At 32.7% G+C, this 144,179-nt stretch overlaps 10 protein-coding genes and 1 long non-coding RNA gene across 18 annotated transcripts in view; 6 read left to right on the top strand and 5 right to left on the bottom strand.

Annotated features, from left to right (window-relative positions):
- LOC133668713 (syntaxin-132-like) overlaps positions 1–6,692 on the bottom strand; it is a 7,064-nt gene extending 372 nt beyond the window's left edge. Inside the window, exons 1-13 of the mRNA XM_062088661.1 lie at positions 6,381–6,692; positions 5,583–5,681; positions 5,374–5,430; positions 4,499–4,547; positions 3,243–3,331; positions 3,097–3,170; positions 2,050–2,092; positions 1,890–1,950; positions 1,751–1,776; positions 1,595–1,672; positions 993–1,073; positions 249–314; positions 1–22 (exon numbers count right to left, since the gene is read on the bottom strand). The exon at positions 1–22 is cut by the window's left edge and continues 372 nt beyond it. Coding sequence (XP_061944645.1) covers positions 1–22; positions 249–314; positions 993–1,073; positions 1,595–1,672; positions 1,751–1,776; positions 1,890–1,950; positions 2,050–2,092; positions 3,097–3,170; positions 3,243–3,331; positions 4,499–4,547; positions 5,374–5,430; positions 5,583–5,681; positions 6,381–6,398 — 763 coding nt within the window. The 5' untranslated portion in view covers positions 6,399–6,692. The remainder of the gene's footprint in view (positions 23–248; positions 315–992; positions 1,074–1,594; positions 1,673–1,750; positions 1,777–1,889; positions 1,951–2,049; positions 2,093–3,096; positions 3,171–3,242; positions 3,332–4,498; positions 4,548–5,373; positions 5,431–5,582; positions 5,682–6,380) is intronic.
- A 1,889-nt stretch (positions 6,693–8,581) lies between these two features.
- Positions 8,582–12,323, bottom strand: LOC133668526 (histone acetyltransferase HAC1-like). Its single transcript, XM_062088432.1, has 6 exons — positions 11,908–12,323; positions 11,309–11,594; positions 10,831–10,933; positions 10,235–10,532; positions 9,653–10,144; positions 8,582–9,511 (listed from the first exon to the last, which is right to left on the bottom strand). Exons 2-6 carry the CDS (start codon positions 11,521–11,523, stop codon positions 9,255–9,257), a joined length of 1,365 nt encoding a protein of 454 aa, XP_061944416.1. The 5' UTR covers positions 11,524–11,594; positions 11,908–12,323; the 3' UTR covers positions 8,582–9,254.
- A 36,868-nt stretch (positions 12,324–49,191) lies between these two features.
- Positions 49,192–53,844, top strand: LOC133668654 (putative disease resistance protein RGA4). 5 transcript variants are annotated; one of them, XM_062088607.1, is made up of 4 exons: positions 49,192–50,659; positions 50,870–52,721; positions 52,823–52,892; positions 53,501–53,844. In XM_062088607.1, exons 1-2 carry the CDS (start codon positions 49,273–49,275, stop codon positions 52,648–52,650), a joined length of 3,168 nt encoding a protein of 1,055 aa, XP_061944591.1. In that variant the 5' UTR covers positions 49,192–49,272; the 3' UTR covers positions 52,651–52,721; positions 52,823–52,892; positions 53,501–53,844. The 5 variants fall into 5 exon arrangements, with proteins under 5 accessions (XP_061944591.1, XP_061944590.1, XP_061944589.1 ...); XM_062088606.1 differs by adding an exon at positions 53,215–53,295 and having other exon boundaries at positions 49,192–52,721; positions 53,504–53,844; XM_062088605.1 differs by adding an exon at positions 53,215–53,295 and having other exon boundaries at positions 49,192–52,721.
- Positions 53,845–86,805: 32,961 nt separating this feature from the next.
- Positions 86,806–88,041, top strand: LOC133668096 (uncharacterized). Its single transcript, XM_062087841.1, has one exon. The coding sequence runs from the start codon at positions 86,806–86,808 to the stop codon at positions 88,039–88,041; it is 1,236 nt and encodes a 411-aa protein (XP_061943825.1).
- Positions 88,042–94,241: 6,200 nt separating this feature from the next.
- LOC133668307 (uncharacterized) lies at positions 94,242–107,261 on the bottom strand. 3 transcript variants are annotated; one of them, XM_062088081.1, is made up of 9 exons: positions 104,014–107,261; positions 102,856–103,356; positions 100,005–100,742; positions 97,316–98,185; positions 96,395–97,162; positions 95,744–95,998; positions 95,595–95,672; positions 95,393–95,509; positions 94,242–95,309 (listed from the first exon to the last, which is right to left on the bottom strand). In XM_062088081.1, the coding sequence occupies exons 1-9, from the start codon at positions 106,795–106,797 to the stop codon at positions 94,416–94,418; spliced, it is 7,005 nt and encodes a 2,334-aa protein (XP_061944065.1). In that variant the 5' UTR covers positions 106,798–107,261; the 3' UTR covers positions 94,242–94,415. The 3 variants fall into 3 exon arrangements, with proteins under 3 accessions (XP_061944065.1, XP_061944066.1, XP_061944067.1); XM_062088082.1 differs by having other exon boundaries at positions 94,242–95,261; XM_062088083.1 differs by lacking the exon at positions 95,595–95,672.
- A 12,385-nt stretch (positions 107,262–119,646) lies between these two features.
- On the bottom strand, positions 119,647–122,313 carry LOC133667953 (disease resistance RPP13-like protein 4). The gene is made up of 2 exons (XM_062087667.1): positions 122,126–122,313; positions 119,647–122,029 (listed from the first exon to the last, which is right to left on the bottom strand). The coding sequence occupies exon 2, from the start codon at positions 122,018–122,020 to the stop codon at positions 119,870–119,872; it is 2,151 nt and encodes a 716-aa protein (XP_061943651.1). The 5' UTR covers positions 122,021–122,029; positions 122,126–122,313; the 3' UTR covers positions 119,647–119,869.
- Positions 122,314–128,125: 5,812 nt separating this feature from the next.
- On the top strand, positions 128,126–129,865 carry LOC133668095 (uncharacterized). Its single transcript, XM_062087840.1, has 4 exons — positions 128,126–128,293; positions 128,579–128,807; positions 128,923–129,146; positions 129,377–129,865. Exons 1-4 carry the CDS (start codon positions 128,126–128,128, stop codon positions 129,863–129,865), a joined length of 1,110 nt encoding a protein of 369 aa, XP_061943824.1.
- Positions 129,866–130,582: 717 nt separating this feature from the next.
- Positions 130,583–131,624, top strand: LOC133668093 (ornithine decarboxylase-like). The gene is made up of 3 exons (XM_062087839.1): positions 130,583–130,710; positions 130,869–131,185; positions 131,254–131,624. Exons 1-3 carry the CDS (start codon positions 130,583–130,585, stop codon positions 131,622–131,624), a joined length of 816 nt encoding a protein of 271 aa, XP_061943823.1.
- A 1,922-nt stretch (positions 131,625–133,546) lies between these two features.
- On the top strand, positions 133,547–135,868 carry LOC133706245 (uncharacterized). Of its 2 annotated transcripts, none has more exons than XM_062131736.1 (2): positions 133,547–133,705; positions 134,662–135,868. In XM_062131736.1, the coding sequence occupies exon 2, from the start codon at positions 134,725–134,727 to the stop codon at positions 135,700–135,702; it is 978 nt and encodes a 325-aa protein (XP_061987720.1). In that variant the 5' UTR covers positions 133,547–133,705; positions 134,662–134,724; the 3' UTR covers positions 135,703–135,868. The 2 variants fall into 2 exon arrangements, with proteins under 2 accessions (XP_061987720.1, XP_061987721.1); XM_062131737.1 differs by having other exon boundaries at positions 133,581–133,787.
- Positions 135,869–137,234: 1,366 nt separating this feature from the next.
- Positions 137,235–138,721, top strand: LOC133668204 (uncharacterized). The gene is made up of 2 exons (XR_009833647.1): positions 137,235–138,162; positions 138,273–138,721. It is a non-coding gene; the product is annotated as an uncharacterized LOC133668204 (long non-coding RNA).
- On the bottom strand, positions 138,714–143,600 carry LOC133668202 (uncharacterized). The gene is made up of 10 exons (XM_062087968.1): positions 143,395–143,600; positions 142,886–143,109; positions 142,578–142,782; positions 141,810–141,900; positions 141,571–141,716; positions 140,299–140,542; positions 140,100–140,204; positions 139,826–140,008; positions 139,530–139,734; positions 138,714–139,302 (listed from the first exon to the last, which is right to left on the bottom strand). The coding sequence occupies exons 2-10, from the start codon at positions 143,097–143,099 to the stop codon at positions 138,815–138,817; spliced, it is 1,881 nt and encodes a 626-aa protein (XP_061943952.1). The 5' UTR covers positions 143,100–143,109; positions 143,395–143,600; the 3' UTR covers positions 138,714–138,814.
- Positions 143,601–144,179: the final 579 nt, after the last annotated feature.

The raw sequence follows: 144,179 nt of genomic DNA, 5'->3' as shown, positions 1-144,179 counted from the left end.
CATGATCTACTGCATTTGAGACCTGAAATTGCAGTAGGCTGTTAAATCACAGGGTTCAAGCATTCTAAGAACCATCACCCTACAGCTAAATATAACTATTATTTTCAAGGACCGACTCATTCCTTTCTCATCCAAGGCAAAAGCATGAAACAGGAATGAACTCGTTACCTTTCATTTATTTTCTGGGAAGTAATTACTCTCTTTTTTGTCACCATAATTAAAATTATTTTATCCAGAAAAGAAGATACCTGTGATTCGATGTTGTCAAGCATGTCCCCTTGTGCATCCACCAAGACAGCCATATCCAGAAAAATCTGCATGACAAGTGAATAAAGAAAAAAAAAATCCTTGATGTTCACTCTCTCGACATAAAAGAAAAAAAAACACTTGTATCTTGCTGGGCGCACAGATGCCATTGCCACTAAAAATAGACTCGCTTCTTGTTCTATAACCCTCAATTCCACATTTTTTCACTTAACATTCCAATGACAGGAGTTCTATAAGAAGGTTAAAAAAAAGAGAACTCATCAGTGATCAGATACTCATCTTATCTAAATCTGACAAAAGGTGGTCAGATGCTAATCACAGGGCCCTAAATTGAACAAATAACCATAATTTCAGATATAAAAGAAATTAATTTTCCATAGAAAGCTCCTGCATCAACATCTCATCACGTCTAAACAAAGACCACACAAAAAACTACTTGACTAAGCTCAAGCTTGCCACAATGCCGGAAGGCCCTCGACATTAATCACCCAGCCCAAGGTGAAAGTTACCTCAAATAAATCAGTGTTAAAAGTTGAACAGCAAAGTTAAGTCAGGATCATTTTCCAGTTTGAGACAATTAAAGCTAAAGTGACATCAAAATTTTTAAAAGTCAGCTGCGGTTGCATATCTGCTTTAATCAAAAGAATATGTATAATTGTAAGAAGCTACAGAAATACCAGTTTAATGCCAAAAGGGAAAAAAATATAATTGTTGTATTGGCACACCTGTTGTAAGTCCAGAAGTTTCCTCTCCAGATCTCTGACTGCATCATGGCGCTCTTGAATTTCTGCCAAAGTATCTGTTATCTACATACAAAAAAGTACAAAAATGAAATCAGGAATGACCCTTTATGATGATTCACTATTAGGCAAATGATGAGCCAAGTGGCAAAGTATTAACTATGACTATCCAAAAAGCTTCCAATGATTTTCAAGGAAAGAAAAACAAGAAAATTTGGAGAAGGAAAGAATAAAGACACAAAGAAGTATTGATGATGGGAAGAATGAGCAAATCATATGCATGGCCTCCTAAGAAACAATATTGTCAAAAAAACTGCAACAAAAACATTCAACATCAAACAGTTTTTGGTCCTCTTTCAAAATCTTCCCTAGGGGACATGCCAGCAGTTGAGACTTGGGATTTCAATTTGAAGGTCTCAGGCTTAAAGTCTAGGAGGGGTGGGTGGAAATTTAGGAATTGGAGAAAGAGTAAAGACCACCTCTTGTTGTGTGTTCAAAACCAGTTGGGCTGGCCTCTCATAGAATAAATTAAAAAAAAAAAGATAGAAAAAGAAAAGAGCAAGAGGAGGAACAAAAGATCAACAGACCTGGCCTCGCCCTTGTTCCTGAATTGCTTTCTGAAAAATTTGTTCACTGTCTCCAGTCTCAATCAATGTGTCAATCGTCTGTACATTTTGGAATAACAAAACTTAGATTATAGAACTATGAATTTGTTTGCAGTTTTCAAGTACAATAAGTTTCACCTCTTCATCTGCTCTTGTTCCCGTCACTGAAAATTGAGTAAATCAAGAAATATAAAAGATTAGCATTGTATCATGGAAAATATGCCATCAGGTTATTGGCATAAGACCACCTAATTAGAAACAAGAGAACGGCCTGAACCTGTAAAAACACGCCTCTCAACAACCTCCCGGTACTCTTGATGGATGTTTTCCCTAAGAGTCTATAAAAATTCAGAGACGTCATAAGATCACTGTCACAAAATAGGCAAAGGAGTGCAAGATCCTCATTCAGATATGCTTGTTTATATTTCTTTACCTACCTGAAATTCAGCCATCTTGTCTTTCAATTTCTTTTTCAAGGCTCTGCCATAAAATCATAACACCAAATCAGATACAGCAAAAATATGGATAATTCTTCCAAAAGATCTACAACTCCTACAGGGCTTTAATAAAAATTTGAAAAGAAAAGGAAAGAATAAATGCATAACTCAGACAGACAGGGCAATATACTTTAACTTTAAATTGACTGCAACTCTAGCATGCCATAACTCATTTCCCTTTGATTAGTCTTTCTAATTTGTTTACAAAAGTTAAAAAAAATAGAGATAACCACTCTCCTAAGGGTAATTTTTGCCTGGCTCTTATCTAAATTGTTTGATTTTCACCAACTCTACAATGGATCTTTTGAAAATGATGATGGTGCAACTATATGGATGTCAAGTATATGCTATATTGAATGAAGAGAATGTCTTTGGAGGTAATACTTAACTTGCATATTAGCTTAGATGTGATATTTTCCTTAAATAAAGTGTAAAAAATTAGTTTGGGGGCACCCAAAACAGAGAGACCTTTAGTTTAAGGGTTCTATGTATAGACATAATTTCTGGGACATTTACATGTTTTTAAGAAAAAATAATTGCAGACGACAATTTGAAAAAACAAACCCACAATCTTAGCACTTATTTATACAAGAGTAACATGCATACAGGACATTCTCCCACAAGAAGGTCAAAAGGGACAGCTAACAAAAACAGGCACATAAAAATCACCAACTTAAAGACATGTCTGTGATCTCTGTCCTATAACACTAAACTACAAAAACAGAAGTAAATACTGTCATTCTAAATTAAAACTCCTTTCAGCAAACTGCAGATTTAGACCCATGACCTTCATCATATCCTGACTTTACATAAATTATTGTTGTGAATCCGCATGCATTATTATTGTAAATCAGCATGTGTTCTTTACCCCATCAAAAAGATTCATTGTCTACCAAAAACACCAGATCAAACACCCATAACTAATACAACTTTACTTATGATTGGAAAGAGAAAAGGTTTTCCAAACAGAGTTGAAATGCTAATTACATAGTAGTTGAGGTTCTTGATCGGTCTACACCTGTTCCTTTACCACATCCCGGCTTCTGCCTATTAGATAAATTCTGGACAACATAAAGCAGATATTGTTAAAATGCTGTAAATCGATTAGAAAAAAGAAGAAGCAGTTGACCTACCTCTTTGTCAAGTTCCTCGAGTTTTGACTTTATTGAACGAGCAATTTTTCCAACTTCATCGACATCTTTCTCCATTCGCTGTTTGATTCCTGCAGACAAAAACCAAACCAATCATCAACTTAGAGGTTCATAAATCATAAGAAGCTAGAAAAATACTAAGTTCAACGAGTAAAGAAAATGAAATTGAATCAGAGAAGGGTTGGTAAGGAGAAAGAAATCAAAAGTCAGAGTAGCAAACATAGATTCACAAAATAAGTTATGTGTTTTACAATTTCTTTTAGCAGCCACAAGCCATTAAATGCTTGTGGAAGGCTGATTGAAGCACACAAATTGAAGTTACCTGGTTCACCCGATCCATCATCTGGCCCAACCCCGCACGCAAATTGAAGCTACCTAGTTCACCAAATCCATCATCTGGCCCACCCCAATCCGGACTTGTAATTTCATTTTTCAATAAAATACATGAATTTTTTTATCTCATAATTCATGAAGGATATTTATCGTTTTATGCATGGATTTGAGTAGTGTTTGTCATTGTGATAGCAGTTGTTTTTTAAGGTTTTTTCGCTTGGAAATGCATCAAAATAATATTTTTTTCATTTTTTTCATTTTATTTTTGATATCAACACATCAAAACAATCCAAAAACACCAAAAAAAAATCATTTGAAGAAGAAGAAAATCAATTTTTTTGAAAAACACGGTCACGGTGCAAAGACAAACAGGACTTTAAAGTTGACTCTATTTTATGGTTTTATGATTTATTGATGGAGATGCGGTTTATTTTTTAATCTTAAATCTTATTTTTCCAAATTGATTTTAAAAAAAAATCAGTTAGGTACCTGGTGGATAGCAGCCGGGGGGAGAAAGTCCTCCACCCGCTGTGGAGGCAGGTGATAGATTTAAATATTCCAGGCCAGCAGCAGTGGAGCAAAATCCAACTCCAATCTGACCATTGCCATCCCTATTCACCTAATCTGATACTGCTAATTGATCTTCCCAATCATGCACATCGCTCAATTTTTCTAACCATTTAATAAAAATTGAGAACATAGAATCAGCCTAAAAGTTGGAAAAATCTTCTTGTGTATTTTTGCATTACCCAACTTCATTCATTCTTTTTATCCAATATAATTGTTATTTGAATTTACAAACATAAAAACAAAGAGAAACATGTTTATATTTTATTACATACATGCATATACAAATATGTATTAAAAAAAACGTTGAAAAATATCAACCAAAATATTCTGATCACCTTTCATGGCAGGAGCCTTGGTCACAGCCTTTGACTCCTCATGTGCATCCTGCATACAAGATTTGCAAGAAATGGAAACCAAAAACACTGCTTAGCTGATTTTTCCACCATCAAAGACATTAATTGCACCTAGCAACACTTTCTTATCGTCTGTGCAACTGTTAAATATATGTTTGGTGTTGCTTAGCACGAATTAAGAAAAGTGTTGTCCGAACACCACCAAGTCTATACATATAAACAACAACACTGGAAAAGGGAGGCCTTATAACATAGTTCAACAGCAATAAATTTTCCAAGCATGCAAATCTGAGTTTCTGAAATGCTTCTATTATCACCTAGTTTAAGCCATACATTCTAAATATAATGAAGGGAACCCCTCCACAAACCCCCAATCCACCCTCCAAGAAACAAAATGAAAAAAGACTTCGATGAACCACATGCCATGGAACCATATATGGAATACTGATCCAAATATAATGACCACAAGCATACCAAACCAGAGGATGCCAAAACAAAGATATTGACCTTATTTAAGTTGAAAGTATTATATTCCTGAAGAATTTAACAATTCCTTGATCACAAAACTTTGAAAAACAAATTTGGTATCTAGACTAGGTGGGATTACTGATAAAGGCATGACATCACAAATTTACCTGTTGACTTAAAATTCGCACAACATCTCCTAGAGGAAAAGTTTTTCTTCAAGGAGATTGGGCAAAAACAGAATAAACCTTGAGTTTATGTCGTCTCTTTGAAAGAAGTATTTTTCAACCTTTTCTCAACCTAAATGGCTTATTAAACAGTTATGAGGCTGTCAATCTTTTTTCTTTGTTTCTTTGCAAGTTAATTAAGAACTTGCTGAATGGGGCTCATACCTGGAGCTTTTTGAGCAACTTGTCCAGCTTCTCATTCTGTTTCTCAATCTCTTGAACCTGGGAAACAGAAGATGAGGTTATGGCGTCAACTAATAGAAACGAGATGGAAACAACAAAATATAGGATTTGAATGGCAACAATAGTATTAAAAGGAAAATAACAAGGCATGTAAGGAACAACAGAAACAAAATGAAAAGAAAGGGAGAAACCTTTTTAAAGAAACTCTCCAAGCCCAAGTCTGCAGAATTCATTCCCATCTCAATATCCCCGCCTCTGGAACCCTGACCCCGAGGGATCTCAAAGGACTCCTGCAATTTTCAATAAAGTCATTAAAATTAACATGTAACTCATCTTAACCCAGCCATAAATAATTCTAACAATTCAATTTTACATGCACAAAAACATTACAGTCAAATGGTGGTTTGCTACAATTACTGACAAGGAACGGCTAATTTCTTGTGTTCAAAGCAATTCAATTTGGCTTCCCATGTTAGTAACATATCCATTAGCATCCCAAAGCCTAGAGCTTTAAGAATCAAAACAGCAAATTTGAGCAGTAGAAGGAAGCATCTCCTTTGACAATATAAGTCATTACATAACTAGATTCGAAGAGTAAACTTCGATAATATGTCAGCTAAACTAAGCGAATCGGTCGTGTCATGCTCCATTTACTGACTTTTTAATTTTTCATCTTCTGGGGTCCCCAAAAATAATAGATCCCGTTATTTAAAATTTTGAATTTCCTTCATCTTCCTCCTCTTTCTCACCATCCAAACATCAAAAAAGAAAATAAGATCCCAACTTTTTAAACAACAAAAAGAACCCATAATTGAATCCTCAGTTTCCCAAACAGATCCAACGAAATGAATGCAGATAAAAACAATAAAAACAAATTATAATAGCTGTCACCATTAAAACAAGTTAGATCAAGACAAAGACAAGACAAACAAAAACAACATTAACATCGATACAAACTAACAAAAATAAGATAGAGAACATATGTTTACCGACAAAAGGTCATTCATTGTTGAAGAAACAGCAGCTGAAAAAAAGAAGCCTCCTTTTGTTATTGTTGTTGTTTTTCCTAAAACACAAACAACAATTGCTTGTTAATTAAGACCGGGATTTTGTTTTAACTTTCAACAGATAAAACAAAAAGGGAAACCCCAGGTCTTAATTAAGGGATGGAGGAGGAGGAAGAGGAGGAGGAGGAGGAGGAGGAGTTTTTCTTTCCTTTCCTTTTCTGAGAGAAGAAAAATAGATTTGCTGTTCCCGTGTTGAAATTATCGTCAGACACAGAGACAAATAGTTGTCAGTTTTTTTTTTTTTTTTTTAATTTTCTCTCCATATCATGGGAGGAGTTATTCTATACGATCAAGTACAGAATTGAACGTGTTTGTACCGTTGCTTTATGGGTCCGTATATAATACATATAATAATCCATGAGGTGATTTTATTTTACAACTTTTTTTATTATTAATATAAATATTTGGATTAACTTGTTTTTATTTAATTTTATAAATTTTAAAATTAATAATTATGTTTTCAGTAATTTTGAGGTTTGTAAAATTCAAATTAGTAAATTTTAAAAAATAAATGTATAAACTAACTAGTTGAATTACACCTTTTAAAATTTTATTTTACAACTTTTTTAGTATCAGTGTTGAATTCTTTTAAAAGTTAATATATATATATATATATATATATTAAAAAAATTTATAATTAAATGAGATTTTAGATATATGTTAATTAAAGCTGCCATGGAAGCTAAGAGATGACCTGATATATCAATGCATACATTAATTAATTAATTATATATATATATATATATATATATATATATAATGTAGGAGTGATGATTAAAAATTTCTAAAATTTTATGAATATAAAAAAAAGTCAAAACTCAACTAATATTAATGAATTTTTTCTCAAGACCTTTTTAATTTTCACGTGAAATATATTTTCTGAAATCTTCTTTTCTCATCAAAAGAAAATATACATAACTCATGGATTAAATAATATATCTAAAATATATAATTTTGTATATAACTTCTCAGAAAACACAATCTAATGCAAAGAATTTATTATTTAAATGGATAATGGGCTACAGAATAATATTTTAATTTAAAAATTAAAACGTAATTAATATTAAGATCCAACTTCACAGGTCAATTTATTTACTTACTAATGTTTGTGTCAAGAAATACTCCAATATATTGGCAATACCCATCACTTGGTCTTCCTTTAACTTAAATTGAATCAAATGTACTCATAAAAAATCAAATAAAGTTGGTACAATGTAAAATGAAAACATTATAAGTGGCTGTTTGTTTACACGGTTGAGATTATTTTTAAAGTAAATTATAGCTTTTAAATGTTTGATAACAAAGAACCACAATATACTATTTATGCCTAGACAGCTAAAAATTGGTTAAAACTGCAGATTTGTGAAAAGCAACTCTCTACTACTTTCCGCAAATCTACGAATGCAGTGGAGAGTTTTCAAGTGAATAGTGGAGGGTGACTCCACTGTTCACGTGAGCAGTGGAGTTATTCTCCACTGTTTCCGGCCGGACCCAAAGCTAAATGCATTGAACCGGGTCCGACCCGGTTTAAAAAAAATTCAATTTTTATTTTTTTTAATTGTGTTTTATTCAAAAAATTAGAAAAGAGATCGCTTGATGACATAACATTTGCAGGATTTAATCGCAATCCCAATTTTATTCTTGCCAAGTCCGACCCAGTTAATAAAAAATTCAGTTTTTGTTTTTATTTTTATTTTTAATTGTGTTTTATTCGATTAATTAAAAAGAGATCGCTTGATGACGTAGCATTTACAGAATTTAATCGCAATCCCAATTTTGTTCTTACCGGGTCCGACCCAGTTAAAAAACAATTTAGTTTTTTTTTAACTGTGTTTTATTCAAAAAATTAGAAGGAGATCATTTGATGACGTAGCATTTTCAAAATTTAATTGCAATTCCAATTTTGTTCTTGATGATATTTTCACTTGATATTGTTGCGCGCTTAAGAAACCATGAAAAATATAGTTCTTGTTGGATATATTTCGTATGTGATGAAATTGCACATAGTTTAATGAAATAATAAAAAAGCATTTGATATCAATATTATTTATTTCATTATATAATAACAGTTGTTACAATATTTAAATTAAAAACTATTAATATATATATATATATAACCTCAATTTGAAAAGTATTTTTATAACTAAACACATTAAATTACTTTTTGTTCAACCTTAATTTCAACCACAGTTTTAACCAAACATATATTTTTCCAAACCAACCTCAATTAAAAGTACTTTTTATAAAACAACTTTTTTCAAACCACCACCACCACAAAAGCTACTCTCGGACATGCTGCTCATGTGACATGCTCCCTGGCATGCGAGTCTGGTCCTGAGATTGTGGATACCATTGACCTGGCAATGCTGAATCTGATTGTGTCCCAACAGAAAGGCCATTAAAATTATTTTGAGACTCTGAAACCAACTGATGTGGATGCAACATCTGTTGCATTTGCTGTGAATTTTGTGTCAATGATGAGCTCATGTCATGCTGTCGGTCTGGATGAGGGGGATTCTGCGCATTCCTAGAATGGTCTCCAAGCACAATTTACTGGAATCGGTTTTGCAATTCAGATATTTGGAAGTGGTCTGAGGTTTGTGAGTGCAAAACATCATTATGGTGCTCCATTCCAGGCTCACGCTTTACTTGACTGCTAGGATCAGATATGAGCAGAGACTGACCAAAAGCATCATTGTTCAGCAGATGCTGATGCTGCTGACTTTGCTGCTTCTGTAAACGTTGCTGTTGAACAAGTTGCTGCTGTTGAAATTGATGAGGATGCTGCTGAAGTTGTTACTGTTGGTGAGGATGTTGTTGAAGTTGCTGCTGTTGAAGTGAAGACTGGAAATTCATCTTTTCAGACTGATCAAGTGATTGAAGCTTTATATGTCCAGCTTGATGCGGGGCATGCAAATTAGACTGATTATTTACAAGAGAAGAGTTAGTTTTGGACATAGACTGGGCATTCATCATTGATCCAACAGATGTTACAGCACCATATATGTTTCCAGATCCAAGAGAATCAGCATTACTCATCCCATATCCATCACCTGGTAAGAGATTCATCTGCCATTAGATGTTTCTTTTTTCCAAAAACAAAAAAGATTAAAAAAATAAATAAATAACAATATCTGAAGTTACTATGACATGATAAAACTTCAAAATGAGGATGAAGTGGAGAGGAAGGTTACCTTGCATTAGTTGTCGCTGATGTTGATCAAACTGCTGTGGCAATGGTTTAGGCGAATTCACATGATGTGTGGAAGTCATATAGCCCTCAGAGGTACCAGGCTCATTAGCATGCGGTATATCATTCCCCATCATCCCCATACCACCATTTAGGGCCCCATTTGCAAATCCATAAGATTTCTGCTGCAAACCAGTCCTAATATTGCTACCCATTTGGCTGCCAAAATTCACCAGTATGCGACTGTTCTGGCCGCCAATGTACTGCTTTGGCTGCTGTGTCTGTGATACCATGGCAGAGTCAGCAGTCGAAAAACCACCACTGATATTAGAAGATTCCACATTCATGTAAGACTGATTGTTGTTGTTGTTATTGCTAAATCCAGGAGTTGGAATCATTTGGCTTTCCATTCTTTGCACACCCATAGATGACATATTTCCACCAGAACTGATGGAAAAATTGGCGGGTGACTGCTGATAGCCATTAGACAGATTTCCTGCAAGCATAGATTGTGTGACATGGTCGCAAAGTAAACAAAGCAACAATTAACAAGGAAGATTACAGGTGCCACAAGGCTTCAAATTACCATCTGGTCTACCAAAGGAACCATTGTGCATGCCACTAGATGGCAACAGGCCCCCTGTGTTGGCAGCTATAGGTGCTATGCTATCACATCCACTGGAAGAGATCATCATGGTATCTACAGAAGAAGTCATCATATTCGAATTCCCACTATTTGACATACCAGGAGTTGGTATCATGGTACCAAGGGATGAGGAAGAATTAACAAGCTGTGGATGCTGTTGGTTTTGACTATTCGCAGAGGGGCGCTTGAGCAGACTACTCAGACGACTCTCTAGGGTATTCATGTTCAAATAATCATCCTACAACAAAGATTTGATTGCATTGTAAATTGAAAGAAAGGAAAAAAAAACTGAAGAACAATCAAGGAATGAAATCCAGCAAATTCGTATAAAAATCGTATAGCGGTTTACATTTAAGACAATTCTTAGGATACAAAAATTCAGCCTTTTTGAGTAGAGCACTATTTCAGTGATCAATTTATCCTCTTTCTTACCAGAAGTAGCATGAAGTTATATCTCTGGACTCGACAATGGGGACACAAAAATAACAGTCTAAATACACGCATAAATAAAGGGTTAGATAGAGAATGAGAAAAACCTTTGTCTGAGCAGCTTTAAATAGACCCTCCTCTAATATTTTGGCGAATTCCTTAAACTTTTGTTTCTGTTGATCAGACTGCTTCTGCGATATAATTGAAAATCTAGAAAGACAGCAAAAAATAAAGGAAAAGGGTCAGTAATAGAAGGCATGGATATTCCCATCTCGGAGATAAAAAATAAAAATAAAATAAAAGGGTATAGATGTAAAGTTGGATACTAGAATAAAAAACTAGAATTGTCATTTCCTATATCTCAATAGCCATTGTGTGTTTGGTAAAGCGGTGCAGGTGCTTTCGCTTTTGAGAAACATAATGCTTTTTCCTAGCAAAACACATTACCAAACAGAGCTTCTGCTTCTATAAATAGCAAATACAACGGACATGAACATATACATCAATAGCAATCAAATTCAGATATTACTGAAATAGCTCAAGTTGAACTAATATGGGAAGTAAAAGTGAAACTGACAGTCTTACATTTTTTGTTGCATAAACATGCGATATCCATGAAGCTCAGGTTCAGCATTGTACACATTAACAGAATGAGCACCGGCAGCAGCAACACCTCCAGTGGTAGGAGCTGATAAATTCTGCATCTGTTGATTCCCATTTTGCTGGGGCTGTAACTGATTCTGAACCTGCCCGGAGATTTGCCCGGACAGATGCGCTTGCACATTCATCTCCTTCTCCATTTTTTTTACACCAATAACTGACTATTACTTTTACTACTACTACTACTACTTGTAATTATCATGCTCTCCAACTGCAACAGCCAAACAAACAAAACAACAAATCAAAAAGGAAACGACTTTAAAACATTAAAAAAGAAAGAAAACATCACTACTTTGAATCGCCCACTACTCACTACATTGATTGATCACATAAAAATGATGAAATTGAAATTAGGGTAATTTGATGGAATTGATTTTTAAAAATAATAATAATAAGCAAAGTGAATTGAATTGAAGATATAAAATTGAATGAATAGAAAGTGAATTGAAATGGTAAGCAAGAAAAACCCTAAAACAATTAGGTAATTGAATCGAATCGATCAAATTTTAGAAACCCTAGCAAACCTGAAATTGAGGGAGAGAGGGAGAGAGATCGCAAGCAAAGCGAAGCTTTAACCTTCGAATTGGAACTCGATAACTGATCGTCCAATCGCTCGACAAATTCGATTTTTTTTTTTAATTTTAATTTTAGTTTTTTTAAAGAACGAAGGACGAAGGTGGAAATCAATCAATCGGAGAATTTAGATTATTGATTTAATTCAAAAATAATAATAATAAGACAAGACAAGACACCAAAACATGGACATGGACATGGATTCAGTTTGGTTTTTCGTTCGTTTGGACGAGGAAGGAAGGAAGAAAGGCAGGCTGAGTTGAATTTTCTTTCTTTCTTTTTCCTTTTTCCCATTTTTTTTTTTTTTAAGAAGCGATGAAGAGAGACAGACGACACCCGGCACAAAGGGTTTGTTTTTCTTCTGTTTTTTAGGGCTGCGAAAATAGAAGAAAGAAATAAAAATGGGAGTTTATTTAATTAAAGGAGAGAGGAACTCAAGTGGTCTAGAGGATAAACCATGATGGTGGGAAGTGACGTCAGTGCCCCTCCATTTATCTTTAATTTTCACTGCACTTTTTTTTTCTAGGTGGTATTAATAGTAAAATTAATTAAAATGTACATAAACTAATTTAAACATTCATGTTAATAAAAAAATAAAAATATTTGAATCAAATATCTTTTATTTAAGAATGTATTAAAATAATTTTTTTTATTTTAAAAAATTATTTTTAATATCAATATAATTTAAAAATATAAAAAAATAAATTTTAAATAAAAAAAATAAATTTTAAAAAACATGGAATCATTTACTTCTTCTTGTCAAAGCATGATGGAATGCAAGTTGCTAAAGGGAGATATCCATTAGAGTGTTGCAGTGGGTATTTTTTTCCTCAGTCAATTCTCCTCTCCTCTCCTATACTTAACAATATTTCCTCACACACTATATTCGAATCAACTGGTGCCATGAACTGAAAAACATAGAGATTTTTTTCTGATTTCAATTCAAGCAAGACTTGTCTTTGAAATCCTTTAATGATTGATTGGAAAGGGAAGAGGAAATTTAAAAAAAAAAAACTCTGTTTTCTGTTAAAATAATTAAGATGAAACACAGAAAGGAAGTTAAAATTCTGAATGATTTGTATTTTATAAGTATCTTAGTCTTAATCTAAATATACATAAAGTATATATAAATTAAACTAAAAATACTATTTTACTCTTAACAAATAAAACTATATGAAAATTATTTAATATTTACATATGTCATTTTATTTAAATGGCCTCAATAATCAACAAATATAATTACTCGGGTCTCCTCGTTGGTGTACACATCTAAGACTCATGAAATAATGCTAAAACATGGAATCATTCTATCATTGAAAAAAAACAGATACATCAAAATGAGATTTATAATATATGAAATTGAATGCAGATTCATGATCAATTTTGATATTTTGGTAGAAATGATTCTAGGTACAATGTTTTATATTTATATGTGCAAATACGCGCGTGTATATATATATAGACACACACACACAATTATATTATATAATATATCATAATTGGTTTCCTTGAAATTGCAACCATTATTCAGAAAATTATTTAAGAAGACACTTTTTTTTTCTAGTTGTAGTTGTATTTGATTAGTTTAAAGAAAAAAAAGATTATTGAATGATATATTTAAATATAATTTATATTTATAAACACAACTGTATACATAGCATAAAAATTGAAAATGTAACATTAGAGATATATAATCTTATAAAATATTTTCTACATAAAATCATTAAATATTTCTGTATTTTTTAAATGAATATTTTAATTTGGGGTTAAGATGGGTAATTTAAAAAATATATTGATGGGTTTTTAGATAAGAATTTTATTCAAAGGAGGTTTAATAATTATCCTAATATTTTTATATAAAGAGAGAGAATAAAGAGAAGACATGTAATCATAAATGTTTTTGCGGTCAAAAAGCTCATTCAAAAAATTTTAAATTTTTTTTTCAAGTTGATTTTTTTTATGTTTTTAGATAACTTTAATATATTGATTTCAAAATAAATTAAAAAAATAAATTATTTTGATATATTTTCAAGCAAAAAATATTTTGTAAAGCAATCGTTACCACAATTTCAAACATTATCATGATGTAATATATCATATTATTCATATGACTCCATTTAAGCACATGGAAATATTGAGTTGTGGATATTTTTTTAATACAAAATTTTCAAGTTTGTGGCTTATGGATTGGAGTGTGATAAACTTTTAACCACGCTAATTAGGGTTGAGCCAACTCAAGATATTCCATTAAACCCATAACCTAAATTATGTGATTGGAATAACCCAATTAAAAAAATAAAGAGATTTATAAAGTTCTTTTTTTCTAAAAAAAAAACCTCGTATTAACTATTGATTTGAATGATGAAATTAAAAACCAATAAAACTTTTACAAAAGAGCTAAGGTAAAAAACTAGAAATCTAAAGCATGAGGACCAAATTAGAGAATATAATATTTGGTAAAATAGGATTCAAGAATGGAATTAAAAAAAAAACTTCTATAAAAAGACCAAAACCAAAAAAAATTAAAAAATTAAAAGAATAAAGACTGAAGTTGAAATAGCAATAACCAAGATGACCAAACTATAATTTTCAAGGGAGAAGAGAGAGAACAAAAATGAAAATGTCTATTGGTGATAATTCGAACCACCATCGAAGACACATGCCACAACAAAAGGAAGATGACACATGATACTTTCAACGACACGGTAGAAATGTATTTTTGGAAGTTGGGAGGCGCCACACGTGTCCCTGAGTGTGCCACACACGCATGTCCTTTTTTGTTTTTTTACTAAGCTAAATATAAAAGTGACTTTGAGTTGACTTTCTAATTATAAAATCTCATTGTGAAAAATCAAAAACACCCTTAACCTCAGACTTATTTTTTTTTTATTTTAATGGTACTTTCATCGTTTTACTGTGCATTTTAATTATTTATTATTCTTTATATTTGGTTAAATACCAAATTTCTCCTCAAATTAAATTGTGATAACAAAAAAATAATTGTGAAAATAAAAAAATACTTAAGTTTAATTTTTTTTTACTTTTAAGGTTATTTTGGTCGTTTCACTGTGCAATCAATATGAAAAAAATACTTATTTGTTTCCGGTCAATTTAGAAATGAGAAATAAGCCATGTGAAAAGACTTTATTTCCCCTTGAAAGCCAGTGCAAAGTTCCTTGAGTGAAGTGACAAAAATATCATTACACTATTTTGGTAAACAGTGTTAATAGGTTTGGCCTTACAATATTTTTTCAAGGACATTTAGATTTTGTTAATATGTTATTAAATGTTTTTCAATGTTTTAGTTTTATATTTTGGTAATGATAGAATAATGAAATATGTATAACTAAAGTTTAAATGTGAAACTTTATTTTAAAGATAATCTCATGTTTGGTATTGCAATGCAATTATAGCTTGCATCACAATAAAAATGACAACTAAACCAATTATAAGGATTTTTGTTTAGTCTTATTATTATTGCACGAGAAATTGGGCAAAATGAATAAGCACACCTTATACTTAAGATATAACGATTATTATTGCTCCGACCCAATGTTTAGTTTTTAATCCATCAAACCAAAGTTTTCACAACTATAATGATGCAATTGCCACATCTAACTCAAGTAAATGAATGATATCCATAGAAGGATGATCAATAAGATAATCAACCAAAAAACTAGCATTTTCCTATCTTTTTTGTGATGTATATTGCAAAGTGAATTCAAATAATCTTTTTTGTGGTGTATATTACAAAGTGAATTCAAATAATGTTAGTATCCATACACACTTTAAAGAATTCATCTATGCAAACTTATTCAATAAAATTATGTCTATAATTCTTTGAATTCAAATAATATTAGTATCCATACACACTTTAAAGAATTCATCTATGCAAACTTATTCAATCAAATTATGTCTATAATTCTTTTAAATGAGTATGCTTAAATTGTTATTTAATTACCATATCATCAATATAGATCTCTATAAAGTGCATAGTCATATTACAATAGTCGATGTTTAGGTGATCATGAACAAAATAATTTGTAAAAGTAGAGTTCTAATTAAGATGGTTGTGTACATAACTAGGCAGATCACAATCATCTGATGTGCCCTCGACAAGGTTACCATTAATTTCCAACTTAATAAAATTTATCATACAAGTTCATATTATTGTTCAATTTTCTATCTTAATTTATGTGTTGAATCATTGGACATAACCATTTTTATATGAGGTGATTTGAAAATTGAAATCAAGTTCAATCTCTCATTCGAAGAGACATTAGGCCATCAAAATCCAATTGGGGCTTATAACCCGTATTTATAAGCAAAGTCCATATCCCAAGAATTACATCACTTAAAATTAGATCTAGGCTTTAGGCCCAAATCCACATATCAAACCATGCATTATGATTATAATTTTATAAAAATCTACGATGAAATTGTACAAATAAAAATATAGACCTTAAAACTATATTCATTTTCCTCATGCATCAAGAATACAATCGAGCATATTTTTGAAACTCAGCCTGGCTTATGACCCCGACCCAATACACAGGCCATGGGTTGGGTGGGTCGACCTACACGCTAGTTGGTTGACTCAAGTCAATTTTATTTTTTTTAATATTTGTCCAAAATAACGGTGTTTAAAACAAAATTAAAAAAAAAACTAAAATGACATCATTTAATTTTTTTAAATTTTTTTTTGATTGTGGCCCGCTTAGAGGCCTTTTGGTAGTGCATTTGGAAAGCGCTTCCGAAAAAATTTGATTTTTTTTTTGCTTTGAATTAATATATTTTTGATGTTTTCAAATCATTTTGATGTGCTGATCTCAAAAATAATTTTTTAAAAATAAAAAACATTATTGGCATACTTTTCTGAGTGAAAAGCACTTTGAAAAGCAACTACAACCACACTGACTAGGTCATCTAAGTTTGATTTAGTCAATTACATAAAGTTTTGAAGGAAACCCAGCCTAGTCCAGGTAGTAGCTCAATGAGTGAACCTGCTAGGCCAAGCTTCGAAACTATGCATTTGAGTCTTAAGGCTTAAACCTATTTTACTAAAATAGAAATTTTCACCAAAAATTCATCAAGGGCTATATGAAAAAGAAAGTAAAGTAAAAAAGAGAAGTTAAGTACCAAAATAAGTGATGGAAATTCTAAAGATGTTATTAAATTATAAATACTAATATTGATAATAACAAAAAAAAGGGAAAAATATTACAAAAAAATCCAAAATAAAAACCTCATTATTGGAGTTTAGATGGTCTGAAATCTTATATCTAAGATAGATACAAAATAATATATAAAATTACAAATTATGAACAAATAACATACAATACATCACATATAAACACAACACTTAAAAAGAAAAAATAAATCCTTAACCTTATGTGTGTTAGTTAATTTTGATTTTTTTTTAAGAAAAAAAACTAGACAAAGTTAACTTCACTAATGACCAAACTAGCTCATTAAAGGTTTCCTATACAAAAAAAAAAAATTAATAAAGTATAGTCATAATAAATGTATCATATCATTCAAAATAAATACATCTCAATCTATTTGGTTGAATTTAATGAATTTATAGATTACTTATTACACAAAAACTCAAAAGTAATAATACTTTTCAATAAGCTCTTATTCAATTAGATCCATGTTTGAATCATTCAATTTAGTCCTTAATACTTAATTCTCATTCAATAAATTTAGGAACAAAAATAACCAAATATGCAAATAAGAATAAAAAATCACATTCAACTCACAAACACATCCATACACACTAATTAACCAAATTAAAGCTCAAAAGTTAAAGTTTAATTACCTGAATTGATTACAAAAGAACTAAATCATAAGAAAATCATATATAAAGACTCAATTAAAATGAATCAGAGATAATATGGAGGGTGTATATAGCATATGGGTTAAGGACCACGAGACTTTTAAGGACAGGTCCATTATCAGGTTGGTGGCATTATGATCATCTAGTCAAGTCGTTCCTGATTGTCTAATTGAATCTAAAGGGAGGTAGTTAAGATTTGACAGTCTCTCTCTGTTATTTTTTTTTATTTGCTAGTGTTTTTGATTGTCTGGCCAAATCCTTAGGTTTTTTGCTTGACTTTCTTTTTCTTTTTTGCTTTTTTTAATTTTTTTTTAATTTTTCTTTTGAGGAAAAAAGGAGTGTTGGTCATTGCCCTTCTTTATAATGCTTATGTGACAATAGTATTGGGAGATAAGAGTACTTACATCTTAGCTTAGCAAGCTTGTATAAAAGAGATAAGATTTTGAAAGACGATCATCTTTACACTATGACTGCATGTGTCTTATTATGAATAGTGTGAAAAAAATGGCTATTTTTAATTTGGTGACCACATATTGCTACAAGTATGGTCATTTTGACACGATGACCATATGTGTCTTTTGATAACTACTAAAAGTATGGTCACTTAGGCAATATAACCACATATACTACAACTTAATATTCTTAAAAATATGATCATTTAGATATGGAGAGCATATATGCCTATTTTGAGCTACTAGTGACCATATATGTATAAAGTTTACTATTATTGAAAGAATGATCATCTTCACATGTTAATCATATATGCCCATTTTAGGACCACTGCTAAAATGATGATCATCTCTACATAGTGATCACATATGTCTACGACTAATTATTACTAAGAACATGATCATCTTTGCATGGTGATTGCATATCTATTTATGGATGTTAATGACAATATGATTATTGATCATCTTGATAGAGTGATTTCATATGACCATTAAAGAATGATTATTTTTGTCACATGTCACTCGCGTGGTGTTGGTTGGCGATTTTTAGCGATTGCTATTTTTGGTTTTTTCTGAAAATCTATAAAAAACATAGGTTAAAAATTGAGTAGCAACAATTTTAACATGGTGATCACATATTGATCATCTTGATAAGGTGATCACTTGTGACTATTAAGGACTGGTCATCTTGACATGATCACTGTATTTTGATCATTTTGATAAGATGATCACTCGTGGCACTCGGACTAACACTATACTATTTTCATAGAGTTTGGATATCCTAATATAACATAACGTGATCATGTGAACCCGATAGATTAAGTTCTAGTCATATAAAACTAATGAGATAAGGCTTATACTATCCTAACTAAATAAGGATTCATCATGCGATCTTGATGTGACAAGGCTTATACCATATGAACCTGATGGATATGTATTAATTTGAATTTGTTGTATTCTTCAACATTTATCTTCTTTCATGTGAGATTTTTTACTTTAAGAATGAAGTGGATTTATATGGTTAGTGACCCTACCCTCTATTACCTTTGACGTTGCATAAAATGATGATCTTCCTTAAGATAACTTTTGACGTTATAACCCATTAATGGGTGGTTATCCCATGATGATTTCTTGGGATGAGTTTTTGTAGATTTTGGCTAGCTTCTTTGATGAAATTCTTTAAAACATTGAAGGATTGAATCATGCTAGGGATTAGGTCATATTTTCTTTTAACAACGTATATGTCTATAATAATGGAAGACTTTTGATCTCATAAGAGCATTACCTAGACTTATAGAGATATGGATCACACGTTTTTAAAACTCAACTTTTTTGCCTTTAATTGGATTGTCTGTCTGAGTCACTAATGGTCTTGAGCATCGACTACTAGGTTGTTTAATAATATTAGACTAAACTAGACACAACATTTTTGTTTCAGAACATGTTTGTGTTTTATTCATAAAAATAATATCACACCTTATTATTTGACCCATTATGTATCATAATTGACTTATATGAAGATCATGGTTATTAAACTGTGCTCATTCCCTTTTGTTAAATGTTAAATTTAGAATTTGATTATTCTTGTGCTCTAAAATGTTGAAATTACTTCAAACTATTATTTACCTTTAGTCTATATCTTATTTATTGCCTTTTTATTTAGCTGATATGCTACAAATCATGCATGCATTACCTATCATTTTGTTGTCTACATGCTTATAGGTTAAGCAAAATAAAGAAAAGTAGATAAAAATCAAATGGAAGAGATAAAAGAGGAACAAGATGTTCTGGAATATAATGTAATGAATTTGATGTAGTCGACTTAAACTTAGTATTACAATGTGTCTAAATTTGGAAAATATTACCTGATGAATATTAAAGGCACAATGTAAACCCCTAGCTTGAAAATTGATAAATTAGTGCTAAATATGGAGAATTTTATAAATTTGGGGTGAAAAAAATTATAAAAGTATTTTATATTTTTGACAAAGTAGACACACTCCATGCTATAATGTCTAAATCAGAATATTGTTGATGAATGAATAATAATTACACTAAGAAACTGGTTACTGAAAGGTTGAGTCAAGCCACTTAAGATTTTTCTAATATTTTAGGGATCATAACAGGTTGCTAGACATTGTACTTGATCTTCAAATATAAATCAATCAATTATTGGATTAATAATAAATTAATTTGTAAATTTATTTAATCTTATTTTATTTAGGATTGTGATTTATATTTATGCCAACTTATTAGAGAATATAATGGGTCACAAATATAAGAATCATAAAATAAGTTTTACAGTCAAGTAAGGAATTGATTAAATAAGTTTAATTTAATCAATTGTGACTTGATTGTAAATAAGTTTTAGGAATTAAGGACTAAAATGTAAATTATACATGAAATTACAATTCTAGACTTAGAAAAATCAAGTAGGGAATTGATTAAATAAATTTCTAAAATTATCCTGAAATAATATATGTGATATTATTCGGGGGGCAAATTGATATTTTACCACTTATAAAGTTTTCAAGTTTCTTTATAAATAAAATGTTACGCCTCTTATTTTGTTAGTAGTTTAACATTACAATACAAAACACCCGAAAAAAAAAAAACAAAAGAACTCTTTTGTTATTATTTTTATATTTTTGGATTTTATGTTTTAATTTGGATTTCTGTTTTATTTTTTTTATTTTTGAATTTCTAGTTGTTTCATAATAGACCTATTAAAAGCTTTTGTAAATTTCTTTAAAAAACAATTATTTTATATTTATTTTTTTTACAATAAAACTATAAATTTAAATTTACATCTGCAACACTTTTCGTTAATAAAAATAATTATGTCTTTCTGTCATTGTTACTATCCTTAATTTCTCTTCCACCTGCATGATGACAGTAATGTTCTACACGGTAGTTGTGCAAATTTGATCTCTTCTTTTGCTGAATTTCTTGGATTGTTGAGCTTAGGTTAAGTTCCTAATGCATTTTCAATAGACTTTTAGCTTTTGGAATTGGCAATAAATTACATGAGGTATCATAGAAGTTTTTTTTCCTTTTTAATTCCTTTGAGAAAAACATGCAACCATGGTGCAGAAAAAAAGAAATCTAAGAAATGGGAAAGCATAGGAATCTCAAGCAACCCTCGTAGCATTGTTAATCAATTATTCTGGCCGGCGATGTCTTAAAACGATGCTTATCTCTTTTCCAGCACTCGTACCTGCAGAAAGTGGCACTTTTTTATGCTCTCTTTTTCTCCCACAATGGAACTACGTCTACCCTTGCTGAGATTTAAGTTTAGCACAAAGACTTGTCGTTGCCTCCTTGCTTGCTGATTCATCTTGCGTCCATTATTTCCTTCTCTTCTTTTGAATTTGGACATTAACTGTGATTTGGATGCTGCTCGATTTGCTATTTTCTTTTGTCAGTAGTGATAATTTTTGACTTCCCTCCACTCTTTTGCAGCTGCGCTAATGAAGTTCAGGACAGTGTCCAGACCGAGAAGGAATTAAGGGTTAGATAACAATGTTGCACCTTCAGCTTCTGGAGATCACCTCCGCCATTCCCCATCACCAGCCCAACACGAGACACTCCTTTGTTTCAACAAGAACCTTTTCATCCAACTCTGCATGTGCGTATGATAGTAGTATAACCAGGTCGATTTTAACCAAATTGTTGTTGTTTTGAACCATTTTCGCCCAGCTTCATGTTTCTTACTTTCCTTACTGCCATTTTCTCCCTGTTTTCTTGCTTGAACTCGCAGTTGATAGAATGACGTGATGCGTTTTTGCTGTTTTTCTTTGTTTTTTGCCTCCAGCGTAGGGTAGGGGAATGACAGGCTATGCTATTGATCCCAACCAGAGTTTTTCCCCCTTCCTTGACTCTTTTTTATAAGCTTAACACCACTTGCTTTTCGGCATCAATATCTGGTCTTTGCGCTGCACTTTGATTTTATTTTTCTTTTTCAGCTTTTTGTCATTTTGTCCTATCACAATTAACATCTAGATCCACGCTTTTTCAGCCTTTGATATGTTTGTTGTTTTGTCCTTCGTCCATGAACTTCTCTTGCTTGGATGCTGTTGCTATCTTTTTTGAATCCCCTTTGCTGTAGAAAAGAGCCAGTTTTGCCTCTGTTGCATCTGGGACAGCAGTCCTCCATTGTTTTTTTTTTTCCAAGTTCACCGCAAGAGAAACTGCTTGTCGTGCTACCCAGCAACAACTCTCCAGATCTATGTTTACTTCCCTATGCTTCCACACCTTCGATCTCCATCCTTTGCTCGCCTCAAATGGTTGCACATGAATTTTTTTTTCTTTATTGCAATTCTGCTCAACATGCACCTCTCAGAATTTAATAGCCTTTGCATGTCAGTTCATCTTTCTTTGTTTCTGTCACAGCTCCAGTTTCAGCAGCAAACAAGCTCCAGCAAAAGAACAAACAAGAGATCAAGCACGTGGATTAATGGGGATTCTAATAAATGACAATAAGAGCAGTCATTCTAACTGATTCTCACGTGGATTGTATTAGAGAGTTAGTTAGCAGTTGGTAGATAGTTGGAGGGAAATATCAGGTATAAAAGCTGTTGTAGTTCCTAGCTTGGATGACAAGTAAGCAATAAAACAGTTTCCGTAAAACTATCTTCTTCTCTTCTTATTCTTCTTCATCCCTCTCTGCTATCTTTCTTCTGCATTTCTTAGTTGTTAAAGCTGAGTCCATAACAAATTGGTATCAGAGACTCTAAAGATTCACCAACGAAACAATTCGCAGCATTCCCTACCAACAATGGTAAAGAATAACAAGGTTATGGTGTTGGAAGAACATGTGTAAAGAATTCATGACGAATCCCAAGAACAGCAACAATAAAGACATGAGGATTCCCTGCAGAATTAGAAACGGTTAGAGGAACAGTTCAATAAGAATGAACAATTCAAAACATAGCTGGATTCAATAATGACTACACTGCAAACCATAGTCACTAAATCAAGAAGCTGAGAAAAAAGGAAGAGGAATTGGAAATCTAATAGAAGAACTGGTCCAGTTGTAGGTGAGCTAAAAAACGATGTGAAGCCAATGCTGAAGATTCTTAGACCATCTTTATTAATACAAGCCTTTGATCAGCAAAATGACAAGAAGAATCTAATGCAACTATGATAAGAAGAAGTAGGGTGACTGCAAGGTCGACTTTTACTGCTGAGATCAATAAATGGGAAGACAATCTTCCTCCCAAATCTAACAATCAAATGAAAAATGATGCACCAAAAGCAACCAAAAAGTGAAAGCACCCACTACTTCATCAATGAAGCAATTGTCAGAAATTAAGGTTATTATTCAAAAGACTTCCACAATGTATGTAACAGTAGCCTATGGAAGTGTTATTAAGTGCAATACCTTTTTCCCAAAACTCATTTGGTTTATGGAGGGATATGAATTTTATATTGATTTGAGAGTTCTAAAATTGAGATGATGTGACATGGTTCTTGGTGTGGATTGGTTAAGAAGATACTTTCTAGTTTTTTTATTTTATTTTATCAAGATGAAGATATCTTTTGAAAAGGAAAGAAAAAATATAGAACTTAAAGGCATTATGAAACAAGCAAAATTACATATAACAGCCACTAAAATTCATAAGAACTTAAAAGAAGCTATCTTTGTATTTGTGGGGCAACTATTTGTTATAACCATTTCTGAAGAACTGGACTCTCACATTGATAATAAAAAGATCAATGCATTGTTGAAAGAGTTTCAATCAGTTTTTGAGGAACCAAAGTAGTTGCTACCACTTAGGAAATTGGATCATTAGAATATTCCACTAATTTCAAGGGCCAAACCAATAAGCATCAAGCCCTATAGAAGTTACTTTATTCACAAAGAAGAAATTGAAAGATTAGTGAGAGAGATGCTTTCAAATAGGATAAGACAATATAGTAGTAGTCCTTTTGCTTCACCAGTACTCTTGGTTAGAAAGAAAGACAATACATAGAGGTTCTGTATAAATTATAGAAAATTAAATAATCTCGCCATTAAGAACAAGTTTCCCATTCCCTTTTATACCTGAGAATTCCCTCTAGCTAACTACAAACTACATCTAACCAGTTGCTAACTATCTCTCTAATATAATTCAAGTGAGAACCAGTTACAATAACTACTCACTTATGGCCATTTATTACACATGCTTAGATTACTGTAATCCTTATTAATCCATGTGTTTGATGTCTTGTTTGTTCTTTTGTTGGAGCTTGTTTGCTGCCAAATGATTGATGAAACTGGAGTTGTAACAATACTCCCCTGTTGAATGAATTCTCGTCCTCAATAATTATTAAGGCTTCGGTAAAACTATCTTCTTCTCTTTTTATTCTTCTTCTTCTTCTTCTTCCCTCTCTGCTATCTTTCTTCTGCATTTTTTAATTGTTAAGGCTGGGGCGATAACAGTTTTCGTTTGCAGCTAGACTGACACGTTCATTTCGCTATAGGATGCCTACGATACATACATGGGTATGCTTTTCTTAGTGCTTTTCAACCGAATTATACGTTTCTTTTTTACGACAAGTTCATGTGCGCTTGTAAAAGAATCAATTCAACCTAAAAGCCCTTTAGGCTTGTAACTTGCACGGACTCATATTACTTGTGCTTATTTTTTATCAAATAAATGGGGATGGTGAGATTCGAACTCGTGACCGCTTGATCATTAAGGCTTTGATATCATGTCAAAGAACCAATTCAACCCAAAAGCTTAAGCTGTTAGGTAAGGTCCTAAGATATGATTTATATTATTCTTTAACAGCACTGAAAACCGCCTTCGCCACACTTTTAAACATCATCAACTTGGTCACCTTGCAGATGTACTTGTTTTTATCTTGCATTTTGTGTATAAGCTTGTTAAATGATTATTTTTGGTTTGATGGTGGCCACTGTTGCTTTTACCATTACATTTTCCTTGGCTATATGCATGCTTATAACATGTTTTAGATATTTAGCTGAATCTTTTCTTATACCTTTCATTTTTCTTAATTGCGATGTTTTCTTGGGCTATCCTTGTTTCTATGATTAATTTTTTTATCATGTGCTAAATCAATCAAACTCGGTATGTGATTTGAAAGGGAGCACTAGGCAACAAATCTAAGTCTATATATACCATTCACGATCATATATTGATTTTCATTAATGCACTTATTAAGCTCAACTATTAAGAATCTTTTTGTTAATTTATTCTCCTAAACAAGGATTATTTTGCCTATAATTATAAAGAAATGTGATGTTTTTTTTTCATTTATTAAAAATATATAGGGTGTGGGTTTTTCACTATAAAATTAGACACAGATTACTATGGATTGTGATGGTGAAATTATTATTTTGCCCTTTAATGGAAAAAATGAAAGCCTTTATTTTAGGAGCAATTTGGTCTTTTACACTGGCCCATTAGTCATTAAAAAGATTGTTGGAGGATTTATTTATTTTTATTCAAATGTTTTTAAAAATAAAATGACTTATTTACCCTTAAGGTAAAAAAATTAGAATTATTAACCAAAGACTTTTTTGTCTTTTCATTTTTTAGAATATAGTAGACATCTTTGCCTTTAGAAAAAGACAAAAAATAAGGCATCTCTTTAGGGCATTTTAGTCCTTTCACATGGGTTTTTCTTTGTAATTTCCAGACTCATGGAGGGCATTTTGGTTTTCTTATGTTGGAAATTATTTTTTATATATGACTTAGTTTTTTATTTGAATCTAGATCTTGGAATCTCCAATCAACTAGTTATAGTCACTGTTATTATTCAATTTTTGACCCATTTTGAAGTATTTTTAAGAAAAACAAAAAAATAGCAAAAAGCAATAAAAACTTAAAAAATATATTCTTGAATGTTGTTAAGGCGCTTTTTAGGAGGAGGAGGAATTGGAAATCTAATAGAAGAACTGGTCTAGTTATAGGTGGGATAAAAAACGATGTGAAGCCAATGCTGAAGATTCTTAGACCATCTTTATTAATACAAGCCTTTGATCAAGCAAAATGGCAAGAAGAATATAATGCAAATATGATAAGAAGAAAGGTGACTGCAAGGTCGACTTTAACTGTTGAGATCAATAAATGGAAAGGCAATCTTCCTCCCATATCTAACAATCAAATGAAGAATGATGCACCAAAAGCAACAAAAAAGTGGAAGCACCCACTACTTCATTAATGAAGCAATTGTCCAAGAAATCAAGGCTGTTATTCAAAAGACTTCCACAATGTATGTAACAGTAGAAACTTATATGCTTTATACAAGGATATGAATTTTATGTTGATTTATAAGTGTTCTAAATTTGGGATGATGTGACATGGTTCTTAGTGTGGATTGGTTAAGGAGGTACTCTCTGTTTTTTTTTTAAAAATTTTAATTTTATCAAGATGAAGATATCTTTCGATACGGAAAGAGGGACTATAGAACTTAAAGACATTATGGAACAAACAAAATTACAGATGATGACAGCCACCAAAGTTCATAAGAACTTAAAAGAAGCTATCTTTGTTTTTGTAGGGTAACTATTTGGTATAACCACTTCTGAAGAACTGGAATCTCACCATGATAATAAAAAAGATAAAAGCATTATTGAAAGAGTTTCAATTAGTTTTTGAGGAACCAAAGTAGTTGCCACTAATTAGGGAATCAGATAATCAGATTCCATTAATTTCAGCGGCCAAACCAATGAGCATCAAGCCCTATAGGACTTACTTTATTCACAATGAAGAAATTGAAAGATTAGTGAGAGAGAAGCTCTCAAATAGGATCATACAACATAGTAGTAGTCTTTTTGCTTCACTAGTACTTTTGGTTAAAAAGAAAGACAATATATGGAGGTTATGTATAGATTACAAAAAATTAAATAATCTTACCATTAAAAACAAGTTTCCAATTCCCCTTATAGATGAGCTTAATAGATCAAAATTCTTCTCAAAACTGACTAATAGTCAGGATATCATCAAGTATGAACAAATGATGAAGATATAGCCAAGATTGCCTTCAGAACACATCAAGGGCATTATGAATTTAAGGTAATGCCATTTGGTTTAAGTAATGCTCCTATAACCTTCCAAGCTTTGCTTAATAGTTTATTGGAACTTTATTTGTGGAAGTTAGTGATACTCTTCTTCAATGACATCTTAATATATAATTCTTTTATAGAACGACATGTTGAGCACCTTATATTGGTTTTGAAAACATTGAGGAGTAACCAATTGTTTGCTAAATTATCTAAGTGCATATTTTATGAGGAAATAGTTGAATTTGTTGTTTGGTATTGTGATAGCTTTTGTGGTTGCGGTTTGAAAAAAGTTGTTTTTATAAAAAGTACTTTTGGTTGAAGTTGATTTGATATATATGTGTGTTTGTGTTTGGTTAAAACGGTGGTTGAAATTGAGGTTGAACAAAAAGTAGTTTAATGTGTTTGGTTAAGAATGCTTTTGAAATTGAGGTTATAAAATAATTTTAAAAAATATATATTAATATTGATGGTTTTTAATTTAAATATTGTAGATTTAACGTTTGCTATTACATCATGAAATAAATAATATTTTATATAAAATATTTTTTATTGTTCCATTAAACTATTTACAATTCCATCATGTATGAAATACATTCGACAAGGACTATAATTTTTTTGGTTTCTTAAGCGTGCAACAACATCAGATAAAATATAATTATGAACAAAATTGGGATTGCGATCAAATTCTACGAATGCTACATCATCAAACGATCTCCGTCTAATTTATATAGTGTCATTGAATAATGTTAAAAACTAGTTTTTTGAATAAAACATAATTAAAAAATAAAAAAATATTTTTTATTTTATTTTACTGGGACGGACCCGATTCAATGCATTTTAAGCTTTGGACCGGACTTGGTCCGGCCGGAACAGTGGAGGCATGCTCCATTATTCACTAAACAGTGTAGCATGGCTACACTGCGCAAGAAGCAGCAAGGAGCGGCTTTCCTTTCCCCTGCGTTTCAAACACAAAAATCAGTGGGACCCATGAACATTAAACTAATTTTTTTTCATTACCAAACAGGTTGCATCTGCGTTTTAAACAAAACGCAGACACAACCTCCTAAACAAACGCTACCTAAGGATGTGAAAAGCAAAACAATTAAAAAAACTAAAGGGATTTCTAGGATTGACAGGTTACTATGGGAAGTTTATTAGATGGTTTGGAATTTTAAGTAAACCTCTAACTGAATTATCAAGGAAGAATAATTTCAATTGGAATTCATAAGCTTAGGAAGTCTTTGATCACTTTAAACAAACATTGTGCGAGGCTCTAATATTAGCATTGCCAAGTTTCCATAAAGTATTTGTTTTTGGAATTGATGCTTGTGCTTTCATGTTAAGAGTGATGCTTAGTCAAGAGGGTAGACCTTTGGCATTTATCAGTAAAGCCTTAAGTCTTCAGCATCTGGGATTGTCCATTTATGAGAAGGAGTTTATGGTCATCTTAATTGTAATTGATAGGTGGCAACACTTTTTGGAACACAATCAATTTATCTTATAAACTAATCATGAGAGCTTGGAACACTTATTGGAACAAAAAATCATACACCTTTGTAGAGAAAAATGGTTTGTAAAATAATTGGGATATGTCATTCAATACAAGAAAAGAATGGAAATTTGGTTGCAGATGCTTTGTTCAGGAAGGAGTGAATATAGATAATTCTAGCAACCTTTATGGTATAACAATAATATTTCCAGCATGATATTAAGAGATTAATAAGTCCTATGAAAATGATCCTAAGCTAAGGACTATTATGAATGAGAAGTTACTCAATATTAACAGTTGGGCTGAGTTCATATTGGCAGATGGTGTACTGAGGTATAAGAACAAAGTTGTAATTGGCAATAATAGAAAATTAAAAAGAAGGCTAGTTGATACTACTGATAATTTTTGTGTTAGTGAAAATTTAGGCTTTCAAAACTCATTTAAGAGAGTTAAGTCATTTTTTTATTGGCTATTAATGAAGCAACTGGTTAAGCAAGTGGTAGAAGAATGTGATACTTATAAAAAGGCTAAGATAGAAAGAGTGGCTTATCCAGGGCTTCTATAACCTCTGCTATTACTAGAAGGAACATGGAAGAATATTATAATGGATTTCATTGAAGCACTTCTTAAATCTGAAGGGAAAAATATCATCATGGTAATAATTGATAGATATACAAAATATGTTCATTTTATTGCATTAGCACATCCATTTTCAGCTTAGGAGGTTGTACACACATTTTAGAACTATTTTCATAAGTTTTATGGGTTGCCAACTTCAATTTTAACTATTAGAGACTAGATAATCTCAAGTATCTTCTGGAGAGAATTGTTTAGAAAGTTAGGGGTCAAACTATTCATGAGTTCTACCTATCATCCTAAATCAGATTAGTAATATGAAATAGTTAGCCAATGTCTGGACTCTGGAACATTATATTATCTGAGATATATGGTTATGCATAGTCCCAAGAAGTGATATTCGTGGTTGTCATTGGCACAATGATGGTACAATACCAGCCATCATTCTGCTATTAAGATATTGCATTTTAAAGCATTGTATGGGTGTGCACCATCTAATAAAGAGATTATAGTTCATGATATTTCTCCAGTAGTAGCCATGGATGAAATGTTACAAGTTCGAACAAACTTGGATCATATTCTTTAGAAGCAGTTGGAGATAACGAGGAATATGATGAAGCAAATAACAGATAAAAGCATATATGAAAGGGAGTTCAAGGTTGGGGACTTGGTTTATCTTAAATTATAGCCTTGTAGACAAACAAATGTAGGTTTAGGGAAGAGTTTAAAGCTTAATCCTAGATTTTACGGTCCTTATAAGGTGGGAATAGTAGCCTATGAACTATTGTTACTATAAGGGACATTAATATATCATGTTTTTTATAATTCACTACTAAAAAATAGGTTAGAGATTAAGAAGTAATATCCTTTAATCTACTAATAGTTGATGAATATGGTAAGATAAGAGCGATTCCTGTTGTAATTTTGGACAGAAGGATGATGAGAATAGGAACCAAAATTGCTACAATGGTGCTGGTACTGTTGCCTGTGGGCGCATGGTGTCAAAAGCGGTTTTTGATTTGGAGTTGCCACCTAGTTGTTTGGTTCAGGGTCGCTAGGAAAATCCAAGTTGTTGGTCTTGTTAGAGATTCACGGGTAAGTGACTGATTATGGCTATAGTTAGCACCCGTACCACACCCTACCTTAAGTAAGCTACTTTGTGATTTGATGTGGTTTATAGGTTTTGATGATTGTCTTATCAACAGTCTATCTTTACATTTGATATCGGAAATACATCTTACGTATAAGTTCGTAATCCCTAATACTAAAAGAAAACAAAATATTTTTTTGGTATTTTTTGAAATATAGACCAAATTCTCAAGGCTTTAATAAACTGGTTATTCAATCCCAAAATATATGCAAAAAACATATTCTTAAATTTTCATATGGAATACAATGTGATTTTCTTTTTATATTTTTGAGAAACCAGGTCGTATGCAAATTAAAATATTTAATTCTTTTTTATCATTTTGGTTTTTTAACATTTAAAAACATATATAAGAGAAAAAAAATACAAACACACACCCGCTCATACATTCTCTTTTTACTATGTTGTAACTCACACACAATTACATGTTTACAAAGTAACAGAAATCACAATAACCCAAACACATTAAACAATTTCAAATTTAAAAAATGGACCCCCAAAAATCCAGGAACAGTGTTAGGAAGCCCTCTGAAATTGCAGAAATAGTGGCAGCGTGTTTGCTCCACGCGCCACCGCCACTGGTGGCGAGTGAGTTCACGCGCCGCTGTGCCAGAAAACGGGGGGGGGGTCTGGATGGGCTTCTTCTCCTCTTCCCTTCCCTGCTGGCTGTGAGAACCACCGTCACTTACAAAAGAAGAAAAGCACACAAGCCAATCAATTCATTTTATTTTCATTTTAGGGTCTATTATTGGTTCCCCTTTTCTTTTCCTTTATAAATGGTTTTGCTATAAAAAAAGATCCTTTACTTTGGTGGTCGTGATCTGATGTGAACAAGGGTTACTCTATGGTGGCAAATCTAGCTGTTAGATCTAGAGGTGGTGGTTTTCTTTCGGGTTGTGAGATGAAGGAGTTGTTGGGTTGGTCGGGAGAAGGAAATGAGGGCTGGGAGGTTGGTGTTGTGGCCGGGTATCTTTGGTTCTAGTGGGGGGTTGGAAGGCATTTTTCACGGTGGCTGAGGGAAGAACAGTGAAGAGGGAAAAGGTCTGGTGTGTGGGTGGTTTGTGGGGGAAGATGAAGGAGATAGGAATTGTTGAGAGAGGAAAGGAGGATATATCGGGGGTTTGTTGTGGGGAGGCTACAGCAAGGGAGGAAGGAAATGGGGGGTCTCTCTGGTTTTGGCCGAAAGGGAAGGGGGCGGCTGAGAGAGGGTGAAGAAGAAAGGTGAGTTGGCTGGGAGAGGGAGATTGATTTGGGTGTAGCCTTGGCTAGTTCTGGGAGAAGAAAAGAGAGCAAGCCCAAAATGGAAGGGGCGACGACTTTGGCTTAGAGAAGATGATAGATTGCCTCTTTTTTTTTAGGGTTTCCTCTTGGCTCCTCAAAAATTTTGTCCACCCTTGATGGCTCCTCCCCCTTTTTCCAAAAATTTTCCCTTTCTATTTATAAACAAGAATGTCATCTTTTTCAAATGCTCCATCAAACATTGTATTTTGATTTTTTTGAAAACGTGCAATATCAGCGTCAACTTAACAAGGAAAAATCAATAATTTTGAAAATGATATGTTAATAGTCGAATGCATTTAAAAGACCTTTGAAATTTAAATTCTTTTGAGACGACGCTAAAAATACTAAAAACGATATAAATATATCAATAACGCATTTTTTGAGTTTTTTTAAAAAAATTTATCTAAAAACTGGGTAAAAAATTAGGTAGCAACAGGTAAAATGGTCCAACTTATTTAAGAAAGACTTTACTTGGGAAGATCTTGAAGGATTGAGCAAACAATTTTCTGAATTTAACACTAATTGTTGAGCACGAGAATTCCTTCAACAATGGAGTATTGTTACAGCTTCAGTTTCATCAAGCATTCAGCAGCAAACAAGCTCCAGCAAAAGAACAAACAAGACATCAAGCACATGGATTAATAAGGATTCCAGTAATCTAAGCATGTGTAATAATAAATGGCAATAAGTGAGTAGTTATTGTAACTGGTTCTCACTTGGATTGTATTAGAGAGTTAGTTAGCAACTGGTTAGATATAGTTTATAGTTAGCTAGAGGGAATTCTCAGGTATAAAAGTTGTTGTAGTTCCTACAAGTAATCAATAAAACAATTTCGGTAAAACTATCTTCTTCTCTCCTTATTCTTCTTCTTCTTCTTCCCTCTCTGCTATCTTTCTTCTACATTTTTTAATTGTTAAGGCTGAGGCGATAACAGTTTTCGTTTGCAGCTTTACTGACACGTTCATTTCACTACAGGATGCTTACGATGCATACATGGGTATGCTTTTCTGAGTGCTTTTCAACTGAATTATACGTTTCTTTTTTACGTCAAATTCATATGCGTTGGAAACCGCCTTTGCCACACTTTCAACATCATCAACTTGGTCCCTTTGTAGATGTACTTGTTTTTATCTTGCACCTTTGTGTATAAGCTTGTGAAATGATTATTTTTGGTTTGATGGTGGCCATTGTTGCTTTTACCATTACATTTTCCTTGGCTAAATGCATGCTTATAATATTTCATTTTTCTTAATTGCGATGTTTTTTTGAGCTATCGATCCTTGTTTCCATGATTATTCTTTTTATCATGTGCTTAATCAATCAAACTCGGTATGTGATTTGAAAGGAATCACTAGGCAATAAATCTAAGTCTATATATACCATTTAAGATCATATATTGATTTTCATTAGTGCACTCATTAAGCTCATCTATTAAGAATCTTTTTGTTAATTTATTCTCCTAAATAAGGATTATTTTGCCTATAACTATAAAGAAATGTTATGTTTTTTTTTCATTTATTAAAAATATTTAGGGTGCGGGTTTTTCACTATAAAATTAGACACAAATTACTATGGATTGTGACGATAAAATTATTATTTTGCCCTTCAATGGAAAAAATGAAAGCCTTTATTTTAGGAGCAATTTGGTGTTTTATACTACCCATTAATCATTAAAAAGATTGTTGGAAAGTTTTTTTTTTTCAAAATTTTTAAACAATAAAATGACTTATTTACCCCTAAGGTAAAAAAAAATTAGAATTATTAACCAAAGACTTTTTTGTCTTTTTATTTTTTAGAACATAGTAGACATCTTTGCCTTTAGAAAAAGACAAAAAATAAGGCATCTCTTTAGGGCATTTTAGTCCTTTCACATGGGTTTTTCTTTGTAATTTTCAGACTCAAGGAGGGCATTTTGGTTCTTTTATGTTGAATAATTATTTATATATATATAATTTAGTTTTTCATTTGAACCTAGATCTTGAAATCTCCAATCAACTAGGTATGGTCATTGTTATTACCCGATCTTTTACTTTATTTTTGAAGTATTTTTAAGAAAAATAGAAAAATATCAAAAAGCAAAAAGCAAAAAAAACCTAAAAAGTATGTTCTTGAATGTTGTTAAAATGCGTTTTAAAATTGACGTGAATGTTGCTCTGTTTTTTTTTTTTAAAATTAAAATATAAAAAAATTAAAATTTACGAAGGAATCACATATGAAAAGAAAGAAATTAAGAAACCAAATTATTTTTAAATTGGTTGGTCTTTTATTAGTAACCAAGCAATTATTAAAAATAACAATATCTATTCACCTATAAATATAGGGGACAGCCATAAAAAAACCCCTAAACTCTATCTCTACCGAACTAGCCGCCACCCAACAACCCCCTCTCTTTTGCCAAAACCGAACCACCCCTTTCGCCCCCACAGGCCACGGTCCACGACCCTCTATCTTCTCAACATTCACCTCCCATAACAACCACAATCGCCCGACCAGACAACCCCCCTACAATCTTCAACCTCCAGCCAAAGCCACCCTTCATCACCATCACCCACACCTCTACACCTCAGCCCACAAACTCCAGTTTCGGTTTCCAAACCAACAACCTTCCCCCTTGCTAACTGAAGCCTCCCACCAGAACTCGAACTAATCTCACTCCTTCAGCCTCCATCTCCAGAATCAGACCCACCCCTTGGCCAAAACGACAACCCCTCTCTTCTCATCCCACTGACTGAAAACCATTGCTACTATCCAACAAGAACGCCACCAATGATGCCCAATCACTCTCCACGAGCACAACTATCACAAACAGCCGCAGCTCCTCAACCAGCGTGAGCATACATCAGTCATAGCAGCGACACCATTTTCAGTTCCAGCAGCATCATTGTGGTCTCTTTTGAAGCAACTCACCCACGACAGTTGTACACCCTCAACCCAGTCGTGAGAAGTTCTTCTGCCCCATGACCCGGTGCCTCCTCTAAACCCGTAACCCCCTCTTCAGCAGCGTACATCTCCCACGTGCACCATTAGAACTAAAAACCAGTAGAGCTTTAGCTAAAAACCTCTGATCCAACTTTTAATCATGGTGTAGTGAGAATGATTGATGAGCTAATAGAGAGAAGCAGATTTGAAGGTAGAAAGAAGGAAATGGGTATGGCATTACCGAACCTTCAAAGGACTAGATCTCTCTCCAGGAGTGGAGTTGCATGTCATCGTCGGTCCAGAAGTGAAGAGGAGTTAGAGAAGGTTCAGATCCACCATCCTCCAACAGTGACGGCGTGTGAATCCATGTGTTAGTGGTGGTAGCGGCGCGTGTCCTGTAACTCTTAGATACGCAAAATGCCTGGGAAAGTTATCTATGAACTCAAACTATTTTTGAGAAAAAATGCTAAAATATTATGAATTTTGGAACCAAATTTGTTTATTATTTTGTATAATATTTGGGACTGTTTGGACTGTTTAATTTGATTTAATTTGTATGTGGATTTTAAAATGATTTGATTATTTGTGCTGAGTTATAGATTTATTTATGGTTCGTGATTGCTTTGCGAATGTGTTTGTGATGAATGTGTCTGTGATTTCTTTGTGAATGTTAAATATTGACGAATGAATTGTTTTAGGGTCAGTCTTTGTTTGGTATATTTGAATTAGCATGAAATTTGAATTAAACATTGGAATATGTGGTGTTTGCTTCCTTTTGAGTCATTTTAAATAGCAAATAATTTATTTTTAAATTGATATCTTTTACAATTTAAAACACATATTGTGTTTTACTAAATGTCGTTACGACAATTTTGCAATTAATATTGATTTTCTCACTTTTGTTTTAATCTTTTTATATATAATATTTAAAATTGTAATCTATATATATATTTTTTATTAAATAAATCAGTTTCCTAAAAAAAAAACAACAAAAAATATTTTCTTTTAAAAATACAATTTTTATTTTTATTTGTATATGGTTAAGTATTATTTCATGAGAATTAATGGTTAAATATTCTAGTGTAGAATATTAGACCTATAAGTGAGGCTGCTATTTGAATATTAGAAATTAATCAGAAAATTCTTAAAGTTATTTTAACTATTTATCATTTTTAATTAGAAGTATTTTTTATTATAATATTCAATTATAAGAATTTATTTGGATATATGAATTCATAATAAATTCTTAACATCATATTTATTCACACTAATAAATTCTAATTCTAAGCTATAAACAGACTATCGTTTGGAACCTATTAAAACCTTTAAATCACATTTAAAACCACACAAAGCAGCTTTCTTCAAGTAAGGTGTGGTAAGATATTAATATTTTTCATAGTCACAACCAGTCTCTTACTTTTAAATCTCTGATAAAACCAATACATCCAGGTTTTTCAACGACCCTGAACTAAACAATTACGTGGCGACTCCTACGATCCCTGACGCTATATGTCCACGTGCTATAGTCACATCATTACACTCTTTTATCTTTAAAGGCTTTAAGCTCATTCTCTCTATGAATCATACATAAGCTCTCTTAATAAATTTTTTGTTAATGAATCCACAATAATTTGCTTTGACTTTACATAATTAATAGAGATAATTTCATTCAAGAGAAAATGTTTAATGGTATTATGTCTAGATTTATCATTATGCATCTTCTTATTACTGACTGAATATCACAATAAATATGAATAGTAGACACTGGTTTTGCCCAACATGGAAAATCCTCTAAGAAATTTCGAAGCCATTCTGTTTCCTCCCCATCTTTATTAAGAGCAATAAATTTTAATTCCATCATAGATCTCGCGATTCATGTTTATTTAGATGATTTTCATAACATAGCTGTTGTACCAAGTGTGAAGACTTATCCACTAGTAGATTTTGAATTCTTAGTGTTAGATATCTAATTGGCATCACTATACCTTTCAAGTACTGTCAGGTAACTAGTATAGTGTAACTCATAATCTAAGGTGTATTTCAAATATTTTAGTACCATTCTTGGATTAATTATAAATCTACTCAATTTTCTAACCGAGTAAACAATATCAAGTGTTATGTAGTTCATAACATACATCAAACTCCTAATTATCCAAGAAGATTCTAGTTTGTTTATTCCCTAGCCTTTATTTTTTGACAATGCAATTGTCACATTTAGAAAATTTGTCAAAAACTTTCTCAAAATAATGAGATTGGGATAATATTGATCCATCAAATATCTTAGAAAGTTTTATTCCTAGTATGACATTTGCAACACCCAAGTCCTTCATGTCAGATTTGTTGGTTAATTTTTTTTAATAGACTTGATCATGTGATCATTACTGTCTATAATAAGTATATCAATCACATGAAGATATATAATGACATAATCTTTATCTGTGTTTTTCACATAAATAAATTTATCAATTTCATTGGTTTTAAACTCATTTGACAATATAACTTGTCAATTTTTTCATGTTATTGTTTAGGTGTTTGTTTTATAACATATAATGATTTGACAAGCTTCTAGTTTTTTTTCTTCTTTTCCATCAATAACAAACCTCTCAGGTTGTTCCACGTAAACATCTTTATCTAGGTCACCATTAAAAAAAAGTTGTTTTTTTACATTATTTTGATATATTTCAAGCGTCTTAATAACAATAATGAATATTAACATTTGTATGGAAGTTATTCTTGAAACATATGAATATGTGTCAAAATAGTCCACACCTTCTTGTTGTCTCAAATCTTTAACAAGTCTAGCTTTATATTTTCTCAACAATACCATCAACTTTCATATTTTTAAAAATTCACTTATGGCCTAATGGTTTACTTTTAGGAGGAAGATCTATTGGTTTCTATGTATGATTATTCATAATAGATTCAATTTTACCATTAACTGCCTTCTTTTAATAGAAAGTTTCAAGATATGACATTGCCTCAAAGTATGTTCGTGGTTCATTTTCTAACAAGTATGTTAAAAAATTAGAACCAAATGTTTTGGTTTATTTTACCCTCTAACTTGCTCAATTTCATCATCTTCTGATTGATGGTGATTAATTGAGCTAACCCTATTTATTCTTTTAAGTGAATAATTTTTTCATGCTTCATTCAATGGAAACACATCTTCTAAGAATATAGCATTCTTTGATTCCATAATAATATTAAAATGAATATCCTCAATACTTGTTTTTGTACAAGAAATCAATATACACTATTATTGTATGTATATCCGATAAATGCATAATTCATATTTCAAGGCCTCATCGTAAGCTTTTAAGGATTAGGTACTACTACCTTTGCAAGACAATCCTACATTTGCAGGTATTTGTAGAAAAATATTTTACATTTTCATAATTCATATAGTGTATTTTCTAACTTTTTATGGAATACTTTATTAAGTACATAGCTAGCAATTAGAATTGCCTCTCCTATAATTTTTAAGGTGCTCTCGAACTTATCAACCTGACATTATTTCTTTTAATGTTCGGTTTTACATTTCACAATGTCATTTTATAAGATGAATAAAAAGCGATAATTTGATGGATAATACCATTTTGAGAACAGAATTCACCAAATGAAGCTTTGTATTTTCCATCTTTATCACTTCTTATTACATTTATTTTCCTATCAAATTATTTTCAAATTTATTATTGTAATGTTTAAACATTTAAAGAGCCTCATCTTTGCTATTAAGCAAATAAGTATAATAATATCTTATACAATCATCTATAAAAGTAATATAATACTTTTTTTAACCTCTAGTTTGCAAAAACTTTAAATCACTGATATTCAAGTAAATTAAAACTAGGAGGTTCACTACTTCTTTCATTTAAATGGAAATATTTTGTAAAACCCCAGATAATATTATTGATATTCATAAAAGTCAGGATTTCAAAAAAATGATGGAAAGCGATAAATTAAATTATAAGAATGATGATATATTCGAGAATCTGAATTAAAATGTTTTGTTCAAATGTTAATATATATAAATAAATAAACACGAAAATATGAATAAAATTTTAATAGAAGTATATTTCATGAAACTAAAAGTACCAATGAATAACTTAGTGAAATTCGATATAACCCGGACAAGATTTGGTATAAACAGGTACCAGGATTCAGGAAATTTTAGCCAAAAATCATAAAAGTTACTGTTGAGGGATATAGAAGGCATTTTAAAAAAAATAAAGAAATAATATGTGTGCTAAAGTGTGTGTGCGGGAAGAAAACTTTTAGGGACATAGAAGGAATTTTTAAAACAGTTAATTATATATATATATATATATATATATATATATATATATATATATATATATATATATATATATATATATATATATATGAGTGCAAGTGATTGTGCTATAAAGAAAAAAAAAACAAAACTTGCATTTCAAATAGAAAGAAGCATTCGGCCAGGAGAGGAGAAACAAATTCAAGCAAGCAAATTTTCTCAATTCAAAAGTGTTAAAGCTTTGATTATTACTTGGTAAGGTGCCCTCACTCTTTTAACTAAGATTCTTGAGGAACTAATGCTTTAAATTGATTGAACTTTGTGAAATGAGGAATTAGGGTTCATGATAAATTTTGGAGAAAATTACAATTGATTGTGAAATTGTGTTAAGGTTGTTGAAGTGAGTAGAGAAAGTAAGAAATTATGGTAATTGGAGCAAAGTTTTAGGTGTTCTTGAAGAAGGGATTTTTTTTGGAAAAAAAAAATAATAAGAAGAATAAAATTTGAGAATTTGAATAAGATGAGATTGTATAGAAAAAGATGATATGAATGTTAAAGAGTGAATAAATCATGAATTTTTATGTTTTTCTTTAATTTAAATTTTGGTAGAATAAATTAAATAAATGCATTTAAAGAATATATATATATTGTTTTGAATGATGAAATGAATTGTGTTAATGTGAAAATTGAAAGAATAGGGAGGAAATTTACAAAAGAAAGAAGAGAATTTTCATGTTTCTCTCTTAATTTTGTTTTGGCAAATGAAAGGATAATTGAAATGATTTTATTTATTGAGTGAGTTAATATGAAAAGTATAATAATTATGGGACATACTTGTCAATTCAGGAGAGGCTGCCAGACTGACACCACAGCAGGGAACTTCGGCTTGAGCTCAGTCGTCAGGTAATTACACGATGCCTAAATTTAATATTGGTCAATATGTATCTTTTTATCTGATTAATTATGGTTGATATATTAGAAATTATTATGTTGTTTACTTGAGAAAATAAGATATGCGATGTGATGAATTAATTCCTGAATTAATGGGATTAATGCCCTGGTGAATGGGCGTGATAAGAAATTAATTCCCTGGTTAATGGGATTAAAACTCTGGTGATTGGGCAAATCGTTGAATTAATCATTGAATTAATGGGTTTAATGTCCTGGTGAATGGGCTTGATGAGGAATAAAGTCCCTGGTTAATGGGATTAGTACCCTGGTGAATGGGTAAATTGTTGAACTAATTTCTGATTTAATGGAATTAGTGCCCTGGAAAATGGGCGAGATGAAGAAGTAATTCCCTGGTTAATGGGATTTGTACCCTGATAAATGGGTGAAACGTTAAAGTACATTTTAGACTGATGACAATAGTGCTTGTTGAATGGACTGATAGAAAAATTAGTCATCTATTAGTGAATGTAATGCCGTGTTAATTGGGCGATAAGAATAATTATATTTTGTTGACATTAAGAAAAAAAAATCATCATAGATTATTCTGAAACTTAATTGATATGTAATACTAGATGAGCAAGTTAATTTAATGATCTTTTGACTAAATTTACAAAAAAAAAAAAAAGAAAGGAAGAAAGGAAGAAAATAGAAAGAACTTTATGAATGTCTTTTTTTTCATTTGTCTAATTGAATTATTGTATTAAATCTATTTTCAGGTACATCCCCCTATCAGACTGAATAGTAGATTAGTTTCCTTATATTTTGTTGGATATCATGTTGTAATGAATGAATTTATCATTTTGTTTTGTAATATAATGCGTCTACAGTTTATCGAAAGCTCTTTTGTGTAGTATAATCTTAATTATGAATTCCTTCTTTAATTATGAATTTATTTCGATTATAATTTTGTTAATGGTCCTTATTTGTAAATCTTTGAATTGTGTAGACATGTGTGAATTTGATTATTGAGAAGTTGTGATATATTGAGAGGAGGATGTCCTGGATGATAGGATGAGTAAGAGATTTGTTAATTGGGGATTGTGGAAGAAGAGTCGATAACTTGGTATTTAAAAATATAGAGGAAACTCTGCCGAATTTTTATTGATTATATAGAAAAAAAAATCCCTAATCTCAATTGAATTATTATGTCCTTGCTCATTTGTTTTGAATACAAATGTTGGGGTTGTTACATATTTTTTTTTAAATTTTTGATTTTACACAAACTTTATATTTCCATTACTAAGACACCTCTCTCCTATCAACATTCTATTTTTAGATAGTACAAAATTGTCACTCTAAAAAATCAATTTAAAATGATTTTTGCTTAATAATAAACTAGATATTAAGTTCATCTTAATATCAACGACATGAAGCATATTGTTGAGTGTTAAAAAAATTTTTGAAGTCATTTTCAGGATGATCTTCCAAACACCTAGTATCTTGAAGGTTGATGAATTCTCCATGTACAAATGTTCACCAACCACTTCTAATAAGTGGAGAACATTCTTTTTTAGTCCATAAATGTCTTGTTGCACCAATATAAACCCACCACTCCCTAGAATCTTTGATCATAATGAATTCATAAACAACAACAATTATGTTCATTTTTGAAACTTATTAATGAGGTGGTCAACCTCATTGATATTGGCTTCAACAATCAGTCTCTCTCTTAGGTTACTTTGTTGAGCTCTATTTATGTAACCATTGATATCTTTTTTTTTTTGGAAAATTTGTTATCCTTTTCCACTCTTATCTTTAAAATAAGATCTTCAACTCCCATTTTATTGCTCTTATGCTTAAGATATTTCTTGAATTCTTTCTAAGATGGTGATAATTTTTTAATAATTACAGCCACTTGAAAGGATTCATTTATAACTATATCTTTAGCATAACTATTATGTAAGGTGAGTTAAAACTCTTGATCTTGGATTATAATGATCCCTGATTCAACTAATTGAAATCCAAAAAAATTTCCGATTGTAAACTTTTATATAACAACAACGTCAACCTTGAACTTTTTGTCCAAAGTATTTTTGCACTCTTGATTGAACTATACACATCATATTATCTATTATTCAATCTATTTAAGATGTAGTTCTTGCACATGAAATCACTTAATTTGATTCTATACGTCAAAAGCTACCATAATAATAGAATCAAAATCATTATTTGACCACTTTGATGCTTTTTTCACCTAAGACATTAAAATAGTTCAATGTGGTCATATAAGATAATATTTTATATTTCCATCTCTTAAAGTTCAATTCATTGAACATTTTAAGGTTCTCACCATTCACCACAAAAGGTGAAGCAATATTGGTTGAAACAACCAATTCCTACGATAAAATCATTATAAAATTATTGAAAAAAAACAACTAATATCATATAAATAATTTGGTTTCTCAAAGCACTTATAAAAGCAACACTCCAAATTTTTTACAAACCAAAGCTTGAGATTTTCTTATCACAAGACAAAAGCTAAACTAATATAATATATTCAACCAAGCAAGATATTAAAAGTCATGTCATGATATATATATATATATATATATATATATATATATATATATATATATCCACAACATAACATAGATAACATTACCTGACCAGTAAAATATAATAAAAAAAACATATAAATGTCAATTTCAAGTTAATGTTCACTTGTTTGATTATTGAGGGCATGTGTTTGCACCAATGTTGATCAACACAGAATAACTAGTATATCTCGTTCATGTTTAAAAAATAGAATAAACTGGAACAAACTTTATCTCGCTCAGAATCTCAGCTTGTTTTGGAAAGTCCAGTCAAATTTCGGCCGGAATGTTGTAGTTCCATTTTAGCCAAATAGTGTGTTCTTTTTTTATATATAAAAAAACTATATTTTTCTCTCTAGTTTCATCCTTCAAAACTTCGTTTATTAGATATTGGACTTCAAAATTTATTGTGGTTTGTTTATTTATGGTTATCTTAGTCTCATGACTTATATCACGAGTTTGGTGGGTTAACTCATTTGACTCAAGGTTTTTTTTTAATTGATTCTTTTTAGTTTTATCATTCAACATCTTTAATATTTGGTTGATTATGAATTATGATTTATCTTTTTTTCAGTTTGTTTTTTATGACATGTTTGGAACCTTCTTAATTGAATCCAATTCATAGGTTTTAATAAAATTTCATGTTTGAAACCCTCTTTCATTACAGTAGAGAATTGATTCTAAACAACCTATGAAATTATCCTACTCTCATGAGTCAGGCCACAAGTTTTGTGGGTTAACCTAAGTAGACTTGGGTTGTTTTATGATCTCATGATTCGGGTCGATCCAATATGTTATCATCTCAACAATTAAACAAAGAGATGTTGTCTTGATTGTTTTTATGTCAAATTATATTTTTAATAGTCATTCAGATTATCTTTGGATCCATCGAGTAGACACACACACACACACACACACACACACACTAGAACATACCATTCCAATCTTTATTTGAACAAGTCGATTAAAGACCTAATTTAATATACCAATAATATTAAAATACTGAGAATGCTAACAAGGTTTTGTTAGCAAGTAGTTGCACCTGCTCGCTCAATAGGTCCACATGTACTTTTAGTTATGGCTGTATGGAGCCATAAGAGAGCTTATTGGTGTTAGAAAACTTAAATAATTTATGATGAAATTCAATGCACACCAATTTTCTAAATGAGAGCAAACAAAAATAAAAAAGATGAAAATCTTATGACCCTTTTGAAAAGCTCTAAAATGATAAATATTGGTAAAATTATTTTTTTCCTTCTTTTCATGATGAATTTTTTAAAAAGAAGTAGCTATGGTAACTATACATATTATTGTGATTGACATTATCCATTAAAAAAATATTGATTTATAAGATCACATGTAAAGTAATTTGATCACATTATAACTTTTAGTGCATGTTTGACATTGCGGTCTAATTGTGCTTTTGAGAATTTTTGAAATTTATTTTAGCTTCAAATGATTTTTTTTAACGTTTTGGATCGTTTTGATGTCCTGATGTTAAAAATAATTTTTTAATTTTTTTTTATAATTTTAATGCATTTTCAAATAATAATCACTTTGAAAAACAACATCTACTACACTTCCAAACAGGCTCTTAATCCCAATGATAATTGGCAAGTCACAAGGTAGTGTTTGATATTGTGGTAGTAGTTGCTTTTCAAAGTATTTTTCATTTAGAAATGCATCAAAACTATTTTTTTAATTTTATTTTTGATATCAACATATCAAAATGATTCTAAAATATTAAAAAATATATAATTTGAAAAAAAAGAGACAAAATTTGACAAAAGGTGGCCAATAGCCAAACAGGGTATTAAGTTGACAATTAAAGCGTTTTTAGCTTGTCGCTTGCCTTATGTAGAATTGTTTTGAAAACTAACATAATTTTAAAAAAGTGAAGAGTAAATAACACACTTTTAAAAAGTTTTGGGGAAATGACATAGTTTTTACATAACTGTTATTCAGAATAACGGTTATTTAACAACCGCGATTTACAATAATGGTTTCATAACAAGTCCACGATTTTGAATCATGGTTATGATGTATATTAAAGCACAAATATTTTCCTCTATTGCCGCCGGTTCTCAAGAAAAAAAATCCTATAACCCGAAAAAACCCAAGAGAGAAAGTCATCAAATCACCCAAAACACTGTCCAATCCTCCATAAAAACACTAGAATCATCTTTCCCTTGTCACCACAAGTATTTCTATCATTTTTTAGTTGCAAACCACCGGTCAAGCTTTTGTGTCCAACCAAACCACTGCCACCAATCACCTACACATCATGAAAGCAAGGTGAAGCCCTTACATTGTCTGTTAGTTTGATGGGTTTAAGTATTGAATTAATAAATTTTGTGTTTTGATTTAATTTAGTTTTTGTGTTATGTTTGATAATTTGGAATTTGTGTTGTATTTGATAATTGGATTATTTTAGATTATGAATGTTGTAATAATGTGTTGTTAATACAATTGATGTTATTTATGGAATCAATTAGACTTGAATTAAACAAATTGTGGTTTAAATTGATTATTGGGTTAGTTTTCATATTTAATTATATTGTTTGAATTGATATAAATTTTATTCTAATTGATGCAATTAGTTGTCGTAATTTAATTTTTAATTGTAAAAAAAATTTTAATTGATAAGTTGTAAAAATTATTGTAATTGAATTTTTACAATTAATTATAGTTTTATTTCTGTTATTATGGTTTATATAATAACAATTTGTGTTTGTATCGAATTGTGAGATAATTTATTTTTGATTAAACAAGTATTTTTTATTTTACAGAACATGTCTTCAAACTTCTTTATGTTGTATCATTATAGTGGTACTATCATTCCTGTACGAATAATAATATCACTTATATTGACAGAAGTACCGTGTTCTTAAATGTTACTAGAGGCATGTCATTTGAAGATACCAAAAAAAATTATATGTGAAAGACTTGAGTTGAATTATAATGATGTTGAAATAGATATCACTTAGAAGTATCTTGTTGGGGAGCATCAATATTTTCCAATACGGATTGCTTGTGATGTTGATTTTAGAAATATGATGAAAATGTTCGTGCAAAGTGGAACAAACATGATGGAGTTGTATGTGAGTAGCCGACCTAAACTTATTAGATCATATAATATGGAGCTTAGAGATACTAATATATAAATGCCCATATTTGCTTGACCACTTAGACAATTATCACATTTAGCTTATACTGGTACATCTAGGACATTGGAAAATAGGGTTATGGGAATTTATGATGAAAATATGATTAAAACTACATATTGTGATCAGTGCAGGTATGATTTATTCGATCCTAATGATAATGAAGATAAGAATGTCGGGAGTTTAGTTGAAACATTAGATAATGATAATGATGATGGTGATGGTGATGTAATGAGGCCTCCAGTTCTAGAATTTGGTCGTGATACTGGAGTTGATGACATGGTTTGTAATGATTGGTCTGTTTATCATAAAAAAATCAGCTGGAAGTGGTAATTTGGTTATTTGATAAAATTTCAAAACGAAAGATGATTTGGTGAATGCTGTTAAGTAATGACACATTGCAAGGTTACTTGAATATTGCGTTTAATGTTCAAACCAAATATTTTTTCAACTACAGTGTGTTCATGTATCTGGATTTCAATGGTACTTATATAGGGGATACCATAAAAGGTTAGATTCCTTTGAGTTAGCAAAGTTGAAAAGTAAACACACATGTACCACTATATAGATAAAAAAAACCATCATCAGCTTGGTACTAAATTTATTGCATCAGCGTTGTAACTCTTGTCCAAGATAACCTTGCATTATTGTTTCCAATATAAGAGAAGAAATTAAATTGTACTATAGGTTTAAAATTTCTTACTATAAAGCATGGGTTACAAAACAAAAGATACTTGAGGAACTTTTTAGAAGACATGATGACTCATTTGAAATGTTACCTAGATTGTTTGTGGCTTTACAAGAATCAAATCCTGGAATAGTTGTTGAGTGGAAACATAATAGACAACTTGATAGTGAAATAATTGTGTTTGGTAGTGTTTTCTAAGCATTTGGTCCTGCAATTGATGGGTTCAAGTCTTGTAGGCCTATCATCAGTATGGATGACACCTGTCTGTATGAAAGGTTCAGTGAAAAGTTATTGATTGCAGTTGCTTTTGATGCAGACAATGAGATTTTTTCTATGGGCTTATGCATTAGTTGAAGAAGAAAATAATGTTAACTGAAGTTGGTTTTATGACTCATTCAACGTCACATTATAGGTAACCGTAATGGTATATATATTATATCGGACAAACATGCTGATATTAAGTATGAAATGACAACAATTTGATTTGAACCGATTGGATATCATTGGTATTGTGTTAGACACAACATGCAAATTCAATCACAAATTCAAAGATTTGTCAACCAAAAAAGAGTTGCTTAGGATGTACTATGAATCTTTAAAGTGTAAATTTTATGAATGATTTGATGTTATGTTGTTTCCAGTCCATTCCACTTTATAGTTAGGGTTCAGGTGTCCTTGCATGTTTGTATAGGTATTTATGTCAAGCTAGCTTTGAGAAATCAAAGCAAGTTAGAGGATGTTTATTACTTTTACAGGTAAAATAAATGTAATAAGTTTGTTATTTTTATATTGTGTTTTTATATATATATATTTGAGTTGGTTACTGATTGTTGTATGTTTTTTTTGTACATAAAGCTATGATCGTGAGAACATTTACACTTGGAGAGGCTACGAATTAAGTCTACACCTGTTATGTCTATCCATGTTTTAGAGGTTGATATACAACTTCTGTTAGAATACAAGTAATATGTTATTGAGCATATAAATTATGTTGTTTAGATTAAGAATATTTTTCAAGGAAACCTTATTTAATAAATTTCATTGCTTATTTATTAACAAATGGTGTGAGAGCAGATATTTTGAACATAATTCAACCCACGTTTTGAAATTTTATCAAAGTGAGTTAGATAGACAATAATCAAATGAAGTACGTTAGTAAATTATGAGAGTGAAATAATTGTATGTGTTAATGTTGGCAAATGATGAGAATTAATTACTTGTATTGATGTTTGATTTTTTGGATATTGGTAACTCCATTAAAATAATTGTGTGTGTTGATATTGGTAAATGATGAGAATTAATTACTTGCATTAATGTTTGATTTTTTTATATTTATAAATGTTGGGAGATAATTTTCCTGGGTTGATATTGGTAAATGATTAGAAATAATTGCATTATTGATGTTTCGATAAATCGTGTGAAGTCTTTATTCTACAGAAGATATGATAGCTGCTCATGTTATATACACACTGGCCATGAATTTCTGGACATCAGTTGTCCCCCTTGTATTTTTTGAGCTTGTTGAGTTGCATTGTCTGGACCGTGTGATGCGATAATTTGGCTTTACGCAACTCATCCCATATGACATAGATATGAGCAATCAGTTACATTCCATTAGTCGTCTGGGTAGAATCGCCGATTAAAATTGGATGATCTACCATCTCCAACATATATCGATGTGGGATGCACAAAAAAATTTTAATTTTAGAGAGGTGCATATTATAATTTATGAGGAAGAATACATAGGTTGGTACCTGAGTATAACATGCCAAATCATTACACCTAACCCAACGCAAGTTCCTCCATGCGAGGAGATATAGTATGAGCCACATGCACGATGTATTCAGAATGTTGTAAGTATTTGTTACTTTTTTATAGGTTTTGACACAATCATTATATTTTACTTATGGATTAATAATTTTATTTGCTTCATATTAGGTTAGACAATTGCTACATGATGATCAACGTGTTATGACTGATCTTCGTGATCTTTCTGATGATGATGGACTTTCTCGTTATTATACATCTTCCTGCCTCGAGACATGTCATACTACACTTGACTTGTTAGGAGAGACATTAAGCCTAGATAATGTTGTCTCGGAGAATGAAAATCATACAGATAGGTAGAAGTCGTGCTATTGATGAAGCTGGTTAATCCACTCATCATCGCAAAAGACATAAATATGCCCAGATGTATTATTATATTGTGTACAATTATGTTTTTTTATTTTTCTATTTAAGAGTTATTTTTATTATTACTAGTCTTGTAATATTATTTTTGGTAATTGTCATGTTGATTTTAAAATTGTCTTATATTTTATACATTTTCATACTTGATTTATATAAGCATGATTTAATATCATCAAAAACAGATAAACATGTGAACATGTTTAAAATTTTGAATCATTCATTAACAACTTAAAATACAAAAATAAAAACAATATTTAAAATACACACGTATTAATTAGAAATTATAATTAATAAATAAAAATGATAATAAAATATCACATTTTAAATTATGGATCTTGTTTGGTTTTTTATTGCAGTGATTTAGACTTAGTTCTATGTTAAAACTGAATTTAAGACACAATCACTATTCTCAGCTTAACAGTTCTAAACGACCACTAATAATAATAGTAATTATTAATAAAACTGTGTTTTTCAATAACGAGTTAAAACTGTACTATATTTCAAATTTTTTTTTCCTGCGCTATTTTTCAAAAACTTAATGCAAATTATGCTAGTTTGATAAAATACCCCTTTCTTTTCTTATGTTTTCATATATTACATTGACAAAGAGGTTGCATTTGAACCATAATAACATAGAGGGTCTAATTTGAGCAAGCATAAAAAGTAGAGGGACCAAAGACGTTGAACAAAAGGAAGCAGATGCTAACCCAGATAACATTTGACTATCTTTTTTCATTTTTATCTCCAGATCACTTGCTGCTTCTCTCTTGGCAAGGCACAAGTTTCTGCTCGCATTTGCTATGGCGAAAATATTTTTGTCTGCACTTTCTGTTGAGTTTGTTCATGGATTTTTGGATCCCTTTAGCGCTCTGAATTTGAGTGAGGCACTGGAAATCAAGGGACAGCTGGAGAGGCTGCGTGAATCATCAATCCTGGTTCAGGCCATGTTACAAGATATTGAGGAAAGACAACTGACAGAGGAGTCCTTGAAGCACTGCTTGGATCTGAAAGATAAAGTTTTTGATGCTGAGGATGTGATAGACGAGTTTGTTTATGAGGCCCTCCAGCGAAAGGTTGAGATCCGAAGCCAACTGAGGAAGAAGGTACGCAGGTTCTTTTCGCTTTCCAACCCCATTTTGTTCTTGTTGCAACTGAAACGGAAGCTTATGCGGAACAATAGATCGCTGGATAAACTGAAAAATGAAGCCGCTGGATTTGGGCTTCGAGTTGCATCTTTTAGTACAATTCTCGAAAATATTCCGAACCAAGAGACAGACTCCTTTTTTGACCACCCAGAACTTATAAAAGGAAGGGAGGCCGATGTCTCTAAAGTTATCAACTTGCTGACCAGCTCAAGCAATCAACAAGATCTTTCTGTTATTCCTATAGTGGGCATGGCAGGTATAGGAAAGACAACGTTGGCAAAACTGGTGTTTGATGCTGTTGACGACGGAGAATTTTTCGATGAAACATTATGGGTCTCTGTTTCTGATGATTTTGACCATCAGAATATTTTGGGAAGTGTGCTGGTTGCTCTTTCGAGAAACATGGGAAGAGTAGAGAACATTGATGTGATGGTTGACCGTCTTCAGCAGGAGTTGGAAGGGAAGAAATTTCTTCTTGTACTTGATGATGTGTTGAATGAAAATTATGAGAAGTGGGACAGGTTACGGAATTTTTTCTTGGGAATTAGTGGAATTAATGGGAGTGCCATCATTGTTACAACTCATAGTAGGAGGGTGGCATCTATAATGGAGACATCTCCCGGGTGCAGGTATGAGTTGAAACCACTATCTTGTGACGAATCTTGGTCCATTATTAGTGAAGCGGTGTCTGGAAATGGGGGAGGACCAATAACTTCTGACTTGGAAGCTATTGGGAAAGAGATTGCAGTAAAATGTGAAGGTCTTCCATTAGCTGCAAGGGCTTTCGGGAGAATGATGCGCTTGAGATTCGGGATAGAAGAATGGTCATTGCTCAGAAATCTTCATGCTTGGGATGCACTAGTTAATCAAATTTTACTTCCAATAAAGCTAAATTATGATTGCCTTCCGTTGACTGTTAGACGGTGTTTGGTATATTGTTCAATTTTTCCCAAAGGTACTAAAATAGGAAAGGAACAGTTGATTGAACTTTGGATGGCTGAAGGGTTTCTTGGGACATCTAACGAAAGGATGGAAGATAGAGGTAATCAATGTTTTAGCTACTTAATTGACAATTATTTTTTGGTAGATGTGGAAAGAGATGAGTTGGAGAATATTAGAAGTTGCAAGATGAATAATATTGTGCATGATCTTGCATCTTATCTTTCAAAATATGAAGTGAAGAATTCGGAGGCTTATCCTGGTGTTGATGATTTATCTCATATTCGTTATGCAAATCTTAGTTGTGACACAGAAAATGCACAGGAGTTCTTCAAAACTGGGGGTAGAAAATTACGTTCTTTGTTTTCACGTGATTTCATTCATGACTCATGGAACTTCAAAAGCTTGCGAACCCTAAGTCTGGATGGTGCTGATATCAGTGAGTTGCAGGGTTCGATCGGCAAGTTAAAACATCTGAGATATCTTGATGTATCGCGGACTCATATCACGGCATTACCCGATTCCATCACTAATCTCTACAACTTACAAACTTTAAGACTTGTTGAGTGCAGATCACTTCAAGCACTTCCTAGAAGAATGAGAGATTTAGTCAATCTGAGACATATCCATGTTACTTTTCATCACCAGATGCCAGCTGATGTGGGATGCTTCTCTTTTCTTCAAACATTGCCATTCTTTATTGTGTGTCAAGATAGGGGCCAAAAAGTTCAAGAGCTGGAGTCCTTAAATGAACTAAGTGGGAGATTGTCAATATACAATCTGGAGCAGGTGAGAGACAGAGATGAGGCTGCCAAAGCAAACTTGCGTGAAAAAAAGGGAATATGCATGATGGAATTTGTATGGAGTCCAGAAAGAGAGAATTTTGACAATGATGATGACGTGATTGAAGGTCTGCTTCCTCACCAAAACATCAAAAGCCTGAAGATTGAGAATTATGGGGGTAAAAAATTCCCATCATGGCTGCTGCTGAGAACTCCCGGTACTGGTGATTCTTTTCCACTAAAAAATTTGGTGAATCTGAAATTGTTACACTGCAAGAGAACAGAAGAATTGCCAACGCTTGGACTTCTTCGTCGCCTTAAAGTTCTGGAGATTATTGGAATGAATACCATACGATGTATAGGCATGGAGTTTTACATAAATGAGGGAGAAAGCAGGAGGGAAACAATGCCACTGTTTCCGGAATTAAAAAAGTTATCTCTACAGTGTATGGAGAATCTAGTTGAATGGAGAGCACCGGCATTAGGTGGAGGAAGTGACATGATTGTATTTCCTTACCTTGAAGAGTTGTCCATTATGCGTTGTCCGCGATTGAACAGCATTCCAATAAGCCATCTTTCAGCACTTGCACAACTTGAGATCTGCTTTTGCGGTGAGTTGAGTTATTTATCTGACGACTTCCATTCATTCACATCTCTTGAAAATTTAAGAATAGAAGTTTGTCCCAATCTGGAGGCCATTCCAAGTTTGAAGAATCTGAAGTCCCTTAAAAGATTAGCCATTCAACGATGTCAGAAATTAACAGCTCTTCCATCTGGGCTGCAATCCTGCACATCGTTGGAGCATTTATGTATACGATGGTGCGTAGAGCTAACCTCAATTCCTGATGAATTGCGAGAGTTGCGCTCCCTACTTCATTTAGAAGTCACAAAATGTCCAAGCTTGAACTACTTTCCCGAGGATAGCTTATGCTGCCTCACCAGATTGAAGCAGTTGACGGTTGGTCCTTTCTCTGAGAAGTTGAAGACTTTCCCTGGTCTGAATTCAATCCAACATCTCTCGTCCCTTGAAGAGGTAGTAATATCTGGTTGGGATAAACTCACGTCCTTACCAGATCAACTTCAATACATCACTTCCCTGAAATCTCTGTATATACGGCGTTTCAACGGAATGAAAGCTTTGCCAGAATGGTTAGGCAGCCTCAAATGTCTCAAGCAGCTTGGGATTTGGAGATGCAAGAATCTGAGCTATCTACCTACATCCATGCAACAACTCTTTCTAGCAGAGAGGCTAGAGGTCATTGACTGTCCCCTTCTAAAGGAAAATGGCGCCAAGGGGGGTGGTTCCGAGTGATCCAGAACTTCTCACGTCCTAGGATCAGTTCCTCTTATCACAAGCAGTTTAAATAATTATACATATGGAAGGTAAACTCATTTTTTATTTACTCTCTAATCCCTATGTTATTCATCCATTCTCGGTCTCTTTTCCTAATTAATTTGGTCACCCATTTGGGTTTGATCCGCAGGGCTTTAGGATTGCATCTTGTAAGCTCGGTGCTAAAATGAAATCCAATTTCTCGTTGAAACTTGAGCTAGGTACTTCAATTCTTTCATGTTCAATTAATTGTTCATCTTTATTAGCCGTTGTTACAAACTTTCTCGTTATATTAATTCAGGTGGTCATCATACATTGTTTTCTTGCTAAAATCAAAACATTTTCTTTATTTTGCAGAGTATTTACCCTTTCTTTTCTGGTGAAATGTTTAGTAGTTTAATATTAAAAGTTTCCAACATATTCTAATGAGTTCATTCATGTTAAATCTAATTATGACATTCATAATGTTAGAAATTTGATATGCTTTAGAAAATGATGCGAGCATAATTCATTTTTTTTCTTTTACTGTGAGAGTTTTTCTAGGACAGGATGTTGACCATGAGCGGATGACATGCTGATGAGTCTTGATGGGTGTATAAATAAATGCTAGGAGATCATTCAAAGGTTGTCTCTTTTATATAGCGTTTAGGAAACATGGTTTTAAATGCTGTGATTTAGTAATTTTATAGCTGACACAAGGAAATTAAAAATTTTGTAAGGAAATAAGATCATATATTTTCAAGATTTGTTGCACTCCATACAAACTTGTATGAATACTAGTTTGGCCAACTGTCTACATGTGAGTATTTATTATTATTATTTTTTACAGTAGAAAAGAGCGCAAGAAAGCCTTGGCAAAAAGTCAGCAGCAGAGTTCCCTTCTTGAAACCCACGACACTGCTTCACCGACGATTCTCTACAAGACATCTAATAACTTGAACAATCCCCCGCATGAAACTAGTCATAGCGTCAGACCTGGTTATCAACAACAAAGTTTCTAAGGAATCAGATTGTAATATCACATTTTTTTTCGAGTTATGCTGGTTCACTTTCCATTTTTCCCCATTTCTCTAGCTGATTTCTGTACAGTTTTTTCTATTTTACTTTCCACTTTTTAAATTGTGTACTTGTAAACAATATCCAAGTCATATATTCATCCAACTTTAAGGGTTAGGTGTAGGGGTTAAAGATGTTGTTCTTTGTCGCTATATAGCGGTGATTATTTTTCTAGAATAAGATTAAGGTGATTAAGTTTTGTGAAAAAAAAAAGAAAGAAATTCTTGTTTTTTTATTAATGAAATTAAAGAATGAGAGTTATTATCTAATATTATAATCACTAAAAAACCTATTAGTTTGGATAAGATGACAGTTTGTGAATAGAAAGGACGTATCACTCTTAAAACATCTTATTTAGAGTAAGCTACATTGCTATTTGTCTGAAATAAACTAAGGTCTTGTTATGTTTTCTAACCGTTGATCTGCCTAAAATTTAAGAAAAGTTCTTAGAAATGATGTCTTTATCTTACTAGGTTAAAACTTATTCATTTTAAAGTCAAGACATATAAATAAAAGGAATTGTTTTTTTATTTAATACCAGAAATATATTTTGTGTACAAGTTTATAATCTCAGATATTAAACAAAATAAATTTTTGGTAAAAAGAATTAAAACATATAAAATAAATGATAAAAAACAATTTTATTTAAAATCAAGAATACATCTTATGTATAAGTTTGTAATCCTAGATATTGAAAGAAACAAAAATAATTTTTTTAATATTTTTGAAATATAGATCAAATTATCATGACTTTAATAATCTAGTTGTTATATCCAAAAAGATGCATACAAAGTAAAAAAAAAAAACTATTTTTTAATGATTTTTTATATAAGAAAATATGCAAATATAATCTATTTTTTAGAGACTTGTCCATATGAACAAAAATAAAACACATATTTTTTGGTATTTTTTTATAAGAAATTTTTATTGTTTTTGGAATTTTTTGATTAATGCAAATATTTTTAATACTAGGTAAGTATTTTACAGTGTAATTTTGTTGTCCCAATATTAAATAAAACATGTTATTGATACTTAAAAGTCCTAGATGAATTACTAATAATGATATAAGAACTTGCAGAAAATAGAATTGAATCTAAACGAGCTCCAAAACTAGTACACATGACAATGTTCATCAGATGAACACGAAGAACATAAACCTAGAACTACCTAGAAAATCCAGAAAACACTGCTAAACCTAGAATGACCTTTTTTGACCTCTAAAACATGTTTTTTTTGTTCCAACAAGACACATTATCAAAACCAAACATACTTGAATTAAAAAACTAATATAAACAACAAATCATCATAAAAATGCAAAAAAATCTAAGTTTCAGTAGCCTACATTTTATGCAATCTGGATCCAAACCAAACACTTTATCCTTGCACAAGACTTAAGCAAAGGTCAGAAGGAAAGAACATGCTTTAAATAGACTAAAAAAACAAAAAAAAAACCAATGTAACAGTGTCATTTAAACCCCCAACAAAAGCATCTAGAATCTAACAAGTTAAAAACATTAATCCAACACACATCCCAGGCTATAAATACATAAACTTATGGCAGCTATAGACTAGAAAACAGACCTAAAATAATAAGAAAAACATACATAAAAAGATCATAAAAATGACTAAAAATAACCAAAGCAAAATCAAATCTTAAAAACATCTAAAACAAAACACTAAACTATCAAATAACGACTATGACATGGATTAAAAAGGGGGAGGGGTGTACTCATTAAGCTTCACCCCCTCATCAAGAGTTGAAGACTTACCTAAACAAATAAGAGTAATGGGTTTTCTTTTGATTCCTTAATAATTACCAATTGGATTCCTAGGTTCTATTCGAGCTTCAAATGATTAAGAATCTCTTCCTTCCTTCATTGACACCTCGTTTCTCCATTTCTCTCATTTTCTATTCTAAAAGCCTAAAGATTGTTATCTCTTTTTTCTTTTCTTTTCGATGTTTTTCTCGTGTCTCTCCCTCTTTCCCTCCTCTCTCTTCCTTTTTATATCCTTTAAAGGGAAAGAGGTTACCAAAACCACCTTCCCCTTAACGGTATTCTAAAACTAACATGTAGAGGATTCACTTCTTCATTCTGTTAGAGAATATGTTTTTTCTCTTTTCTGTTAGTTTTCCTTGTCTCTAGGCCCTAACAACTTTTGGGAGTTTCTAGAAAGAGTTGGGAAAAAAGAATTGAAATTGGTCAAAAAATGGTTGACTAGGAGTGCCTCTTCTTCGATTTAATCATGGCAGATGAGAGGTTATTGGAACAAAATAAACCATAGACATTGTAGAGAGGTATTTTTATTTACCTAAAATCAAACCACACTTCATTTGGAGACTTGTAGCTCTTTTGCCTTTGATTTAAAGTTGGACAAAAAACTATCGAAATTTTTATACCAGTCAAAGTTGATTTGGGATAAAAAGTTGAGGGCTTCCACATGGTAGGTGGGGTACAAACATCAATCAGGGGTGACCCCACCATGAAGAAGGGAAACTCCTCTATTTATCAGTGGTGGTTGGAGTTGGGAGGTGGTCAGAGTTGCCACGTTCATTCGCCTTAAAGTGTCTACTCAATCTACCAAAACTGAAAGAAGAAGATGCACGGTATCTTGAACGATGTTTTTATGGCTAAACCTTACAAATTAAGTTTTTCTTAATTTGGGATTTGAACAATCTTTGATTTGGTCCTTGTTGTTTCAATTCATCACTTGTGCCCTAAATTAGCCTTTGAACTTATTAATCTATATGATCGTGGCCTTGTAAATTTCATAATGCCTCCTCTGATTCAAATGTCTTTTTCAAATTGGTCCTTAGTTTTCAATTTGTTCAATTTGATCCCTAATAAATGTTGAACTTTCAATTTCTTTCAAATTGGCCCCTGCTTTGATCAATTTTAGTCCTTAGAGCTATGCATTTTTTGCCAGGTGGCCCTTGGTCATGAAAATCTTCGATTTAACCTCCAACAACTTTTAAACTTATAATTTCTTTAAATTAAACCCTTGATTGCAACAATTTGGTTCCTCAAAGTCTCAATTAAGTTCGTATTCTTCTAATCTTTGTGAATTGACCTGAATTAGGCCTCAAAACTTAAATTTCTATCAATTAAGTCCTTGATTGAATCCTTAAAACCTATTAGAAGTTTCATTCAGTCCCCGAACTCAATTAATTCTTCCAATCTTGGCAAAATTAACTTTTAAACTTAATTTTGCTTCAATTAACTCCTTAATAAAGTCAATTTAACCCATTAAAATTTTAATTACGTCCTTAAACTTATTTAATCCTTATATTTTTTTTCAAATAAGATTTCAAACTTAAACTCTGTCTCAAATCAAGTCTGTCTTCAACTTATCTTGATCTTCTACGGTTTAAGGCTTGTCTCCTTGTGTCCTGAAAATATTTTTTTGAATAAAAATAAAAAAAATATTAAAAAAATAAAAGGTGTATATTGTTTTTTTAAATTAGGAATCTACAATTGGGTTATGATAGTTTCCCTCCTCTTTACAATACTTATAGTTTGGAGTCTTTTCTTTAAAAGGCTTTAGAAAGTACGTTTGTAAAGAAAATAAAAACGTTTTGGGTTCGAAGAAGGAATCACTAGAAACCTTAACAAAATCAAAAGGAGATCAAATCTGGGCGACCTGCCCAAGGTGTGAAAACAAAGTTTTTCTCAACCTGGTCATTTTACAAAGTGACAATCTCGAAGATAGATTGATCTGTGTTTAGGTGACCTGCCTGTGTTTGTGAAAAAAAAATAATTTTTTACAAATGGTCTTTGTTCGGGCGACCATCCTGTTGTTCGTGATCAGGTAACCTGCTCGTGGTCTTTGTTCTGGTGACCTACCCGTGGCTTATGTTATGGTAGCCTACATATTGTGTGAAAAACATCAAGGATTTCTCATAAATGGTCTTTGTTCGGGTGACTAGCCCGTGGTTCGTGATTTGGTAACCTACCCGTGGCGTTTGATCGGGTGACCTCCCATGGCTTGTGTTCGGGTAGCCTGCTTGTGGTGTGAAAAATATTTATGATCTTTCACAAATAGTCTCTGATCAGGTGACTAGCCCATGGTTCATGATCGGATAACATGCCGATGGTCTCTAATTAGGTGATCTACCTGTGGCTTGTGTTCGAGTATCTTGTTTATGGTGTGAAAAATATCTAGGATCTTTCACAAATGATCTTTGTTCGGGCGACCAACTCGTGGTTCATGATCAGGTAACCTACTCGTGGCTTTTGTTCTAATAGTTCCTCGTGGTGTGAAAAATATCTAAGATCTCTTATAAATAGTCTATATTCAAGCGATCAGCTCGTGGTTCGTGATTGGGTAACTTGTTCATGGTCTCTGTTCGGGTGACCAGCCTGTGGTTCATGATTAAGTAACCTGTTCATGGTCTATATTCGGGTGACCAGCCTGTGGTTCGTGATCAGGTAACTTGCTCGTGATCTCTGATTAGGTGACATGCTTGTAGCTTATGTTCAGGTAGCCTGCCCATGGTGTGAAAAATATCCAGGATCTCTCACAAATGGTTTATATTCGGGCAACTAACTCGTTGTTCATGATTGGGTAACCTGCCCGTGGCCTCTAATTAGGTGACCTGCGCATTGCTTGTGTTCGGGTAACCTGCCCGTGATGTGAAAAATATCTAGTATCTCTTATAAATAGTCTTTGTTCAGGTGACCAGCCCGTGATTCGTGATCGAGTAACCTACTTATAGTCTTTGATTGGGTGACTTATGTTCGGGTAACCTACTTGTGGTGAAAAAAATTCTGAGTGCTTTCTTACAGTCAGGGTTGATGCTTGTCCTTTTTGACAACAAAAGTTGGACTTATTAATTGTGGAGTTGTATCTTGATAAAAAAAAAATCTAGGATTTTAAATGACTAGTATGTGTTCAGGTGACTTGCCCGTGACTAAACTTCTTGGGGTCTCCTAATGGCAAAGTTGGAAGTTGGATTTTTAATGATCGAGTGAAAATCTTACCCTGTTATGTCAAAAACAAATTATGTCTAAATGTTATGCAATAAGATGACGTGCATGTCCTTACTTATTTAGAAATATATATCCCTCATTTTTATCAACTTCTTGAATCTTTTTTATTGTTTGGCTTCTAACCTACTTAGGCTGGCATAGAGGTCTCCTCATGTCTTTAGTGAATTTTAGAGCTTTTGAATCCACAACTCTGAGGAAAATCATTCTATTGCTAAAAAAAGTTGTCCGGAAGAGTTTGAAACAAAATTTTCCCTCCTGCTTTTTTTTATTGTTGTGGGAAAAACTTTACTTCTTTGTCGTATTCTCTTAAATGTGCTTATTTTTTATGGCTTAAGTAAATGATACTTTTTGAAAGCATTTTTTAATCTTATTGATTCTTAGGGAAGAAAATCCTTATCCGTAATGGTTGTTAGACTTTTGATTATTTTTTTTTTATTTTGAAAACTTTAGTGATTTTGATGTATGCTTAAAAGAACATCTTTTAATTTAAGCAATTCACCATGCCTTTGGGAAAAGGAAAATAAAAGGTATTTAAAGGTATGTAATGAGATGACTAGAACAAAAATATGGTAAAAAGTTTCTTGCATGCTCATTTTATCTTTATGGATAATGACAGATATTTTTGTTCACTGTGCCATAATTATGATGAAATCTTTGAAGATGTAATTTACCAATCCAAATTGTTTGTTCTCTTGATCAGAAAGGATTTATAAATGCCCATAATGTAGGTTATGGTTATGAAAGAAAAGGATTCATAGGTTCAAAAAATATTTTAGGGTTTATAGACTTAGAATCACTACTCTCAACTCATTGTGTTTTTCATCATGCTTCCCCCCCCCATTTTGAGTGCTTTGGAGGGGCATCCCAATTTTGTTTTGACCTTGATTCGGTCTCTTCTGTTTTTTTTATATATATATTTGGGCATGCCCCTAGCATTTTGAATTTCTCAAGCTCTTTGGCTTTCTTACAACTTCTTTTTGGTTTTAACTTGAAAATTCTACTTGTCGCCTAAGTGGAGGTATGATCCTAGTTAGGATCGACCTTGATCTTTTGAGTTTTTATATGACCACCTAGTATGGGGTGTGTTCCTAGTCAAGTATCAACCTTTGGCTTTTAGAAACTTCATAAGCCCCCTAACATGGGGTGTGATTCTAGTCAGAGTTTTTACAAAGAAAAAAGACTTATTTAGGCTCTAATGGGGACTACAAGGGATATGTTTTAAAAAGCGAGGAAAACAAAGATGGCCTTTCTTGTTTTCAAACATAAATGATCAGAACTGATAAATCTATCCTTATTTAGAGTAATGGTCAGGAATAAGATTTTAAAATGACAACAATTGAATCTTATTGCCTGTAATCATGCATACAACTAAAATTCAACTCAAGATATATGATAGAAAGTCATCATCTCAAGGTGAGAATTGCTTTGATGAACAAAATGTCAAGATATCATTTAAACAAACATCATATCACTTTTTTTAAAAGCCAAAATTGGTTAAAAGTCTGAAGAACACTTAAGAAAGGGGATTTCTCAAAAGACATTGTGAGCTAATGAGATCATGCAAGTTGTTTATTTAAGAGAAAAAAATAAATATTGGCCAAATTTTGTTTTATTGATGAGAACAAGTTACATGAAGTATTTCTTTACATAATCTGAATTCACAGGTCTAATTATATCTTCTTCATCCATGCTGATTAAGATAAATGCTTATTCTAATAATGCTTTCTTTACTATGTCGGGGCCTTCATAGTTTGGTGCCCACTTGCTATGATCTTTGTTAGGCAATGAGAGAACTTTTCTTAACACTAGATCACCTTTTCTAAATATTCTTGGCCAAACTTATTGTCATGTGTTTTAGCCATTCTTTTCTGGTATAACTGGTGATGGCAAATTACTGCTAGTATCTTTTCACTAATCATGTTTAACTAATCATATCTTATCTTTGTCCAATCAACTTCTTCCAGATCAGGCTCCATCAATATTCTCAATGACAAGATTTCCACTTCCAAAGAAATAACTGTCTCCATTCCATATACCAGAGAATAGGGTGTAGCACTAGTCGATGTTCTCACTGCTATTTTGTATGTGTTGAGAGCATGAGGAAGCCAATTATGCTAATCTTTATAAGTGATTATCATCTTCTGAATAATCTCATTTATGTTTTTATTGGCGGCCTCTACAACTTAATTCATCTTCGGCCTATTCAGGGATGAATTCAAATGCTTGATCTTCTATTTAACACAATTCGATGATTGTTTTGCCATTGAAATTTTAAGCATTGTCCATGACTATTCTTTTAGGTAGCCTATATCGACAAATTAACTCCTTCTCAGTAAACATTTTGACAACCTTCTGAGTCACATGCGTGTATGAACATGCTTCAATCCATTTAGTAAAGTAATCAATTGCAACTAAGATGAATCTGTGTCAATTTCTGGATTTTAGATTAATAAACCCAATAACATCTAATCCCTGCATTGCAAATTGGTTTTTTTCTTCCTAAATATGCAAATTCTATCTCATCAAAGTCGTCTACTAGTTTGGAAAGGTATTATTGATATGACCTCAACTTTTCATCTTTTGTTTGTCATTATTGTTTTACTTAGCAGATTATCAACATTAAGTCTCCATATACATCTAACTTTTTTTATTTTCATTTATGCAGTTGCTTCTAGGCCATGAGTGCATGCTTCATACTCAACTATATTGTTAGTACAGCTGAATCACAATTTGATTAAAATAGGGTACTGCTATCATCTAGAGAAATTATGATAGCTCCTGCTCCATTACCAAATATGTTCACAACTCCATAAAAGTACATTGTCCACCAATCATTCCCCTCTTCATTCTCGATTACCCAAACATCTTCATTGGGAAAGTCAAAGCTCAAAGGTTCATACTCCTTAATGGCGTTATCAACTAAATGATTAGCAATGACATTTCCTTTTACAGCCTTTCTAGTTATGTAGACTATGTCGTATTCATACAATAAAACTTGTCATCTTGCAATCCGACTTGACAAATATGGTTTCTCAAATATATACTTCAAGTGATCTATTTTAGAGATAAGCCATATGGTGTAGTACAACATATACTGGCATAATCTCTTAGCACCTCATGCTAATCCACAACATAACTTCTCAATCATACTATAATGTGTTTCACACTCTATAAACTTCTTGCTAATGTAGTAAATGACTTGCTCTTTTCTCCCCATCTTGTCATGCTGCCTTAGCACGACACCCATGGTTGCTTCATTGACCGTCATGTATAGTATCAAGGGTTTTCCAGGGATTGGTTTACTAGCAGAGGTGGATTCATAAGGTATTGTTTGATCTTATCAAAAGCTTATTGACAATCTTCATTCCAAATCTCGGGGTTATTCTTTCTCAACAACCTGATGATTGGTTTGTATGTAGTAGTTAGATGGGAGATGAAACGAGCTATGTAGTTCAGACTCCCTAAAAAACCCCCTACTTCTCTCTCAGATTAAGGCACTGACATTTCTTAGATGGCCTTGACTTTTTTTGGGTCTACCTTGATTCCTCTATTACTTACCATAAATCCCAATAATTTTCCAGATTAAACCTTAAACGTGTGTTTTGCTAAAATCTACTTTAGCTCATACTTCCTCAATCTCTCAAATAACTTTCTCAAGGTTTGCACATGACTTTTTTCCATTCGGATTTTGGCGATCATATCATCGATGTATACTTTAATATCTTTATATATCATATCATGAAAAAGGGGTCACCATTGCTCGCTGATATATGGCTCCAGCATTTATCAAACCAAATGACATTACCTTGTAATAGAAAGTACCTCATAAGGTAACAAAAATGGTTGTTTCCTTGTCTTCTTTGGATATTTTGATTTGATTGTAACCTAAGAAACCATTCATGAAGGAGTCAGTAGATTTCTTTGCAACAATGTCTATAAGCATGTCAAATTAAGGGAGTGGAAAATCATCTTTCGGGCTAGCTCTATTCAGGTCTCTAAAATCCGCACATACCCGGATTTTATTATCTTTCTTAGGCATTGCCACTATGTTTAATTCCCATTGAGGGTATTTGACCACGTTTGGAAAATTCATGTCCCATTGCTTCTTCACTTCTTCTTTCACTTTGATCAGAATATCTGGCCTTATTCTTCTCAGTTTCTACTTTACTGATTTGCATATGTCTATTAGAGGCAGCCTGTGTATCACAATATTGGTATCCAACCTAGGAGTATTGACATATGTCTAAGCAAATACATCAAAGAATTCTTTTAACAGAGATATTATGGCATCTCTCTCTTCGACAACAATATATACTTCAATCTTTAAATCCTTTTTCTCATGCTTAGAGCCTACATCCATCATTTCTAATTTTTCTTAAATAGGTTTTAAGGTATTCTCGGATTGTTCAACTATTTTGGTGAATTCTATTAAATATTCTTCTTAAACTCTTTCTCATTCATAAAAATTGTGTTTTTATCAAGATTTGACCTATTATTCTCAATTCAATGGTTTGCATGTTTAGTGATGTTCTACTTTTAGATTGTCTAAAAGCGGAAAGCGTTTCATATAAGCAAATGAAATTCAGTAAGTAAAGGCAAGAAATGGAAGAGAAAATACATGATCTCATTAAAACTAAAAGAGTAGCTTAAACACAAAAACCCTTAAACTGATATCTTTAGCCACGATTATTAGTTGGGTAAAGACACATAAAGAAAAAGGGAACATAAAAAAGAAAAACCTTATGAAAAGCATGTAAAAACTAAACATATCAATCGTAAGCACCCTTGGATGAATTAATTTTTTAGGACAACTGGGATGTCTAGAGCCTCCCAATTATCCAGTTTTTCTCCTTCAACAAGGTTCCTCACGAAACTTTTTGCAGAAGTGTCTTTAAGTGTATTGATCATTTGCTAGGGTAGGAAAAGGTCGAGGGAACTCTCTTCAACTTTTTCAACCTATTCCTAACAGTTGATTATAGCACTGGTAAAAGTTTCCTCCAAGTTTTTCAATCCTTGTCTTGCCCTCATCACGTATACGGGTGATGTAACCATATTATTTAATAGTTTTACCCATATTTACCTAGTATTTTGCCAATGTTTTATATATAAAATGCCTTGATATTCTTTGTTTTATGTTTTAAAGGCACTTTTGGATATAAGATTCAAAAAGAAGTAAATTGGAGATAATTGACAGATTGGACTTCCAGTTGATGTTTTGTGTAGAGCTTGAGCTCTAGAGGTCGAAATGAAGTGATTCTAGTGGAATTAAAAAGCTAACATCCATACCTTTCTATACATATATGGCAAGAAAAATTAAAAAAAAAAGACTATGGAAATCACAGCCTTCAAAGTCAAATCTCGTATTTTGCCAATGTTGACCTTTGATCATTCCAACTTGAATATCTTAAGCTACAGAAGTCCATTTGATGCAAACTTAATTTTGTTGGATTCCTGACTTAAAGACCTATCAGCCTACCTAATGTCAGTAGAAAATGAGATCATATGAGAGAGATATGATTTTTCTAAGATGACACATGAATTCTGCCAGCAGCAGGTTTTGTGAAGAAACAAGTTCAAATTACGTCCCAAAGCATCCAAACCGGATAAGTCAAAATTCAAAGCTTGAAGATTTTATGCGAGGTTATTTCTTCTTTTTTAAGAAAATAGTTATTTAAATGTAAACTGGGAAAGGACTATTTTGTAGAAAAGGGATTAAGGTTTCCTAGGATATAAAAAGAAAGAGAGAAAGGAAGAGGAGACAGCCAGCCAAGGGGAAAAAAAATGCCCCATTCCTCCACAAACCTGAAATCATGCATTCTTCTTTCTTTTTGATTAGTTGTTCAATAGACATACAAGGCTAAACTCTTTTTCTTGGTTGCAAGGACACAGAAACCTTCGGATTTCTAGAACTGTGAAATTTATTTTACCTTTTCTTTTCAGTTTATATAATGAATGAATATGTTTGTTCTCCTATGTTTATTTCCTATAATTGTTTATTTTAATTGCTAGAGTAGACTCTAAGTTATTATTGTGAACAATTTATTGCTAAGTTTGCTATCAAAACCGGAGTTGTGGTATATAAACTTGTAAAGCAATTGAGATTACTAATTATGGTGGATCCAGATTATTAATCATAAGGAGAACATTTGATCGATCAAATCAAACATTAACTGTGGATAATTATGTTGTTTAGATTAATCAACTCATCTAGCTTTTAAGGCTGCCATTGAATTAAATTACTAGTGCGGACACTGTGATTGTTTGATGGTTAGGATTAGTTATACAACAGATCTATTAACTAATCAACATAAGAAAAGATAAATATTTAGAGGATAAATTCATGTTTCGTTTTCATGATCAGTTTTGATTTTTATAGGTAGACGTTTACTTGTGAACAATGTTTGTTTTCTTGATAAATTTTGGTTTTCTTGACAATTTCCTAATAGTAAGGTTCTTCTTACTTTTCTTCATGATTAAGGGTTGAAACTAGTATTTCCTGATTGTGGGGTTTAAAATTTGGTGTTTTGCTGATTGTAAGGTTGACTTGAAGACTTTCCTGATGACAGGGTTGATATTTCCCGATAGCGGGGTTTGAAAACTTGGTATTTTCTAATTGCAGGGTTGACTTGAAGACTCTCCTGATGACAAGGTTAATCTTTTTTTTTTCCTTGAAAATTTTCTAAGAGTAGGTTTCTTCTCACTTTTCTTCCTGATTGTAGGGTTTAACTAATATTTCCTGATTGCTAGGTTTGAACTTAGATTCTTTGCTATCATAGCTTAAGGATTCTTTCTTTGTCAACTCTGATTCATCAAAATCTTGTTGGATTTCAATGAGGATCTTCCTGAAAAATTCAAAAACATATATGTAATGCTTTGGGGTTAGATGACATGCAAGCACCCTTACTTGGTTTGAAATATAGGCCCCCTTCTTTGATTATCCATTGTCTTATGGTACCTTTATTTGTTATCCAAACCCTTCTTAGTTTTTTTTATTCATCGACTCATTCAAGTTTGTTGTATGCTAGTCCTCCACTTAAATGTAAATGCAGTGCCCATCCTGGGCTGTCCGTGATAATTACTGATCTTAATGTTTATCAATTTTGATCATACCTTTAAGTGTGGTATTGCTTGATTCTTCATAAAGTAGTTTAACAAATCATTAACTTTTTGGATTCTCCCAAAACATCAGCTATGGACAGTCTACCAATAATATTCAGAAGTTTTTTTAGTGTAGACCTAATCTTAGATTGTCAATCAGCCATGAAGTTGCCTTCAATTGAACCATACTCTTCAAACATATGTTATCATCAACCTTCATGGAATTGTTAAGTCATCCAAACAAACAATAAAGGCTTATTGTTGCATGCTCAATGTTTTTCTTAATAAATTCCTCTCAGCTCGTCTAATCAAGTCGTGAAAAGAAATGCATTGTCATCATCAATGATGTTCCTTTTATCATCTATATTCATATGGTGAAATGCAACTTGAATCGATGGGCTTCAAAATGGATTGTCCCAAAGTCAGTCTAGGTGGTATGCATCCTTTTAACATTTATTCAATTGCACCCATGCAATAACATCTTTTACGAGTCATAACCATATTTTAGAGGGTAAACCAAAATTTTAAACAAGAAGATGCCCCTCATGTAAACACCCAAAAGGAATGTATATATATATATATAGAATTGATGATTTAGTTTTTGCTGCTGATTTCTTGATCGGCAGCAACGCAGTTTTCTCTGTCAATTTATGCATTGGCAGCGACCCAGTTTTTGTTTTTTTGTTTTTTTGTTTTTTAAAAAAGATTAACTTAAGGAGCTGGGAGGAAGGGGTAAAACCAGTTTTAGATTGACCAAAACAAGGATAAGAACACATCTAAACCAACCCCCAAACAACCCACCTCATTTGATGGGGAGTATAAATAGAAAGAGGAGAGAGAGGATGATCCATCCTCTTCCCAAACAGCAGCTGCGGTCGTTCTTCCCTTCCTCTTTCACAACAGAAACCTAAACCAAACCAGTAGGGAGTGCTTTGTGAACGTGTGAGGGAAAGATAAGACCTTGAGAGAAGATTGGACAGTTGCCTAAAGGGAAAGGAAAAATAGGGCTGGAAAACATGAGAGGAAGAAGAAGGAGGAGAACCAGCAAGAGAAGAGAAAGAATAGTGTCAAACCTTCCTCAAACTTAGTTAGATTCGAAAGGTATGGGTCATGAAACTCCCTTCCTCTTCTTCTTAAGACCAGAAATGAAATGAAGAAGAAAACCCTAAGAAAATTGACCTAAGACCTAAGCTAGCTGTGAAGGAAACTGAAATTAACTAGGAGGACAAGGAAACATAAATGAAATGAAGCCAATTTTAGAACATCTAACAAAGAAAAATGAATAAAATGGAAATAACAAATCATGGTAGAGGGCTGGCTATAACTATGGGGTTGGCCAGCATGCATGTGTGTGTTCTGCTGGGATTTGTTGAAGGATTATGTGCTGAAATTGATGGTTTCAATGTGTGTGTTTTGCTGGAATTTATTGAAAGATTATATATTGTAATTGATGGTTTTCAATGTGTGTGTTCTGCTGGGATTTTGTTGAAGGATTATGTGCAGAAATTTATGGTTTCAATGTGTGTGTTCTGGTGGAACTTAGTGACAGTGTATATGTTGGGGTTGTTACAGCATGTGTGGTGTGTGTTCATGCCAAAATGTGTGTTGTGCAGCGAAATTGTGATTCGCTGCCGAAACTGCGTCGGCTGCAGCGAATTAGCATTCGCCGCCAAAACTGAGTTGTCTGCAGCGAATTTGTGATTCGCTGCTGAAACTGAGTCTTCTGCAGCGAATTAGCATTCGCTGCCAAATTGTGTGTTGTGCAGTGAAATTGTGATTCGCTGCCGAAACTGTGTAGGCTGCAGCGAATTAGCATTCGCTGCCTAAACTGAGTTATCTACAGTGAATTTATGATTCGCTGCCGAAACTGAGTCTTCTACAACGAATTATGATTCGCCACCGCATTGTGTGTTGTGCAGTGAAACTGTGATTCACTGCCGAAACTGTGTTGGCTGCAGTGAATTAGCATTCGCTGCCGAAACTGAGTCTTCTGCAGCGAATTAGCATTCGCTGCCGAATTGTGTGTTATGCAGCGAAACTGTGATTCACTGCCGAAACTATGTCGGCTGCAGCGAATTAGCATTCGCTGCCGAATTGTGTGTTTTGCAGCGAATCTGTGTCTCGCTGCCGAAACTGTGTCGGCTGCAGCGAATTAGCATTCGCTGCCGAATTGTGTGTTATGCAGCGAAACTGTGATTCGCTGTCGAAACTATGCTGGCTGCAGCGAATTAACATTCGCTGCTGAAACTGAGTTGTCTGCAGCGAATTTGTGATTTGCTGCCGAAACTGTGTCGGTTGCAGTGAATGAGCATTCGCTGCCGAATTGTGTGTTGTGCAGCGAAACTGTAATTCGCTACCGAAACTGTGTCGGCTGCAGCGAATTAGCATTCGCTGCCGAATTGTGTGTTGTGCAGCGAAACTGTGATTCGTTGCCGAAACTGTGTCGGCTGCAGCGAATTAGCATTCGCCGCTGAAACTGAGTTGTCTGCAGCGAATTTGTGATTCACTGCCGAAACCAAGTCTTCTGCAGCGAATTAGCATTCGATGCCGAATTGTGTGTTGTGCAGCGAAATTGTGATTCACTGCCGAAACTGTGTCGGCTGCAGCGAATTAACATTTGCTGCCGAAACTAATTTGTCTGTAGCGAATTTGTGATTCGCTGCTGAAACTAAGTCTTCTGTAGTGAATTAGCATTCGCTACCGAAACTGAGTTGTCTGCAGTGAATTTATGATTCACTGCCAAAACTGAGTCTTCTGCAGCGAATTGTGATTCGTTGTCGAAACTGTGTTGTCTGCAGCGAATTAACAACTCGCTGCCGAGTGGTGTTCTGCAGTGAACTTATGATTCGCTGCCAAAGTGGAGTTGTCTGCAGCAAATCGCTGCCGAAGTTGAGTTAGCTGCAGGGAAATTGTGATTCGCTGCCGAAACTGAGTTGTTTGCTACGAGTTAGCATTTACTGCTAAATTTGTGGCGCCAGCAGCGAAATAGTTTTCGCTGCCGAACTGGCTGCTGGCAGCGACACAGTTCTCGCTGCCGAATTGGGCAGCCTGCAGCGAACCAGTTCTCGCTGCCGATTTGTATAATAAGCCTCCTAGGCAGAAATGACTTAAATGCTAGTAACAATTTCATGGTATGATGGTGTAAAATGTGGAACACTTGAATGTGAACATATGAACTCTTGAAATAAGTGTGGTGACGAATGTGATTCAAAAATACAATTGTACTGATTTGTGACCATTGATGTCTTAGGTGGTGCGGTCGGGATTGGATCATCGTCAAGACAAAAACAACCCACAGGTGGAGCAGGTAGGTGACTTGCACCTTTCTTTTTCATACGTTGAATAATGAAATACTTTACCACGAATATTACCATATTGCGTTAGAACATATATTAGATTGTCAAACGCTTAAATGTTGACAAATGGTTAATTAACTTCAGCTAATGGCATCCGAACGGATGACCGGGACAAATGATTGATTAGCTTCGGCTAATGGCATCCGAATGGATGGCCGGGACGAATGAATGATTAGCTTCGGCTAATGGCATCCGAATGGATGGCCGGGACGAACGACTGATTAGCTTCGGCTAATGGCATCCGAATGGATGACCGGGATGAACGGTTGATTAGCTTTGGCTAATAGCTTTCGAAGTAGATGACCGGGGTGAGTGAACGGTTAACCTCAGCAAATGATGCCTTAAGAGGATAGCCGGGTTTAAGATTATGGTTGATTGCAAAAATTGGTGCATCTATATGTATTACAAGCTGTTTATACCAATTACATGAAGAAATTATAAATGTTAATGCTTCATTTGACTGCCAGACCGTTTAGTTACCATTATTATTATTATTAAGTAATTGCATTCTCTTAAGTGTTTTGTACTGCAGCAGGGACATCACACCAACGAGATGTCTAGGAAACCCAATACACGGGAACCTACTTTTGCAAGGAATCATGTAGATGCATTCTAAATCACAATGTATTTTGTATGAATCAATGTACTGAATGTATAACTTTTATTAGATCCTTTTGTTTAAATTCGTAATGGCTATTAGTAGGATAGGAATGCAAACTCATGTCTATGTATGTATATTTTTAATATGAACTTCTAATCATGTAACCATAATATTATGTGTTTATGTAAGATTCACTTTTAAATGAAATGTTGATTGTATGGATTGTATTTTGATGATGTGAGGGATCAGGTTCGCTGATTACCGGCACCATGTGTGTCAGATATATATATATATATATATATAAAAAATTTACTGTTGTTTTAGGCTTGAAAAGTCAGGTTGTTACACCTCAAGTGTAGCGTTACTCTCAATTGTTGCTGGAGTTCATTAAATCATAGGTTGTCTTTAAGCAACATTACCCTAAGATGATCTAAATGTGCTCGTTTTTCCTCATAGGATCCACTGTATTGCTCCCGGCTGTTCAACTTTTCAATGATGATCAAGAAGTATTAATGTCATTTATGTAAGGATTTTGCAAACTCGGTCAATGTTTTTTTTTATATTAAAATCTTCCTTATTGTGGAATCAAATTGCAAATTTCAAGGATCATGCCTATTCAAGTCTAATTTTTTGAAATGAAATCAGAGAAATGTTAGTTTTTTTAAAAGTGTTTTTAAAAATCAAGTTTCTTTGGTCAAAAATCCAACACACGTCATTCAATACATGTAGTCCTTTGATTGTCTTATATTTTGAAAACAACAATTAACCCATTGTAAGATTAAAATAGTTTTTTTATGGTTCATTGTGTCAATTTTAATCTCTGATTTTAGATATGTCATTTCATATTACGTGACAAGGTGACCTTTTGTGGCTTTCAATAATATGAGGTTTTGAGTAAAGACTTGAGGTTTCGTTGAAAATTTGTCTTTTTTTAGTAACAATTTTATCAGTATGCATAATAACTAGTAGCTTAGGTCGTGAAGCCACAACCCATATGGAAAAAACTCTTTATATATTTGTTAGCGCCATTTATCGGCCTAAAACACTTGCTTGATTAAAAAGAGCTTTTAAAAGCACGTAATGCAGGCTATAGTTCATGGTTATGCAAGAAAAGGAAATTCATAGGCTCAAAAGGTGTTTAAAGATTTCAAAAACCTAAAATAAACATCAATTATTAATTAACTCTTTTTTTCTTGTTGTTTTTGTAGAGGAAATGACATTTAACCATGTCATATATTTCATCAATAAGTCTTATTTCCTAAAACTGGACAGGAAACTCCATCATAATAAAAAAATAACCATGCCTCACTCTTAACATGATTTTTGATCTGTCAAAAACTTTCAGTGTTATCTACCAAGGTCAAACATTGACATATAACCATGCCACTCATTTCATTATCAATCTCAAGCTTAAAGAGAATATTAAAGTTCATTACCCATCATTTATCTTCATGATACTCTTTTATCTCAAATTTCAATTCAAATGAAAGGTCAAGATTCTTTGTCAATCATTAGCCTCGTCATTTTCTTATTTCTATTTCACTATTTTTATAAAAGAATGGCATATAACTGTGTTCTCCTAAAAGATCAAAATTCTCTTAACAGGGGCTATAAGGTAAATCCACCTTTTCCTTTGATGGATAATGACACGCTTAAATGATTTATTTCTTGTCTCAGGTACAAGAATGTCGAAGTAATAAATAACCCGGCAAGACTGAGGTCGATCCACAAAGAGATTCACTATAAAACACAAACAATAAAAAAAAAAAGTTAAAGAGAATTTTGAGATGTGATATTGATGTAAGGACTAAACAAGGATGAAACAATTATCAAGGTTAGAGGATCCACTAATGGTATTTCAAATAAGAGTAGTTTGAACTTTTTTTATTACTCAACTGGAAACCACACATAAAGGAGGTTCCAATCGGATGATTTATCATTAATAACTCATTATAAATTATTAACATGATCATATTAATTATCTTATTTGAGTAATGTCAATACTTGTAAATTTTGTCAGGTATTCATAGTGATAGCTTATATCAACAACAAATTAAGTTCCTTTCATAGCATATGTGTCGATTATTCATACAGTAGGCTATGAAAGAATCAAGTATTTGTTGTACCAAGGGTTGTAAAACACAAATCTAGATTCACCACTTAACAAACAGGGTATTAAGAATGAGTAAGATAACAATTATAAAACATGTTAATAACAAACTTTCTTGAATATAAACATTAAAGTTCATGTTGAATTTATACTATACTTATTCTAACATCATTAGTGTAACCTTTTCACCTTAATAAAATAAACTTAGTTAAATATAATGAAGAAGAAAAACATAAATAAACGAGATAAGAACAAAGTTATGATATAAATTAACTAAGTATAGTAAGGGAAATGATAAGCATAAACAAGAGATTAATGAGAATATAACATGGAATAAAACTTGAACATTACAAAAATACAAAGAAAGAAGGAAAGAAAGAAAGAGCAAGATCTTCATCTGAAAAATAAGATACTTAAATGTATGAAAAATGCCTCCTTTTATAGGCTAAAATTTATAGCTATTGATTTGGTGACTAACTATTGATTTGGTGGTCAACCATTGACTTGGTGGCTAACCATTAACTTAGTGGCTAACCATTAACTTAGTGGCTGATTTCGTGGCTGGACAAAAAATCATTGATAACATCATAATTTGAGAAAATGCTATTCATGAAAGTTATGGGTATTTATCTTAACATTCCAGGAAAAAAAAAGAATGAGTTATGTTTGACTTTTAGAACTTGAGGTATAGGCTGAACACTGAATAGTGTTTGGGCTGCAAGACAAATTCAGACTTCTCTTTTATTGCTAAGATTTGATCTTGAAAACGACAATATTGGATCTTAGACTCTTCATGAATGTTTTAGGTCTATGTCTTAGCTTTCCATCAAGATAAACCAAACTTAAATCCAAGGTCTACAACTCTAGTTATGACAAAAAAACTAAATGGTGTTCCTGTTTGAATTGAACCAGCTCAACTAGAATTTCCTCTCTAAGCTTAGCTATTTCTTTATCTTCCTAATTTTAGTAGTTAAACTCATCAATCAATCATCTGAATTGTGAAATATACCTATTTTGCAAACCTGCATTTAAAATGAGCATTTACCTTAAATTAAAGATATTTTATATTATCAGACTTGTTATTATAAAACATGCTTAAGTTAAAAAAATTTAATGATACTTTAAGTGCAATATGATGATATAAAACCTTAATACAAAGGCATGTTTAAGTACTTATCAAATAACCAATCTAATCATTTGAAGACACAAGAGGTTTTATTATAGATACCAAAAGACATGTTTATAGTTCAATTAATTTCTTGTATCGACTTTAGATATTTTTTGTGCTTTTTTCTCAATTAATAACCTTGTTTGCCCCTTCTAAGCTTGATAGACATTTTCCTACCTCTAACCTTGACTTTCCTTTAAGGTGTAGGCAATTTTCACTTTTTGGCTTTCATACAGCCTTCCTCAAAGTTTTCTTGGATGCCGCTTAGTCTAGGGTTTTTTTCACTTTTAGCCCTTTTCTCAATATTGGGCTTCCATTCTTAGCATTTTTTTTTTACCATTAATTCTAACATTGCCTTCATCTTTCCAACAAAAAAAATCATTCACTTACCTCTAGTATAGGGTGGGATCAATGTCAAGGTTTCTTTTCTGAATGAAATATTCCATCAGGCTCAAATAAGGATTGCAATGAACATATATTTTAAGAATAGTTAAGGGAATAAACAAAGATGACATTTTCTCATTTCAAGCAGGGTCGGTTAGAAACAATAAATTTTGACCTCATCCAATGTAATGATTTGGACTTGCAAGGAGTCATAATTCATGAGTCTATAACTACCAAATCCACTACATGTCATTATGCATATTGCTAAAACTTAGCTACATGATGTGTGGTTCAATTTCATGTGTGAGTTCAAAATTTGTTGGGTCATCTTATATTGTTTATCATGTCATTTTAATGAACATCGAGTTATTTCTGCAATCAAAACACTTTCAATCTTTCAGGATTGATTAGCCTTAATTTTGCATGTTGGAGTTTGATCAAGATATTTTATCAAAATACCCTTTGAAAGAAATATCTCTTTATTTCAAGACAATAATAAGACAAAAAAAAAAACACAATTCATTGAAAGTATATGATGCACTCACGATATATGAAAGCATATAAAAGCAAAATACAATGCTCATTCTCTAGGTAACTGCATATTATCTATCGCACCCGACATCACGACGGCCTTAAAAATTCATCAATGAAAAGAACAGATATCTAACATCTTGTTCTTTGGTGGGAAAAAGGTCTTGTTTAAGGAGTCGCCACCTAGTATTATGGTTACTAGAAACCCTGACTGGTCAGCAGAGATTCTATGGTGCGGGACTGGTTGTGGCTAGGGAAGGTATTAGCACCCCTAATGCACCTTACCTGAGATAAGCTGCATTGCTAATCTTGTCTTAAATTGCTAAAATTTTTGTTTATTTGTGTTATGACAATTCACTGGTAATATTCCACTCTGACGTCAATGAATTTTTAATTATAGATACTTCCAACGCTTGTGTTGGTAAATATTCCATTCCGGGTAATTCCAACTCTAGCGTTGGTAATTACTCAACTACGAATAATTCCAACTCTGGTGTTGGTAAAAATTCATAGAAAAAAAAATAATCAGTATATATGTTTTTATTTCTGATTCTGACATTAGTAAATAAATTGGTAAAATACATTTATTTATTTATTGTTTTCTAAGACATGCACAATTTCTATTTCTTCATTTTTTATTTTTATTTTTGGAGCTGGGTCCAACTCAGCCCATGTGGGCTGGGCTTGACCTAGCCAACCCGGCCATGTCATTGGCCCAAGCCAGTGACCCGGTTAGGCAAAAGAAGAAGAAGCACGCATGAAGTAAATTCACACGTGTATGAACAGTGTGAAGGTAATTAAATTACCTTCACACTGCATTCGAACATTTTATTGAATGCAAAGAATGGAAACTTAGTTGTGCAGTGGAGGACGACGCCGAAGATGAAGGCATGGTGGCTGGTTATTCCCTTTCTCTTCTGCTGCTTCTTCTTCCTCTGTTTTTGGTTTTGTCTGCCTGATTTCTGTACTCTCTCCCCTGTTCGCTTTCCTCTATGTTTTTTTTTTTGAGATTGTGTTTGGGAAGAAAGCTTTTAGTGTGTGCTTTCGAATTCCCCCTGCTCTGGACGAAGACTATGATGGTAAGGGTCCTGGTGTTGCGGGTTGGCTGGACCCAAGCTTTCTCTGGTTCTCGTTCCTCCACGTTAGGTTGCCTTTACCCGGATTTTTATAGAGCTAGAGATCGATCGGCGCTGTAACGGCTGGCTGTAATGGCCATGGGGTGCTGCATTCAATGGAGAAACGTCTCTGCCTTTAATGGCGGAGCCGTTGCAGAGGAAGAAGACGACGAACAGTCGTCTGTCAAAACGGCTCCGTTTTCCAATTCCAAAGGCTGCTTTCAATTTGGTCCTTGGAAGTCTTGTAATTTTGCAATCAAGCCCCTAGTTAAAGTGTAATTGGATCCTTGCATTTCCGCGCCATTTTCAAGCTAGTCCTTGGATTTTAATTTTTGCAATTTTGACCCCAATTAAACCCTAAACTTTGATATTTCTTCAATTAAGTCCATGATTTTATTAATTAAATTAATTCCAAGTTCAATCAAGTCTAAAAACTTATCAATTCTCCAATTAAACCCTTGATTTGATTAATTAAACTAGTCAAGAGTTTAATTAATTTCTAAACTTCCAAACATGTTGCCCTTAACCCAAATTTTAATTCGTTCTTTATTTATTTTATTTTTTATTTGTTTTTTCATCATCATTTTTTAGTAAATAAAATAATAGTAATAATAATAATTAAAATAAAAGGATCAAAAATTGAGTTATAACAGTTGCCCCCTCTTTATAATATTTACGGTGCAAAGATATTGGAAAATTTCATTTTCTTTTAGCTTTGTGTAGTAAATATATAAAGAATAGTGAACAAATTTTGACAATAGTAGATTAACAGACAATCTTTAGAGAGAGGTGTTGATATCGAGAGCTTAAGTCTTTTGAAAATGTCCCACCTTGTTGAAGAAAAAGTTTTTTTTGTTTCTTTGTTTTTTTTTGGTCAAAAGTGATCTCGTTGTAATGGGTTACCAGCCCAGGGGGAAAAATACGAGGATTTTTTTAAAGTGGTCACATTGTAATGGGTTACCTGCCCAGGGGGAAAAATACGAGGATTTTTCAAAAGTAGTCACATTGTAATGGGTTACCTGCCCAGGGGGAAAAATACGAGGATTTTTCAAAAGTAGTCACATTGTAATGGGTTACCTGCCCAGTAGAAAAATACGAGAATTTTTCAGATTGGTCACATTGTAATGGGTTACCTGCCCAATAGGTTTTAAAGGGAAGACATTATAGGGCTCGAAGGTTCACTATTCAAGAGATGGAAGCTTGAAGGAAATAAGGGCTTGCAGACGCACTCGAAAGGAAATGAGGGCTCAGGGGCGCACTCAAAAGGAGATAGGGTTAGGAAACGCACTACCTTGAATGGTTGACGGCTCGAATGCGCACTCGAAATAGGTGAGGGCTCGAAGGCGCACTCAAAATGAGATAGGGTTAGGAAACGCACTACCTTGAATGGCCAAGGGCTTGAAGGCGCACTTGAAAGAGGTAGGGTAGAAAACGCACTACCTTAAGGATGGTCAAGGGCTCGAAGGCGCAATCAAAAAGAAATGAGGGTTCGAAGGCGCACTCGAAAAGAAATGAGGGCTTGAAGGCGCACTCAAAAGAAGGTAGGGTTAGGAAACGCACTACCTTTAATGATCGAGGGCTTGAAGGCGCACTCGAAAGGAAATGAGGTCTCGAAGGCGCACTCAAAAGGAAGGGGAAAAATACAGAGATTTTTCAGGTGGCCTAATTCTCGTGGGCGGCCTGCCCAGGTCAAAAATTTCTCAAAAGTGAAAAATTTTTCAAAAGCATTTTCAATTTTGACCCTTTTTGAGGTGGCCTTCCTTGTGATGGATCCCATAAAGGATCTCTTTTGTGAAATTTGCAAAAATACATTATTCAATGTTTCAAAGCTTAGATGATATGCATGCATCTTTACCTGATTTGAAATATAGGTCCTCATTTCTTCTCACTCTATGAAGTTTGGTTGTTTTTTTTAGTCCTCTTTGTCACTCGGCTTGTAGTCCACTCGAGTTGGCTCATGTAAGTCTTTTCCAGAATATTTTTAATTTTACCCAGCTCAGCCTTTACGGTGCCCATCGTGACCCATTTACTCGCTGGAAATTCTCTGTTATGTTAATTAATTTGAGAAGATCATTCATTAATTCCTTATCTCACTACCAATAACATTCAGTGTCACTTGTTGAAAAGACCAAGCTGCATTTTGTAAACAAGAATGCCTCCTTGTCTCATTGTAAGAAATTTTCCTTCTTTTTTTTCTATTACCCGAAAGGATCAAATCCTCTTCTAAGCACAATATTGCCCCCTTGTACGAGTCATTGTCCCAAAGTGTGCTCCATTAGTGACTCAGACAAATAATGGTTTTGAGTACCCCTTCTTTAAACCTTGATTTTTATTTTTCTCTCCTTTCTTTTTATTTTTTATTTTGGTGAAAGAATCTTTGTCTAGAATGAATCTTTAAACCTTGATCTTGCATTTTGCGAACAAAAATTGTTTTGATATGAGTTTAAAACAATTTGCTTTTGAAATCTTGCAACTCCTTGATTATTTTCTTAGAAAGGAAATAATTTGCTCTTGTGCTGGCGATGTTGCCATTGGTGAAGGTACATCATGAGGTGACCTTCTACTTTTATGGGTTTTAAAGTGAAGAGATCGAGAAAAAGCTCGAGGTTTTGTTTGAGAAAAATTTCTCTTGAAAATTTATTTTATCAGCATGAATAATAATGAGTAGTTTGTTCTTGATATCATGACTACTATGAAAAAGTATTCTTTGCATTTTGAGAGCACCGTTTATTGTTTCAAGTCGCTTGCTTGCTTGATTAGAAAGGACTTCTATAGGCATATAACATAGGTTGTGGTTCTTGGCTATGAAAGAAAAGAATTTATAAGGCTCAAATAGTGTTTCAAAGACTGAGGATCACTATCAGTAGTTCGACTCTTTATGTCTTTTATCTTTCCTTTTGCCGCTTTTTTTTTTGCCCTTTTTCATTGTTTTGGCCGGGACATATTTACTTTGTTTTGGCTATCACTTTTCTTGTTATTTAGGCATGCCCCCTAGCATTTGAGTTTCTTGGGCACTTATTCCTTTTGGCTTTCTCACGGCTTTATCATCTTTCTTGATCATTGAAATTTCACTTGCCCCCAGTGTGGGGTGTGATCCTAGTTGGGATTTTTCATGAAAGAAAATTTATTCAGGCTCAAAAAAGGACCACAAGGGATAAATTCATTTTAGAACGTGAAAGGGATAGCAAAGATGGCCTTTTCTCATTTCAAGCACAAGCAGTTAAGATCAATAAACTTTTATTTTGTTTGGTATGATGGTTTGGACTTTGCAAATAGATGCATTTCACGAGTCCATGAACAACGAATTCACTACGTATTATTATTCATACATTTAAAACACTTGGCTCAAGAATTATGATGTAAGGGTGACAATTCATTTTTCTATTCATATTCTCTGGTTTAGAATTTGGTCACCTCGATGAAAGAGTTGTTTGGTTCATGTTATTTTTAAATAAACATCAAATTGTTTTTGAAACCAAAAGCAAGTTCAATTTTTCAAAATTCATTCTAGCGGGAAAATATTTTGGTAAAAGAAATGAATTGGGTCTATGTAAGGCTGCAAAGGTGTATTTGTGAGTTCTTAAAGGGAAACTCTCTCACGAAAATGATTAATGCTTGGTCGTAAACACAATTAAAGGACAAACTCATTATTTCATTGAAACTTTGAAAAAGAGGTTCAACAACAAAGATCTTATGCCAATATCTTGAGCTATGAATACTAGCATGATAACACATATATGGGCTAAATATTTAGCGATCATTGATTGGAATTTCTGTAATCTTTCAATCATTCATTCTCCTCGACAAGGGCATCTTTTCAACAGTCAATTGAAGTCATATGTAAATCATTCTCGACCTAATATCACCATAGCTTTATCTTCAAGATAGTTGATTTCTAGGAGTCGGTGTGAAGAAATTAGCTATAGAAAGGGTAGATGCCTTGGCTAACACCTTCAGTGTCCTTCCCTTTTCCAGTGAAACCATTCTTCTCAGTTGGGTCAACAATCTTACCAATCCCAATAGCTTGTTCAATCCTCTCAGCTATAACAACCAGGTCAGTGAAATATTATGCAGAGCTTCTAACCAGATACTTAAAGTACGGGGCCTTAAAGGTGTTGAAAAATAAATTGATCATCTCTTTTTTCAACAAAGGAGGATTAACCTGTGCAGTTTCCTCACGCCACCTTTGGGCGTACTCTCTTATAGACTCTTTGTTATCCTTCTCCATAGCTTGCAAGCTCGACCTATCAGGGCCCACATCTATATTGAATTGATATTGTCTAATAAAGGCATCAACCAAATCCTTGCATGTTTTCACCTTGGTATTGTCCAACCACATATACCAAGTGAGAGCAGCGTCATTCAAGTTGTCTTGAAAGAAGTGAATCAATATTTTCTCATCATTACCTCAACCATTTTGTTGCAGTATGCTTTGAGATGAGTTATAGGGCATTGAGTTCCCGTATATATGACAAATTCTAGCACTCTAAACTTTTTGGGAATGACCACGTTGGGCACCAAACACATCTCAGCAGCCTTTATAGGATTATATAGGTGAATTCCCTCAAATGCCTTTAACCTTTGCTCTAGGGAAACTAATTTATCCAGACCATCTTCTTTTTTCTATCTTGCCCTTTTGAGATTCCTTCTCTGTAGAATCAATGGTAAACAACATTCTCGTGAGGTATGGTGGTTGGAAATGCATGGCTTGTTGAAAATCAAATGACAACCCATTTGCCCCTAGATTATGTGGATTGAAGGGATTTACGGGCATAGGTTCAGGCTGAGCTATATGTGTTGCTTTTCTGGATTTATCTCTCAAGGCTTGTTTGAGTAGACTAGTAAGCCTTGCGACTTCTTCTCTAAGATTATCCACCTCTTTTTGGTGTTGGGCTTCCAACTGGGCTCTTTCTTCATTTTCCATTTGTCTTTTTCTTGAATGAGTGTTCTAGGTGAGTTTCAATGGGGAACCTATATTTACATCTACTTTATGAAAATTATGCAAGCATGCATAAATGATGATGTTATCAACAAGGAAAATGCAGATTCAATGCGGGCTCGCCCTTCATGAGGTAACAACTTAATAGGAAGATCCTAATTGTTGAGTGCATCAAGGGGTTGGTCATTATCTAGTTTCAAAGGGTCTCTCGCATGCTCAGTGATCGTCCTTAAAAGGTCGATATGAGGCTTACAAGTAGTGTGAAGATAGAGGCCCTGAGTAATATCAATTTGACATATCAACCACTTCCAAGTAAACAATCAAATGAGAGTTGGATGGTTTGACGAGTCTTACCCAGGCTAAAGTTGTTGGGGTACCGTTACTTCCCCACCTATCCTAGATTTTAAGGTGTGTGCTCTTAACATAAGCATGACAATATAAACAAGGATGAATGCTAAAGCAGTAAATGCAAGAAAAATAAACAAATAAACACAACATAACAAACATTATAGCAATTGACAAACAAAAGGCAAAGCTTAGTCCATTAGTCCCTAGTGGAATCGTCATTCTGTCGCACCCGACATCGTGACAGCCTTAAAAATTCATCAATGAAAAGAACAGATATCTGACATCTTGTTCTTTGGTGGGAAAAAGGTCTTGTTTAAGGAGTCGCCACCGAGTATTATGGTCACTAGAAATCCTGACTGATCAGCAGAGATTCTATGGTGTGGGACTGGTTGTGGCTAGGGAAGGTATCCGCACCCCTAGCGCACCTTACCTGAGGTAAGCTGCATTGCTAATCTTGTCTTAAATTGCTAATTTTTTTGTTTATTTGTGTTATGACAATTCACTGGTAATATTCCTGATTCTGGCGTCAATGAATATTTAATTAATGATACTTCCAACGCTGGTATTGGTAAATATTCCATTATGGGTAATTCTAACTCTGGCGTTGATAATTACTCAACTACGAATAATTCCAACTCTTGCGTTGGTAAAAATTTCACTACGAATAATTCCAACTCAGGCATTGGTAAAAATTCATAGCAAAAAAAAAATCAGTATATATGTTTTTATTCCTAATTCTGACATCAGTAAATAAATTGATAAAATACATTTATTTATTTTTGTTTTATAAGACATGCACAATTTCTATTTCTTCATTTTTTTTAGGCTGGGTCCAGCTTAGCCCATGTGGGCTGGGCTTGACCCAGCCAGCCCAGCCATGTCATTGGCCCAAGCTAGTGACCCGGCTGGGGAAAAGAAGAAGAAGCACGTGTGAAGTAAATTCATGCATGCATGAATAGTGTGAAGGTAATTAAATTACCTTCACACTGCATTCGAACGTTTTATTGAATGCAGAGAACGGAAACTTACCTGTGCAGTGGAGGACGGTGCCGAAGATAAAGGCGCGGTGGCTGGTTATTCCCTTTCTTTTCTGTTGCTTCTTCTTCCTCTGTTTTTGGTTTTGTCTGCCTGATTTCTGTACTCTCTCCCCTGCTCGCTTTCCTCTCTGTTTTCCTTTTTTTTTTTTAGATTGTGTTTGGGAAGAAAGCTTTTGGTGTGTGCTTTCGAATTCCCCCTGCTATGGACGAAGACTATGATGGTAAGGGTCCTGGTGCTGCGGGTTGGCTGGACCCAAGCTTTCTCTGATTCTCGCTCCTCTCCTCTCGTTCCTCCCCACAAGGTTGCCTTTACCCGAATTTTTATAGAGCTAGAGATCGATCGGTGCTGTAACGGCTGGCAGTAATGGCCGTGGGGCGCTGCATTCAATGGAGAAACATATCTGCCTTTAATGGCGGAGCCGTTGCAGAGGAAGAAGACAACGAACAGTCGCCTGTCAAAACGGCTCCGTTTTCCAATTCCAAAGGCTGCTTTCAATTTGGTCCTTGGAATTCTTGTAATTTTGCAATCAAGCCCCTAGTTAAAATGTAATTAGATCCTTGCATTTCCGCGCCATTTTCAAGCTAGTCCTTGGATTTTAATTTTTGCAATTTTGACCCCAATTAAACCCCAAACTTTGATATTTCTTCAATTAAGTCCACGATTCTATTAATCAAATTAATTCCAAGTTCAATCAAGTCTAAAAACTTATCAATTCTCCAATTAAACCCTTGATTTGATTAATTAAACTAGTCAAAATTTTAATTAATCTCTAAACTTCCAAACATGTTGCCCTTAACCCAAATTTTAATTCATTCTTCATTTATTTCATTTTTTATTTGTTTTTTCATCATCATTTTTCAGTAAATAAAATAATAGTAATAATAATAATTAAAATAAAAGGGTCAAAATTTGGGTTATGACATTATCTATGCCTTGTCAGCATTTTGCAAGCTATTGGTCATTACTGAAAATAGAGGTGTCTATATGGTAGGTACCACCATTCTTCATAAACTCAATATGTCCCTTGCTCGCATCTCTCATCTAGATTATACCACTTAGGAAACGGTAGTTATATGGGATTTGATGGAGTCGGAGCAATAAGTTCAGAGTCTAACAAATGCTGGTAGCCAAACTCGAGTGGCAGAGTTGTGTCAATCTTTGACAAAGGCGTTTAAGCAGTTAATGCTACAACAAGACTTGGTTACGCCACACAACTAAGATTTTCCACCTGAGAGTCATCTTCTGATTCATCTTTTGTCATTGTCTGGAACCTATGGTAGAACCTCTAATTTTTCCCATATCAATAGCTTACTCAAATTCTTTTGACAATCCTTACAGTATCGTAAAAATATTGAGTTGAGCTTCCCATCAGATACTCATAATAAAGAGATTGAAAGGTGTTGGAGAACAACATCTCCATTTCTGTTTCTATTAATAGTGGTTGGACATGTGCTACCTTATCTCGTCATCTTTGCACATATGCCGTCACACTCTTAGTTTCCCTTCATGGCATCAGGCTGGTTCTGTTAAGAGCAGTTTCTAGATTAAATTTATACTACTTCAAAAAGGCATCTGCCAAGTCTTTTCATTTCTTGATCCCGGTATTGTCTAGTCTCTTGTACTAGCTCAAGTTGAATCTTGTGAGACTATCATGGAAAAAATAGATCAGTATCTTATCATTGTGGTTTACTTCAACCATCTTGTTGTAGTATGATCGATATGGGTGTTCGAACATTCTAACCTGATGTACTTGATGAAGTCGGACACTCTAAATTCCTTTAGCACTACAATGTTTGGCACCAAACATATCACAGCTGCTCATATATGGTCAAACCAATAATTCCCTTCAATCGCTCTCAATCTCTCTTCTAGAGCAGACAACTTATCATGGTTCATAGGATCGGTAGACCTATTGTCAGAAAGTCCTTCCACGGTGACTTGAGCTTGAGTTGGATGGATAGGGGGGAAAGGAACAAAATGATGCTTAGTTACTGAGTTTTTCCTAATGTTGCGAGATGTGTTAGGGACATAGTCTAATGGTGCTTCCACGAGAGGCTGTGTAGATGTTTCCTTTCCATTCTTGAAACTTAACTCTTGTTCAAGTACATTTATGAGTCTAGCTATTTCACCTTAGATGCTCTTAATTTCCTTTTGATAATAAGTCTTTATTTAAGCTCTTTCTTTATTTTCCATCCTCTCCTAGTCAAGTGTAGTGGACCTTAAGTTGGGGACCTACATTTCAACTTGTGAGCATTCATATTAAATGCATGAGAATGTTTTTATATGATGACCTTGCCCTTCAAAGAGTGACACATGGTCATAAGTCTTATATGATGAACAAAAATTTTGATTCTTACCCAAACTCTACAACAAAAATTTCTTGAGTGGCGGCTATTGTGTCACCCATAAGTCTTAAGCTCAAAATGCTTCAAGAAGGGCTTGCCTTGATGAAAAATGAAGGTAATATATACAACCTAAAGACATGTTCTATTCATAAGTGAGTATGGGTAGGTTTTCTACCTGTCTTAAAAAGGTCTCAGATCTGCCCAATGACAATCTTTGTAAAGATAGTATGGGAGCATTGCGAGGAATCGTTAAAGCACATATCTTTACCATTACCAAGCAGACACTCAAATATGAGTTGGGTGTTTCACACATTTAAACCCTGACTGATAGTTATAGGGCATATCCTTAATCCCCCACCTAACCTAGAACTTTGTGTGTGCTTGAAAAAATTAAGACATATGATGCATAAGGCAATATTATATAATGCATGAACAATATATACAAAAATTAAAGTGTATATGCAAATAATAAAAAGAAATTCAGTTAAAAATAAACACACAAACCAAACAATAAAACACAACAATCATATAAAAAACAAAGCTCAGTCCATGGGAAGTCCCCAGTGGAGTACCATTCTGTCACACGTGTGCGGCATCACAACGATCATCTTTCAGGGTCGAGATGGTCGAGAATGGTGTGGCAGGAAAAGACAAGGAATTCTTGTATTTTATCAGTGAAAAGAGGGAATGAAATTCACCACCTAATATTTTGGTCACTTGGAACTCTAACTAGTCTTAGAGTCTGTATAAGGGGACTAATTGTGTATAAAGAGGACGTATCACCTCTAGTACACTTTACCTAAGGTAAGCTGCATTATTTATTTTTCGGATATAAACTATGGTATTGTTGTGCTCTCTAGTTGTTGGTCTGTATATGGTTTAAGAAAAATCCTCCTTGATAAGAAGATCCTTATCTTATCCGTTAAAACCTAGTCATTCTAAAGTTAAAACATACAAATAAAATGAACTATCTTTTTATTCAATATCGGGAATATATTTTGCGTATAACTTCATAATCCTTAATATTAGGGCAAACAAAATAATTTTTTAGTATTTTTAAAATGTAGACCAAGTTTTCATAGTTTTAATAAACTAGTTACTAAATTCAAAAATACATGTACAAAACAAAAGGACTAGTTTTGGTGATTTGTTTTAGTATGCTAAAATATGCAGATCTAATCTATTTTTTTTAGAGACTTTGCTATATACAAATTAAAATAAAATTTTATTTTTAAAATAAATTTCTTTTTGTTTTTTTGGAAGGGAACCTATTTGTTTAATACCAAAAAACACCTCGCGGATAAGTCACAATTCCAAATATTAAATATATAAGGATAGAAAAAAATAAAAAAATCAAAATTAATTTCAAAATTATCTTCGGATCATTAACAAATTATTAAAAACTAACAAAGAAAATATTGTGTAAGATACAAATAAACTATTTTTATCAATACTATTTTAATCATAATATCAATTCAAAAATAAAATAAATTCAAAACCAAAAAACACCAAACTTCCACTCAGATTTTATTAATGTCACCTACTTTGTGAGAAAGGATATCTTCTCCGATGCTAATGAAGGTCATGGGTAAGGGATTGTCTGTTTTTGTTATAGTCCATCGTTGCTACCAGGGACGAAGCCTTTTACAAGGCTAAGGAGGGTTGTAACCCAGGTAAAAAAAACTTAATAACCCACTTTCCCTTTTATCTTGTACACAGCAAACCTAGTGTCCCACTTTTCCTTGCAACTCAAATTAATTAGCAGCCATTAGCTGCCCACTTTACTTTCCCTAGCAACACTAATTAATTAGCCACCCACCTTCCCTTGCAACACTAATTAATTAGTTATATTTTACAGCAAATCTATCTAAACATAAATAATTAATTGGTTCACATTTCTTCCAAATAACTTGGGGTTTTAGCTTTTTTTCTTCTCAACAATATATAATTTTAGCTTCGATTTTGAAGAAGAATCTATACAGAGAGCCGTAAGAGTGTAAAATCATCAGGTTAGAATTTACAAGCCCTGACTTTTCATTTTGAATTCAATGTTTCACATTCATTACAGTAGATTGTTATTGGAGTAAACAGTAGACTGTACTCTAGAAATGGATTGATGCTAACACACTAGTAGTCTAGTACTAATAATTTACTGGTTATTTCAAAGTTCTCCAAATCTCCTAGTAGTTTGCATCACTAGTTTATCCTTGTATATTCTGCATTTCATAAATATTCTATTGTAGCATTAGTATCTTTTCATCTTGCACCTGACTTCCCTAATCCCTTTTACTTGAATAGGTTATAAATTATAATGGAAAATCAAGGAAACAAGAGAGGAAAAACTATCTTTTCATTCTTTAAACCGAACAAACAAACATCAACCAGTAAAGGACATTCTTTATCCAATGTTGATGTCTCAAATCGTAGTGAACAACCCTCTTTCAAATCTCAAAGAGTTGAAATTGATGTTAATACTCTTGAACGAGATCCTGGGTTATGAATTCCAGTGTGGAAACATCCTATTAATCAACAAGATGAAATTAGAAGAGCTTATATGAAAATGGGTCCATATCAACCTAAGTTAGCAAAGTATCCAAGGACTGAATCAGGGAGACAGTATCGTCGATTTCAATACACTTGGTTTGATCAATTTCCTTGGCTAGAGTACTCTCCATCAAAGGATGCAATATTTTGTTTTCCATGCTTTATCTTTGAAAAAAAAGTGCCTCATCATCTCACATTTACCACCGAAGGCTTTAGAAGTTAGAAGAGGGTTAATGATGGGGTTAGATGTGCACTTTTGATGCATAAGGGAAGTCCCACTTCACCACATAATAATGTTGTGAAATCTATTGAAGATTTAATGAAAGTAAATAGACATATATTGATAAAGTGTTGAATGCACAAACTGTTGAAGAAGTTCAGAAAAATCGATTGAGACTTATGACAACAATTGAAAGTGTTTGATGGCTTAACTTACAAGCATGTGCATTTAGAGGTCATGATGAATCTTCGGCTTCTAATAATCGAGGCAATTTTTTAGAGATGATAAGACTTATGGGGAGACTGAATGTTGACATTGATGATGTTGTCTTAGAAAAAGCTCCGAAAAATGCAAAGTATACCTCGCCAACTATTCAAAAAGAGATTTTGCACATTCTTACGAACAAAGTGAGGAAAAAGATTTGTGAAGAAGTTAGAGATGCAAAGTTTTGTATTTTGGTTGACGAAGCCAAAGATGCATCAAATAAAGAACAAATGGCTATTATTTTGAGATTTGTTGACATTCAGGGTTTTGTACGAGAGCGTTTTTTTAGTATTGTGCATGTTTCAAATACTACTTCTTCAACACTTAAAAAAGAAATTTGTGATGTGCTCGCTCGATATAACTTGCATATTTTCAATATGCGAGGTCAAGGGTACGATGGTGCTAGCAATATGCGTGGCGCATGGAATGGGCTACAACCTCTATTTCTCAGAGATTGTCCTTATGTATATTATGTACATTGTTTTGCTCACCGACAAAAATTGGCATTAGTTGCAGCAGCTGGAAATGAGATTTCTATTTGGTTATTTTTCTCAAAATTGACAACCATTATCAACCTTATTTGTTCTTCTCCCAAACGTCATATTGAGTTACATTATGCTCAGGCTATAGAAAATGCACATATAGTAGCTACTGGAGAACGTGAGACTGGTAAAGGGGCTAATCAAATTGGTAATTTACATCAAAGTGGAACTACTCGCTGGAGCTCTCATTTTGATTCTATTTGCAGCTTAATAGATATGTATGGTGCAACTATTATTGTGCTTGAAAGTATAGTTCAAGAAGGATCTTCTAATTCTATACGTGGAGAAGCTGGTGGTTGTTTGATTGTGATGAAATCTTTTGAATTTATATTTATCTTATATTTGATGCATAAAATAATGGAGATTACTGATTTATTTTGTCGAGCTTTGCAGCAAAAATCTATTGACATCTTAAATGCAATGGATCTTGTATCAATTACTAAAGCATTGCTTCAAATTTTGAGAGATGCCGGATTTGATCTTCTCCTTACAAATGTGCAATTTGTTTGCACAAAATATGAGATTGACATACCACATATGAATGCTTCGTATAAAAAGGCTACAGGTCGTTCATGTCAACAACAAGGTTTAGTGACAGTTTACCAGCATTATCATTATGATATATTTAACTCAATAATAGATTTTCAGTTGGAAGAATTAAATTCTAGATTCAGTGATGGGACAGTGGAACTCCTTGGTCAGGATAGGCATAACCCTGATTAGGATAATTTTATTGGTTTGGAGGAGGGTATTGCTGATTTTGGATGGGTTGATTGTGATTGTAGTGAGTAGGTTGTGGGGAGGACTGGTGAGGAGGAGGAGAAGGAGGGTGTGTCAGGGTTCTCAAGTTCCATTGGGAAGCATCATTTGGGTAAAATGACAACTTTAAATCATTTAAAACTTTAATCACCGACATCTCTCAAAGTTTGGAACTCCTTGTACTTAGCTCTGTTTTAGAACCTAAGGACAACTTTAAATCATTTAAAACTGATGCTATTTACAAGATTGCTGAGAAATTTTATCCTGAAGATTTCAATGAATAAGAGATGTATTATTTGAGATCTCAACTAGAGCATTATCAAATTGATGTGATTCATCATGAGAGCTTTCAGAATATATCTACAATTTCTAAATTATGTCGAGCATTAGCTGAAACAAATAAGTCGCAGCACTATCATTTGATTGACAGGTTGATTCGTCTTATTTTGACTTTGCATGTTTCCACTGCCACTACAGAGCGGGCATTTTCAGCTATGAAACATGTTAAAATTATGCTTCGCAATAAAATAAAAGAGGAGTTCTTAGCAGATTCTATGATGATTTATATTGAACGAGAGCTTGTTGAAGATATTGATTCGGATTCGATCATAGATGAATTCTATTCTACAAAACATCGAAGGGTGCAACTTTGATAGTATAATTTATTTTTATTTTTATTTTGAATTTTATGTACTTTAAATTTTATTTTTTATATATTTTATATTATGTATTTGAATTAAAACTTTATTGTTAACTTGGTAAATTTATATATCCGAGTGAATGATTGATCTTTAAAAATAATTTATGTGTATTTATATCATGGCCTAAGATACCATAGGAAAAATTCATGGCTACGCCCTGGTTGGTACTTCTCTTTCACTTATGATGGCAGTTGCTGTAACGGGGGAGTATGGTCGTTGAGTTGGTGTTGGCCATGTGGACGGCGTTGTGGTTCGGTGGCTGTAGGGTTGGTGTAATTTCAGGTATACTGGGTTTCGACCTTGTTGGTGTTTTAGGTAGAGATTGGTTCGGAAATGAGGGGTTGTTATAGCTTATTTGTTAATGGTGGTTGGATCTCATGGTAGCTGGCTGGAACGGGGGGAGGTGATGGTCTAGTTTGGGATGGTGGTGCTGGCGGTTTGAGCTGATTTTAGGGAAGATGAGGCTGTTGATTTGAAGGCTGGAGGTGGGGGAGTTGGTGATGGAGTTGTTGTCGGGTGGCTGGTGTCAGTGGGTGATAGTGAAGAAGGGAGAGTCACTGTGTCAGTTTGGTAGAGGAGGTAGGTTGCAGACCATCGGTGGTAGGTTGACAGCCATGGGTAGAGAAGAAAAGGGGGATGGCAATCCTTTAGTCTTGTGATGGGTCTGCTTCGGTTGAAGAAGATGGTGTGTTTTTTTCCTGTGTGGCTGGCGTGAAGGAGAAAGAAAGGGAAGTGAGGGGTCTGTTCCGGGTATAAAAACTGAAAAGGAAAATTGCTGAAGGCTATAGACCGCAGATGGGGCTTTTTCAGGGCTGTTTTGTGAGGTTTCAGGGTTTATTGTTGGCTGGTGGCTAGGCTTCTTCAAAATGGATCTAGGTTTTTTTTTATTTATTTTTTGTATGTATTTGGGAGAGAGTATGGGAGCTAGAGAGAGTCAGATTTTTTATTTATTTTGTTATGTTTTTTTTCATGGCCTCCTTATTTTTCTTGTGTGATATAGCCCTTCGTGTTCCCTAATTTTTTTAGTCAAACAAGCAATTTAAATTTACTTTAATCCCTTGTTTTCTTTCTTTTTATTTTGGTCCCTGTATCCAAATGTTTTTTATTTTTTTATTTTTTGTATTTTAATTTTTTTTTTAAAGACAAGATCATTGCCAACTCAATTAGAAAAACCAACGATTTTAAAAATAACACGTTAAAAGTTGAACGCATTAAAAAGAAATTAGAAATTTGAATCCTTTTAGGATGATGTTAAAAATATTGAAAATAACACAAATATACCAAGAATATATTTTTTTTTATGTTGAAAATATTTAGAAAAAACATAGGGTCAAAAATTAGGCTACAACATGACTCATCAAACTTACTTATTAACACCTTCATCATAGCTTCCATTATATCTTGCCTTTTCTTCATATTTCTAACTTTTTTTTATACTTGAAATAAAGATTAGTAGCAAAGAAACTTTTTCCTCACGTGTTTACTCTCAGAGTAAAATTCTCTCCTCTCATGTTTCACACTATATTAGGTTTTTCACTCTAATAGTCTCGCTATGTCTTTTACCACTATATTCTCATAATTTAGTCCTTAAAAGTAACTTAGCAACTTATCAAACAACTGACTAAACTACGCATGATTTATTATGTTTAAAGACTCAAGAATAAACTATTATTCAAACTTTTTAAAATGAAACTTAAGAGAAAAAAAACATACGAGTAGTAGTGTAAATTTATTCAAATATAATAACAAAAATAAAGACATGAAATAAAAGGAAGAGTTATTATTAAGAAACAACAAAAACTATGAAATTCAAGAAAAATAAAGAAAATGATGCAAGAAATCAAGAAACTAAAGAAATTGATGCAAGATAATTCTATTCTACCAAAATATACAAGAAATCAATCATGATTACCAAGAATTTCCAAGACAAGTTTTGGTTAAACCCTAGTTCATGCAATATCCAAAATTTCTGAATTTATTTTCCAAGAACCCTTTCAAGATTGCGATTTTGATTCTTCTTTCTTTTGTTCTTTTTTATATATATATGTGCTGAATTTTTCAAGTCACAAAGATGAACACAGTTTATTGTTTTAAATGAATTTTTTGGCAACTTCAAGACTTTTCCCTATCAAAATTGATTTTCTTCTTCCTTTTTTTTTAAATCAAATACACAACCAAGATTAATCAAGAATCAATATTTTCTTCTATTTCTTTGCATTAGTTGAAACCACAAAGAGAAAGAAACCAAGAAAACAAACCCTAGATATGGCAAGATTTAAAGAAAACCCTATAATTACTTGTAACAATGAAAATTAAAGAGATATAACCTAAATTGCCATGCTTTGATACCAAATTGATGTGGAATTGTCCCTTAGATTGCTAATTTGAGGTTTGAAGAAAAGTTTGCAACTTCATCCAAGAAGAACCTTGCCTTAGAGAGCCAAAGTTATATGCAATTGATCACCCCTACCCTACGCCTATAACAAGACATAAACGAGAAGTATAAATCACAATGAAGTTGATCAATCCTTCAAAGAGTTTGCAAGTTCAATCAAGAACTTAGTATGAGAATCACTCAACCACACAAAGAGAAACAAAGCACACAATAAACGGCAACCTTAAAGAAAATTTTCATAAACTGAAAAATAATGTTAACAATTGGTTTATATAGTAAAAAATTAACTCTAATTTGACTTAATGGACTCAAACTTAATAAATAGGCATTAATACATTAAAAGCTCAAAATAAGTAAAATACTAAAATAAAACCTAACCCAAATAATCCCTTAAATGTTATAGACCCTAAAATAAACTAAAAGATAAATAAATAGTGTCTCAACTAATTAAAATAAGATCAAAGTTGAACTTTGTAATCTGTAGGCAGAATCAAAACTCAACTTCAAACAAATAGTTTTTCCTCGTCTTGATGAATTAGAAGGTCTACCATATATCACTGAAAATATATGGATATTTAGTTTTCAACACAACTAGAATCTCATCAAAATTCATTATGTAGCTCTAGCTATAGCCAAAACAATAGCTAAATATCAAAATTGGCTAATTTGGATCTTTTTATTCCAATATTTTTGTAATGTCTGGATGCTCCCCTACATGCCCTTATTGAACATGAATCAAATTAATCAAGGCTTGCTTTTCATTCTTCAATATCCTCTCGAACTCTACCTTAACTAATGTATCTTGAAGAAATCTATTAATTGTCTCCTTGAACCTCTTTGCTCTAAGTCTTATGACTGGGTCTAATAGAACTTCTAATAGATCTCTTGGTGTTGAAGCTAGAATAGCATTAGTTTGAGTTTCTTATATATTATATATGAGAGTAATTTAGTCTTTTTATTCAATTTGAAAATTTGTTCATCCACGATGTGAAAAATAATGACTTAACTAATGTTAATAGTAAATTTTCCCTTATTTTACTTAGTTTTCTTCTCATATTTTTTTAGTCATTCTCTCACTTTTTTTTCTCTCTTTTAGCTTTACTTATTTTTTCTCCCTCTTTTTTCTTTTTGTTTTCTTTTAACTCTAAATAATGATAAAAATATTTGGTAAAAACTTAAAAATGTAGAAAAGAAATGAAAGTGTGTTTTGTATATTTTTAAATCTTGATATTTTTTACAACACAGATAGAATTGCTTTTAGGGTACAAAAACAATCATTAAAGGTCTCAAAAAAACATTTACTGCTACATATATCTTTAATATAAACCTTACATGATTAAAACGGACTCTTTAAAATAAAAGAATTTGTAAAAAAAATTTATTGTATTATTCTCATATTAAAAATTATTATAATCCTAAAAAAAATTATTTACATCTTGACATCGTTTATTTGAGTTACGTATAGATTTTATTCTTATATATGACTTCTTTAGATAAAATATATATATATATATATATATATATATATATATATATAGTAGAATTATAATTTTGTTAGGAGAAGACATTAAAATTATAACAATATACTAGAAGGAGACATTGTTATTACATAAAATTACCCTGTAGTTATTTTTCATTTTATTTCCATTTTTATGGAAATTATTGATAACATCATTATTCAACAACAAAAAAATCAAATCAATCAAAATAACTCCATATATATTATAAAATCTCTTTTTTCACCTTGGTTAAGTACTCTTCCCCCTCCACTTCCTCCGCTCTTCACCTCCCTACAACCACCACCACCACCACCACCACCGACCTAGTTCAATCCTAGTTGTATTTTTGTTATTTTGATTTGTCAATGGTTCTTTAGTCCTTAAATGAAATATAAATAATTAAATCTTTTTTATTGATTTTTTCACGCCATATAAAGTGTTATAAATATATAAAGTTCATGAAGTTTTGTGTAATTTCTAAAAGAATAGAAGTAAAATAAAAAAAATAACTAAACTAAAGGAGGGTCAGAGTAATTTTTCCTTGTTATTATACCAAATTCTATTAATAAAAATATAAAAAGTAGTTAGAATATAATTATTTATCATATTTTTAATTTCATATTTGACTAAATTTATTTTCATCATATAATCAAACTAACTTTTTATGCCTTTAAAAAATTGAACAAATTTGATCACCACTATCAGATTTTAAATAAAATTATTCAGATTTTAATTATTAAAATATGTTAAATCCATAAATGTCCATTCCTTTCTCTCATTTTTCTCATTTATAAGAAATTTATAACAATAAAGCATATTAATTTTATAGGTTAACAATACACATGTCAAGCACATGAGAATAAAACTAGTTCTTTAAAGGAAAACAAAATGGACTTACAAAATTTGTACATACTTATCAATGTGAAACCAAACTGGATGTGCATGGCATGTGCCTTTTGTAATAATAGCCTGGCAGTTGTTAGTCACTCATGAATAATAAATATTATTATGGTAATGGTTATTTTTTAAAATAATTTTTATATGAAAATATATTAAAATAATATTTTTTTATTTTTTAAAATTTATTTTTAATATTAGTATATCAAAATGATTTAAAAACATCAAAAATATTAATTTAAAACAAAAAAAAAAACTCAATTTTAAAAAAAAAAATATTTTTGAAATCCAAAACCAAACATGGTCTAAATCTATCTCTTGTGATATGCATTTGCACGCTGGTATGCTTGCATTCGTTTGTCCAGGAAGGGGGAATGTGTTGGACAATATATGACTCCCTTTGCACGTTAAATGTTACAAAAGATTAATAGTTGAGGGAGTAATGTGTGCTGCCATTAAACCTATTTGATTGTTCAAAAATAGAAAAATCTTATTTTGTCAAATCAAATGTTATATATATATATATATATATATATATATATATATATATATATATATATATATATGGTATGGATTAGCTTTCTGGTAACTTAGCGTGAAAACACTATGTCTGGGGATATAAAGCCGGAATGCTAGGTATTCAAGGACAGTGCAGCACGATAGTACCAACAATGGAGGAAACTCATACTGCCCTGCCAGGTCTTTTCATTTATGAATATTGCAAATAATTACAAAGGATAATACTTTCCTATCACAGCAGCTGCTGATGCCATGCGACAGGAAATCGAAAGAGTGCTCTGTTTCTATTAATTAGTAGTTGAAAACAGTGTATTCTTTTCTTTCTAATCAAACTTCAGCAAATAAGCCCTGGAGCTTAGCCCAATAGCGATCAATATTGCAAGCTCTATCCGCTGTCTCTCGTTCTTGCCTCACGGCTTCTGCAAGAGCATTCATATTTGTTTCTAGTTTTCCTTTTTGGCTAACGAGCTGGGCATAGAGACCTTCCATGTTTGCTCGGATGTGATCTTCTTCTTCTTCAATTTCCCGAAGCTTTTTACTTAATGCTTCCTTTTCAGCACTAAGGATGTTGATCTTTCTGGTAAGTTCTTCATAAGATGTCTTCAACTCAGTAATTCCCCTTTTGTCATCTTCAATACAGAACTTCACTACTTTAGTCCAGTCAATTTTCTGCTCATAAAATGGGTGGCTTGTCACCAAGGTCTCAAAATTCTCAAGGTAGAATTGAATGATTTCTAGTTGCTGAGAATTCAGAAAAGGACAGTTCCTTAAATTCTTCAAACTGGACAGAAGCAACAGGCGATCAGCAGATATGGCCACTTCTACTGGGGATTTTCTTAAGATCCTTTTTATCAAAGCCATTGAATAACTGTATGTCTCCTCAAAGCTCACACTACTGGACTTGGGAGATTCGGTATGAGAATTAGAGCTTGACGCAAGCTGAGAAGAAGACTCTGGACTTGAGTTTATCAACTGTTCCATGCTGGCAAAGACAGACTCAAAATTCAAAGCAGGCCGAGTTTTGGTGACAGAAATTGATGGAATCTCTATAGTTGGTTGAGAAGCAGTGGTGAGCATGAGCTCTTGAGAAGACGTTGAGTTGGTTAAAGATGCAGAAGTCCGTACAAGGACTTGTTCAACAGGAGCGGCAGGAGATGAAGGAATGGTGTCCCTCTGCAGAATTGAAAAGGTAGGCATAACACGGTCCTCTGAGTTCTCATACTATAAAAAAATTGAAGCTTTAAGTAAAGCATCACCTGAAGTACAAGGATATATAAATAGCTTAATTTCAAACATAGAATCACCTTCTCAGTTTCTTGAGAAGCCTGTTGAACTTGTTGAGAGATCTGAGGTCCAATTCCCGTGTGAGCTCGCAATTCTTGAGCTTGTATAGGATCAGCATGGTCCTCTGGGGCTTCATTCTGCAGTAAAATGGAATTTATGTAAAGCATCACCTCAAAAAAAGTGTGAGCATACGAATAGCATAATTCCAAGTATGAACATTACATTATCATTTACTGGAGGCTTTTCATCGTATTGATTAATTTGGACTTCAGAATCTGTGAGAGTCGAGGAACTCTCTTCCTGGAATCAGATGCCATTAGCACTTAAAAAACTTTTTATAAAATGTATTTTTAAAAGGAGATAAGAGCTACCTCATCATTTGAAGCAGTAAGAGACTCTTCGTATCTAGAGGCCAATTGAATGATCTCAGGTTCACTTTTGATGACATGCTCTTTGGTGTTGAATGCTTTTTGAGAGACTGGAGGGTATTCTTTAGTGCCATCTGGATATTCAGTGACATGCAAATTCTCAGAAGCTTGTCCCTCTGATCCAGTATGCTGTCCATTTTTATCTTGTGTAGGCTCGTTGGGTAAGCTCAGCAGTTTGGACCGTACCACTCTATCACTCTGCAAACATGAAATTAGTTAATTTTGGGTCAATCAAAGACGTAACATTATAAAATCAGGTTTTAATAAATATGGAGAGGATTGGAATGTGTTGGGGAACTTATTTTGTGTGATTCACTGGATGAAGTATCATGAAGATCATATAGGGTACTTGAGGGTAGCCAGAGTTGGATTCTGATTCTGGGGAAGGCCATTTCATAAATTTTGTATGGTGTAAAGTGGGAAAAAAAGAGTTGGGAGTATGAAGTGTAATTTGGCCTTCTGTCCATATTGGTTTATGATAGCAAATCCCTAATTCGTGCAGGGGTAACAGAGCAAGATTTCAGTTGCTTATGTTTATTGGTAGAAAAGAGATATATAATACAGAAGAAATTAGTAACTTTGGTGAATCCGTACCATTTCTATGAACAACTTGTGTATGGTGGCATTAAGGTCGTGTGCCCAATGTACGCTATCTCCAAATTCTTTCTGTACTACTTTCCGTAGCTTTGGTGTGCTTACGACTCCTTGAGAAAAAGTTTTCATTTGGGGGCACTCTTGCACTAGCACGCACTCTAAAGATGGAAGCTTGATTGTACAATAACCCAAATGAAAGCTTGCAAGGCGTGGCAAACAGACAAGTGCCAAATGTTTCAATTTGTGAAACATCACCTCAGTTTCTGCTTCAGTTCCCTTGTTAACTACTATTTCGTCCATCAAGGCACAGTTTCTTATCCCTATCCTCTCGAGTTGCACAAGACCTGATGCCATGAATGGTGAAAATATGTTTCTCAAGCTGCTACAATTATGAACTTTCAACCTTTTCAGGTTTCTAAAGTCCAAAATTCCAGGAAGATCCCTGTTCCATATATGCCTCAACTCAGGTAGGTCAACCAAGTGCAATTCTTGTAAATTGGGCAACAGCCTATCATACCCCTCCTCAGCACTGAGCCCTTCCAAATCAAATACTCCTTCAAGAGACTCACAGTTCTTCACGTGCAGATATTTCAAATTATTCATGAACTTTAGTATATTGGATGGAATAGCAGTAGAGACAATTGCACAGTTATCCACTGTGAGATTTCCTAAATTGCTAAAGCAGTTGAAGGGAAGTTGTCCGTGCCATCTATCTTTCAATTGGGGGAAGTCAGAGAGCTTCAAACTCCATATGCCATTGCATCCAACCTGACCAATCCAATCCAAATTGTCGCATTAGTTAAGAACACAAAATAATACCAAGTACTTAGCCATTCTCCATGCTAAAATAAATACTTAACTCCAATTGCAAGACAAATAGACAAGTTGTTTAAGATTGATAAAGCAAGAATTAGTACGTACCATTTTTGTGTACAACTGTTGTAAGGTGGCATTAAGGTTGCCATGCCAACACTTTTCATTCATAGAATCCTTTTTCCAATATACTCCCTGTAGCTTTGGTGTGCTTGATATTCCTTGAGAGAAAATTCTCATCTTTGGGCATTGTTCAACCACCATTCCTTTCAAAGATGGGAATATGAAGTTGTAATTTCCAGGGCAGAAGCTTGTGAGATTGTCTAATCGAACAAGTTCCAGATATTCTAGTTTGCAGAATATGATATCATCATTTATTTCACCCCCCTGTTTTGCCACAATTTCTGTCACCAATTTGCAACTAACTACGATCAACTTCACGAGTTGCACAAGACTTTTGGCTGTTGAGGATGTTAATAGGTTCGATAATCCATGGCAAGAGTGTACATCAAGAGTTTCTAAATTATGAAACAATACAGTTGACGGTGCTAAATTGACCAAGCTGTTACAAGACTGCATTTTTAGAGACTCGAGATTTTGAACAACTGAAATCAGCCTGTATTTTGGCTCCCATATGTGTGCTATATCTTGAACTGAATCTATAACTAAATTTTTTAACCTTGCACGCATCCTAGTATGTTCATCTGAATCAACAGGCCCCTGAATGTCTTCATCTTTATCAACACATCCTTCATTCAAGAATATCTTTTCGAAAGAACTACATGACACACAGAGTGTTTCTAGATTGCGTATGCTTTGTAGGAAACCAAAAGGAATAGGATCTAGCTTTCCATAAAAGTTTTTCAGCTTGATAACTTTCAACCTGGAATAGAACTTCCCTGGAAATTGGCAACACCAAATAATTGAAGTAGCTGGGTCTTCCCCATTCAATGACAATTCCTCCAAGTTGGAGATTATCTGCAAAGCACTCAAACAAAATCAAAGTGGGAGCTGGTATTCCCTTATAATTAAACTAATTTCAGCAGCAGTAATTTACCACTTAGAAAGAGAACGAAAATTTTTTGCGCTCATGTTCCTATAAAGTGGTCTAATCAGTGAAAAGTGCATTGAAAAGTTTGACCACGTGTAGGACTTCTTTCAATTGACATCTACTATTGCAAGTCCAGTTTTAGGGTGAGAAGAACCATTTGGCATGAAATGGATCAGACTTTAGAAGATTTGTTTGTATCATATTTCATATTCATTTCTATATATATTACTTTATTTCTTTGCAAGTGTAATATTTTATCAACAGTCCACTTCATTGAAAAACCACCCATTTCCATGTACAAACTTTAAATAAGATGATAATCTTGTTTGGATGATTCTTGATTCATTATATTAATTTCATCTCAACTACCTGCAACAACTCCAGTATTTACCTATCAACTCTTTACAACTATTTCAACTATTTACTTTCTAGTTTCAACTAGTCAACCATTATGTGACGATTCAACTATTCTTTTCATGCCATGGTGTTTTCAAGGCTGTCTTTGGATGTAAACCAAAACAAATTGCCTTTTTTAACATGTACATAAAGGAATTTTTGCAACATTCTCTTATATCTCCAAGTACTGTTCTGACTCCTTATTCATTATGATCACAAAATTAAGTTGAAACCAACTAAATTTCTATAGGATCTTCTCTTTTAGGAGCAGAAATGAGTCAAATTAATCAAAAATCCGCTTCAAGAACCGATGACGCAATTGAGCTATGGTTAAAGAAGATTCATCTGCTATGAAAAAACCAAAACCAAGCTATGCAATTCTTCATCAACAAAGACGTTTTCCACTCTAAGAATAATTTATAATGATAGGTTTCTTAGTTTAGGGGCTAAAATGTCAGTGATGGGATAATTTGCAAGCAGGGGCAGAATATACATAGTAATTTTTAGAATTACTTAAGAGACTAGTCTTATTTAGGAGTTTGGTGTCTTCCTCTTTAGGGGCTAAAATGTCAGTGATGGGATAATTTGCAAGCAGGGGCAGAATATACATAGTAATTTTTAGAATTACTTAAGAGACTAGTCTTATTTAGGAGTTTGGTGTCTTCCTCTTTAGGGGCTAAAATGTCAGTGATGGGATAATTTGCAAGCAGGGGCAGAATATACATAGTAATTTTTAGAATTACTTAAGAGACTAGTCTTATTTAGGAGTTTGGTGTCTTCCTCTTTAATAGTTTATTCTAGTTTAGTTTCTTTCCTAGTAATAATTATTGCGCAAGAACCTATTGAAGACAAGCACCAAATTTCTGAACAAGTCTAGAGCACAAGTAATTCTGAAAATTACTAAGATACCCAAGATTCGCAGGAACACACAAGAACTTATTATTCTACCCCTGCTTACAAAATAACCCATGACTGAAATTCTAGTCCTTAAACTTGAGTACATCATCAATTCATCATGAGCATAATATATTTGCTACACTACCAACCAGTCAAAGCAGCTGCTTTAAACCAAGGCTCGCAGTAGATGCCACATATCAAATATCAATCTATCTAAGCAAAACCAAAAAAAAAAAAAAAATCAGCATATATATCAACTAACCAATGCAATGAAATTTTAAGCATTTTTTGAAAAACAATTATTACTAATTATGCAAGCTAGACACTGATGCTTAAACTACCCCCTCCCTTAACAATAACAACTTAGGTAAATTGAGGTTTGAAAATGTCCATCATATCTTGAGTACTAAAAAAGATAAAGTTTAAAGAGAAAATCCTGAAGCAGACTCTTACCTCTTCATCAGAGAAGAGAGGTTGCTGTATTGGGACAGTGGGATCAATTTCACCTTGAACTTCTTGTAGGTAAAGAAATTTTGAATCGAAGTACTTGATATTGCCACAGCCTGACACTGCTAAACTTTTTAACCTTGGACATTCCCATGTATGTTTCCCTGGATAGAAGTTCCTGAATTTTCGTATTTCAATAAGATCCAAGGAGGTTAACCTAGGAAACATAAAATAAGGGAATGCTTCGCCACCTTCTTCCTTGGCAACAATTTGCTCCACCCCACAATGCACTATCTCTAGCTTTTCAAGTTGTCGAAGAACTCTAGCAATGGAGAATGGAAATAGATTCTTTAAAACACCACAACTAAAAGCCCTTACAATTTGTAGATTGTGAAATTTGTGCTTTCCTTGAGGATCTTTATTCCATATGTGCTTCAATTTAGGAAGACTGTTCAAGGACAAGTCTCGTAACTGTACAACGTTGGAAGGTTGAATTTCATCAACACTTGGTCCTTTGAGGTCAAATATGGCTTCTAACAGATCACAAAACCCAATCTCCAACACCTCTAATCTCGTGAAACTCCGTATCAAAACTGATGGAAAAATATTCACTATCTTTTTGCAACCTCTAATTTTAATTGATCTTAGTTCGCAAAAGGAACCAGCAGCAAGATTATTATGCCATATCTTTTCCAAGTTATCAATATGGGAGATCTCAATTTCAGCTAAGCTAGGGAATATTACCTGCAATATCCATCACACTTTGTTAATAGTGGATACACCCACATATAAGATAAAATTCTATAGAAGGGACACTAGGAAGAGAACATTGGATGGAATGAGAAGCAGTGAATTGAATCAGACCAAAAGCAACAAATTGGTAACTTGAATCAGGTGTTTTTGTTCGTTTTTTAGTTTATATTTTCTTAAATTTTTAATTACATTATTGGCATTTGAACTTTATGAATCATATCAATCTTAATTTCTCATTTCCATGTCTCCCCTTTTAATAATGTCCACACAAGTGCATAAATAGAAGTTTGTTGCAAATTTCATTAAGCAGCTTATGAAAGCATGCAAGTAAGCAAATGTTTGGACACTTTTAGCAATAACCCAAGGACTGACCAACTTACACTCACAAATTTCTGCATCAAACCACCTAAGAAAACCATAACCCACCATCATTGCATGTCCAATGGCGAGAGCTTTGGTTTAGAGATTTTTTTTTTTTTCTGGATGTGGGGGGGGGGGGGGGGGGGTTTCATAATCCAGGGATTGTTGAGAAAAGTGTTGCCAACATGTGCTCATTTGGATGCTGGAAGATCTACATGGCGGAAATTATCAATACACATCCAAATATGTACCTTGATTGGACAGTCTTAAAGAGTTGAGACACTAAAAAGAAAAACATCAAAGGTGAAGCACATGATAAATTAAATCAATGAATCAAACAATCATCATGAAAATAACCCACTTTAGTTCATAAATGAGATTTTACGGAAAGATATTGCTCATTTAGCCATCAAAATTGAATCTTCATAAACCTCGGAAAGTAGAACTAGTGTGAAATGTCACTAAAAAAAGAAATAGAAAAGGTTTGGAAGCATTTGCTCACTAGTTGACCGATAGTTAATAAAAATAATTTTACAAACAAAATGATAAAAAAAAAAAGTTTCTATAAATACAAGAAGGCTAGGAATAGTTTCCTCAACCATGTTGTACCTAAAGAGTAAGGCAAATTTTTGGGCAAACTTTTAAAGGTTGCTTGTTCAACATAAAATATTTTATAAACTAATTTCATTGTGTTTGTTTCTCATATAATATTTTACAAAAAAAAAAATGATTAAAATAAAATATTTTACAGTCAATTTTTAAACTTATGGAGTTCATTTATAAAAAAATATTTTATACTCATGGAGTTGTGCAAAATTTTATAAATGATAATCTACGCATCGCCAAATAATTTTAACATCAAAAACCACCACCACCATCTTCACAAGTCATTGTAACCACCACCATATTGCTACCACCAACACCACCATCTTGTCAATCCACCAACACCATTATCTTATCACCAGAGCAAATCATCATTATTCTACTACCACCATACTTTTCACATCATTACTTATCAAATATCATAAAATCTTTTTCATATAAAATGTTTTATTTTACATTTAAAATATTTTACTTCATACAAACACCTTGTTATAAGTGGAAATGTTTTGCAAAGAACTTGATTTGATATCAGTAGGCCTTCCACGTGGTGGCAAGAATCTCCAGCATCGTGCAAGAAATTGTCAACTTGATTACCAAAACGAAAATGGAATCTCTCTCCCTTCGCTTAACATAAAGATCTAATAAATAAGAGGTATCCCTCCCTGTATTCCTCTTATAGGTAAAATAATGCTACAACATGCTAAACAAACCCTTAGGTATTGGGCTGCCTCCTAATCCTTTACAAACTATATAACTCCAAATTTTGGTATACAGTTTCCTTTTATGGAAGACCAGTCAAGGCAATCACAAATAATTCAATGAAGGAATCATATCTATTTACACATTAAAAATCATAATTTGATTGGCTTGTTCTAGGTTTCAAAATGTTTGTGAATTTAGTCATTCCTTCAAAAATTTCCTTTCCAAGAGCCAAATTGTAAAATCAGTGTAAATTTAATGGCACAGATTGTAGAATCTAAAGTACCGCAAACTGTGATTATTAATTGTAATGATGCTAGAAATACTAAAAAATTACAAAACTTTCTACTAACTGATTTGGCCACATCTCATAATTACTAATTTGTTAGTAGCACTCTAAAAAAAGTCAAGGAAGAAACAGAAAGTATGAAGTAAACATCACCTTTTCACCAAAGAGAGATTGAATAACATTGTTGTTGTTCTCCTCCGAGTTCACTTCTTCAAGTTCATTGCCATCAGTGATATTTGCACATGAAAAATCAGCAGCAAATGTCTTAAATTCAGGACAAGCACATATTCTCATCCGTTTCAGCAAAGGACACTCAATTGAAGAGCCAATACAGAATCGTCTGAGTTTTGGAAGATCAGAGAGCTCCATGAACTCTAGTTTAGGGAACACTGTACTTGTTGTTTCTTCTTCCTTTAATCCTCCAATTGCAATTATTTCTTCCACTGACATACAATTGGTTATAGAAAGATGTTTGAGCTGCACGAGAATATTCACCAAAGAAGATGGAAATAGATATTTGAGGCTGCCACATTGATTCACAACCAATCTTTGCAAATTTTGAATGGAAACTGAAATTGATGGGTGCTGGTCATTCCATAGCTTGTCAATGTTAATTGCATACAAGTTCAAATCCTCCAAGTTTGGGAACAAAATCTGCATTAACAAATTTTTTCATGTAGATTCTCTAGTTAGGAAATTAAAACAGGCACAGTTCAAAATGAACTAAAATGATGAGCAATTTTTCTATTTCTTATTTTTTCGCTTAAAGATCACAGGACCTGACCCCAAAACTTCACTCCCTCTGCTTTGGATACCACTAAGCCAAAAACAACAATTAATGATTGTGTATATAACTGCAAACAAAAAAATTTACTAAAACTACAAAAGAAATCATCAAACAAATTGCAAGCTTGGAATTGCATATATAGTTAATAACTGTAATCCATAGCATTTTCCACTGCTAGCTTATTTCACGTTGATGGATGTCTATTAAGTTTTTTTTCCCCTCTTGCGATGTTTGCGTTTTTTCTTTTCTTGACAGCTGTGATGGTAAACTAAAATCCAAGATAGTTGGGAACCACAAATAACGACTTAGTGAAAGGATGGCCCTCTTTTGACAATCAATAGACTATAGGAATATGTGTATTCTATAGTTCAGTGATTACATAGAAGTCATATATTCTAAATATTTTCTAAGAAAATGATGCTTCTAGATTCTCCTTTCTGTTACTTCTTTTCTTAAAACTTACCCAAAAATTCTGAAGAATTAATAGTGACACATAAATTGCTTGATAAAAAACATCCAAATACCTTTTCATTGAAAAGTTGTGTAGGGGTTCTCAGCTCATCCTCTGAAATGATTTCTTCAGATCTTGCTTCAGTTATCGACGGCATTGGTTGTGTTCGAGATAAAGAAGATGGCTTCACTTTGGAGTAGAAGTTCATGAGATGTGGCAAATACTGCAGTGATAGGGAATACAATTGAGTGAACTGAATCACATCAACTACTTCATTCTGGTCGCCAAGTTCATCACTTTCCTCAGCAACAACTTCTTCCATTTTCATACAAAAAGCAATTTTGATCTTTTGTAGTTGTGAGAGGCCTCGTGCAACAAAGAAAGAGAAGAGGTTGGTCAATTTATTGCAATGTTCCACTGCTATGATGCGTAATTTAGCAAAAGACTCTACTCTGAGTGCACCATGGCAAATCTTCTTCAAGGATGACAAATCATAGAGAATTAAAGACTCCAAAATAGGAAAGGCATTGGAAGAAACCATTTCCATCGTGCTGATTATATATTGAATCTCAAAGCTGTTACGCAATTGCAGGTGCTTTAAATGTGGAAAACCTTCCCTATCCAGTTCTTGAATGATGTTGACACCTTCAATTTCAAACAAATAAAGATCTTCAGTTCTGTTCAACAACATCCGGATTCCATAGTTTCGATGATCAATTTTTGTGTTAAGCTTGAGCTTTGCTGTTCTTAACATATCAGATGCACCGTCCCAGTCCCAATCATCTCCTATACAAACTCTATACTTTTTCAATCTTTCAAAGATTATGCCATATGGCAAAACCTGGGAATCTTGAATATGTATCTCTGCATCGGTTAGGTGAGACAAGTTCTCCAACTCTGCAAGACTCGCATTGTTCTTTCCTTCAGCATCCCACTGATGAAAGCTGTTTCTCATATACAATTCTTCTAACATAGATAGCTTTGAGAAGACATCTGGTGGAATCACTTCGAGTTCAAAACAATCACTTAAATCTAACAACCTCAACTTTGTCAGCTGCGCTATTTCCCTGGGTAACTGTTTGATGTTAGATTGAAAGAAACTTAGGATTTCTAATCTCTTTAGATCCCCGATAGCAGATATGTCGTCCAATGTGGAACGATCCAGACACAATGTTTGAAGATTCTCCAACAAAGAAACAGAAGAAGGTAGGGATGATAAAGACAAATTACTCAAACCTAAGACTCTGAGTTTGTGCATTCTTGAAAAAAAGTTATCAGCTATTTTCAGATAATGATTATCATTAAATATTTGAAAAAGGTCAAGCTGGGGGCATTCCAAGTCTGCTGGAAGCTCGCTAATATTGCCATGTAACCAGATTTGTCTGAGCTGCTTTTGTGCATCTTCATCAAGCTGCTTCACTGCAATTTCATTATCTGTTGTCAAGACATGGTGGTACCTATCGGCTATTGATACAGCAGCATCATGAACAGCAATATGCACGGCAAATTGCTCACCAACATTAGGATTAAAAGAGTCTCTTAGTTTATGTACCAATGACTGTGCTATGTACTGTGCTTCTTCCAATGAAACAGCATCAGGAAACAAGCCCAAACCAAGACCATATCTGAGCAGATTGCGCAAGGAAGCATTATGACCCAATAGACCATAAAGAAGGAAAGCTGACTTGAGCTGGTCACTTTCTAAATAATTATAACTCATTTCTATATTTTGTGATGTTGTCGAGCTTGTTAGGGAGGAACGTCTTAGTTCTTTCAAGGCCTTCTTAAACTCAGGTAAACTCTTCTTCTTCAAAGATCTCGCAACTGATACAATAGCAACTGGCAAATTCGAACACTCCTTGGCTATCTCAACAGCAGTGGACCGCATAAAAGGATTTTCAAGATCATCACCGATAGTATTCTTAAATAACTCCAGGGCTTCTTCGGCAGACAAACTCAAAACTTCAAAGGTCCTTCGACAACCCATTTGATTTGACAGAACATCACGAATTCTAGAAACTAACAATATCTTGCACCCACTGTGTTCATCCTTGGATGGAATCCCAATTCTCTTCAAATCGAATATCTCCCGCAAGTCATCCATAATCAAAAGAAACCTCTCACGCTTCAACTTCTCATATAACTGACATGATCTTCCCTCGTCAGTATCTGCATCTAGGTGTAAGCCCAACATGACTGCAATCTGTTCTTGAATTCTCCTAATATTCAAAGCCTCAGATGCAACAACCATAAGCACCACATCAAAAAGCTTCTGCTCCTTTGCTTGTACGGCAACCTGTTTCACCAGGGTGGTCTTACCCACGCCAGCTATCCCATACACACCAACCATGTTGATATCATCATCTTTCAAAGCATCCATGATTGCTTTACAAAGCAACAGTCTTGATGGTAAGGACTCGTGATCACCGTCAAACATCCATTGTGGAGCAGAGCGGAAGGAAATCGCATCAAATTTACCACTCATCTGTAGTTCAGAAACTTCATAGGCTAGCTTCTTGGCTTTCCTGCCAACCTGGTAGTGTGACTTGATGCTTAGACACGATCCAAAAGGAAACCTCCTTGCTCTTTCATTTTCAACACTGAGCACAAGGTCCACTTCTTCAATAATCATATTCACATCTTGCAGCCAACATTTGACATCAATTGTTATCATTTCTCCATTAAACTCAGCTTCCTCAACTGTGCCCCGCACTCTGTCTCGCATTGCTTTTAACTTGTCAATTTGATGGGTTAGTTTCTCGGCATTTTTCTTGTACTCGAAAGGGTATCTAATATGACGACTGAGGTCGGTAATAAGGATATCGAAAATAGTGGATAAAACGATTTCCGCTGCCATTGTTCTTATGAATTGAAGATCAGAGGCAAAAGAGGGCAAAGACAATATAATAACAGGAAGCTATGCGGATTCCAGAACGTACAACCAAAATTATTTTCTTCTTTCTTTCTTTTCTACGATATATGACAACACAAACAAAAACGAATAAAGGAACAAGAAACTAACTGCCTATTAAATGACGTAGAAAAAGACCAAACTATGAGAAGTGCTTCTAAATGAAAGACGAACAAGTTACAGATGGGAACAAGCAAATTTCTTTTTTTTTCTGAAAGATTTGTAAACAAGAAAAGCAAAATAGATCCAGAAGCAAAAGAAACAAAGCACGGACCTAGAGCTGAAATGAAGGTGCTGTATGACTCTCTGTGGCTGGTCCAGAGAGCACAGAGGAAAGATGACCACTTGTGAAAATTAGAAAGCTGAAACGAGTGAATAGTGAACACTGAACAGTGATGGATGGCAAAGCAGACTAGTTTGTTTGTTTCTGCGTTTCAAAAACGTTTTTAATAAAATTTAAAATTTTTTATTTTTTTATTAACTTTAAATTAATATATTTTTAGTGTTTTCAAATCATTTTGATGTGCTGATATCAAAAATGATTTTTAAAAAATAAAAAAACATCATTAGCATGTATTTTAACACGAAAAATTATTTAAAAAGCAATCACAATCACACTGCCAAACAAACCCACAAGAGAGGAGGGGCTCTGATGGTGATGATATGGCGAGTAATGGGATCGTGGGTTTTGCTCTTAGAAATCAACTCACTTTGGCAATTTCTACCATGCCTCTTGCCTAACGACACGTTTTTAAAAGTTTTTTTAAAAACAAAATAAATTAAAATAATTTTTTTAAAATTAATTTTTGATTTTGGTATATTATAATAATTTAAAAATATAAAAAAATAATTTGAAGTGAAAGAATTTAAAATTTAGGAAAATATTGTTTGGAATGCAGTTGGAAATAACGTTTTAGAAAATGTTTTTTTTGTGTTTAAAAATTAATTTTTAGAATTTAAGAAAAAAATTTATTCAAATTAATTTTTTTATAAATCTGGAACGTTTTGATATCCTAATTGGAAAATAAATTCTAAACATTAAAAAAAAATATATATATATATATATTAATATATTTTTAAATAAAAAATATTTTAAAAAATAAATTTATAATTTTAAACATTATCTTGAAAAACTCAGTGTTGCCAACCCATCAAATTTAAGATTTCAAGGACTGTTTGTTTTTATAGGAGAAATCATATTTCATGATTTTTTGAAAGAAAAAATTTACTTGAAACTAATTATTAATATAAAAAATAATTTTTAAAAAATATATTATTTTTATATATTAAAAAAATATATATCACGCTTCTAACTACTATCTTAAACTTGTCTTGATTCTAAGTACTATCTTAAACTTGTCTTGATTGAATAAAAGAAAGTTAAGAATTGACCCGATCTCACGGAGGAATCCAATCAAAGCTTAATTATTGACTTGTTGACTCTAACTTTTTTTACTGGATCGACAGGCTGTCGGATAAAACCAAAGGCATGATGATACACTGGCAGGTAGGCCCACTTACAAAACAGATTAATTTATAAAATTATTAGAAAATGCCGGGGTAGGTATTTTTTCATAGACTCAACTAATCCTTTTTTTAAATGCGCAAGGGGTGGCAGAACGATGTTGACATGACATTGGAAGGAATGATAAAGTTAACACTTTTATCAGATTAATAATTATTATTTTATTAATAAATCATTAACATCAAATGAAGCTGAGAAAGAGAAATAAATTAAAATATTTGATTTAACGTGAGTGGTTTAAAGATAATCTAAATAATTAAAAATGTATTTGTTTCTTAGAAAGTTTTCGTGATTGTGGTTTTAAAAAAAAATTAAAAAAAATATGGTTAGTTAGATTTAGATACATGTCTGGTAAAAATTATGGTTGAGGTTTATGTGCAGCAAAAAACATGTATAAAATGTTTGGTTGTGATTGCTTTTCAAAAATGTTTTTTACTTGTAAATGCATCAAAATAATTTTTTTAAATTTTTAAAAAAATTATTTTTGATATCAGCGTATCAAAATGATCTGAAAATATATAAAAAAAATTTGAAGTAAAGAAAAAAATAAAAATAAATAAATTTTGGAAAACAAATGCTCTTGAAACGCAAAAACAAACAGAGTTTTACAAAACTCAGTTAAAAAAACATGTAAAAACTACTTCACAAAAACTGCGTTGCAAACTCAATTTTTTTATGGGCCCCACAGTATAAAACGCAGTTTGGTGCATTACCAAACACCTAACTGCGTTTTTTATACCGTAAACATAAAAGCTGCAATTAAACAAACACAACCTAAATAAAGATGAAAATTAACATAAAGAATTTTTTTAGTAGGTGAAATAGTATTGGCCAAATTTTTTAGGTTTTTGTTAATAATAATAATAATATAAGAAGTAAGGCCAGCAATTTTATAATACAAAGATTGTCATAATATCGCTATAAATATTATAGAAACAACAAGAACAATATTGATAAAATTAATGATTTTTATTATCATTTCACATCCATCACCAACTCATAGTTTTAATGGAGTTGGTGATGGATGTGAAATGATAATAAAAATGATGGAATATAGTGGATTGATAATGACATTATAAAAATGTTAATAGTCATAATTATTATAATAAATAATTATTATAATAAAGTGGTATAGTGGTGGTGGTAGATAATACTCTAATAATATTGATAACATGACTTTTTATCAATAAAAGAAACTAAAAAATTATTTTTATAATTTTTAAAAATTTATTTTATTTTTAAAATTATTCTATAAAAAATAAAAAATAAAAAAAATCATACAATAGATAAGGATGTGATTAAACTTTTATAGTTTATCTAGTCTCCTCATATTTTTTATTACTATTATTATTAATATGGGTGTTTGGAATAGTTTGCGCGCACCTCAACTAATCCCACGAGTTCTAAAGTTAACGATTATATAAACCTCTAGTGGCCCTGAGGTTAGTCTCCTCAGATTTTCTTGTGATTAGACGGTTTATATGATGACTAAATAATCTCTTATTGGCCTTTTTTTTTTTATGTATATATGAAAATGGTAATCTTGTATTTGATAATATGATTCGACTTGTTTTTTAAAAAAAAAATTGAGAAAATATTAAATTAATATTTTAAAAAATAAATAATTTTTATATACTAATATTAAAAATAAAATAAAATAAAATAATTTTAAAAGGTATTATTTTAATTTATTTTTAATTAAAAAGCATTTTCAAAAATGCATTGCATCTTATCACCAAACACAATGAATCATTAAATCTCTTTGACAAAAATGAGTAAAATAAAAATAAAATTGAGTTATTCTTCCACAAAATATTTAAGATCGAAGGGGTCTTGATGCGCTATAATAATATGGATTTTTTTTTGTAATTCAACATGTATATATAAAGGAATGCCATAACCAAATAGCATAAACTAGCATGGCTTGCTCACGCGCTATTGTACAATACTATTTAAAATGTATTTTTTTATTTAGTTATATAATAATAATAATAATGAAAAAATATTTGTAGGAATATAATGAATACAATTATAGAGGAAAAATATTTTCTTGTTAAAATTATCTTTTCTTATTCATTTAATTTTATTTTTTTATAAAAAATGGTTTTTTTTATCAACAACATAGTTTATTGAATAAAGAATAACAAGAACTAAAAAATATTTGCAAAAACTATAATAATTTTAACTAAAAAAGAAGAAATGTATATTTTTAAACAAAAATCTAATTTCATTCTTCATGCATTTCTTTCTTCTCATGATGAAAATCATGTCCTTTTTATGATAAGCATTATTTTTCTAGTGAAAACTAATTATGTTCATGAAAACATGTTTCAATTAAAAAAAAACTTAAAAACAATAAATTTGGGAGAATTATATAAATAATGAAAAAAATATATAATTTTTTTTATTCTCATTCAATATTAATAAAAAAATTATTTTAAATTCTACATCTTAGGCTAATACATAATTATTCATAAAGCAATTTATAATATCATCATAAAAAAAAGCACATTCTTCTTCAAAACAATGGTATAATTAAACAATTGTTTAAATATTATTTTAATAAATTGATCTAAAGAGATTTTTTTATCAAAACTTAATAAAAAATAAAATAAAGGGATATCTAAGAAAAAGACCAAGAATGCTAGCGTAGAAAAAAAAAACCCAAGTGCGTATAAGTTTGGAAAGCCAAATCCACGCAATTGAAAAAAAATTTCAAGGGGTGGATGACATATCATCTGTCCCCAATTATATATATAGCAAACAATATATCATCTCCTAATTCACTTTCTAGCCACCTTAGGTGACCTTCAAGATTCGAGTTTTAGAACTTTAAAATCTAATTTTCAATTTTTTTCACCAAAAAAATCACAAAAACCTCAATAAAATCATTACAAGCCCAAAAAAAAAACCTTAGAACCAAAAACAAAACAATTAGGTGTTCTGATCTACTAGTCACAACATGTTCAAAGAGAATACTACCTCTATTGAACCCTCCTTTTTCAAGACAAACTTTTTTGATATTAAGATAAGCATTTTTTATAGTTAGAATATTGTGGTCAACCGATCACTTTTTCTCTCCTCTTCTATTTTCGACAACTCTCTCACTCTCCTTTTAAATTTTAGAGATTGAAATATAAAACACATGAAATTTAAGACCAAAATGCAAAACCTTAAAAAGAAAAAAGTGACCAAAATTATAAAATTTAAGGGCCAAACTATAGTTTCTTTTAAAGAAACTATAATTTCCCACAACCCATGAACAATAACAAATAAAAAGGGTTGTTTTTATGTTTTTATGATAAATTTGATCCATGTTTTTCAATGTTTTTAAATTGATAAAAGTAAACTCTATTTTACAAAATCAAACATTAATTTAACTTTTTTAACATCATGAACACAGTGTAGCATGTGAATTGATATAAATTACAAGGTTTAAAACCATATAAGCATTACGTGGAATAATTGATTTGATGGTAAAAAAATTATTTGTAGTGACCGAATTTAAACAATTTGAAGTTTCAAAAATGAATTGGCATTTCCATCTACACATTGTGATATGAATTTGGCAATATATTCTCTAGTGAATTGATTATCCTTTTGAGTACATTTAGACATCTTAATAAATTCGTATATATATATAAAAACTGGTGAACTTTATATATCTATCAAGTTGGCCTAGCAACATGGTCAAAAAGTACTTAATTCAAGATTTGAAACCGCCTTTCAACACTAGTTTCCATCATTTGGAGGTTGCCCCCCAAGATTTTAATTTTCACCACTCAAAAGTTGCCGCTAGGATTTTAGTTTCCATCATTTAGAGATTTCTCTAAAGGATTTAGGATTCTACCATAATAAATTGGCCTCTTAGAATTTTGGTGATTTAAATTGATATTCTGTTCTTTATTCCTATTAGCCTCACTTAAAGAGATGGGAACATGTTGTCTTCCCAAAACATATATATACAACAGAAACAATAATATAAAATTTCTAGGAGTCTCAAGATCCCATTAGATGATTTAAGATTGCTTATGATTTGTACAAAGATTACTTAAAAATTAGATTATTTTTTTTTGCTTTGAATAATTTCTTCAAAGTTAGATTTTCATAAACCACAAACCGTCTAAGTATCCGACCTCTAATAATAATCAACACGAACTACCAGTAAGAAATTTTCTAAACCCTTTTTAGGGGAGAGAGATTGTTATGTTTTTTAGTGCTAACTCTTTTCTTTTGTGTTTTTCAAGTGTTCTGTAACTTACATAGTTTTTCTTTTACATAAAATAAGAGGCATAACATTCTATTTAAACAGAAACCTAATAAAAATAGAAAATATTAATTTCCCCCCTAAATAATATCATATATATTATTTCATAACAATTTTAGAAATGTATTCAATCAAGTCCCTATTTCATTTTTTTTCTAGGTCTAAAATTGTGGTCCCCTATATTAATTACATTCTAGTCCCCAATTCTTAAAACTTATTTCCAATCAAATCACACTTGATTAATCATCCTAGTTTAATTTCTGATCAATTGTTTTTATATATGTGACCCATTAGGTTTCATAATAAGTTGGTAAAAATATAAATCACAATTATAAATAAAATAGAATAAAATAAATTAAACAAATTAATTTATTCTCAATTCAATAATTGATTGATTTATATTTGAAGATTAAATACAATGACTAGTAATGCATCATGATTTCTCAAATATTAGAAAAGTTATAAGTGGTTTGACTTAACTTTTTAGTAACCAGTTTTTCAATGTAATTATTATTCATTCATCAACAATGTTTCGATTTAGATATTATAGCATAAAATGTGTTTACTTTGTAAAATTATGTTTATTCTTATTATTGCACATGTGCAGTGTTGCGGTGAACATCTTCCTAGACTGATAATAGGTGGAAAGAACAAGGAATTCTTGTTTCTTATCAGTTAAAAAAATAAAGTCGCCATCTAATATCTTGGTTACTAAAAACCTTAATTGGTCTCATGGTTTAAATAAGGAGACTAGTTATATATGGAGAAAATGTATCTCTCCTAGTACATCTTACTTAAGGTAAACTACATTGTTTGTTTGTTAGATATAAACTAAGGTGTTGTGATTTCTAATTGTTGGTATGTCTAAGGTTTAAAAAAGGTTCTTCTTGGTAAGAAGGTTCTTATCTTATCCAGTTAAAACCTAACCATTCTAATATCAAAACATGTTTTTTACATTTTTCTTTTAATATCGAGAATACATCTTACGTATAAGTTCATAATCCTTAATATACAAACAAACAAGATAACGTTTTTTGATATTTTTAAAATGTAAGCCAAATTTTCATGAATTTCATAAACTGGTTATTAAATTCAAAAATACATGGAAAGATATCAACAAAACTATTTTTTTTAATTTGTTTATTTAAGGATGCTAAATCATGCCATGTATTTTTTTTTATATTATTATGCAAATATATTTTTCTTAAAAGACTTGGCCATATACAATTTGAAATAAATTTATATTTTTTAAAAGAAAGATTTGTTGTTTATGTGGAAAGAAACCAATTTATTTAATACCAAAAGCACCTCACATATAGGTCAGAATTTCAAATACTAAATATAAGAGGGGAAATGTAAGGAACTAAAAATATATATCAAAATGATCTTTCAAAAAATTAAAAATTTATTGAAACTGAATTAAGGCCGCATTTGGCAAGACGCAAATGACATGTTTTTATCTAGCTATTTAAACATGATATCAATTCAAAATGAATTATCATTTATTAACTTCAGACCAAGCAACACCAAAAATCCACACAAATTTTAATAATTTCATGAACTTCGTTCAAATTTCATGCTAATTCTAATAAATCAACTCAAATCCAAACATAACTCATGCACTAATATTTCTAAAAAGCAAAAAATAAACTCACAACTCAACATAAATAATCAAGTTATTTCAATAAAAAAACATATATCAAATCAAAATATAGTGTCCAAAAATCCAAAAAATATACACAATAATAAGTATTTATCCTAAAAATTTCATAATATTATAGTAATTTGTCTAAAAAATAATTTGAGTTATAAATCAAACTTCCAAGATATTTGGCCATTGCCAATGCGTTAATATGCATACTGTTGCAGGTGAAACAAGAAACGAGTGGATCTGAAACATCTTTTTTTTCTCTTTCTTCTTGCACTGGCAATGGCTCTCACCAAATACTTGCAAAAGAGAATCAACACAAGCAATTTGTTTTCATCTCTTTTTTCCTTATTCATAGATATATTCCTTTGTTTTTTTCTTTTTATTTCTGGTTATTGCAACAATCAACAATGGAAAGGCATGATGAAACGAGATTGATCCTGCTATGTAATAGTGGAGGAGGCTGGTTAGGTCAACAACAATGTTGAGTTTGTGGCTTGTTGTTTTGGGTTCGGGTGATTTTGTTTGGTTGGAGGGGAGGATAGATAGGTCACAATTAGTTTTAGGTTTGGTTAAAAGGAAGGAGATGGTTGAGGGTCACAGGCTATCGAGTTGTTGGTCGTGGCTGGGTGGTTTAATGGTTTTTATTATGGCTTAGGTCGCCATCTATGGGTAAAAAGGAAGAGCAGATTGGGACGAAAGTTAGGTTTGTTGGTTCAGTTGCGTAAAGGAGACTGATAAGTTTCACTAGCGATGTAGAGAGGTAGTTGAGTTTATTGATGGGAGATTGCTGATGGTAAAGAAGGAGGTGGTGACAGCTAGTTGAGAGTTGTCATGGTTGTTGGCAGCGATGGATGGAATTGGTCAACCATTAGAGAAGATTATTGATGTTAGTGAAGTATGCTTGTCGGTCAGGGGCTTTGTTGTTGCCATATTAAAGGATCGTTTGAAAACGTAGTCCAACCCATGTTTTTTAAAAATTCAAATTTTTATTTTTGTTAAAAATTATTTTTTTTATATTTTCAGATCGTTTTGATGTGCTGATCTCAAAAATAATTTTTTAAAAAATAAAAAAATATTATTTTGATATATTTTTAAGCTAAAAACACTCTGAACTGCAACCACAATTCTAAACAGGTCCTAACAAGCTGATCAGTTTGTATGAAGGAATTTTTTGTTTTGGTCATTGTTTAGAGGAGAAAATGATATGGTGGTCGTTGGTTGTGGATATGAGGATTGCTGGTGGCTGATTAAAAAGACCAGACTATGGTGGGATGCGCTATTGTTTTGGCGAGGAGAAGGGACATTGAGTTAGTTTTGGGTCTGCTTGTGGGAAGGAGAGATTGGGTTCTCGACTGTGGTGGTGGATCTTTGGTTCTAGTGAGGGAGCTGCGACTATATGGTGGAGAAAAAGGGAACAACATTGGGTTGATGATGGTGGCCGAATGGTGGCTGAAGGAGAGGGGGTGGCAACGCTGGCGGTGGATGCCGAGAGGGAGGATGACCATGTAAGTTGATAGCATTGAAAAATGTTGGTGGTGGGCGAAATGGATTTGTGAGTTTTTGTTCAAAAATGAGAAAGGGAGACGAGTGTGTCTAGTTCTAGTATGCTGATGGCAGTGAGAAAGAGAAATTGTGACGGGGCAAGAATGATAAAGAAGAAAATATGAAAATGGCGTGGAGTTTTGCACAGTTAAGGTATAGAATAAAAGTCTAGTCTTTTTTATAGGATCGTTGTGATGGGCCTTTATTTGTCAATGAAGGTGAAGGGAAGATAAATATTTCCTGGTTGGTGTCAAAAAAGTGGGGAGGTGTTGGCTGAGAGTGGAGGCCACGGGCTTTCAGTGTAAAGAAAGGGTTAGGTTTTTTTTAATTTGTTAGTTTTGTTTTTTTGATAATGACATCTTTTTTTTGTGTGGTATAATCATGTATTTAATCATGTATTTATAGGCAAAATAATATTTTTTTCTCCTGATTGCTTGGTTCCCAAGCAACTAAAAAAATCTTTGGTCTCTCATTTTAAGTCCTCGAGTTAGTGTCCCCTGGTTAGGTGTAGTTTGATTGTTCTTGGAAAGTGATCTGGCTTTTTTACTTTTTTTTTTTTTTTTTTACTTTTGGTTTTTTTTTTCAAATAATTTTTTAATAATTTATCTTATTTTTTGTATTTTGATTTTTTTAAAGGCATCATCAACGTCGACTTAATAAAAAAAATTGATCAATAATTTTAAAATAAGTGTGTTAAAAATTGAACGCATTGAAAATAAATTTTTTGAATTTTTAATTCTTTTGAAACGACATTGAAAATGATAAAAACGAAGCAAATACATCAACAATATTTTTTTTGTTGTCTTTTCCTATTTTTTTGGATTTTTCAAAAAAATAAAAAAAATAGAGAAACATTCGGGTCATGAGAGATAGTTGCAGATCAAGATATTTGATCGCGTAACATGAGCTATTTATCTATTTGTATTTAATAACTTTGTTTATTAAAATTATTTTTTGATTTGAAAAATATGACAAACACTAGTTATTTGACCTGTGCTCCACTGCGGGCCGGATATTTTTTCCAACAAAAAAAATTGAACATGTAGACTTTTCTTGACACATTTGTTTTACATAAAAGTTTTGAAGTATAAATCAAAAAGTTATGTACACATCTATTTAAATAAATTGAGAACCATCTAAGTCAATATTAAAAGTCATTAACAATAACTAAATAAATAATTAGAAAAATCAAGATATTTGATCTTGTAATATGAACTATTTACCAATTTGTATTCAATAACTCTATTTATTAAAATTATTTTTTTATTTAATTAAAGTATTGTAAAAATAGATACACACATGAAATTCAATGAATAAAATAAAAGGAGAAAATATTATGCAAGGTTGAACTTATCGGAAATACTATCCAAAAATAAATATATTTTATTTTAGAAATAAAGTTCATTGATATAAGAAACAATTATTGATGAATTATAATAATTTCTTCAAAAATTAAATACATACAAAATAATTAAAAAAAACCATTATTTTAAAAAGGCTAAATAAAAAAAATCATAGAGAAGAGGTACTAATTTAAATATAAATTAAAAAATTATTTAAAAAATACATATTAGAAAATACATCAATTTCTTTTTGAAAAAGCAAAATTAAAAAAAAAAGAAAGAAAAAAAAAAGAGATCAATAGTTTCTGGGTTGACAAGTCAAGCCAACCCGTATGACCCATTTGAAAAGGGCTCGCAGACTTGGGCCCTCATTTGTTTTTTTTTTAAATCCTAATGTGGTGGACAATTACAAAGGAAAACTAGAAAAAGAAATTATGAAGCGCAATTCGAAAACAATCCAATGTTAAAGAATAAAACATAACACATATTAAATTAAATAAAAAAATCTAAAATAACTGAGTCAACTCAAGTTATCCCGTCAAATTTGCAGTTTAAGTGATGAGACCGAGATAAACAAATAAAGAGGAACTTAAAGAAAATCATGAAGCTTGATATATATATAATCAACCTTAAAGGACGGAATGAAAACGAAAATTAATTTTCAATCAATTTAATGTTTGAAAGATAAAATAAAATAAAATTTAAAATATTTATCAAAGTAAATTCAACAAAGGATAACAAATAAAAGGAACTAAGATAATCCAAGTCATTTTTAAAATTAGTGAAAAACAAATATAGAAGCAAATAAATAAAAACAACGGAGCCCAATCTCTAATTGAATAAATGCACAAGTCTAAAACTAAAGAAACATAAAAAAGGAAGAAGGAAGAAGAAGCAAAATCAAGAGAACCTCCTAAACTTAGGTTAATCTCTAAAACTCACAACTCATGAAATCCTAAACCTGAGCCCAATCAAGAAGTTAAATTCTCAATCAATTTAAAATTGAATGATGAAATCAGGAAAAAACCAATTTAAAAAAAAAATCTAAAGTGAAAAAATAGCAATTAAAAAAAATAAGGATCAAATTTTATAGGAAAACAAACTCAAGGAGGATGAAAATGTAAAAAAAATCAATTAAAAAAATATATGAATGAAAATAAATACAATTAAAAGAATAAAGACCAAATTTGAAATATATAAAAAAATTGAAGGGGCATGAAATTGAAAAAAAAATATAATTTTATAAATTATTTCAAATAAAACTAATTATAATAAAAAAATAAGGACCAAATATGAAGAAATAATAAATGAAAGGTTGCTTTGAAATTTTAAAGAGACAAACATGAAAATCGAGCATGAAAGAAAAAAAAAGGGGGGGAAAAGAAGGTCGTTGAAGATAAACTGAATAACTGATGGTCACATACATTGCTCATCAAAGAAGGGAGGTAGAGACGATACCAACACCGTTATGGAAGGTGGCGTCTAGTAATTGGATAGCCCCAAAAATATCTCCTGAAAGGCACAGGCTACCTACTTACTGGCTCGTGCAACGCAGAAATTATTTATTTTTTTAATAATATTTATATTTAGTAAATTATAAAACTGCTACCAAGTTTTAATTTTTTTTTAAATCTAAGCGTAAAATAGTCATTTTACAGCACATGATTAAAATAAAAACACTTAATCTCTCCATTTAAATTTGGCAATAATAAATGGAAGTTTATTGATTTTGTTTTGGAATAGCAAAATGTGGTTTTCGCGTGGATTGCTAAAGTAAAAACCCTCGTGCCTTTTAAATTTGTTAATAGGTGTAATTATAAAGGAAAGAAGAAGACAAAAATAGGTATGTAATTTCGTTGTCAATAATTTAATCAATAGAATAGATAGGACACAAATTTAAATGTGTAGAAATAAATGACACACAACATATGACGAGGATTAGTGTTTTTAAACTCGGCCAGTGGTTGATTCGGCTCAAGACTTGGATTACAGATTTTGATCTAATTACTAGGTTTTGACTAGTTATTTGGGTTAACTTTAATTTTTTTTATAAAACAAAACGATATTATTTTGATTAAAAAATAAATAATTAACAGGTTTTTAACTGGATTTTATTGGATCAAACAAGTCACCAGATCAACTAGTCAACTAGAAATTTCATGAAAAGAAACTCCAAGGTTCTTATAGTGCAAACCAATGATGGAAGCATAGCCGATCAACCCTGTTTATTTTTGCATTTTAAAAATATTTTTGAAAAAATTTAAATTTTTTTTATTTTTTTCTTTAAATTAATATTTTCTTGATATTTTTAGATCATTTTAATATACTGATTTTAAATAAAAAATATTATTTTAATATATTTATAAATAAAAAAACTTTAAAAAACAAGCAAAACTTCACAACTTTAATTACATCTACGTAATCGAGAACAGATGAGAGAGAAATGCAAAACATTCTTCAGAAAAGATAAGATAAACAAGACTTGAGATGCATGGCATCATCCCATTATCAAAAGCAACGTACAGAAGTCAATAGTCTCCATAGAAATAAGAACGTTTCTAAAATATAATTCCATTGCAAGGGAGGGAATTCAAACAGTTTGAGCAGTAAGAACAGATCTATACAATGAGACCAAATGCTTACTGCTCAAACTGTAGTAGCTAGCGCTGGCTAAATGGTTAGCAGCAACACTACTGCGAATGATGATGATCACGGCTGGAACTGGCTTCTTCAATCGCACTTCCTGACATTATTTCCTTCCCCTTGCCTTTATTAATCAATACACTTTCCGCAGATTTTCCCTCCTCGCAAATTTCATTTTCTGCTGGCATGGCATTCTTCTGTTCCTCTTCCGAATTCCCTTTCTCCTTGAAGTACTCTCCAATTTCATTTCTGTTCCTTAGCACAAAATCTTCTTCATACTTCGTTTTCTGATCCCCACTCTGATCACATATGACATCCAAGAAATCTAGCTTAGGGAATGCTTGCTTCAAACTTTTCCTGTCTATCTTGAAATCCTTGAGATACCTGAGACGCAATATATTTACTTCCCACACGTGATCATCCTTTTCTCCGTGATTCAACTTCTGAAGTTTCCCCCCTCTTATGTAGAGCTTTTTTAACTGCTTCAGTGAACCAGGTTTCAGTTCTTTTAGTGGATTTGGCTGAGGAATGCCTCTCAGATCCAACTTCTCTAACCCTGGGGGAAATGACAAGTCTGTCAAGGCAATTAATTTCGGAGATTTTTCTTCAGCTTTGACCGTGGATGTCTCCAGGGATACTTTTACTCCCCACCACATTGTCAGGCAGCGAAGTTTTTCAATGGCCTTCAACTTCGCTAACTCCCCCTCTTTGACTACTGCCTCATTCCCTATATATATGCTAAGCCGCTTTAGTTCCTTCATATCAGCAAGATCAGCTATCTTGCACGGAGTTCTTTTCGAGTTCCCAATCACAAAACCCTTGAGCACTTGAAGACGAGTGAGCTTCTGAAGCTCCTTTGGCATGCTTTCTAGGAAGGGACAGTCAGATACATCAAGATGGGTGAGGCTTGTCAATGATCCGATCTCAGAAGGCAATTCTTCTAGATTGTGGCACGCTTTGAGATCAAGAATTTCAAGGCTAAAAAGCTCGCCAATTGATGAAGGAAGTGTGGTTATCAGAGATATTCCTCGGAGGCAAAGATATTTCAAGTGCTTCTGAGCCCACAGACCTTTCAAAAACACCTCATTTTCAACTTCAATGTGATGCACAGGTGAGTGATGCCACAGCCCAAGCTCCTCGTTTTCAACTTTAATTTGAGGCACAGGTAAGTAATGCCACCGCCCAAGCTGAAGCACTGCAACCTTCCTCAACTTCAGTAGCCAGTCAAGACTGAAATTAAGATATCGCTTGCTCACATTGAACACAGTTAGCAAATTCTCTTCATTTGGAGTACCGCCACTAGTGTCGCTACTCAAAACCAAGCACGCACGTCGAGATCGGTCGTTACCATAAGATGGTGTTCCGGAGGAATCGAAGCCGAAGAGGCCGGCCTTCAGGGCTAAACTGATTGCCATGTGACGAATCCAAGGATGGATTATGCATGCGTTGACAACTGGGCTTGGTTTATCTGGTCTTTCATGGTACGGTACTATGAGGTCTAGCTCTATTAGCTCCTGAAATACACTTTCTCCTTCCTCCTCAGCTGTCTTTTTTTCGTTGGCAGTGATCAAACCCTCGCCAATCCACCAATAGATCAATGGCCTCTTTTTTATCACAGCTTCCTCTGGAAAAACAGATAAAAAGAGAAAGCAGAGTTTCAAATCTAGCCTCTCCAGATTGTGGTAACTTGCCTGAAGATCGAGCATGGCTGAGCTTTCCAAGATCATCCTTTCCACTTCTTGCTCCTTCCACTCTTTCAACACCTTTCTTTCCTGAGCTACCTTATATGGATTTATCTTCTCACGTGATTCTGAATCTGATTTTGCAGGGAACAGCGGTAACAGCGGTTGCAACCGAAGATTTAGCTTGTCAAGTTTCCTGTCAACCCAATGTAGATGATCTTTGATGGAATTGGCATTTTGTCTGGCGCCATCAGCTTGGTTCTTGGCAAGTGAGAGAGTTTTGTAAATCTGGAGTCGCAGCACGTTGAACTTTTTAACAACTGTGTCTTCCCAGCGCTTGTGGCCAGAGAGAAGATTTTTCAATTCCTCAAGCTTGGCCTCAGCGCTTCGAAATTTTAGCACCAGTTCATTTTCTTTCATTCTCTCGTCAATCCCCCCTGCTGTCAGATCAATTGCTTGATACAGACGATTCTGTAATGTTGACACAACTTTCTCTGGATCTCTTTTGATCGACATCCTTAGGTACTATGGACACAGAATCAAAGGCAATGAATTGCAGGACAGAACAAAGATAAAAAAAGAAAACTGATGATTACAACGATAATTTAGATGTTGGCTGACCTTTTGATTGAATTATCCTTAATTAACAGGAACAAACACAGCAGTTGGTACTTCGAACTGAGAGCTGCTCTTGGTAGATGCCCACGAATCTTGGTTCTAATTCTTACAGCTAGTCTTGTAACTGATGCAGGGTCAACGCTCTAGTCTTTTTTTTTCTTTTTCTTTTTAAATTCATCATTGGACTTGTAACTTTACTCTTCACCCCCTCCCTCTTTTAAATACGGGGTCACTATTTCACCTGACAACTGACTGAGACAAAAACAAGGGAAATTACTCAGGAGCTGTAATTAAGGTCAGGTAAGGCAAGGGAAAAAACACTTCGAGTGTTATTTCTGGAGTCCTCATGAAAAACAACAAATCGAAGATAGGATGTATCTATAATAAAAAACTGATTAAATTAAAAAAATTTTAAAAAAATAATTTAAAAAACAAAACTTAAAAAAAATTGATTAAACCAATTAGAATTTTTAGAACCCAGATAAAAATAAAAACTGAAAAAAAACAGAGACAAATCAGAAAAATCTAGCCATACCAAAAAAAACTGCACCAAACCAAAAAAACTAATTTTTATTCTAATATAATTAAATTAAAACTGATCGGTTTGAATGGTTTGATTAAAAAAAATTAAAATTTAATTATTTTTTAATAAAAATCAAACTGAAATGAGAATAATCACCGGTACGGAATCTTCTCAGGTTCAAAGCGAGCAATGAAGAAAGTGTTCGCTGCTTCCAAGATCAGCAAGTGATGCACAAGAATTATTGGAAAAGTGAAAGGAGTCCATCTTCTTTTTTGCTCCAATCATATGTCCACTGCTTTTCCTTTTCCATTTCTTTTTTCTTTTTTTCCAAATTAGGAGGACTTAAGAAAGAGTTAATTGCAATTTGGTTTCTCCAATAACATAACATGTTTTGTATTTTCTTTTTCTACTTCACTTCCATTTCTCATTAATAAATATTCAATCCTGTTAACAATATTTTCCCTATAATTTTAAACTCGTTATAACTTAGCTATTTTTTCCAATTTATTTCATTCTTTAATTAGAAAAAAATAGAAATAAGATGGAAGATTTTAATTGGGAGAAAAGAGACTTATAAACTGATAATTATTAAATTGTTGATGATTAACTCATCCAAGGGATTATATAATTATTTTGAATACAGTCGAAAGTAATTAGATTTAATAAAATATAAAAACAAAATTATAATTCTTCACTTAACAAATAACAATCCGAACTACAAAATAAGTGTATTTATCTTATTTTATATTTCAGTTAGTACTAAAAATCTAAAAGGCATAGCCTTTTCATGGTGAGTACATTATAATGTTTATTCTCTTACATTTTATTGTGGAACTGTAATTTAAAATTTTTTTTTTTTTTAATTTGATCATCAAATTTTTTTTTGCCTGATTTTATCATTTGGATGAAACTTGTTGACAAAAAACAAAATTGAAAGATAAGGTATCAAAGTAGAAAAGACAATACATATGGGTGATAGTTTCAAAGTTCACATAAAAAATTTAATTTAGTCCTCAAACTTTAAAAAATAAATGTGTCTAGTCCCTCAATGTTTTTTCAAATAAATTTTGATAAAAAAAAATTATTTTTATTATTTTTTAATTCCTAGTTTAAGAGGGGAGAGGAAGAGAGAGGTAGTTAGATTCCCATGATAAAAGAAAAAGAAAAATATTGTTGACACCAATTTCAACCACTAAAATGGTCAATTTTGATGTCAAATGATTTTATTTGATGAAAGGAGTTCCACTCAGGTTTTTTTTGTGCCTTGAAATTGCTTAAAAACCATATCGAAGCTTAGGAAGATTTTTTGTATTCAGGTTAATTTTAGTTTTTTGCGTGGTTTTTTTAAAATATTTTTTAAGGTTATTTATAGGTTTGTCAATGTATTTAGGCTCTTTTCTAGGTGTTTAAGGTTGAAAAAAAGTATTTGGATAAAAAAACATAGAACCCGTTTTTCACCACCATAATGATCGAAAATCTTGAGAATACTAGATGATGCATCGGTTGGTTGTCTTTTTTTTTAAAAAAATAATGGGGTGGACAATAAAAAATTAGGGCCCCCACACAGGCCCTTCTTAGATGGGCCAAATCCAATAGGGCCTGATTTTTTTTTTTGCTTTTAAAAAAATGTTTTTTTTAATTTATGTTAAAATTAATACCCCTTCTCTCTAATTTTTTTTGTTGGTAGTGTTTAGCTTCTTCTTTTTTGTAATAGTAGTTGTTTTTTAATTATTTTGTTTATATTTAGTTTTTGAAAAGATTATTCTAATACATCTATATTTTTTTTTTATGTTTTATATAATTGAGATTTATTTTTTAACTATGGAATGCAAGTCACATAATTAGTGATATTTGGTGTGCACAAAAAAAATGTTATGCATTTTCTAGATTTAGAGAGAGAGAGAGAGAGAGAGAGAGAGAGAGAGAGAGAGAGAGATTAGCAGCAACAATGGAGGTGGAATTGAAAGAGATGCTAAACGATCTTAATTATTTGAAGAAATCACTGTCAAATCCTTCAAACCTTGCTTCTTCAATTCATTAGGTAAACTCGTAAACTCGGTCCGAGTTTACCGATTTTATCGAGTTTGTTAGTTTTCGAGTTTGTAACCCGATTTTACATGTTATATGCATATTGACTCGTAAAATCATACGATTTTAGGAGTCAACTCGCGATTTTGACAACCTTGATTATAGGTGTTAGACACCTACCTGCTATAAAAGCTTTACTGGTAGTCCTCGACTGGAATAATTGTCTAGTTTCGTCAACAATTCCATAAACATTAACATATCACCAATTTATCTTATCCTTATTCAAACCAATTCGTTGTCATGTTATATATACATTATAATAATGCTAAAAACACCTTATAAGAATTTGTTTGTCCGATTTCATTAATTAATTAATCAACACTTTTCTCAACCCTTTCAAACACCTTCATTGTTATTCCTTCATGCATTTCTGATCATTTAATTCATATCAACACATATAATCAAGTCAAAGATTCAAATAAAACACTCTTCTTCTTACATCAATGGTCGACCACACACTTAGTAAGGAGCTATAAATTTTCTTTCAAAATTACTTGTTATTTCAACTCATTTCAACCCTATTCTATGTCACAAACATCAATTCAATTCAATTTCATATTTCCCTCAAAATTCATCATGAACCCATATCTCGATATGATTAAAAATTAAATGGAAATCTAACAGTTATTATAAGAACTTATTAAATGGATGTTGGGACACCTTACCAAAGAGTAATCTAGGCTCCAATTGCTAACCAATCAAGGATTTCCACCTCTTATTCTTTGCTCGTTGTTGTCACCTCTTTCTCCTCACTCTATCCCCAAATTTCTTCTCTCAAAACACCTTAAATCTAAAGGATTTTGTTGCCTAAAGTATTACTAACTCTTTTTTTCTCTTGTATTTCTCTAGATTTTCTCAAGAATTTTCAAATGAAATGAAGTTTTTCCCTCTCTTCCTTTTCTATTCTTTATGGCCGGCCACAACAAGTCTTATATAGGCAATAAATTGTCAAATTTCCACTGTCCCTTCAAATATTAATTATTATTTCCCCCGTCCAGATATATTTTTAACATCAATTTTCAAAAAGTGATATCAAAATTCATTAATTTATATCCCAATACCTTTCTTTCCTTATAAATCATTTCTGTTTAAACTTAATTCACATTTTGAACTTTTTTAATTTTTCGGGTATTTTTAAACTTCTATTTCAAAAATTTATTTGCTAACCACTTTTTCTGAATTTTAAAGGTCCATATCCCTTCCCTTACTGCAGGTATCAAATACCCAATTTTCATATTTTATTTGCTTAATTTCCTTATACACTTTCTTTAGAATTTTTATGGAACTCTTGAGTTGTACCGGGTTTACATTTCTTAAACATTACAAGCGATGATATGAGATCAATTTTCATATCCTTACCTCAATATATATATATATATATATATATATATATATATATATATAATTGTACATCATTCATTTTATCTTTTTTATTTGATTTAAAACATTTTTTTTATTTTTACATTGAATTTACACATGGGGTTTACAAAAAACACTATCTAGAAAAAGAACAAAAGCTAATGTTGATGAGTTTGATGATGATGATGTTCCACTTTGTTTAAGTTGCATATCAAATGATTTTTTTATGGATGAAAATAAATGGATGCCCTTTTGCTTTCAATTTTTGTAGTTATATTAATCTTTTTATATCATTTTGATTTGTTACTATCTATATATTAGACAAGTTTGTACTCATTGATCCTTCTGTCTAATACCGTTATGAAAATATATTAAAGTAATGTTTGATATTATAATAGCAGTTGCTTTTCAAAGTATTTTTTCACTTGAAAATGCATAAAAATAATATTTTTTATTTTTTAAAACTTATTTTTGACATTAACACATCAAAACAATCCAAAAAAATAAAAAAATAATTTGAAGTAAAAAAACAAATTCAAAAGTGTTTTTTTTTACCGCAAAAACAATAAATACTATTATTTAACTTAAATAAAAGGTTTAAATCATGTCATGTGTATTGTTTGTAATTAATAGAAATAAAAATAAATAAAAACCAAGTTAAATATGATTTAGTTTTATTATTCAATGAGTATTAATTTGTCTAGGATTGCCATATATTAAAATAATATAAAAAGGTCAATGTAATTAAAAATTGAAAGAAAAAGGGGCATCATAATTTTAACTAAGTTTTATTATTAATTAAAATATTCTTCGTGTCTCTATACTTTAGATATTATATTAGTTTTTTCCCATAAATTTTTATTTTTCCCATTCAACCTTCAATGTTTACAAGGATTTTTTGTTTAGTTTTTACTTGAGTGCAAGTTTAATTGTTCTAAGATCATAAGATAACGTTTCACCATATCGTGTGCAAGTTTAATTTTCTATTATACCATACATAAAAGAATAAAATTATATTATTGGTCCATCTACTTTATATTTTTATCAATTAAGTGCGTGTGTCTATATATATATATATATATATATATATATATATATATATGAATGATGTTTGGTATTGCAGTTTAACTGTATCTTTAAAATTCTTAATTATTTTTAGCTTCAAATTAATTGGTTTTTTGTATTTTTGGATCTTTTTTATATGCTAATATACAATATAAATTTTTTAAAATAAAAAATTATTTTAATATATTTTTAAATAAAAAATATTTTAAAAAATAATCTCTACTACACTCCTATCATGTATTTAATTTGAACACATTGACTTTTTTTTTTTTTTTTTATTATTGTTATAAGAATCCAATCAAGTATTTCTATACAGCTTTATTAATCACCTTGTTTTGCACTTATGTGTCTTTTACCTTTGCTAATGAAAAATTATAGTGTTGGCACACCATCTTTCAATTTCTCTCAATCAAGTACATTGAATTTACTTTTTTTTTCTTTTTTGTATATTGACTTTTTGATTTTTTTTTCAATCTATTGATTGTTTCTACTTCTTTTGAATATCATGAATTTCATTTCTTTTGTTAAAAAATTAAATATTTAAATATATGGATAATTTATTTAATAGTTTTGATGAATCATAACATAGTTCTTAATCTTGGTATAAAATTAGATAACTTATCATTAATCAAAACAGTTTTATTTTTAAAATAATTTATTTTAATTTAAAATATTATCTTTTATTGAAAGTAATATTATTTTAAAGGATACTTTTACTAGAAAAAACTCACATTAGAAAATGAAAAATTAATGAAAGTATTTTAGTTAGCATAGTTAAAGTATATATATGCAGTCAATTAAGATAAACCACTGTGAAGTACAGAATACTTTCAATTAATTATTTCAGTTAGAAAAAACTTACATTAAAAAATTAATGAAAATAATATTATTTTAATATATTTTCAATTAAAAAATAATATTTCACTTCCTTCTTCTCTGAGAAAAAGAAAAAGAAAAAGAAAAAAGAAATGGCCAGGTTTCTGCCGATCACCTATGCCTTGGAGCAGACGCTGATGAAGTTGTATTCATTCGATTGTGAAGAGATTAATCTTCCTTTCGGATTGGATAGATATGAGGAAGCTTTCAAAGAGGTTTCGCCGAACGTTCAAGCTTTGTTACAAGATATCGAGGAGAGGGTATAGTGGCGAGTCTCCTTTCAGGCATTTTCTTGGATCTTCAAGAACATGTTGATTTGGTTGAATGTCAATAGACCGGTTTGCTTCCTCCATTATCCTCGACAAGGTACGTAACTTGTCTACAGTTGACTCCAGAAGAGTCAATGTCCGGGCTGTGAATTTCATTATACCGAAGAACTTGGGCACGGTGCTTGTGTTACTTCATCGAATCTCTCTATCATTGAAAGAAATCAGATTCAACAAACAACAAGTTCAATTATCCGATGATGTGAAAATTGTGGGAAGGGGAGACGATGCCTTAAAAATTGTCGAATTTCTGATGGGATATTTACCAATCACCAACTTCTCCCTGTCTTCCCTGTAGTGGGCATGGAAGGTCTTGGAAAGACAGCCTTGGCTAGATTGGTGTATGAGGCAGCGACAGAGGGAAAGCTTTTTGATGAGACAGTGTGGATCTCTGTTTCTGATTATTTTGAAGAATTGACCGTGTTAGGAGAGATGCTGAAAACTTTAGGTGAACACATGGTTGGAGGGGTAGACAACATATATAGGAGAGACACTTGAACACCTTTCTAAAGAGTTGGAAGGGAGAAGGTTTCTTCTTGTTCTTGATGATGTTTGGAATGAAGATGTTGACAAGTGGGATGGATTAAAGAATGGTTTGTTAAAAGTTAGTGGAAGTAATGGGAGTGCTGTTCTTGTTACAACTTGTAGCAGGCATGCGGCATCCATAAAGCTCTACAATCTGCAAACTTTAAGACACATTGAGTGCACATCTCTTCATAGAAATATGCGAGACTTACTTAGCCTGAGGCATATTTATTTCACTTATCATCACCAGATGCCAGTGAAGGTGGGGTGCTTGACTTCCTCTTCAGACATTGCCATTCTTTGTTGTGGGGAAAGACAGTGATATTACAGTTCAAGAACTGGAATCCTTAAATGGCCTAAGAGGACAATTGTCGATATATAATCTTCAGGAGGTGAAAGACAAAAAAAGAAGCTGAGAAAGCAAACTTACGAGGAGAAACAAAGATATACAAATTGGAATTTGTATGGAGATCAAGAAGAAAATGCTTCAAGAATGACGAGGAAGTTCTGGAGGCCCTCCAGCCTCACTCCAACTTAGAAACCTTAAAGATTGAACACTATGGGGATGAAAAGCTGCCATCCTGGCTATTGATGGAAATCCCTAGTCGTCATGGTGATTCCTTGCTAGTCAATAGTTTGGTGAATCTGAAATTGATAGACTGCAAGAGGTGCGAATTGCCAATGCTTGGACATCGTCCTCGTTCTAAAAGTCTTGAGATAGATGGGGTGGATAATGTAAGAGCTACCGACATGGAGTTTTACCGAAGCACAGGATTCAGTGAAACAATGGCAGTTTTTCCAGCATTAAAAAAACTGTCTCTGCGTCGCATGGTCAATCTAGTTGAATGGATGGTGCCAGCAGTAGGTGAAGGCCATTCAGTTGTGTTTCCTTGCCTTGAAGATTTGTCCATCATGTCCTCTATTGGCAAGTATTTCACTGAATGTTTCATCACTTGCTCAACTGGAAATCTGCTTCTGTGATGAATTGAAATATTTATTCATGGAGTGCAGTGCTAGCACACCTCTTGAAGATTTAACCATAAAATGTTGTCCAAACCTGGAATCCATTCCATCGGGCGAGTGCCTCAGATCTCTTAAAAGACTCCATAATGAAGGTTGTCACAAGTTAATCTCTCCTCCAATGCCAAGCGTGCAGATCTTCAATTCTCTTGAATATTTGAGACTTGAAGGTTTTCCCGATCAATTCTCCATTCCAGGTCTGCAAAACCTCTCTCTTAAAGGTCTGTCAATAAAACTTTGTCCAAACCTAGAATGCATTGCTAGTTTGCAAAACCTAACAACTCTTGAAGATTTAAGAATAGAATTTGTCCTAATCTGGAGTCCATTCCAAGTGTAGGGGACCTATCATCTCTCAAAACACTCAGCATTCAACGACGTCATAAATTAACTTCTCTTCCAACTGGGCTACAGTCCTGCTTGTCTCTTGAAAATCTGTCTGTACAATGGTGCATAGAGCTAACCTCTATCCCTGATGAGATGCAAAAATTACACTCCCTTGTTCAATTAGAGATCACAAAATGTCCAAGCTTGACTTACTTTCCAGAGGACAGCTTGGAATTGATTTCATCTAATGTAAATTCTCATTTATTAATTCAAATTCAACTTTGGTTTCCTGAAATACAGTTTTGATAGTATAAAACTAGCATTCAGGAGTCTATCTAGCCCAAAACTTTCCACATGGCGATGTGTCCACTGGATGAAAATGTTTTCAGCTCCAGCAGCCTCAAAGTCATATTGGAGGCTAGCAAGGAGAAAGGCCAACAACTTGTTAGTATTCCTAGCAATGGACTGGATAGCCTTATCCGGTCCATCTAGGATAAACAAGAAGAGGCTGAGCCCTTCTACATTCTAGATTCAGGGGTTGTCGCAAGACTCGTGGAGAAATGGAAGCAGAGCATGCCCAATGTAAAACCTCTCTTCGTTTATAAGTGCATTAACGAGCCTGCATTGATTGTGCTTGTAGGGATGAGATTAAATCCATACTAGGCCTTGGTGATAGCGCTGATAAGATTGTCTACGCTAATCCATGCAAGGCTGAGTCTCATATCAAGTATGCAGCAAGTGTTGGAGGGCGACTCACTACCTTTGATTCTAAAGAAGTCAACAAAATCAAAAAGTGGCATCCAAAATGTGGACTGCTGCTACGACTTGAAGTGAACGATGAGATTTCCTGGCGTCAGCTGGGAACCAATTTTGGTGCTTTTCCTAAGGAGATGGTGCCTCTGCTCCAACATGCACACCAAGCAGGCATCAAAGTAGTTGGAGTCTCCTTTCACGTAGGTTCTAAAGCATCAACAGCCCAAACCTATCGTGATCAATAGTTGCAGCAAGACCTGCATTTGATGCAGTCGCCCAGCACAATATGCCCCCAACGAACATCATTAACATTGTTGGAGCTTTTAAAGCAAACCCATTATCTGATGAGATTGGTGCCACAGTTAATGATGCAATCCAGGAATTTTTCCCAGACGATAAATCCTTTGAAGTGATTGCAGAGCCCAGAAGGTATTTCTGTGAAACTGCATTCACTCTAGTTACTGATGTGCTTGGCAAACGAGTGAGAAGAGATAAAAGAAAGTACTGGATTGCTGATGGGATTTATGGTCCATTTAACTTTCCGGCCTATGATCGATCCTCTGTGTTGCTTAAACCAATAATAAGAAATCCTCAACGTGTTGTGGTTTTTGCATCAACAGTGTTTGAACCAAGTTGTGCCTGAGCTTCAACGATTTGATTGTATTCTACAACATGCATGGGTGCGTACACAACCTCTGCTGGAACCAAGTTCAACTCTTTTGTTGTGCCTATTTATCTTGCATATTCATGAGCTCAAAACTGAAGCAGGAGAATATGCCAAACTTAAGTTTGAGGGTCTCATCTCCATTTATGTAAATTTATTTTCCCCTTTTATTTATTTTCCTTTTTATATTTTTCTTTTCTTTCCCCTCACTAATTTGTTTTTCAGAAAAAAAGATTTTTGAATGAGAAGAAAGAAAAGAAAAAACTGAAGAAAAAAAAATTAAAGGGAAAAATCTAAAAAGGAAAAAAAATTTAAAAAGGAAGATATTCCTTAATTTTAATAGCAGGCCTAAAAATTAAATCCTAACATTATAAATAGATTGCTCCCATCAGTTGAAAAAGACACACCAAAGCTCTCGTCCACCAAGAAATCAGATTTTTTACAATAATTAATACACCTAAAACTTAAGAGTGAAAAATAAAATTATTAACCATGGTTTAATTAATTTTAAGAGGTTGATTTGATAATTAAAAAAATCTTTTTTAAAATTTTGAGATTCAAATCAAGTTGTTAAAAATACAGATTGACATGTAAAATCAAACGAGTCAATATATATTTATAATGTAAAATTACATAAAAATTTGAAAAATAATAAAATCAGATAAAGATTGTATAAAATCATGTAAAATCAATAAATTTAGGTAAAATTATGACTTTATAATTGATTTTATATTAATTCTAAATTTTTATCTTCCTCGATGTATATCCTTGTGTTGACTCACTAACGCACAAGCCCTATAAAAGCTTGTATCTATAGATTCTTTCTTCAATCAATAGTTGGATAAAGGAAATATAGTCTTTCTTAAACCCTCCCTAACAAATAAAAAATTGTCTATTACAGGACAAGACTTTGAAAATTCTCATTCTATAAGGATTTCTTTACAGACAAGACAAACTATATTCTGAAATCTAATCCATCATGTGCTTGTGACTAAATACTATAGTCTTATTAACAAGTTTATAACATTATTATTTCTCTATAAAAAAATCTTATAATTTGTATAAAATATGATCTATTTTAAAGAAAAAAAAATTCATACTTTAAATTGTTTGATTCATTTGTTTTAGCTTATACAAAGCTTACAATTCCTTATTGATTCACCTTTTCAATTCATGGTGTGTAAAACAATATCTAAAACTTATAAAAACATAATAATATCTAAAAGTGATGTATTGTTCATTAAAGCAAAAGACATCACATAAACTAAAACTAACACTATAAATGGTTACGGATTTGGAGGGAGCATTATAACTAGTGTTAGCCAACAAGAAAACATATTTACGAAGATATAGTTGTTTTCAATATTTTTTTTAGACCAGAGTCTTACTAACCACTTTCATTTTTTTTCCATGGATCTTGAATGATAGGATTTTATCATGCAACAAAAAATACACTATATATTTGTTGATGAAATTGTTTATTGTTTTGTGTAAACCATGTATGGAAAAAAAAATTTATTTTATATTTTTATGATTTAAATTTACATTATATTTTTTGTGTCACGTAAAAAAATAACATTAACAACCTTGATTCAAACTTTAAATTTAACATTTGAAAAAAATATTAAATTTTTTTAAACACACCGATCCATCAATACAAAAATTATTTTTAAAATATTTAAAAATAAAATTGATTTTAATTTACATGTAAGTTATGTACAAGATACTACTCGATGCTTTCAATAATAAAAAGAAAAATAAAGAAAACAATTCACCGCGTAGGGGGTGGGCTGGAGAGGAAAGCAATGGAGTCGTGTTGTTTGCGCGTGACCGACATGCCTTTATTCTTAGCGGGTGAGACAGACAATCTAGCTGTTAATAATGGCTGTTACCCAAGAAAGAAAATTACATATGTCTGAACTCTATAAATAAAAGACAAGACATCTCCATCATATTCTAGACACAACACCAAAGCCAAAGCAATCAAAACCTTAATAGCTCTCGTCTTCCTTGTCAGTTCCTGCCTTAAAATTTGTTACTTTCAGAAAAATTAAACTAAGGTACAGATTCTTGGCTTCTTCTTTTATGTTTCTTTTGTGTGTGTGTGTGTAATTCCACGTATCAACCTGAAACCTCTAGCAGGTATCTCTTTTTTCTTCATAATTTATCAATATATTTTATTAGATTTTTATAGGTTGTTCCTAGATTTCTTCTTCCCTCTGATCTGTTGTTTCTTGATTTGTTGGGCTTACAAGATTCTCTTCTTGCCATCTTGTTTCTGTGATATTATTCATTTTGTGATTGTGGAGTGTTTTGAGAGAAATCATCCATACGGGTTATTCTCTGTGTTAGGTGATTGAATAGCTGTTGGCATGGACTAGGATCTTCATTTTCGTCTCATATTTTGACAATGCTTTTTCTTTAATCCTTCCAGATGGGAGAATAATGTTTTGATCTTTGGTCTATGCGATTATATTTGGGATCTTTTGGGATCTCTGTATGCATATGTTTGTCTTTTGCAATGGAGACATATAAAACATCAATGGCATTTTTTAGATCATATATAAATTGAAGAGCTTTTATGCATCAACAATTTGTTCATTTTGAAGCTGTGAACAGAAAGTAAATTGAGATGTTAATGACATTTGGAATGGGCTGTGGGATTGCGTAGAAATGGAGGGATTCTGCAATGAAATTGAAAAGAAATGAAATAATTTGAAAATGCCGAAGCATTAACTAGGCATTTTACTATTTACCATGTTCCCTGGGTTTATATTGCTTGCAGCTTGCAAGAATTTGAGAGGATGAGCATCTATAACAGCGTTTCTTTTGTTGGTTAGGAAGGAGGTAGTTTTGGGGGTGGGCATTAGAACTTATGGTTCTACCTAGCTTAGGTTCTGTGCTCTATAGGCTACTCATAATTGCTGCTTTAGTTTCATTTGGTTCATATCAGAATTTCTCGTTGCTTATTTGTTACAATTGGTACCTTTTTTACTAATTGGTATGCCACTTTCAGGAAATTTGAGCTTAAGCGAGAAAGGGTCTGCATTTCAATTTCAAATTTTCACAGAATCCTGAGATGGAAGATTCATCTGAACCTGTCATTTCTGCTGCTGGGGTGCATGAAAAGGTTGTGAAGGAGGAAATCCATCTTAAAGTCAAGAGCATGGATAAAGAACCAAATGACGAGAAGGGAGCTGAGGTGAAGGCCAAATCGGTAGAAAAGGAAAAGCCAAAGGAGAAGGAGCAGCATAAAGAGAAAGACAAGGAGAAATCAGAGAAAAATAAGAAGAAGGATGTAGATGAGGGGGGGGAGAAGAAAAGGAAAGATAAGAAGAAGGGTGAAGAGCAGGAGAAGAAAACGAAAGAGAAGGACAAAGAGAAGGAGAAGAAAGGACAGGAAGGAGAGGATAGTGTTGGTAAAGAGTCAAAGGTGGACAAGGAAGCTGGAGAGGCTAAGAAAGAGAAAAAGAATAAGAAAGACAAGGAAAAAAATAAGAAGAAAGATGATGAGGCTTTAGGATATGACAAGGAGGATAAGAAGAACAATAAAGAAGAGAAGAAGATAAAAGATCATGGGGTTTCAAGGGATGAACAGGATGATAAGAAAGAAGAGAAGAAAAAGAAAGATAAAAAAGAGAAGAAGAAAGACGAGGATAAAGATTTGAAGGATACAAAAAAAGCAATTGAGGAGTACAAAGATCAAGGTTTGCGTGTTGAGGATGAGGATAAGAAAAGTGAAGGGGAGGAAGAGAAGAAGAAAGGAAAAGAGAAGAAGGTCAAAGATAAAGGGAAGAAGATCGATGAAGAATCTAAGGAAGAAACAAAAAAAGGCAACGATGGTAAAGAGGACAAAAAAGAGGGGGAAGTGAAGGAAAAGAAAAAAGAAAAGAAGAGCAAAGATGAAATTAAAGGGGACAATGACTATAAAAATGAGGGGAAAGAAGAAAACAAGAAGGATAAGGAGAAGAAAGAGAAAAAGCACAAGGATGGAGGAGACGATGACATAAAAGATGGAGAAGAAGAGAAGAAGAAGAGCAAAAAGAAAAAGGACTAGGAAGAGAGAGTAGAAAGTATTGGTAAATATGCTCTGTTAATAATAAATAAATATTAAAGATAAAGAAAGTCTTTATTAATAATAAATATGTTTTATATGAATAAAATCAAAGTTACGTGTAATTAACTGATTGACTATATTAATTGGAGTTGTTGAGATTGATGTATATTATATTTTTTTTTTATAAAAGGAAATAGATGCTCTCATAAATCAAGGTATGATGAATACATGGAACTAATAGTAAAATGCATGATGGATGACATGTACATTGAACTAACCTGCAAGAGAATTCTATATGGAGAGATCATTTATGTTTATAAAAAGGCTCTCGTGATAGTTAAGTGATTATTAGATTTGAGATCACTAAATTATCTTATATATGGAATACTATGCTTTGATCCTAATCACACATTGTTCTAATCAAGGGTGTTCTAATCAAGGGTAACAAACGAGCATATATTGAGTATACATAAACTATATGAAAATATTTGAGTAATCAAAAAAGGATTCATTATAATAGGTAAATTAGAAAAAATATTTCATTTATTTTCAAATAGTATTAATTGTGAAATCCTTAGCCAAGATGAAATAAATTTTGAAAAGAGTTTTAAAATCTTATTCAAAGAATCAATGACTATAATATTGAAAACTAACATGATTTGACAAAGCAGACATACTTCGTGTTAAAATGTTTATATCGAAATATCTTGATAAAAGGATAATAATTATACTGAGAAACTAGTCAGTGAAAAGTTAAGTCAAACCATTTATGATTTTATAATATTGGAGGGATTATGGCAAGTTGCTAGACATTGTACTTGATCTTCAAATATAAATAAATTAATTATTAAATTGATAATAAATTAAATTATTTAATCTGTTTAGTCTTATTTTATTTATGATTATAATTTATATTTAGGTCAACTTATTTGAAAACTTAATGAGTCACATACATAAGAACAAATAGTTAGAAATTAAAAAAAGATAATTAATCAAGTGTCATTTGATTATAAATAATTTTTAAAAATTAAAAATTAGAATGTAATTAATATAGGAGATTATAATTCTAAACATAGAAACAATAAAGTAAAGATTTAATTGAATAAATTTCTAAAATTATCCTAAAATAATATATGTAATATTATTTAAGAGGAAAATTAATATTGTCATTTATAAAGCTTTTAGGTTTTTTTATTGCCTCTTATTTAAAAAAAAAAAAACAAAGAAAGGTGAGAAAAATATAATACATAAAAACTTAAAACACAAAAAAAAAGCTGGTACTCTAAGATATAATAATTTTTCTTTTCTAAATGTGTAAATAAGACTTTTCACTAGTGATTCATGTAAATTACTGTTAGAAACTTGATATTTTAATAGCTTGTGACAACCTAACTGTAAAATAAATATTTAAAATATAAAAAAATATCTAATTTATTGATAATTTTTATATAAATCCTAAAAAACTTTAGATATATCTAATATAATCCTTGAGATTCTATAATTTTTTTCTACGTGTATATATTTAGGAAACTCAACACAAAGAACACAGGGATGAAGTGCGAGGCTGAGGTTACCACCAGGGAAATTGGCATAAACAAGGACTCACAAGCTGAAGAAGAGGAGAAGCAGAAGAAAGATAAGGTACAAAAAGGTAAGGAGACAAAGAAAGAAACTGATAAGAAGGAGAGGAGTGATAAGGAAAGAAAACCCAATGAGAAGGACAAGAGCAGAGACGTTGACAAGCTGAACAGAAGTTAGAGAAGATCAATGGAAAAATAGAAGCTCTTCTTGAGAAAAAAGATGAAATTGAGGAAGATAAAAGAAGCCGAGAGCGGGAACAGCACTGTTCCTGAGAAAGAAAAGGATGCCCCGAAGCCTGGTGCGGAGTAATCCCTTTTGGGAACAGCATCGTTCTATAGTTTTTTGCGAGTATGATCCTTTTCCATTGTAATTATATGTTTCTTTTCATATAACTATGGATTAATGAGAATAGAATGTGAATTACTACCACCTTTGATGAATAAAACTACTATGCAGTTTTACTTTTGTTCCATTGCCTATAATTTCTTTTATGACACTCGCATTTAAAGCAGCCTTCATGTTGCATTTGCTTCATTAAGTAGAATCCATTTAGTATCTTCACTCCGCTGTTGTTTCATATCATACATCATTTGAATCCATCAATGAAACTATTAGTATCATCCTAGGCATTTAACACTGATATTTTGCTCTTGGTTCCCTGTTTGATAGTGCTCGTTAGTTTTAACATGGCGTGCCAGTGTCCATCTGGCCTGCCAGCTAGACGTGCTGTCCAAACATGATATGGATTGTCCACTGCTGTTAGTCTTGATGACAAAAAAAACTTCACATTATACCTGCACATTCTTTGGACATCCATTTTCAGCGATGGTTGTTCTTGCTGTGGACGATGTCTTTTAGTGTTCCAGTGCCATCATCATTGTAAGTTTTGCAGAATTTAGTAGATATATTCTCTCGCGTGCAAAGCTAGTGTCAGAAATGAGGTGTTGAACAAAATCTACCAGTGGCTAAGGCATTCGATGTTTATTCAGGTTTTAGACTGTTCTGTGATCACAAGGTGAATGATTTTGTTCAAGGAGATGTTGCGTATAGATCTATGCATTGTCCTGGTAGTCTGTGGTAAGTATTTTTCATTTGCACTCTACATAGGCTTTTTAACAGTTATAATTTTACTTGAGAAAAATAAGACAATGTTTATATGTGTGTATCACTCTCGAAAGCAGAATCCCAGCAAATTTTTGTGACAACGATTCTTGATCATTAGGTTTTACAGTATCAGGTTAACCCATTTATCTTGCAGAACCTGCAAGCAACAGAGATTCCTGCAAGGTTTTTTTTTGTTAGAATTTGAACTCAGGATGTGTTGTATGCCCAACCACAGTCCCTTTGCTAGGATTTGAACTGAGGATGTGGTGTACTTAATCAGTATCCCTGGTCCGAATCTTTGTCAACACACTAAATAAAGGCAGAAATTTTGGAATCTTTTTGCTATTTTTCCTTTATTTTTGTGATAATGACCAAACAATATGCAATGTTAATGGCTCTTTATCTACCAGATTTAACAAAATGATGTCTAGATGGTCTTGGTAGGTTTAGTAGTGAGGCCAAATCCAAATGGGAAGAGGGGATCATAATGCTGATCGCCAATGTTCATAGGCAGCTGATCAACAGTCTTGAACCATGTTCGTGAAAGCGTGCCGGTGAAACCATAGTCACCAAATAGAGCATCAGCAACACCTTGGCCTTCACTTCCAGGGAGCCAGGCAGCAACAAGAGCATCCATCAAGCTTACATATGGTTGGATTACAACAGGACGCCCGGAAATGATGACAGTAACGCATTTTACAGTTCCACAGACGTTTTGAATCGTGCTAGGACCAGGTTCTGATATTGTCAAGTTCAAGCTGTCTCCAAATGTCTCTGCATATGGCGGCTCTCCTACTACAATGATGGCGTAAGAGAAGTTGTTAGACTTGACGAAGTCTGCATCAGGATTCTCCTTGTACACAACTTCAGTGCTTGGATCAACAGTATTTTTTATGGCGGTTAAGATCGTGGTACCTGCAATTCATTTTTAGTTAACCTCATTAAACGGATTACAGAGCCTAAAGAGAGGTGCTGTTGCCAAGAAATATTTCAGAAAAAACCCCCCTAATGACTATTTTCCTTCAGATACTGTTTTAGCAGTCGCTGATATCGAAAATTTAGTTTCTTGTTGGGGAATCAGAACAGAACTTGTCAGGTTTTATTCCATTCAAACAGAATTGGGGGATGAAATGAGAATGTACCACTCGTGAGGTTGTTGCCACCGAGTCCCTGCCACTCAATTGTCCACCCACCACATTGATAACCGAGATTATCTGCATGACTGCCGGCAACAAGTATTTTTGTTGCCTTTTTAGGAAGGGGTAGCAATGGCTCAGCAGCAGATTCGCCATTCTTTAGCAGCACAAGTGATTTCCTCACAGCTTCCCTAGCCAATTCTCTGTGCTCCTGTTATCATTACAAAATATTTTTAAGTTCATTTCTATCTTCTTGTTACTCGTTATACAAAGCAGAGAATATCTTAGTTTAGGTAATTAACCTGGCTTCCAAGCTCATTGACTAGACTATTATCAGCCAGGGGGTTCTCAAAAAGACCCATCGTAAATTTAACTCGCAAAATTCTCGTCACTGCATCATCGATTCGGCTCATGGGGATGACTTTATTTTTCACGTGGGATGTTAGGCCATCAATAAACTCTTTGTAGTTGTTTGGAACCATGATCTGCAGAATGCGATTTCCAGTACAAGTATTAGAATTCTAAAGAACAAGATAATGAATACTGTTGAAGTAAAAAACCATTAATAAGAATTACCATGTCAATTCCAGCGCTGATTCCTGCTTGAATGGAATATGAGTAGTTAGCATGGGGTGGAGAAGTGATCCTATCAATACCCTCCCAATCTGAGATGACAAAACCCTGAGGCAATCAAAAGGCATTAGCACACAGCTCTTGGATTTTTATTCTCAAATGGTTTAAGATGGGAAACCCTAAGCTAAGGAAATCACTTTACCCTGAAACGAAGAATGTTCTTGAGAAATCCAGTGACCATGTCACGGTTGGCATGCATCTTAACTCCATTCCAGCTCGAGTAAGATACCATAACAGTTGACACACCCTTGATAATTGAGTTATAGTAGCCTGGCATGTGGATGCTAAGCAAACCGTGTCTGCTGATCTGTGTATTGTTCTCATTGATGCCCTTTGTTGTTCCACCATCACCCACATAGTGCTTGGCACAAGCAGCAACTTTTGTTCTGTGAGAAGCCCCCAGATCATCAGGATTCAGGAATTAACAAATATTAGAGTGAATTCATCCAAAGATTTTACAGGAACTATGAAATCGATTACTATGAATAAAGATCCTCCCCCCTTAATGATGTGTTTTCTATTTGTTAAAATGGACAAGATGCCTCAGTGAAATGAAGGATTGTGGGAATGAGAAATATCATAGGACCGCACTGGAGGTAGCTTCATAACACGAATTATCTACTTTTCATACTTCCCCAGTTGCCTACTTGCCCTCCCAACCAAGAAGGGAAAGAAACAAGATAGACAAAGAGAAGGGCCACTAAGTGTGGAGACTGGAGATCTCAGCAAGTTGATCCTAAGAGTCAAAACTTTGGAAGTTTGATAATACCAAGTGGGCATATTTTATCTTTATCCTTTTGAAGCTTTTCTGCTGTTTTCTTCACAGGTTCCTTTCATATGCTAATAATAATAATAATAATTAGTGGAAAGCATGTCTCAACTCTCATGCCACCCACAAGGGCTTCAACCTAACACAAAGTCCAAAAAGGTTTCCATCAAATGAATAATTAACATATCCATTATCTGATGAAGCTAGCAGCAGATCCACTCCATCCTCGAGGGGGGGATACGGCACTTAAATTCCTCTAATTAATCTAAGTGAGAAATGGCCTCATTTTCTTTTTCAAATACAGACACCAATGATTGAGCTGTTGACTGATTCCATGTTTTAAATAGAGCAAAGCAAGTTTATGGACCGAGCCTGGAATCTGATAGCGTGGATCAAAGTCAAATTTACTATATAAGCACGCGAAATTCCTAATGTTCTGTGAAAATTACTATTTACAGTTCTCTGCTCCTTGGGACAATTTTCTTCATTGTTTCACGGCGATTATGGAAAAAGCCTCCGCTGTTGAAGACTTGAGGGAAAATGTACACTATCTAATTATTGTTCTTAGAAACTTAACTTATGTTAACTGCAAGCAATATAAATCTTATAGGCAAAAGAATGTAACATGAAGATAAGATTCCTTACTTTCCAGCAACGAAGGGAACACCCTTTGAGGAGTTAGCAGGGATGTCGCCTTGTAATCCTGATACTATGTCAGTCATTGCTTGAACAAGCTTAGGATCTTCACTGTAGCTTTCATAGCACCGACCCCATCTTGGATCTCGACAAACCTGTATAGCCAGAAGTAATAGAGGAAATCAGAATTTAAGAGGAGATGATTTTGGTTATCTGAACAGCTATTAGTAGTTGGATTAAAAAGTTACCGCAATACAAGGTGCAAAAACATATGGAATGCCCGTAGCTCTAACTTCAAGTGCAGTTGCAGCTCCAATCCTCTTAACTAGGTTAGGGTCCCTGCTCGATGACATGCAGTTTAGTCAAAAATAAAATCCATTACATTTTCATTTTCTTCCCTTGGTCCCTAATGTCTTACTAAAGTTTCAGCAGATGGGAATAACAAGAAGAAGAATATCCAATTATTAGTTACATGTCAAACATCTAAATTAGCATTATATCACAGAATTGATCAAAAGTATTAACCTAATTAGTTATCAATAGCAGACTAAAAGCCAGCCGTAAAACTGCAAGGAAAAATGAATATATAATCCTATCTGCTGATAGAGATGCACATCATCATAGCCTATTGTGGATGGATGCAGATGTCATCATATCACTACTTTCCTTGTGAAATCTCCAAGGAGATGAAAAGGGGTCCAAGTTTTCAATGGATGACACTCGCGATAATGATTGCTGTCTCAAACTGAGAATTTAATCATCCTATCTCAAAGATGACCCGTCCTCTTTCTTGGTTACTTGGCAGACAAATATGACCACATGAACTTCTTTCAGATAAAATTCAGGATCTGGATACCCTTTGGTAACTCATAGAAGATTTTCTTTCTAGATGAAATATCAAATTAATTTGGACAGAACTTAAATGTATCTATACTGATTGCATGAAGCAAAAAGAAGAAAAAAACTTCAGTTCATAAACTGATGGTTAGTATGAGCGAGGAATAATCTTCACTTGCCTGGTAGCTCCAAGCCCAACATTGTGAGGAAATATTGTTGCCTTGTAAACATTGTTATGTCCATGAACGGCGTCAATTCCATAAATCATAGGAATTCCTAATCGGGTCGATAAAGCACCCTTTTGAAATTCGTTCACCATGTTAATCCAAGTCTCAGCAGAAGCCTGTTTAGTGGGAACACTCCCTCCTCCACTCAGTACACTCCCTGCCAAAAAAGGAAACGGAATTCTTCAGCTTTCCTATACAGCACAACCACATCACGTAACAATTCCTAGACCAAGTAAAGGTACGAGTGACGCTCTGCTTACCAATGAAGTAGTCCTTCATCACCTCAGCTGATGCAACACCGCGTTCAATCTGGGTCATCTGGCCAATTTTCTCCTCTAATGTCATCCGGCTCATCAAGTCCTTAATGCGAGAATTTAAAGGCTTTGCTGCATCTTTATAGATCATGTATTCTGCTTCTGCCAAGGCTGCCCAGATGACAACAAGCCCCATCAAGAAGATGGGAATTCTAGCCATTTAGATCTTCCTGTAATGACCAAAGTAGAAAATATAAAATGCTGTAATGGAATACTTGTTTAATAAGAGGAAAGAACTTTCACTTTTAACAGCAAAACGTAACAACTGCATCTGATTCACTCTGCCTCTAGCATTAAAAGGAGCAAATCAAACAATTTCCATCAGTTGAATGAAGCGCATACACACACATAGTTGTCATTTGTTTTTCACATTTTCGAAAGAACCAAACAGTCGAGACAAAGCATTGTCAGAAAGAACAGAAACATGGAAATGAGAGAAAAAACTCAGGACTTACAGAGAAACAACAAGAACCCAATAACCTCTCTGTTCTGAGAGAATGAGGGAGGGGTTAAGTTTTGGAACTTGGTATGCTATGGGATGGAGGTGGCATTTATAGAATGTTCATCTCTTGATTTATCACTCTGTGCTATATCTGTTTTCTGTTCATTTACTGCTGTTTTTCTTGAAGGATTTTATAAATAAAATAAAGATTCATCATCCAGGACAGGACAACTATACAATCCACCATTGTTTTTCCCTATATTAATAATAACCTTTGAAATTTGAAGTGGAAAGGACGACGGAAACAAAACAGTGGTCTACTTTATTTTTCGAACTTGACTTGTCAATATTATCATCACTTTTATTTACTAAGCAACAAAAAAATTTGGCCAAAACAAGGATATATACTGTCCGCATTATTTGAATTTGAAAATGTAGCTGTTTTTAGAGTATATTTTATTTAAAAATATATTAAAATAATATATTTTTTGTTTTTTAAAATTTAGTTTTGAAATCAATACATAAAAATAATTTAAAATTATAAAAAAATAATTCAAAACAGTAATTGGAAACTACGTTCTTTTATTTTCAAGAGGGCCAAAATTTCCAATGGCACATTGTTTTGAGTAACTTTATAAATTAAAACATACTCCACCTCTATATCATAATACATTCAAAGAGATTAATAGATTTTTTTACAATAATGGTCTTAAAATATAAATAAAAAAAAAGAAGGGATCATACTTTTTTAGGACCTGTTTGTTTTTGCGTTTCAAAAACGTTTTTGAAAAATTTTAA

This window comes from Populus nigra, chromosome 11 (assembly GCF_951802175.1).
Source record: "Populus nigra chromosome 11, ddPopNigr1.1, whole genome shotgun sequence".
Classification (NCBI taxonomy): Eukaryota; Viridiplantae; Streptophyta; class Magnoliopsida; order Malpighiales; family Salicaceae; genus Populus; species Populus nigra.
Note: the sequence above shows the minus strand (reverse complement) of the source record. Positions and strands in the feature narration are given on the sequence as shown.

Excerpts from the sequence above, each read along its gene's own strand:
- LOC133668526 (XM_062088432.1), bottom strand. The coding sequence starts at position 11,523 with ATGGAGAAGGAGATGAATGTGCAAGCGCATCTGTCCGGGCAAATCTCC. Across the intron at positions 10,533-10,830 it reads TTAAAGCTGCTCAGACAAAG|GATGATTATTTGAACATGAA; the intron begins GTTTTTCTCATT and ends TCTTTGTTGTAG. Across the intron at positions 10,145-10,234 it reads TTCCTTTGGTAGACCAGATG|GAAATCTGTCTAATGGCTAT; the intron begins GTAATTTGAAGC and ends CTATGCTTGCAG.
- LOC133668654 (XM_062088603.1), top strand. The coding sequence starts at position 49,273 with ATGGCGAAAATATTTTTGTCTGCACTTTCTGTTGAGTTTGTTCATGGA.
- LOC133668096 (XM_062087841.1), top strand. The coding sequence starts at position 86,806 with ATGGGGAGACTGAATGTTGACATTGATGATGTTGTCTTAGAAAAAGCT.
- LOC133668307 (XM_062088081.1), bottom strand. The coding sequence starts at position 106,797 with ATGGCAGCGGAAATCGTTTTATCCACTATTTTCGATATCCTTATTACC. Across the intron at positions 100,743-102,855 it reads AATCTCTCTTTGGTGAAAAG|GTAATATTCCCTAGCTTAGC; the intron begins GTGATGTTTACT and ends TGGATATTGCAG. Across the intron at positions 95,310-95,392 it reads CTTCTCAAGAAACTGAGAAG|TATGAGAACTCAGAGGACCG; the intron begins GTGATTCTATGT and ends ATTTTTTTATAG.
- LOC133667953 (XM_062087667.1), bottom strand. The coding sequence starts at position 122,020 with ATGTCGATCAAAAGAGATCCAGAGAAAGTTGTGTCAACATTACAGAAT.
- LOC133668095 (XM_062087840.1), top strand. The coding sequence starts at position 128,126 with ATGGCCAGGTTTCTGCCGATCACCTATGCCTTGGAGCAGACGCTGATG. Across the intron at positions 128,808-128,922 it reads AGAGATGCTGAAAACTTTAG|ATGTTGACAAGTGGGATGGA; the intron begins GTGAACACATGG and ends TTTGGAATGAAG. Across the intron at positions 129,147-129,376 it reads ATCACCAGATGCCAGTGAAG|AATGACGAGGAAGTTCTGGA; the intron begins GTGGGGTGCTTG and ends AAATGCTTCAAG.
- LOC133668093 (XM_062087839.1), top strand. The coding sequence starts at position 130,583 with ATGGCGATGTGTCCACTGGATGAAAATGTTTTCAGCTCCAGCAGCCTC. Across the intron at positions 130,711-130,868 it reads GGACTGGATAGCCTTATCCG|GGATGAGATTAAATCCATAC; the intron begins GTCCATCTAGGA and ends TTGTGCTTGTAG. Across the intron at positions 131,186-131,253 it reads TGGAGTCTCCTTTCACGTAG|TCGCCCAGCACAATATGCCC; the intron begins GTTCTAAAGCAT and ends CATTTGATGCAG.
- LOC133706245 (XM_062131736.1), top strand. The coding sequence starts at position 134,725 with ATGGAAGATTCATCTGAACCTGTCATTTCTGCTGCTGGGGTGCATGAA.
- LOC133668202 (XM_062087968.1), bottom strand. The coding sequence starts at position 143,099 with ATGGCTAGAATTCCCATCTTCTTGATGGGGCTTGTTGTCATCTGGGCA. Across the intron at positions 141,717-141,809 it reads TTTTTGCACCTTGTATTGCG|GTTTGTCGAGATCCAAGATG; the intron begins GTAACTTTTTAA and ends CTGGCTATACAG. Across the intron at positions 140,205-140,298 it reads AGAACATTCTTCGTTTCAGG|GGTTTTGTCATCTCAGATTG; the intron begins GTAAAGTGATTT and ends TGATTGCCTCAG.